Source organism: Cucumis sativus, chromosome 1 (genome assembly GCF_000004075.3).
Source record: "Cucumis sativus cultivar 9930 chromosome 1, Cucumber_9930_V3, whole genome shotgun sequence".
NCBI lineage: Eukaryota > Viridiplantae > Streptophyta > Magnoliopsida > Cucurbitales > Cucurbitaceae > Cucumis > Cucumis sativus.
Window position 1 is genome coordinate 26,152,611 of NC_026655.2, and position 118,444 is coordinate 26,271,054.

At 31.8% G+C, this 118,444-nt stretch overlaps 19 protein-coding genes and 2 long non-coding RNA genes across 28 annotated transcripts; 8 read left to right on the plus strand and 13 right to left on the minus strand.

The window, feature by feature from the left end:
* The first annotated feature begins 3,443 nt into the window (after nucleotides 1-3,443).
* LOC101209291 (serine/threonine-protein kinase RIPK) lies at nucleotides 3,444-5,581 on the plus strand. The gene is made up of 4 exons (XM_004143986.3): nucleotides 3,444-4,018; nucleotides 4,106-4,241; nucleotides 4,508-4,768; nucleotides 4,904-5,581. The coding sequence occupies exons 1-4, from the start codon at nucleotides 3,635-3,637 to the stop codon at nucleotides 5,386-5,388; spliced, it is 1,266 nt and encodes a 421-aa protein (XP_004144034.1). The 5' UTR covers nucleotides 3,444-3,634; the 3' UTR covers nucleotides 5,389-5,581.
* A 7,927-nt stretch (nucleotides 5,582-13,508) lies between these two features.
* Nucleotides 13,509-15,215, minus strand: LOC101209538 (RING-box protein 1a). Its single transcript, XM_004143987.3, has 5 exons — nucleotides 14,971-15,215; nucleotides 14,827-14,877; nucleotides 14,679-14,738; nucleotides 13,947-14,018; nucleotides 13,509-13,856 (listed from the first exon to the last, which is right to left on the minus strand). The coding sequence occupies exons 1-5, from the start codon at nucleotides 15,101-15,103 to the stop codon at nucleotides 13,819-13,821; spliced, it is 354 nt and encodes a 117-aa protein (XP_004144035.1). The 5' UTR covers nucleotides 15,104-15,215; the 3' UTR covers nucleotides 13,509-13,818.
* Nucleotides 15,216-24,035: 8,820 nt separating this feature from the next.
* On the plus strand, nucleotides 24,036-26,933 carry LOC101209781 (subtilisin-like protease SBT1.8). Its single transcript, XM_031884277.1, has 2 exons — nucleotides 24,036-25,806; nucleotides 25,924-26,933. Exons 1-2 carry the CDS (start codon nucleotides 24,180-24,182, stop codon nucleotides 26,586-26,588), a joined length of 2,292 nt encoding a protein of 763 aa, XP_031740137.1. The 5' UTR covers nucleotides 24,036-24,179; the 3' UTR covers nucleotides 26,589-26,933.
* A 625-nt stretch (nucleotides 26,934-27,558) lies between these two features.
* On the minus strand, nucleotides 27,559-30,922 carry LOC105436335 (guanine nucleotide-binding protein subunit gamma 3). 4 transcript variants are annotated; one of them, XM_031884279.1, is made up of 8 exons: nucleotides 30,642-30,918; nucleotides 29,915-30,007; nucleotides 29,586-29,667; nucleotides 29,223-29,399; nucleotides 28,498-28,550; nucleotides 28,313-28,357; nucleotides 28,178-28,222; nucleotides 27,559-28,062 (listed from the first exon to the last, which is right to left on the minus strand). In XM_031884279.1, exons 4-8 carry the CDS (start codon nucleotides 29,367-29,369, stop codon nucleotides 27,699-27,701), a joined length of 654 nt encoding a protein of 217 aa, XP_031740139.1. In that variant the 5' UTR covers nucleotides 29,370-29,399; nucleotides 29,586-29,667; nucleotides 29,915-30,007; nucleotides 30,642-30,918; the 3' UTR covers nucleotides 27,559-27,698. The 4 variants fall into 4 exon arrangements, with proteins under 4 accessions (XP_031740139.1, XP_031740141.1, XP_011660020.1 ...); XM_031884281.1 differs by lacking the exon at nucleotides 30,642-30,918 and having other exon boundaries at nucleotides 29,915-30,241; XM_011661718.2 differs by lacking the exons at nucleotides 29,586-29,667; nucleotides 29,915-30,007 and having other exon boundaries at nucleotides 30,642-30,922.
* Nucleotides 30,923-34,481: 3,559 nt separating this feature from the next.
* Nucleotides 34,482-35,928, plus strand: LOC101210445 (protein LURP-one-related 6). Its single transcript, XM_011661724.2, has 3 exons — nucleotides 34,482-35,003; nucleotides 35,119-35,367; nucleotides 35,454-35,928. Exons 1-3 carry the CDS (start codon nucleotides 34,788-34,790, stop codon nucleotides 35,592-35,594), a joined length of 606 nt encoding a protein of 201 aa, XP_011660026.1. The 5' UTR covers nucleotides 34,482-34,787; the 3' UTR covers nucleotides 35,595-35,928.
* A 235-nt stretch (nucleotides 35,929-36,163) lies between these two features.
* Nucleotides 36,164-39,204, minus strand: LOC101210688 (cation/calcium exchanger 4). The gene has a single exon (XM_004144080.3). The coding sequence runs from the start codon at nucleotides 38,772-38,774 to the stop codon at nucleotides 36,855-36,857; it is 1,920 nt and encodes a 639-aa protein (XP_004144128.1). The 5' UTR covers nucleotides 38,775-39,204; the 3' UTR covers nucleotides 36,164-36,854.
* Nucleotides 39,205-41,251: 2,047 nt separating this feature from the next.
* LOC101210029 lies at nucleotides 41,252-43,464 on the minus strand. Its single transcript, XM_011661725.2, has one exon. The coding sequence runs from the start codon at nucleotides 42,013-42,015 to the stop codon at nucleotides 41,560-41,562; it is 456 nt and encodes a 151-aa protein (XP_011660027.1). The 5' UTR covers nucleotides 42,016-43,464; the 3' UTR covers nucleotides 41,252-41,559.
* An 830-nt stretch (nucleotides 43,465-44,294) lies between these two features.
* Nucleotides 44,295-47,875, minus strand: LOC101210526 (methylthioribose-1-phosphate isomerase). Its single transcript, XM_011661726.2, has 10 exons — nucleotides 47,596-47,875; nucleotides 47,331-47,459; nucleotides 47,105-47,160; nucleotides 46,164-46,322; nucleotides 45,911-46,010; nucleotides 45,537-45,679; nucleotides 45,332-45,437; nucleotides 45,001-45,139; nucleotides 44,652-44,920; nucleotides 44,295-44,575 (listed from the first exon to the last, which is right to left on the minus strand). Exons 2-10 carry the CDS (start codon nucleotides 47,424-47,426, stop codon nucleotides 44,498-44,500), a joined length of 1,146 nt encoding a protein of 381 aa, XP_011660028.1. The 5' UTR covers nucleotides 47,427-47,459; nucleotides 47,596-47,875; the 3' UTR covers nucleotides 44,295-44,497.
* A 5,669-nt stretch (nucleotides 47,876-53,544) lies between these two features.
* LOC101210279 (inter-alpha-trypsin inhibitor heavy chain H4) lies at nucleotides 53,545-58,328 on the plus strand. Its single transcript, XM_004143990.3, has 13 exons — nucleotides 53,545-54,170; nucleotides 54,378-54,533; nucleotides 54,626-54,841; nucleotides 54,922-55,011; nucleotides 55,120-55,233; nucleotides 55,311-55,580; nucleotides 56,032-56,194; nucleotides 56,343-56,420; nucleotides 56,583-56,683; nucleotides 56,845-57,015; nucleotides 57,281-57,355; nucleotides 57,736-57,837; nucleotides 57,934-58,328. The coding sequence occupies exons 1-13, from the start codon at nucleotides 53,781-53,783 to the stop codon at nucleotides 58,273-58,275; spliced, it is 2,268 nt and encodes a 755-aa protein (XP_004144038.1). The 5' UTR covers nucleotides 53,545-53,780; the 3' UTR covers nucleotides 58,276-58,328.
* A 1,124-nt stretch (nucleotides 58,329-59,452) lies between these two features.
* On the minus strand, nucleotides 59,453-63,009 carry LOC105436337. 2 transcript variants are annotated; one of them, XR_004216475.1, is made up of 7 exons: nucleotides 62,899-63,003; nucleotides 62,737-62,778; nucleotides 62,450-62,595; nucleotides 62,290-62,377; nucleotides 62,099-62,208; nucleotides 60,959-61,143; nucleotides 59,453-59,869 (listed from the first exon to the last, which is right to left on the minus strand). It is a non-coding gene; the product is annotated as an uncharacterized LOC105436337 (long non-coding RNA). The 2 variants fall into 2 exon arrangements; XR_970210.2 differs by having other exon boundaries at nucleotides 62,450-62,778; nucleotides 62,899-63,009.
* Nucleotides 61,139-63,227, plus strand: LOC105436336. Of its 2 annotated transcripts, none has more exons than XM_031885116.1 (5): nucleotides 61,139-61,822; nucleotides 61,902-61,977; nucleotides 62,075-62,616; nucleotides 62,704-62,930; nucleotides 63,053-63,227. In XM_031885116.1, the coding sequence occupies exons 1-4, from the start codon at nucleotides 61,817-61,819 to the stop codon at nucleotides 62,881-62,883; spliced, it is 804 nt and encodes a 267-aa protein (XP_031740976.1). In that variant the 5' UTR covers nucleotides 61,139-61,816; the 3' UTR covers nucleotides 62,884-62,930; nucleotides 63,053-63,227. The 2 variants fall into 2 exon arrangements, with proteins under 2 accessions (XP_031740976.1, XP_011660029.1); XM_011661727.2 differs by having other exon boundaries at nucleotides 61,140-61,822; nucleotides 62,704-62,872.
* Nucleotides 63,228-63,385: 158 nt separating this feature from the next.
* LOC101210771 lies at nucleotides 63,386-65,637 on the minus strand. Of its 2 annotated transcripts, none has more exons than XM_031885121.1 (3): nucleotides 65,359-65,610; nucleotides 65,200-65,216; nucleotides 63,386-64,213 (listed from the first exon to the last, which is right to left on the minus strand). In XM_031885121.1, the coding sequence occupies exons 1-3, from the start codon at nucleotides 65,480-65,482 to the stop codon at nucleotides 63,890-63,892; spliced, it is 465 nt and encodes a 154-aa protein (XP_031740981.1). In that variant the 5' UTR covers nucleotides 65,483-65,610; the 3' UTR covers nucleotides 63,386-63,889. The 2 variants fall into 2 exon arrangements, with proteins under 2 accessions (XP_031740981.1, XP_004144040.1); XM_004143992.3 differs by having other exon boundaries at nucleotides 63,461-64,213; nucleotides 65,095-65,216; nucleotides 65,359-65,637.
* An 844-nt stretch (nucleotides 65,638-66,481) lies between these two features.
* On the minus strand, nucleotides 66,482-70,096 carry LOC101211178 (ubiquinone biosynthesis protein COQ9-B, mitochondrial). Its single transcript, XM_004143994.3, has 6 exons — nucleotides 69,687-70,096; nucleotides 69,338-69,445; nucleotides 68,045-68,209; nucleotides 67,776-67,947; nucleotides 67,049-67,122; nucleotides 66,482-66,954 (listed from the first exon to the last, which is right to left on the minus strand). The coding sequence occupies exons 1-6, from the start codon at nucleotides 70,020-70,022 to the stop codon at nucleotides 66,874-66,876; spliced, it is 936 nt and encodes a 311-aa protein (XP_004144042.2). The 5' UTR covers nucleotides 70,023-70,096; the 3' UTR covers nucleotides 66,482-66,873.
* An 861-nt stretch (nucleotides 70,097-70,957) lies between these two features.
* LOC101211430 (photosystem I chlorophyll a/b-binding protein 6, chloroplastic) lies at nucleotides 70,958-73,305 on the minus strand. Its single transcript, XM_004143995.3, has 5 exons — nucleotides 73,145-73,305; nucleotides 72,898-73,071; nucleotides 72,347-72,384; nucleotides 71,438-71,952; nucleotides 70,958-71,167 (listed from the first exon to the last, which is right to left on the minus strand). The coding sequence occupies exons 1-5, from the start codon at nucleotides 73,195-73,197 to the stop codon at nucleotides 71,144-71,146; spliced, it is 804 nt and encodes a 267-aa protein (XP_004144043.1). The 5' UTR covers nucleotides 73,198-73,305; the 3' UTR covers nucleotides 70,958-71,143.
* A 7,705-nt stretch (nucleotides 73,306-81,010) lies between these two features.
* LOC101211676 (probable polygalacturonase) lies at nucleotides 81,011-86,226 on the plus strand. Its single transcript, XM_004143996.3, has 5 exons — nucleotides 81,011-81,810; nucleotides 83,030-83,150; nucleotides 84,544-84,792; nucleotides 85,245-85,398; nucleotides 85,509-86,226. Exons 1-5 carry the CDS (start codon nucleotides 81,379-81,381, stop codon nucleotides 86,032-86,034), a joined length of 1,482 nt encoding a protein of 493 aa, XP_004144044.1. The 5' UTR covers nucleotides 81,011-81,378; the 3' UTR covers nucleotides 86,035-86,226.
* Nucleotides 86,227-90,543: 4,317 nt separating this feature from the next.
* On the minus strand, nucleotides 90,544-94,831 carry LOC101211911 (GTP cyclohydrolase 1). The gene is made up of 2 exons (XM_004143997.3): nucleotides 93,778-94,831; nucleotides 90,544-92,178 (listed from the first exon to the last, which is right to left on the minus strand). The coding sequence occupies exons 1-2, from the start codon at nucleotides 93,983-93,985 to the stop codon at nucleotides 90,974-90,976; spliced, it is 1,413 nt and encodes a 470-aa protein (XP_004144045.3). The 5' UTR covers nucleotides 93,986-94,831; the 3' UTR covers nucleotides 90,544-90,973.
* LOC116401707 lies at nucleotides 92,439-93,771 on the minus strand. The gene is made up of 2 exons (XR_004214038.1): nucleotides 92,893-93,771; nucleotides 92,439-92,812 (listed from the first exon to the last, which is right to left on the minus strand). It is a non-coding gene; the product is annotated as an uncharacterized LOC116401707 (long non-coding RNA).
* A 4,615-nt stretch (nucleotides 94,832-99,446) lies between the features above and the next one.
* On the plus strand, nucleotides 99,447-100,875 carry LOC101212154 (protein TIFY 10A). Its single transcript, XM_004143998.3, has 5 exons — nucleotides 99,447-99,678; nucleotides 99,791-99,899; nucleotides 99,981-100,258; nucleotides 100,363-100,420; nucleotides 100,527-100,875. The coding sequence occupies exons 1-5, from the start codon at nucleotides 99,528-99,530 to the stop codon at nucleotides 100,624-100,626; spliced, it is 696 nt and encodes a 231-aa protein (XP_004144046.1). The 5' UTR covers nucleotides 99,447-99,527; the 3' UTR covers nucleotides 100,627-100,875.
* A 4,249-nt stretch (nucleotides 100,876-105,124) lies between these two features.
* On the minus strand, nucleotides 105,125-106,011 carry LOC101210932 (olee1-like protein). Its single transcript, XM_004144081.3, has 2 exons — nucleotides 105,584-106,011; nucleotides 105,125-105,500 (listed from the first exon to the last, which is right to left on the minus strand). The coding sequence occupies exons 1-2, from the start codon at nucleotides 105,735-105,737 to the stop codon at nucleotides 105,157-105,159; spliced, it is 498 nt and encodes a 165-aa protein (XP_004144129.1). The 5' UTR covers nucleotides 105,738-106,011; the 3' UTR covers nucleotides 105,125-105,156.
* Nucleotides 105,605-110,418, plus strand: LOC101211179 (beta-galactosidase 15). Of its 2 annotated transcripts, none has more exons than XM_031888467.1 (8): nucleotides 105,605-105,715; nucleotides 106,280-107,019; nucleotides 107,122-107,330; nucleotides 107,413-107,482; nucleotides 107,567-107,998; nucleotides 108,076-108,282; nucleotides 108,370-108,728; nucleotides 108,833-110,418. In XM_031888467.1, the coding sequence occupies exons 2-8, from the start codon at nucleotides 106,855-106,857 to the stop codon at nucleotides 109,872-109,874; spliced, it is 2,484 nt and encodes an 827-aa protein (XP_031744327.1). In that variant the 5' UTR covers nucleotides 105,605-105,715; nucleotides 106,280-106,854; the 3' UTR covers nucleotides 109,875-110,418. The 2 variants fall into 2 exon arrangements, with proteins under 2 accessions (XP_031744327.1, XP_011660030.1); XM_011661728.2 differs by having other exon boundaries at nucleotides 106,280-106,375.
* A 37-nt stretch (nucleotides 110,419-110,455) lies between these two features.
* On the minus strand, nucleotides 110,456-111,623 carry LOC101213046 (FCS-Like Zinc finger 14). The gene is made up of 2 exons (XM_004144002.3): nucleotides 111,013-111,623; nucleotides 110,456-110,866 (listed from the first exon to the last, which is right to left on the minus strand). Exons 1-2 carry the CDS (start codon nucleotides 111,555-111,557, stop codon nucleotides 110,704-110,706), a joined length of 708 nt encoding a protein of 235 aa, XP_004144050.1. The 5' UTR covers nucleotides 111,558-111,623; the 3' UTR covers nucleotides 110,456-110,703.
* Between the last annotated feature and the right edge of the window lie 6,821 nt (nucleotides 111,624-118,444).

Sequence of the window (118,444 nt, forward strand, 5' to 3'; positions counted from 1 at the left end):
AAATATGGAGAAGTAGAAAGTTAGTTAGTACAGTAGTTGAAAATGAAGGGCAGAGGAGTGTCACCTCATAAGTTGTTTAGTTGCATTATATCTTCTTCTCATTGCATGCATGTTCATTCTCACTTCAACATTCTATTAAATCAATTAACGTTCAAATATATATTATAAAGTCTAGGAATCAAAAAGTTGTATAGTATTTTATGTTGAATGTTGGCAAAATCTTGTGGTTGAAATACATTTCCAATTTTTCTTTTTAATATTTAACCTATTATCATTCATAATAATTCAAAAGTTATCAAAACCCCTCCTCATTTCCATCTCTTTCAGTACTTATATTTTGGTAGCTGTTAATTTTTGTCATTTTTTATTTATAAATTTTATGAAGATAGAGCTAATTACTTATATATATATATTGAAGTTTGTATAAGAGTGAGATAAAGAGTGACGTATATCCAAATTCAAATAATAATAATAGTATTTATTACTTAATTAGGAATTGGAAATATAATTAAGAAAAGATTAATGATGTATAATTAAAGACAAAAGAAAACCGAAAAGAGGACTAATTGGCTAATGTTTTCGAATGATTCTCAACAACTACAAATGAAGGACCCACTACTTCATATCTTAAAGGTCAACTTTAGATGTAAGTAAGCAAGGATCACGATCTTCCTAAAAATCCGCATTTATTTATTTTAAAAAAAGAAAGTAAGCATCATGGACGGTGATGATTGTGGCTGCATTATCCTAATAATAGAGTCGAGTTTAGGGTAACTTTTAAATTGATTTTAAAGGGAGTTTCTAGAAGAAGAGAAGAGAGAAAGAGAAAGGCAAAATATTGTAGGAATTGCAATCTCACCAACTTTTAATTGGTTAGTTTGATACTTTGACAGAGTTATTATTTCTGACCAAATCACTATGGGATGCTTTCATCTTTGTTTCCATTATTGGGGTTTTTCTTTCTTTCTCTCTTTTGGGATTTAACCTAATTCTTCTTTTTATGTATACAATCTGAAATTGATATATTATATTAAATTCATTTTCTTCTCTATATCCATTCGAGGATGAGTCTCAAGTCTATGAATGAGCAAATGTTTCTTAGTTTATCAAGCTTTGAGAGAGTCTTTTTATGTAATTGGGATGGAATAGAAAATTATCGTGTGTGATTACAACAATTTTTCACATAGTGAATTTATTTTTAGTTTTTATTGCTTTCTTTTATTTAATTTTTAATCATTTTTCAGTTTTTCCGATAGATATAGAAGGTTTTTTCTCAACACCATCACGTAATTTAATAATTAACTTTCAAAATTGATAATCTATTGGGTTCTTTTATAATGTAGACGGAGATGTATGAGTTCTTTTTACGTGTGAAAACATTGATAATGTCTTTAATAGTTGTTTAGTTATATACAAATTAATTGCCTAACAAGTAATTGAAATTCAAGTTCATTAACAAAACATTCATGATAAATTCTCTAAAAAATGAATCTTATTTAACGTGAGTTATGATATGTACTTTTATAACTTTATCAATTGCTACAAAACTCAATATATATGATCATATAAGGAAGTGAAAATTAGGATTATGAAAAACAGTTTTTTTAGAAAAATATATTATTTTCATTTATTGTTTTACACAAAAGAAAAAGAAGAAACAAACACAGCACATATACATCTGTCAGCATGAATATTCTTCCATATGACCACCAAAAAAAGAGTTTCTTTCTTCCTTTTTGCATTATTCTCTCTTATTTGTCAAAAAATTGACGATGATAAAAGGAGGAAACAAAAGATAATTCAGTTAGTTGATAAGTATTTTCAAAAAAAAAAAAATCATTTGGAAAATAAAAATTAAATGTTTATAGCGAAATGAATCAAAATATTGCAAAATTTCAAATTATCAATTAATGTTTATCAACATCTATCCTTAATAGAATATAAAATTTTACTATATTTTATTAATATTCTCATCCGTCTTGCCACTTACAATAATTTTTCTTATTTTTTTTATATGGCTAAAGAAAACCTAACTCGATAATTGAAGTCAACTTCTGAAATTCGATATACAAATTTTCTTCCTTTAAAAAATAATAATGCACAAGTAGTATGCCATAAAAATACAAATATTGAAACAATTTATATACTCTCTAACGCGTATTTAAATATTTTGCTATATTTTTATAAATAATTTAGTTTTTGTGTCTAAGGATTCCATTATATTTTATTAGCGTTATTATAATGAATGAAATATGGCCTAAAAATTTAAAATAAGAAACTCTAATAATTGTTTTTAAAAAAGAATAATAATCAACTTTAATTAGAAAAATATGGAAAAAAGAAATGAAAAGAAAGAGGAAAGTTCTAATTTTAATAATGTGTGAAAATATAATTATGTAGATTTTCAAAGCAGACAAAATCAAACAATAATTTAAATTCCTTCTTCTCCCTTTCCATTTTCCTTCCAAATAACAAAAATAGAGAATGCAAGAAAGTCAAAGGGGGGTAGCGATGTCAATTTGGCTTTGAAAAACCAACTTTTATAGACTTGTGACCATTCCACCCTCCAATTTCATCCAACACAATACCTTTTCTTTTTCAACTCTTTCTAATTTCTATAATAACATAAAAAATATATATATATAAATTATTGTAAAATATATATAACTTAATTCACATGCAAATGTACTTTCCATCTAGAAGTCAAAATTTAAATATTCGAGTATCGTCAAAATTTAAATATTCGAGTATCTCACTCAGTATATTCTTCAATTAAGTTTGTTTACCACATGACAAATTATGATTAGACAATGTTCATTTTCAAGTATAAAGAAATGAGTTAGCTTATTAAAATGCATTTTGTTACCTTCATCTTCACGCTTCTCTTTTATTATATAGTAAAATATATATATATATATATATATATATGTCCATATGCTCAACTTTTCTAACAAAAGAAAAATACTCAAGAAAATAAAAAAAAAAACTTCGTCACACAAAATTTGAGTGAACCATATAAAAATTAGTGTAATATAATCTACAATTTATTTATAAGCATTTTTTTAAATATAGAATAAAAATATTTACAAAATGTAACAAAATTTTAAATTTTATTTTATAAATATTTTGAGTAATTTTGTTATTCAACGTGGTTATTTAATTTATTTAATATTTTTTTAAAATTAAGACATAAAATTTTAACTTAAATATTAGCAAAAATGTGTGCAACCTAGAAATGCTATGTGTATTTGTGTGTGTGTGTATATATATATATATATATATATATATATAAATAAAATAAATAATGATGTACTCGGTATCGTGGAATCATTCTAAAAAGCAGAAACAAAAAGTAAGTGTTTTTTTTTTTGGCCAATTGAAGAAGTTGCATCCCTATTTCTCTCTTCATCTGTTTAAATTCTCCCTCTTCTCTTTTTTTTTTCTTTAAATACCAACAAACCCCATTTCCCAATTTTCTTCAAAATTCCCTCATCTAATCTCATCTCATCTTCTTCCCACCAAACCAAAAAAAAAAAAAGAGAGAAAATTCTTTGGTTTGTTTTGTAAACTCCAACACTCAAATTCCAAATCCCACCTTTTCAGTTGTTCATAATAATATTATTGTACCAAATTAATGACGATGAAGAAGAGGGTTTCATGGAGGTCATTTCTGCCACCAATCTGCGGCGGTGAGTTGCCGGCAAAGGCGACGAAGAAGGTGGCGGCGAAACAGAGTTCTTTCACTAGAATTTCTCAGCTTGATCTAAGCAATCCCAATTCTCTTCTTTCTGAAGATCTTTCCATATCTTTGGCTGGCTCTAACATTCATATGTTCACTTTGGGAGAGATTAAGGTCATGACACAAACTTTCTCCACCGGTAGTTTCATCGGAGAAGGTGGGTTCGGACCCGTGTATAAAGGATTCATCGATGATAAGCTCCGTCCCGGCCTCAAGGCTCAGCCTGTCGCCGTCAAGCTCTTGGACTTGGATGGCACTCAGGGCCACCGCGAGTGGTTGGTAAGTCTTAAAATCTAAAAAAAGTAAATTTTGGCTGTGATATATATAATTCTGGAATCTTATTTCTGATTTTTTTGGTTCTTTCAGACGGAAGTGATATTTTTGGGACAACTACGAGATCCTCATTTGGTGAAATTGATTGGATATTGCTGTGAAGACGAACATAGGGTGTTGGTTTATGAGTACATGCCAAGAGGAAGCTTAGAGAACCAACTCTTTCGAAGTAAGTAGTTCTTGATCAATTTTGGTCCTTATATTTTATTTCTCCAATTTTAGTTCATCTATATCCCTTAGTAATTTTTATAGATCTTAAAATTTTGACTCTGTAAGAGACTGAATTTCGTTAAATAATAATAATAATTCATGCAATTTGAAAAGTATATGAACTAATATCAAATACATAAATATTAAATTTAAATATAATCTATATTTTTATATTTTTTTGGTTGAATTTATGAATGGGTTGTTGATGTTTTTTTTCTTGGGCAGGATTTTCAGTGTCATTATCATGGTCAACAAGAATGAAAATAGCTTTAGGAGCAGCCAAGGGATTAGCCTTTCTTCATGGAGCTGAAAAACCAGTGATTTATAGAGATTTCAAAGCTTCTAACATTTTGTTAGATTCTGATTACAATGCAAAGCTTTCAGATTTTGGTTTGGCTAAAGATGGACCTGATGGAGATGATACACATGTCTCCACCCGAGTCATGGGTACGGAAGGCTACGCTGCTCCCGAATATATTATGACTGGTGAGTTTGATCGAACATACCGTATAAATTAAATATCATAGCCATAGGGTAGATACACTTTGGATATTGAAAGCATTGAAGTTTTTAGTTTAGTTGGGGAGTTTACTGATATTAAGTAATTGTTTCTTTTGTCAGGTCATTTGACGGCAATGAGTGATGTGTACAGTTTCGGAGTAGTACTTTTGGAGTTGTTGACTGGACGACGATCGCTCGAGAAGAGTCGACCGCACCGTGAACAAAATTTGGTCGAGTATGCTCGTCCGATGTTGATGGACAACCGAAAGCTTTCTCGGATCATGGACACGAGACTGGAAGGGCAATACTCAGAGACCGGAGCAAGAAAAGCGGCAACATTGGCGTACCAATGTCTGAGCCACCGCCCAAAGCAGAGGCCAACGATGAACGAAGTGGTGAAAATCTTGGAGCCACTTAAGGACTACCAAGACATGCCCATTGGAACCTTTGTTTTCGAGATGCCGGATTCTTCTCCGGTATCATCAAACGGCCATCACAGACAAAATCACGGACACCGACGTTCTAGATCGCCGAATTCACCATTGACGGAAAATGGGGCGAGCAATGGCAACCGACGACCGACAAGCGGCGGCCGGAGACCATAGGGCCGTTAGATTTGGTATAGAGTCCTTGTAAATTATCAAATATGTAGATAGAAATTCATTGGACATACTTGCAAGTTGCCATAGAAGGTGTGGGTAATTTCAATTATCATTATTTTTTTTTTCTTTAAATGATTTTGATTTTCTTTTTCTTTTTCTTTTTATATTATATATACACACACAAAAATATTTGATATTTTTCTTTGTTGGGTATTTGAATGATATCAAATTAAATTGCACATTTATTTTTTAATTACTTGATACTTAAAAGAAAATTATATTATTCTTGTATCTATTTAGTTTCCCAACTTCTAAAAAGTGCTTTGTGGGTATTAATATATATGTCCTCAATTTTTTTTTTTTTTTTAGTTTTTTAGTCTTGTATATGATCTATTTAACGTATTCTAGAAGAAGTCTGCTATTTCTTAGAATTTAAGACTCTCAACTACAATTTAATTATCCTAAACACTTTTTTGACATTTTTTTTATAAATTGTAGAGATAATTAATATTTTTATGGGGAGTTGAAAGTTGTAATTGAATGTAAATATTTAATTAAGTGAAACAAGGGAGAAATGAAATGAAATGAAAAGAAAGGAGGAATTCAAATGAGACAACTCACCAACTATAGAAGATTTGTTTACCAAATGAACAAAAAATTTCAACAATGTAGAATACAGCAACCACTTTTGGCCAAAAAATAATTGTATTATTAACCCTCCACTTTGGAATGATGAATAAGTAAAACAAATTATTTAAATTTTAGAAGCACATGTTTTTTTTATTTAACTTTGTGAATTTACTACTTTAGCCTCCTAGAGTCATCTATTTTGACAAAGGAAAGTTTGTTCTTTTGGTCAAAGACGAGGGTTAAGTATGTCCCAAGATATCTTTTTTTATCCATTAATAAATACTTTTCGTTTCTAAACTTTCGTAAGATAACAATTTAATATTTTAGTTTTGACTTATAACAATCTAGTCTTTAAACTTTAATAGCAATAATAATTTAGTTCTTAATGTAAATTAATATTCATATGTCAATTTTTATTATTTTATGATATAGACTTTTTATTTTATTAAAAAAATTAAATTTTTTATTTACTTTATTGATTTATTTATTTATAAAAAGAATTCTCATTGATTTTTAACCTAATTTCTATCTCATAAACTAAATCGTTACAAAGTTATTACATACAAAAGTTTAGAAACTAAATTGCACAAAATTAAACATACAAGAACATATCATTCTTATAGAAAAGTTAAAGTATTTTAGTGGTAAGTGCTTCACCAAAAGAAATATTTATAAAGAGATCAATTTGATAATGCTCTTTGCTTCTATCGTTTTTAAAAGTTATTCTTCGAGTGCTTTTCATCACACATCCAAATAAACATATCATTCTAGTAGTGCTTTTACCTTTTTCTTATATTTTACTTTTTCTAAAAAAACACTTCAAGTCTATGGCGTAAAAATTATAGTTTATTATAGTAATTTTATTTTAAAACGATCTTTAAATATTTATAAATATAACAACATATTATCATCTATCTACAGTAAACCATGATAGATTATTATTTTTATCTATCTCGATATATATAAATAGATATAATAATCAACTTTGGTTTATCGTAATACAATATAGTTTAATTAATTAAAATGAAACAAATAGTTATTCAATTTAATTTTTCTACGGTAATTATTTTCCCTATATCTTATCAAAGAATCTAGAGTAAATATAACATTTAATAATTAAATAAGGTCTAGTTTGATCATTATACTCAAATTTTAGCAATTTCATATTAATTTGCAAACATAATTAGTAGAACTTGCTAATTCATATGTTTTAAATTAAAACCATGAAATGTTAATTTACTTTTTTTTGTTTATCATTACCATTTAGTTGCAAAATAATTACAACAATCTCAAACGGTTATTAAATATAGCAAAAATAAACTAAAATATTTAATAATATAATAAAATTTCATAACCAATATCAACCATAAACAATAATAGATTGTTATTCATGTATTTTAGTGAAATTGATATACATTGTCTAACAATATCGGTCGTAAATATATTCTAAAATTTTAATATATATTTATAAATATTTGTAATAAATTTTAATTTTTTTAGTGATGCATTATAGGTAATGATGATGTCACCATTTAATTGGATCAAATTTGCATTGTATTTTATAAGTTGATGATGTGACTAAAAGGTACTATGAGATTTTTTTAATTAAAGTTGGAAAAGTCATAGAGTTTTGATTAAGAACCACAAACTTTATTAAGAATAAAGTGCATATCTTGAAGCCAATAATTGTTATTAGACCTACACAACACTTTATAATTACAATTATGAACTCCAAAAGTGAAAAAAAAGCACAAACTTTAAAGAGGGTTTGCACTTTGATTAATTACTAAATACTTTAGGATAGCCTACCATGTCCCATTAATCAAGTCGTTAGAAAATAGAAATGACCAACTTTATTTGGTAACAATATGTTTTTTATTTTTAGTTTTAAAAATGTTAAAGCTCTAATATCTTTTACACATCTAAACTTTTTTTTTTTGTATTTATATTTTAAAAAAATACTTGTTTTTAAAAATTTGTTTTTTAAATTTGGTCAATAATAACTCTTGTATTTAAAAATTATACAAACAACTCTTAGAAAATTTTCACATCACGTGCCTAAATAGAACAATAATTGTTCCAAGTCTCGAATTCATAATCCATATATATTTGAAGTTAACAACACCATACGTCTCATGTGATTCGTCGAATCAGGATTCAGGATCCAAATCTAGTCCACCTATTAACAATCGTTAGATATGAATTTGAAAATTAATTAACATGCTTCTAATGATTGATGTATACAATTTCAAAATACATTTACATTTTCTTCTGTCCTACGACATACAATTTTTAAATATTGGTTACTAGATACAATATGACGAGATCTTCGAATAATTTATGGGGTTAGGTATACATAATATAGGGGTTTTTCAAATTTTGAATAGAGAGTAAGTTATATATTCAAATACATTTTCACCTACCATACATGTGTGGCAATGCACACGTTCATCTAGAAGAAGTATTCAACTCAATATGTCATTTGTGCAAACTTGATTGTTACGTCTTTTTCTTAATCATTTTTCCAAAATAAATATTCTCTCCATTGTTAAATCTCAACCCTTCATTTGTGATCCAACCATCTAAATCAACTAACGCACATTATTGAATTCTTTAATTGAATTAAATTACGTTTCTTTTTCTCTTATGTCAAGAAATCAAACATCATTTTTATATTGTGTATCTAAACATATATTTTTGAAGTCTTCTACTTACTCAACTCTAACTTTAATTATTAAACATTTTTTTAGTTAATCAAGTTTAGGAATTGAAATTGAATCATCGACACCAAATGTCTCTTTCGATTGATCAACTATATTCAAATTAATTATAATTAAATATTTTTAAAAAGCTTCTTATAGACTATGAAAATTAAGTTAATGATCTCATCACATTGTAATTAACCACACAAAAAATACGAAATCCATAACACTTAAAAACGATTACAACTTGTTATGACAATTGTTTTTCAATTATTGAATCATACATCAAGTTAAGAGTATCAACAACCCTTTCTAAAACTATCGTAATTATTTTTAACGATACAATAATTATTGTTAACGACAAACAATTGTTGACAATTTCGAACTATCTTTATTAAGTACGACAGATTATAATGGTTTGAATAAGAATTTAGGGTTAAGTTCAGGTGTCATATCATTTTATTTAAAATAAAATATTACCCATCTTTACTAAAATAAATTAGATGACATTGGAAAACAATAATCATAATATATATAATCCTTTATTTAGGGGTTTTGTAATAAATATTTTATTTAAAATAAAATATTACCCATCTTTACTAAAATAAATTAGATGACATTGGAAAACAATAATCATAATATATATAATCCTTTATTTAGGGGTTTTGTAATAAAATATAGAATATGAAGTTATGAAATATGAACAATCTCTTCGCCATTTTGACTTTGTTACTTCCCAAAGAAGATTCCATGTCATTCAATCTCCATATAAGAATTTAGATTTTGATCTCTTAAATATTAACATTAATTGGTGCAAAATTTTAATTTGTAGGTCCATCTTTTATTTATAACTATTTTTAAAACTTTCAAATAATATCAAATAGGTTCATTTCAACTCCAATTTTGTCAAAGTCAATTTTTGTCTTTTTGATGCCAAATTAATGTGAACTCTTAAACCATCTAGAATAATGCCTACTTTATGTGTATCCTCATTTGGGTATTGTGAGTTGAAAGATGTAATTAATATCACTTAGACTTTGAAAATTATATATACAAATTAATTTACGAGCTAAATATAGTATCATATCAAACTTAAAACACAAGTAGTGGTTGTTAGGCTATGAATATATCACATAACGATCATATATGCATATTTGAATAAAAATATTTAATCACTAAAAAATACAATTCGTTTCGGTATAGTATATATCAAATAAAAGAAACTAAATCTTTAAATAGAAATATCGATAAAGAGTTACTTATAAATAAGAAATAAACATATTTTTTCTTATCTAAAATTTTTATTCTCTAGGTTAAATTCACATTTTTACTAACATTTTTTCGATGCAAATATCAAACATATGAAAATAACAATTTAATAACATAGGGTAATAGATATATTGGTTGGATAAGACGGACAAAACTCTATAGAAAATAAACCATTTATTCCACTTGGAAGGTTTTTGAAAGATACACATATTCAAATTTCTTCTTTGGGGAGAAGTTGGATTTCAAAAGTGGAATATATATTTTGTTTCTATCCAAAAAGAATTCCAATTATTCAACTATTAGCAATTTGGTCCTCAAATTTAATAATTTGAACACACAATGTAGGATTTTTATTTGTTCAAATGGAAATGGATATTGACTTTATTTCACTCAGCATGGATATAAACTTTGCAAGTAATTAATTATAAATGTTGTAGAACAATCTAATCAAGTTCGAACTTGAACCCATATGCAACTTAGCCATCTTAAAAAAGTGACAAAGGGGAGTTTGGTTATTTGATGCATGTTCACAAAGGTCAAATGATCGACTTTATGAGGTTACAAATTCACTCAAAGACATGAGAGTGTCAATTCTCCATAGATAAAAGCATGGTTGGAGGGTTTATTTGCATGTGAACGAAAATGGTTAGGTAAGGGAAACATACTTATTGAAGACCTAAACAGTAATAATCTTTAAGTCAAGTTTATCGTTCCATAATAACATTTTGTAAACATAATATGCGCAACATTATAAGACTCATACTATCCAAATAAATTATTAGTAAACTCTAGATTGTAATTAAATAGTTTCAATAATTCTTATTTCATTAAAGAAGGTTTGAATAATTAATTAATTTGAAAATGAAAGCGTGTATCATTTTCAACACTTGTGAAACCGCTCGCTATTCATGACTTGATTGACCAAATAGAAAAAAGAGTTATTTATATCAAAGAAAATGATTGGTTGTTGTATTAATATCCCACTTGAAAATTTTCTTCAAAAATATCTTTTTATTATTATTTATTATTTATTTTTAATTGACTTGACAAATTATTTGTCACAATTGTTTTAGAGGACTCCATTTTTGTACCATCTTTAAAACAAAGGTCAAATATGCCAACCATAGTTATAGCATATATGAGGAGCGACATAGAAAAACGTTGCAACATACCTAAACTACATATGTGTCTTAGATAATTAGTTTTAAGATGGAACTCGATATTTATTTAATAAGATGATTGGAGCCAAGAATGGTGATTCGATGCAAAGAATGATGAATTCAAATAATAGCTCACCATCTCAAGAGGTATATGGAGGTAATCATATTGAAAAGAAAATGAGAGGATCTCATTATCTTTGTAAGATACACGATTTATTTTTCTTATCATCAATTAGTCATGAGAATGGATTGGATATGCCCATTTATGATATGATTACCTCAAACAAAATTTAAATTTTTGCATTTGCATAATGAAAGAAAATTTGAATGCAATCTTTCTATTTTGTGGATGATGAATCACCATTAACAACAAAAATTTGCATTAGAGTAGAACCATATCCGTCAAACTCTCTGATGTTTAAGTCTATGTTTAGATGATAATAGTAGAATGTTGAGGCTAAGCGAGAATAATAGTTTTGCATACCTCATTAGTGAGACCGATCTATCTTATATCTTTATGTTCGTTCTTACTGTTTTAGTGTTAGAGACAAAAATGTGAGAAAAGTAGCAAGAGGAGAAACACATGTCCCAGCTTGGTTAGTACAAAGTTAGTACCTAACTTGATAGCGATAGGCCAAACACTCTCGACAGACCTACCTATTTGAAGTTTCAACTACATCACACATGTAAGAACCGATATTAAAATCTAAGCCATGTAATGTAATCAGAGGCAAAGTCACATTGGAGCCATAGACATGTGCTCCCCTCGATTTATCAATTTTTTTTTAATTTATTACTATTTAAAACATATAGTAAATTTCTAAATTGATACATCAATAGGTGGGTTGTTTTGGTTAATATTGGTCTTAGAGATTGAATCCAACTTATCTAACATTATAAAATAAAATAAATTATATTCTATCAAATCATGTTTCAGAATTTTTTAGAAAGCAAATTTATTTCTAATTTTTTCATGAGATTTGTTTAGTAATTACTTTGTTATTTGTTCTAGCGTTATCTTAAACTAAATCGAAATTAGTTCAAGTTTAATGGTTAGTTTCTAATAATTACTAATAAATTATCTAAATTTTAGATTTTAAACTTAAATAAACCTCTCTAAATGTCTAATAAACGTGTAAACTTTGAGATTAGCATCCAAAAATCTTATAAAATATCAAAAATACTTGAAAATTATTCATTTTATTAGACAAAATAATTATTGGCTACAAAATTGATTTTGATTTTGTAGCCAATAGTTATATTATTATTTAAAAAGAAATGTTTGGTACGACATGTTAGACACACTGTAACGATGTGATCTACTATACATCCTTTAAAGATAAGAAACTATATATATAACATAAGTAGAGATGTTATTAAACTAAAATTTTAACCTTGTAAAAAATTGTGCCCCTAACATAAAATGATTTGCAACTATCCGTTAATTTTGCTCCCTTTTGCAATATTATATTATTTGAACACTATATCGATTTATTATTATGAATTTGTGCCAAGGAAGAAACTGTACATAGACAAGGGACAAAATGAAACCTTTTGTAATCTATTATGCCCTTTCTAAAGTTTAAAATCTATACATAAACAAAAATTTGGAGTTAATATAGAAGTATGCGCCTGACGTGAAGTTCTAGCTACGCCACAAAACATAATACAAATACAAAATTTTCAAGTATATAAAAATTAGTAGATGTAAGAAAATTTTCAAAATTGTGAAGAGAAATATATTAGATTCAAAATATTAACCTAGTAACATTTTTTAAAAATTATAAATATAACCAAATTTGTCTGCCATTGGTCCAGATAGTTACTTAGATTTCACTATATTTGTAATCTTTTTAAAATATTGTTCTTAATTATTATTCTCCTCGTTATATCCCTTTTCATTATTTATTGAGTTGGCCCATGAGACTATATTGGTCTAGTAATTGAAAAAGGAGACAAAAGGTCAAGAAAAAAAAGATATTACTAATGAATTCATGATAATATTTTCGTCAATTATTCTGTGACATAAGGTAAATGATATCAAAATCATTGAAGATCTAAAACCTTCAAGTAAACTAAAAGAAGAAAAAAAAACTTGGCCAATTCCTTAGAAATGTGGAGGAATTAGATACTTTCCTCCTTCAAGATTAACCAATTCCTTGCAAATTTAGAGGAATTAGATTCTTACAACCTTGAGATTGTTAAGTTATTCTAAAACTAAATTGAACTTTTTTAGCCAGAAGAGACTAAATTGAAAAGAAACTACTAAAACACATATTCAACCCTTCTAAATTATGATATTTCATATTGTAAGAAAACATTAACACCCCCATTTCAAACACAATCATAGTAGAAAATCATAGGAAGAAAGAACTTTGATCAAAATATTTAGTAAAGATGAAGGCGAAAATTAACAAAGAGAATTGGCATTCCGGTTCGACCCAAAACATAGACAGCGGAAAACAAAAGCAGGGATGTTCAAAGAAGGAAAAATTAACATTTAAATCAATATTTGTAAAGAAACATCTAAGGTTCACATAGTAAAATAAACTAGTCAATCTTAAAACACAAACAGGATCTGGGAATGGACAGTAGTTTGTTTTCAACAACTAGACACTTTAGGGTAGTATTTGTCTGACTGACCGTTCGGCAACTGCGACGATATGAAGGTCCTAATGTCCATACTTCTGGAACTCCCATTCGCTGTTGTCTGAAAAACATAACAAGAATTCAATCAGAAAAAGGAGCAGAATTTTTATACAGTTCTACGAATTAGAAACGTTATAGTAAACTAAAGTACCTAATGGACAAACTTGGCGAGTCTTCAACCAACGACTAATGCAGTGGAAGTGAAAAGCATGGTTGCATACCCCTACAAACAAGAATCTTAATAAAGAACAAAACCAAAATATAGAAGCAAATGAAGACCTAATCACCCAAAAAAAAATATCACAATGACTCTCGAGATCAAATGGTCTTAAATCATTCAAGCTGAAGTGAAAGTAGCTTTAACATCATATTACCTAATACCCAGGCTTGATATATGTAGACGACCCAAAAAGTAGAAATCAAAATATTGGAGAGAAAATTACTTTGAAGAACTCTTGAAGCAATACTCTGATACCATATTAAATCAACGATTGACCCAAAAACTTAAACTAATGAACTTAATATCATATCATCTAACAAATGGCAACGAGAAATCAAGAGTGAAAATCCTAGATTAATACGAACCTTCTAAAGTTTAAAGTAGCTTTCATTCATCAGTATCAAAGGAAAGAAAGGTCCATTCAGCAAGACAATTGGTATCTTTTAGCAGTTTAAATTAAGAAAAAATAATAGTTCGGGATGATTTTCCACTAATATCTCAAGGGGAGCTGCAATTCAAAATGCACAAACAATCCAAAGACAAACTGAAAATATCTCACAGAAAAAGGAAAGAAAATATAGCAAACAGAGCTACCAAAGCATCTCAAACAAGGAAACTAAAATCAAAATCAATGTTAGAGAAAATGGAGGCGTAATAGCATACCCCAGGCAACAGTGCATTCCTCACTGGTAGCACTCGCTTGATTCGCCTGACATTCAATACCTAAACGATGAACACCGGTAAGAAACATCAAAATTATAATCCAAAACATCTGGAATTAAACGAAATTTAAAAAACTCCTCCAACTTACAAAGATCCATGATGTGATTCCTACAAATTGCACAGTTATCGACAACAATATCTGCAACAACAATAAGAATCAGAAAAGAAACATCTCAAAAGCGGAAGGAATAAAAAGAAAATCAAAGAAATTGAAATTAGGGTTTGGAAATACCCCAAGCCCAGAGAGCGACAGCGTTCCACTTCTTGATCTCAAATCGCTTAGGTTTTTTGGAAGACGAAGGGCCAGCACTGCTTGAAGCTTCACCGGCGGGAACCATAGGGACATCGGTATCCAAGGTAGCCATGGATGAAACCTCGATCGGAAAGAGTCAGTCCTCCGGTGAGCGGCGAAGAAGAAATCCGGGGAGTTTGGAAGAATTTCGAAGAATTTGCGTTGGAAAAAGATTGAAACAAAAGAAGAATAAATTACAAAGGGGTTTGGGCCTTGGGCCCAAAAAACTATATTCCTAATATTTGGAGATGGTTAATATTTGTAGTAGGAAGGGAAGAAATAGACCGAATGTTAATTTAAAGTTAACAAAAATGGTCGATCAAAACAAAGTAAAAAGTAAGATCAAAATTTGGAAAAAGAAACAAAAAACAAAATAAAAGGTTAAAATTGGAAACCAAACCAATAATAAACCGATCAAAAGAAAACCAATGAATGGTTTGAATCTATTACATTTAAAATTTATTGGTTTGGTTTGGTTTTGGGTTGATTTCAAAACCAACAAAATCAAAATCAAAATGATTATCACCCTAAATAGAAATTCATTGGTATCTATCACTCTTTATCATACTGATTATCACCCTAAATAGAAATTTATTGATATCTATCACTTTTATCATTATTATTTATAGATATTGAAGCTTTGTTGCTTTTGTAAATATTTTTAACAATTTAGATATTGAAACTTTGTTGCTTTTGTAAATATTTTTAACAATTTTTTCATTTGAAATAATTTTTGAAAGAAAGAAACATTAATTTTAAAACTCTTTACAAATAGGTTTTAAAAAAAAAAATGCCAAGTTTTTTTTTATAAATAAAAATTAGAAAATTTTATTATTATTATCATTATCTTCTTCTTTTTCTTAAAAAAATAATAGTAAAATAAAATTAAACAAAAAAACATTGATGATTTTTATTTTTTATAAAAATGTATGAAAATGAAATGAGATTGAAAAATAAATGTCAACATAAGTCAAACTAGAAAAATCATGCCTAACGTCTTTACCAAATAGATTAATATATATTGGTCAAATAGATAAATACAATACAAATTAAACATCATAAATTATAAAAGTATAGAAATCTAAAATTTCAAATGTTAATTGGACATTAATTAAATTTAAAGTTATGGATGTAATTAACCAATTTTTTTCTTACAATTTTGCAAAAAGAAAAACTAGATTAAAAAATTAATCTCCAAAGTAAATTATAATCTCATTTTTCTTTAATTATTCAAATGTTTATTTTATCTTACCTTTACCATTCTACATGTATTTGTACACAAATTTACCCAATGATGAATTTTTAACGATATTAATTACGATAAAAGTATTTTGGTAAGAAAAATTAAGAAGAAGAATGGTGAAGCACAATAAATAAAAATAGAGTAACAATACAAATAACATCAATTTTTCTTCAAAGTAATTCTATGAAAAGTTCAACCTGGCATAAATTTTAAAAGTGTCTGAAGTGTTATTAAACATCGACAAAAATTAAATTCCAAAATATAATTTCCAAACTAATTTTATCACATAATTCAATACCAAGAAAATTCAGCACACCTTCTTTGGACATTTTGCAAGCTTGAAATTGTAGATAGATTAGTTGCCATTAAACAACACTTGTTGGACAAGCACTTTTAACACTTCTTTTATTGCTTTGGATCTACAAACTTTAAGTGTATTTTTCAACTTTCATGTGTTAATAATTTTAAATGGATAGAAATTACCACAAACTTATTAATCACGAACTTTACCGTTTTGAAAACAAGAATTATCGATCTTACTCAAATTATCATAAGTCACACAAACGTTACAAGCATAAACATTGATAATTAAGCATGTGTTTCATAACAAGGAATAAATTAATAGTTAGTAAAAGAAAGAGAAAGAGACACAAGGTTTGATTATAACTTGGCTTAGTACAATATTACCTATATGTTTAAGGGGCAATGTGCCTAAATAAAGATAATTTACAACTACAACATTGTATTTATATATTTTCATAAGACATATACGAAAACAAATTAACAACCTCTTAACTCTTATATAAATAATTACTTGAACGTGAGATTCTTACAATGTTGCTTTCACAAGCATAGAAAAGCTACGCAACTCAATAACTCATAATAGTTACTAAGTCATAATGAGTTTTCTACATACTAATTCAACAAACCAACTTATAGTTATAAATTTTCAAACTTTTCATTTTGATAATAAATAGCTCAAAATTTTAAAATTCTTATAAATTATGACGAGGATTATAATTGTACTCTTAAACACAATTTAGTTTAGTAGTAACTGATCTGACCAACTGAATGTTACAATAGATCTGAACCTCTAATTTGAAGAGAAGAAGCAGATGCATGCTCCATTTTCTCGTAACAAAAATATGCTCTAGCTAGCATCAATCAACACAAACTCCAGACTTTCAAACTCGAGTTTTACCGCTCAATTCGACAAGAATGGTTTTGAATAGGTCAAAGAAATGAAGAGTATACAAATTTGAATGCATAAAGGCTAGAGAACAAAGAGTTTGTGAGTTATGATTGAAAGACATTTTTTTTTAAGCATCTTATCCTTTATATGGTTTTTGGAGTCTTCTCTTGTCATGTGAACACACAATTGACAACAAAAAGGCTGGCAGATCATTGCTGTCTCTGCTTCCTTTTTCCTATTCATCCATAGTGCTTCCTCTCCCCAACCACTCCATAATATAACACCTTTGACTTCATTATAGACTTGTTTGGAATCATTTTCTTTTACCGTACTTCAAACAAACAATCTTAAGCCGTTAAAGAAAGGATTCGAACATAATGTTAACTTACGAAGTCTCGTTATCAGTGAATCTAGATCGGAAATAATAAGTTACATTCTTATGATTTTTCTTTAGAAAAGATCAAATCAATATTATATAAATAAGTAAAGACGTCTATGAATGATAAAGTACGATTATCACATCTCATATAGTGTCACAAAAATGAATGCATACATACTACAATTATTGGTAGCAATTAAACAAATGTTAAATGGACACTCCAAATCCTCTCCTGTGAAAGAGGCAATTAATAAAGGACAAAGCAAAAAAGAGATTGTAAAATAAATATTAGAGTTAGCGTTGGTTTTGGTGTTACCACTCACCATATGTTTCCTCTCTAAGTTTATAAGGAAAGTTGGGTATTGGTAAGGCTCCACTTTAAATCAATACTTATATTATATTATCATTGTTTAGGGTAACCCTACATTTTTTGTACTTTCACATTCAAAACCTTCATTAAATTTGGATTTAGGTTGGTTTGGCGTGAAGGATTTTTATATGTATAGTTTCAAATAAACCTAATTATTATTAAAAAAAAAGTTTTAAATTGATAAAAATTAGAGACTTTTTAATTTTTAGAGAAAATAAATTAATTCTTGAATTTCAACGAGTAATAATTCTAGCTCAATTACTTCATTATTTGTAATGATTTAGCATGTAAAAAACATTAGTATGATTTAATGAAATTTCTAAACTATATAGATGGATAAATTGAATATGAATTTTTTTTATAAATATTTAAAACTAAATAGTTTATTTAATAAATTAAATAAAATTTTCTATATGAATAATAGTCTTCTGAATCTATAGAATATCACTGACTATAAATGATAGAATTTATTATATGTTGTAGATATTTTATAAAATTTACTTCTTTCTTTTTATAAATGTTTTTATATATGAAAAAATTGAAAAAATAATTACTTTTAAGAAATTCTTTACGACTATCCACTAAAGTTTGAGAGCTAAACTATTATCCATCGAACAAAAAGTAATTTTTTAACGAAATGAAACAACTTTCCTCTTGTTTTTGTAATAAAAAAGTGGAAGCTAAGATGGATCTGAGAGTACTTTTGTGTGTGTACTCATTATTCTTCTATCACTTTTCATTATAAAGAAAAAGATATTCTCACTATTTTTCTATCTTCTCTTTCTATATACATACATATATATATATATTGTTCCCTTTATTTTAAAAGTCACATAGACAGTTCATCCCTTGAGCAAATTATGGATCATCCACTCCAACACCTACCTTAGAAACTTCTTCCTTTTTATTGCCCCAATAACCCCAATTCCCTCAATAATTTAAGCAACATTGGGAATATGATATTATATATATATATATAGTTGTAGGCCCTATATAATATATATATATAGAGAGAGGGAGAGTTTCAATCACAACTATAAACAACCCATACCATTTCATTAATTCATTTTTGACGAAATAATGACATGTGTATACACTCAATGTTTAAACAATTTGTATTATGTATATTCTACTATGGACTTATTTTAACATATATGGTTTAAAATACATGTGCATTACCAATCTTAACAAATGTGAGTTTGACTCGGTTGTATTAAGATAACATCTATTCCAAAAGGTTAGAGGAGAAGGAAAATTTTACTATTTGACTAGTAAGTCGGAGTTTAGGGATTGCGTGTTCTTGTTGGAGTTTCTCTCAAAACCTATCTAAAATTTGTATTCAACATATTTTGTAATTTATGGTTATTTATGATTATATATGGATACCATTCTAGACTAGGTTTTAGATATAAACTTTCCAACTCTAATAGTGTCGTTTTGTGTTATGAAAGTATTTTTGTTGCACCATAAACTAATATATTATAGTTATATATTTACGAGATCTATAATATAATTTGAAAGTAAAAGAAATAATATATATTATTTAGATATTTATTTGATATTTATTTCATGGAAATATCTTTAAAGTTAAATCTGAATGTCCATATAATAATAATAAGATGGTTGAAAGTAGAAAGAAGAGGGGAAGCATAGCATGGGAAATGAAAAATGGGTCTATTATTTTAATTAATTATTCCTTTGGAAGAAAAGTGTATGATTTGAAATTAAAAAGCATTTCATAATGATTCCAGGTTTTGATGATTAACTTAAAAATGAAGTATACAACATAATGGCACATGTTTGTGATAAATGACACCAAAACTATCATATGATATGATAATTAAAGAAAAAGGGTTGTGAAAATGGCAACACATGATCATATACCAAGACACACATCATCATTTATAAAGAGAGATATCAAATTCAATATAGATATATATCTAATGATCTTCTTGGAAAGTCAAAGATGTGAGACTCATACATTGATGAACAAAACAGAAGTGGTTGAAATCAACAAATTATGAATACAAAAATTAAAACTTTTTGAATACCAGTCTTATCCCTTTTTCATATAGAATTAAATATATTCATCTTTTCAAAATGAAATAAAAATTAAAATACTTATTGAAAACGTTAAATTTGTTAAAATACTCAATAAAATATAGATATTATCAACGATAGACCTATACATTTTTTCTATAATTTATAAATATTTTGATTTATTTTACTATATTTAAAAGTATTTCTAAAAGTAATCAAAATTGTCTATCTTTAAAATAAAATGAGCCGGAATAGAAAATGATAATTTTAATTTTATAAATATAACAGTAGAAATATAGGTGTTTATAGTTTTACGATTAGTGTATATCTTATCATTCATATTCATAGACAATATCTTTTGATCTTTTAATATATTTGGGATATCATTTCATTCTTAATATCCACGCTAAACTATTTGATTTACAAGTATTGAAAAGTAATAATAAATATTTTAATCTTCAATTGAAAATACAAGAACTAAAATAAATGTGGAGATAATACAAATGATTGAATGATGCAAATTGGTGGTCACTGAAAACTAAAGACAAAGATGCTACTTAGTTTGGTCCCCAACGAAAGGATGTGAAGTCGTAGTGTGGGTTGTAGTAGATCACGATAGTCGAACAATCTTGAGAGATTATATCTTTTTCTATACTTGGACTCAACCTCTCAATAGTCTCCCCGTTGAAGTGAAGTCCAATACTTTTTTCTTATAGGTCATTAAGCTTTGGAACAAGGATAAGGAAAGTCCTACTCTCATTGTCATTTTTTGAGTGAGAAATTCTTTTCCTCAAACCCCTTAAAGAGTACTACTCTATGTCTTGTATTCTTCTAATGTTTTTAGATCCAAAATAATGTTTATGAAATATAGTATAGAATAAATGAAAGAAGATGAAGAAGAAGAATAAAAGGGTTAGAGAAGAGATGTGAAAAGGGTGATGGGGTTAGAATGTAAGCATTGGGAATTGGGGAGGGAAATAAAGAAATAAAGAAATAGATAGATAGAGATTTATTTATTTATTATTGGACACACAGATCCCAATTAATAAGTCGGTGAGAAAGAAAGAAAATAATGAGATTATATTTAGTTATGTGAATAGTGATGTCCATATCCTCTTCTGTTTTGTATATGATTCCATTCCCTAAGCGTGCGTTTCCTTTTCTTCTCTCTACACATTTTTAATATAATGTTTGTATAAATTACAACTTTACATTTTCCTCAATCGGCGCCACCATCTATGGTGCCATTTTAGTGGTGGAGCCACTCCTATTATTTCTACTCATACCTATAATTCTTTCAACTAATTAGACTCAAAACCTGATTAACCTTTCACTTCAATTTATTTTCTGTGCAACACCATTTGGAGGTGTGATTAAAGTGTTTGTGTAGTCTATAATCTTTGAGAGAATTTCTAATCAACTTTTTCTTTTTTGACTTGGAGGTTTCAAAATTCATGTTTAGATTAAGCATTTTAAACTCAGATTTATAATACAAAACTTATATCATTTGGTTTTGGTTTCATTCATTTATTTATTGTAGTTGAGGAATAGGGAAGTGGCATGGCATTGGTTGGATTGGCACAACGGCCAGCGCAAGATTTGAGTCAAAAAAGCAAAGAAATGTAGCCGTTACCTTACGCAAATGGTTATGTGTTGTCGTGCCCTCTTATCTCCTTTTTTCTGTTTTTTTAAAATATGGTAAAAAGGAAAGAGACCCATTTTCTTGTGGGCTCTTTGTTCTATGCATTTATCACTCTTTGAATCTTTGATATCACTTCTCTTTTTTCTCTTTTTCCTTATTGACTGCTGTGTCCATTCTTTTTTTTCCTTTTACCAAAAATGCCACTAAATTGTCATCTCCTTACTCACCACTCTCCATTCGCATTTTGTCGAACACTTTTCGTGTCCAATTTCCCTATTCAACTATTGCATCCACTCCCACCCCCAATTTCAACGCAACCGCATTACTTGTTTGGACCAAACACAAACACAAACACAAACACGTTCAGACTAAGAAGTTAGAAAGTGTAGATCTTGTGGCACTAAAAAAAAATGAACATTAGTGATAAGAAACTAATTTAGAGAATTCATACAGTACATTTTTCTAAACTTGAGGATAAATACGACAAAAATGATAAATATGTAAAAATTTCGAGTTTCGAAAGCACTCACAGATTGTATCGGCTCTAGACCACGAATCGTTGATCATGTAATAAAACTTTCTTGATCATTCAAAGTGTTAGATAACATATTCAAGACATCTGCATATTGTTTGGCTCGAGAAATTCACAGGTCCACAACTTAAGAACATCAATTTTATGTTATGAATCCAAGAAATTCACAACTCTACTTCTTGTCTCCAAACACCTTAAATTATTGAGTAATTGCAATAGGCAGCGATAGCCAGTGATGGAAGGATTTTAGGCGCAACATATTCCCTTTTGGGATTTCCTTCATAAATTCTGCAATCTAAAGTAATAATTAAATGTATAACTTAGTATTGTATTACCAATGAACTCTAAAATCTAAAAGATTTTGTATTCTTTCTCTGTATGTAGAATATGAAGAAAGAAGAATGGTTTTCTTAATATGGCAAAACCAGACGGGGTATCCAGCTGGGGGTGTTTTGTCATGGAATGGGAAAACAAGAAATAAATGAGAAGAAAAATGAAAGGAAATTAACTCAATAAACAACAAAAGTATATATATATATATATATTACTTTTTGAGTTTGAAATTTGTAGCCATTCATTTTGATATGTAAAGGAAAGACAAAATTGTAAATATGATATGAATTGTAAAGAGAGTGATTTTAGAGTTATTTCCAAAAACTGTCAACTAAGGTACAATAAAACACAAAATCCCCATTCACGGGTTTGTTCAAAACAAACCTAAACCCGTGAGGATAACACACCATTTCTTTTTTTGGTTGTGGCCTTCCAATTTTGATCTTCTTTTCTTTTCTTTTCTTCTTCTCTTAAGTATAGATTTGTAGATGCAATAATATGAATTATAGAGTTGGTATCAGAATCCCCTGTGGAAGTGATTAATTTCTCTTTGTTTTTTGATTTTGATTCAATCAAACACATAAAATAACTAAAATGTTACTAATATAAGTGTTGATTTTAGAGACTAAGCATCTAAGGATACAATTTTCTCTGATAAATTCTTGGGTGGGTGTCGTCCTTCATCATGAGAACTTTCTTGTTGTGACTCTTGACAGGGATCGACTAGTGAAAGTTTGAAGAAATAATTTTCTTCAAGGAAGGGGAAGAAAAGGGAATATGAAGATGGGAGAATTCAAGAGAAAGAGAGAATTGTCGTAGCCATATCACAAACTATGATATGATAAAGGATGAAAAGATCTAATACTATAAATCTAATTCTATATTTGCAAGTGTTCCTTAATTTAAAACTTGAACTTTTATTTAACTTGCATAATTATTGAGGTTGAATGAATGGATATGATTTATAAATTCCACACTTTAAAATTAAAATTTAGATACAATCAATTAATTGAAAGTTGAAATTGATATTAAGTCATGTTATGATATTTTGCGTATAAAGCAAAAGCATCTTCTTCCAAAATGAACTTTAAAATAAAAATTTTATTTTTGTTAATCCTTTTCACTGATGAGAATGGAACCGAAAGCTGAAAAAAGTAATCCCAAATTGGGAGCAAAAAAGTGTTAAGAAATCATGAATGGCATTTATGTAATAGAAAGGAAACAACAGCCTTTTTTCAAACTTTATCTTCTTATATAAACCAAACACTACTCCTCACACTGTCCTTCTCTAACCCCTTTTCTCTTTTCTCTTTCTTCCACTCTCAGCTCTGTTGTTTAGACCTCTGTTTCCGCCATTTCCTCTGCCTTGTATGCTTTCTTATAACTAAGAACAAATACTTCCTCCATTTTTCATTCCCATGGACTCCATGCCTAGACTACTCATTCCTTTTCTTCTTCTTCTTCTTTCTTGTGTTTTCATCAATGCCAAGAAAACCTACATTGTTCATATGAAACATCATGCTCTCCCATCACAATATCTCACTCACCATGATTGGTACTCTGCTAATCTTCAATCTCTTTCTTCATCTTCTTCCTCTGACTCTCTTCTTTACACCTACACTTCCTCCTTCCATGGCTTTGCTGCTTTTTTAGATTCTCAGGAAGTGGAATTGCTCCGGCAATCCGATTCGGTTCTGGGTGTTTATGAAGATACTGTTTACAATCTTCATACGACTCGTACTCCCGGATTCCTCGGTCTCGACTCTGATTTCGGGTTATGGGAAGGTCACACCACTCAGGATCTTAACCAAGCTTCTCACGATGTCATCATTGGTGTTCTCGATACTGGGATTTGGCCGGAATCGAAGAGCTTTGATGACACTGGAATGCCGGAGATCCCATCACGGTGGCGTGGAGAATGTGAAGCAGGACCTGATTTTAGTCCTTCCCTTTGTAACAAGAAACTAATTGGAGCTCGTAGCTTCTCTAAAGGTTATCAAATGGCTTCCGGCGGTGGGTATTTCAGAAAACCGAGAGAGAATGAGTCAGCTAGAGATCAGGATGGGCACGGAACGCACACCGCCAGTACGGCTGCTGGTTCACATGTGGCTAATGCGAGTTTACTTGGTTATGCTAGAGGCATTGCTAGAGGGATGGCTCCACAAGCGAGAGTTGCTGCTTACAAGACTTGTTGGCCAACTGGTTGCTTTGGATCTGACATTCTTGCCGGTATGGATCGGGCGATAATGGACGGTGTCGATGTACTTTCACTCTCTTTAGGTGGTGGCTCTGCTCCGTATTACAGGGATACCATAGCAATTGGAGCATTTGCAGCTATGGAGAAGGGGGTTTTTGTTTCTTGCTCAGCTGGGAATAGTGGTCCAAACAAGGCTTCCCTGGCCAATGTAGCACCATGGATCATGACGGTTGGAGCCGGAACGCTCGATCGAGACTTCCCAGCTTATGTCCAGCTTGGAAATGGGAAACGATTCACTGGAGTGTCGCTATACAGTGGGCAAGGAATGGGGAATAAGGCAGTGGCATTGGTGTATAACAAAGGAAGTAACACCTCCAGTAATATGTGCTTGCCGGGTTCTCTTGAGCCGGCGGTGGTTCGAGGGAAAGTGGTGGTTTGCGACAGAGGAATCAATGCCAGAGTAGAAAAAGGAGGGGTGGTGAGAGATGCTGGTGGGATTGGGATGATTCTGGCAAACACAGCAGCTAGTGGGGAGGAATTGGTGGCTGACAGTCACTTGCTGCCAGCCGTGGCGGTGGGAAGGAAAACTGGCGACTTGATCCGGCAGTATGTTCGATCAGATTCAAATCCAACCGCAGTGTTGAGCTTTGGTGGGACAATTCTGAACGTCCGCCCATCTCCGGTGGTGGCGGCCTTCAGTTCTAGAGGACCAAATTTGGTAACCCCCCAAATCCTCAAGCCGGACGTTATTGGTCCTGGCGTTAACATCTTGGCTGCCTGGTCTGAGTCCATTGGACCTACTGGATTGGAGAATGACAAGAGGAAAACTCAGTTCAATATCATGTCTGGTATGTCTCATTGGATCTATCCTAACTCAAATCGTTCGATCATTTGGATTATATTACATTGAGCAACCTTATAATGTTTCATTATGTAACTGATAAATCTTAATCTTTGTTATGTAGGAACTTCCATGTCGTGCCCACATATCAGTGGACTGGCTGCATTGCTGAAGGCAGCTCATCCACAATGGAGTCCAAGTGCAATCAAATCTGCTTTAATGACCACTGCATACACTCAGGACAACACCAACTCGTCTCTCCGGGATGCTGCTGGAGGGGGGTTTTCCAATCCATGGGCTCATGGAGCTGGCCATGTTGATCCTCATAAAGCTCTCTCCCCTGGACTTTTATATGATATCTCAACTAATGACTACGTTGCCTTCTTGTGCTCCTTGGACTATGGGATTGATCATGTTCAAGCGATTGTGAAACGTTCGAACATAACCTGCTCTAGAAAGTTTGCTGATCCGGGACAACTTAACTATCCTTCATTTTCAGTTGTGTTTGGGAGCAAGAGGGTTGTTCGGTACACTCGTATAGTCACCAATGTTGGGGCTGCAGGGTCAGTTTATGATGTGGCTACTACTGCACCACCGGTTGTGAAGGTGACCGTGAAACCTTCAAAGCTTGTGTTCACTAAAGTTGGGGAGAGGAAGAGGTACACTGTTACATTTGTTGCGAGCAGGGATGCTGCTCAAACCACAAGATTTGGGTTTGGGTCGATTGTGTGGAGCAATGACCAACACCAAGTTAGAAGCCCCGTGTCATTCGCCTGGACTAGGTTGTGATTGTTGTTTTTTGTATAGGGCGTTTTTCCAATTGTTGTAGGTTTTCCCATTCCTTCAACTTGCTCCAGTTTCAGAAAGAAAACGGCAAGAAGATGATGATCAATAAACAGTCAACAAGAGAATGATCATCATCAAGCATGGGAAAATTCAGCGTTTTGGTTTGCCATTGATTGAGAAAAGCTTTAGGGTTAAAACTAATGTAATGGCATAAAGTTTGGCGTTTCTATTCCTAGGTATCTAAAAATTGTTTTACCATCTGTCTGTAACGAAAATTCAAAAACATGAAGGCCAGTGAAGTGTGTGCTTTTGACTTGGGTTGTTTAACTCCCAAAAGTTCTCCCATTAGTGATTTCTCTTCTTCATTGCAAAACTAGACGAAGTGATGAGCATGTTCCTAACCCATATTGCAATTCACAAACAAGTAAAAATTAAGAAAATTTCTTTAAGGTTTATTGGAGATACTTAACATAATGAATCAAAACTAGAGACGGATCAAGGTAGCATAACAAATCAAGGCAGAATACCTACCAAGCCAATAGGCAAAGGGTCTAGAAGGATGGTGCGTGCAGAGTCAGTCGTGCACCTGTTGTGTAACCCATTGTTCCTAAAGCAATATCTAGCATGAAACAATCCACCAAGAAAAGCACGTCTGTATGTTAGGGGCACTAAAATGGAATTTCAATCGGATGCGGTCACCACAATCATAAAGAAATCATGATACCTCTCAGCATGCTTGCATTGGGGGGGCCATGTTAAATAGAGATTGATACAAATTATCATTATCCATAAACCTCCAGTACGATTACTCATTCAGAGTCTAAACAAACAAGAGGCTATTTTCACAAGAGTAACAAAGTGATGAGACAACTCTATAACCATATAGACAAATTGTGGCCATCCAGTTCCAATGATTTAAATCAATAATCCAGTAGTAGGACCCTGATTAAACAACTCAAAATATTGTCTAAAATAATTTAAGAGCCAATACCAACCGTATTCCTACTAATAAAATTTGGACAAATTAATAAAAAGTAAAAGATATTCATCATAATGTACATTGATTTTTTCATGTAGAAGATCAAAATAACTTTATGGAATAGTGTTGCTGAACTAAAAGCAACAACATAAAGAGCAAGGGTTACAACAAGACTTTGTACAAAGACGACAAGAAGGTACCTGTGAACATTTTGGAAAAGAGCACTTACAGCTGCATTTGCATTCGCAGCAACTGCTACAGTGGGGACATGGGATTGAAGGTAGTGATAAAAAACAACACAATCTACGGCATGAGAAGTTTCTACAGCAGGACAAAGAGGGACAAGAGAAGAAACTACACTTCGGCATACTACAACACCTTAAACATGATGGGAAGTTACATGGTTTACAACCACAGCAGCGAGGCATCTCTAGGTAGATAGCGCACTCGGTGCAAGAGCAGCAGCATAGCCATGACAAATTAAAGCAAGGAAACCCGCTGCATAAGAATTGTAATTAATGTTATATACAAAAAACGTCATTAATGTTATATACTACAAACATTCTCAAATAGCAGAAATCAGAATGCTTATGTCGAAAGTTCTAATTCTAACCATAACCATTTCCAGATGCGACATCGCTGTTGTTTCACCCTGCAACTGCTTCAAGAAAAGACGCATGAGCTTGGATCATAATCAATGCAGTTTTAAATTTATGCAGATTAGTTTACCAAAAAATTGAACTCTTACGTAGGCGTCAATGGATCTGAATTTGTTGTCACAAAGTCGTTAATCCTGAAAGAATGCGATGCTAATCAGCAGTGGAAGCAAAATAGTGGGCGGATTGATCTCACAATTAATTTACAGTCGACTGATTAACAACATTAGAACATAGTTAAATTTAAAAAAAATGAGAAGATTAAAAAGAAACATACTCTTTGCAGCATATTGAGACAGGTTGAAGACTTTGAAGGGATTTTAGTTCGTCCTGATTCAAGAAAACTAGAAATGTTTAACGCATTGAACTAATAATAAAAGCAGCCATGTTAATTTGAAACAGAGAATTGTACCTCATGACATGCGTGAACATGATTTTATTTCAGTTCCTGATGTAAGATGTGGCATTTGTCTAACCAAAAAATCCCATAACAGGAGGGAAAATTTACACGTAGTTCTAAAGAAATAAGTAAATTTAAAAAGAGAAGACATGAATGGAGTCCATAAATATTCAAATTCAACAAATTTTAGAAAATATGAATAAAGATTTAGTAATTTCTTTCTCGTTCCCCTTGCTCAGGGGAAGGAATCCCAAGAAATTTAGGAGCCAAAGTGTTTCTTAGATTTTTCTTGTCATAAACTCCACAGCGGTGCTTTTATTAAATGAAGGTCTAGGAGAAGCTTCATGGCACGAAATGGAAGTTCTAAGCTTATCAAACCTGTTTTGTAAGGAAAACTAGCTCCCTAAATCAAACAAATAGATCTGCATGTAGGACTTCGAAATTTTGTGTCTAATTAACAAAGCTAAAAACAAAAAAGAGGTGCTTTGCAATTGTACAATAGCTTTTCGACACCATGCCATTGAACTTCAAAGAGGGGAAACATACGAAGAGGGAGAAGAAATGATGTAGACAGAGACAATCATTTTCAAATTCAAACTCACCTCAAGAAAGCCAATTTCCCTTTCAAGCGTCTGAATATTAGCTATCTCTCGACGCTTCCCATACAAATCAGGGTACTCAGGCGGAGATTTTGGACTCGGGGGTGGTAGCGAAGACACTGATGAAGAGTAAACCGATCGAGCAGCCATTGCTTGACTCGCTTCTCAGGAAACCCGACACTGATAGAAACCCAGTTCCCAATCACCAAAAGACAGAGCACAGAAGAGAAAGAAAGCAACAAAGAATGGCAATAACAGCAGAAATATTAGTAAGCCAGGTAGAAGAAGAGAATGGAGAAAAATAGTAACTGTAAAAGCAAATGACAAACTAAAGAGGCAATTGATGTTGGGTATGAATGCTCTTACATGTGTAGTGACAGAGAAGTAATAAGAAAGGCTGACAAAGATAATTACAGCCCACAAAAAGAAAGCCGCTCTGTAAGTAAAACTGCAGCACATAAATGTATGTATTATCAAGTTGTGGGTTGCAGAGTTTTTAATGATACAAGTGATAATGAGGCCAGAAAGAGAGTCATTATTGTCACAGGCTTTGAGTGAAAAAACGAGCCTGTTCACGACTCGAGGCTATAGCATTCTTTTATGAGAGAGACTGATAAAAGGGGTCAAAATATTTTTAAAAAAAGACTCAATGTTTCCATTAATAATGTAAAGACGGCTGTAAGAAAAGCCTGTACCTGGCATGCCTAAACCTGTATAAGACTAGTTTGCAAAGTCTAGGCATCTGGGTTACCTTCAAGTGAGATTTTGGAATTTGCTCATTCTTTAGCCTTAATAGAGTAAAAAGATATAAGCATAAGTAAGTAAAGTTTCTATGTCTTTGCTTGAGCTGTTTTCAGTGTTGAAAGATGGTGTTATAGTAAAGAAGCAAAATGGAAAGTAGGTAAGCTCAGAATGCACGTGGAGGAGAAAAATGCCTAGAAAAGAGAGAAGGCATAGATCATATGACGAGTCAGCATCTCAAGCTAGACAAAGAGGAAACTACAGATTAATGTAATGTAAACACTGAATAATACATATTGAAATGTTAAAAAAAAAAAAACTTTAATCTAGTAAATCAAAAAAAAAAAAAAAATCCAACCTACCAAGCTCAGAATGTTAAATTCAAATATTTTAATCTGTAGTTTCCACAAATAGGGAAAAGAAAAATACCCGACAATTCTACAAACATTTGGTGTGCGTGTGAGCTTGACGACGGGCTTAAAGGCAACCACACCCGGGCCTCATATCAAATAAAATTGTGATGAAAAGCACTCAAAATATGGCCCATTAATAAGTATTTGAGAATCATATGAACAGAGATAACGATATGGGCCTCCGAGAATCTGGAACTGATGATGACGAAGAATCGAACAGAATGGAAACAGATGAGAAAGACAAAATGAAAGTGGGGTAGTAACGTACTCAAATGGGTAACCATTGCAGAGGATTGCAGATTTGAGTTCAGATCAAGATCGAATTCAATTCCCCTTTACGCTATCGCCAATCCTCAAAGTTCTAATTCTGTTCGTCGACGGTGAAAACTTAGTGTAACACGTCTGTTATGATAAATTTTGATGTGTCCAACTACTGCCATAGCTATCAGTTACGAGAACAGTCGACATTTCAGTGCCGTGGTGGAGCAGAGAGTAGGACCCATTATCGCGATTTGAGATTCTTATTGATTTTTTTTTCATTCGCATCCGACGAGTTTTGTGCTTGAGATTCGAAAATGATCGAAATCTTCTGCCATTTTTAAAGATGATCATGAATTTGTAATTGAACACTCGAAGAAGTATTGACATTCTTGTTCATATAAACCCACCGATTTTTTTACACTTTCTCCTTTTGAGGTTTGATTCAAGAAAATCTAACAAATGATTAATTTATGATTTTAGATTTTGCTATAAAATATCATCCAATCTATAAAATTAATTGTTTTTTTCTCCAAAAATGAAAATGAAATATATTTTTAAAAAACTAAAATGGTAAATTTTGTTATGCTATAGATTTAAGTAATTCACTCATCCAAATCTCATACGTGAAAAAAGAAAATTTTACTATTAGAGGATAATTAAGAATGCAAAATATTAGTGTGATTGAGTTGCGAGGGTTTAGTGTAGATCTTCGCACCCTAAAGTCAAAATCATATATAATATAAGTGTCGACTCACAAATTCAATACATTCTAATAAACGATGCACTGAACTTGTCACCGTGTTTGTGGAAGAAAAAGGACATCCTAATACATTTTTCAAAATCCTCGATTGCATCTAGAGGTAAAGTTTCATAAATTCAGTTCCAATATCATTTTTCAATAATTTTGCTAATGGATAGGCAACTACTTTTATTGAACTTTCATGATATAAATATATCAAACCGTGAAAATTAAATCAATGAAAAAAAAAAAAGTAAACATTTAGCGTGAAAATTGAAACAACATACTTGTGGAAAATTTCGATATAGTTTCTTCCTTCTTTTTGTTTTAAGAATATTTATCAAGTAAATAAAAGGAGAAAAGAAGAATTTTGTAAAATAATCAATAAAAGAGTTGAAAAAAATAGAATATTAATAATTATTAAAAAGATTAAAAAAAAAACATAATTGACAAATAAAATATTTACATCGTATAGAATAATTTTAGAAACGAAAAAAGTTTATAAGCCCACAATGTAAAATATCAAAAATACTTTAGTCAACACGCGATTAATCGACCACGTAAGCGCGAGTAATCTTCTTCTAAATAATCGTATACTGTAGTCTAAACAAATGATCTACGATCGTTTAGATCATGATACATGATCATATAGTTCATTTTAAATAATATACTTTAGTAATACACAATCGATCACACTATTGTTTATCATAACTACACCATCGTTTAAGATATATGCAATGATAGACGGTTGTGTAATAAAATAATATACTTTAAACGATCGTGTTGACGTGTTGACCATGATAAATAATCGTGTTAATCATAGTAAACGATTGTGTTTATTATAGTAAATGGTCATGTAGTCCAATGTAAATGATCGTTAAAAACTTCAAATCTAAGGATCGTGTTGACCATGATCAATGATCGTGTAGTCCAATATAAATAATCGTGAAAAACTCCAATTTTAATTATTGTGTCGACTATAATAAACAATCATGTTAATATATAATTTAAAACGATATTTAGATAAAATAGAAAGAAAGAAAATATTGAAGATGAGGTGAATAAGTCATGCAATATTCCGAAACAAGTATGGAAATTATGAAAAAAAAATCATAGAATTTTATTTTTTTACTACACGTGTCATAAATATTTTTGAGTTTTGTTATATATTTGTAAATTAATCGATCGAAAATGTTATAAATACAAAAAAAAAGAAGAAGAAACTTTTTAGTAATAAACAGCATTTGATATTGTCATTCATTGATATGTTATTTTATTTTTCTAATCGAACACTATTATTTTATGACAAACAATAACGAGAGAATAATTGAAAATCTTCCATACCTTCCCTCTTCGTATTGTAATAAACACAATCAATAATAACTATATGAAACTTAAGTGAATTGGACTTTGGTTAACATTTAAATGCTTCCAACCAATTATTTCCATTCTCATGCTTCCTTTGAATTAAATTGTTTTTTTAGAAATAAATATTGGTCATATTTATTTTTCCTTTACATTATTTTCATTTTTAGAAGGTCCACTTCCCTTTCTATAATTGAAAGTACCATAAATAAATAATGAATAAATGCTTTACATTTTTGGTTGATTGTTGGTAAAAAAAAAAAAAAAGAATTTGAATATAGATTAAAAGTAAATAAATTTTCACTTTACATTAGGTCAATTTATTCCTTTTAACTTCTAGTCTTTACAATTTTGGCAACAAAATACTAGTAGAATGTTGACATATGTTACATTCCATATCACATCCATTCAAAATTTTAGCTCGTCAATGTGATGTGACCAACTCGTTCTAAATTATATGGTTCATAAATAATTTTGACCAAAATGTCAAAATTTGAATCTTCACTTCCATACTTTGAGCTAAAAATAAGGTAAATGTATTGCATAGTTGAGGCTTGAATTGATTAATACAACCTTCTTTTTAACAATATGTAGAGTGAAAAAATTGAACATCTAACTTTGTACGTAGTTGATCAACACTATGACAGTTAAGTAATATTCGTTTTGGCTATTGTAAAACAACTCACGTACAAAAGAGAGAAAAACAAAATTAAGCAACCTAAATTCTAAATTCAAATATTTTATGGTTGGAAAATTAAAAAAATTCAATAGTCAAAAAGTTTTATCTTTTAACCCGAAGTGACTTGTGGACTTCCCATGAGATGATCTAGAGGGCTTTTGTTTCTTGGTGGAAAAGGCAACCAACACCAATAAGTCAAAAAGAAAGTGAATCCAAAAGAAAACTTGAAAGAAAGGTTCATTTTTCAAAGGGCTTTCAAGGATAGTTTTCAATTTGGAAAGGGTTATTAGAAGTGTAACCATTGTGCTCTTTTTTATAACCCAGTCAAAAGTTGTTGATTCTTGAAGTAGCCAAGATGCTCTCTCAAAAGTGCTTTCTTTGTACTCAAACAGTTGGAAAAATTATCAAAAATAACTTAAACGCACTTTTTATTTTCACCACCCATAACTGTTGATAATTCGTTGTAATAGTAGTTAAACCTAAAACACTTTTCATTTTCACCACCGACATCCAAACTATCGATTTTCTCCGATGAAATCTTGGACAATACGAATACTAATATAGGTCGGATTTTTAAAGACTGAATTTAATATTTATGATAAATAAAATCTTCTTTGTCTACCTTAGATTTCCAGAAATACAACATTGTTAATATTTATGTTAAATCAGTTTCTATTGAAGATTACATGAGTTTGGAGAGATTCCATATAATCTTGGCAAAAATTCAATAGTTTGGATGTGTTACGACCCACCCAGATGGATGGAGGAAAACTATCGTAACGAAATTACCAAAAATGTTGCTAGCTGTGAACTATGAAAACTTTTGGAGGTTATTTCTTAGTATTTTCCCAAACATTTTCTTTTAAGAAACTACAGACATGGGATCTTCTCACTCCTATCAAATCCCTTCATGAAAGCTGAAATTGAACTTGGAACTCCATAGATTGTCAAAGTCGATGGCTTTATGATGACTTTATCACTAGGATTCTTAAACAAATACTTCTGAAAAACTATTGCTTGTCTTCACAACATACGCGTTAGAGAGAATCTTTCTTTATGACTTTTCTTTGGGCTTCAAAAACCTTTTAGCATCTATTTATATTGAAGACGAAGTGCAGAGTGGAATAATTCCCAGAGCCCTCTCTCTTTTCCCATTGGCCGAATTCACAGTGCGTGAACCAATTGTTGTGTCCTGAAACAAGCAACTAAGACTTAGACCCATTAATATTCTTCTTCAAACCTTGAACATGAGAAATAATCAATCATTTGCCAAACTCTGTTGAAAACATAGACAGGCTGGCTGTTCAGAGGAGTATCATAAATTGGAGAAAGACGAACAAAGAATCATTGTTTTAGCTACAATCGGAAAGATGATTCCTCTAGTTAGCAAATTATACTGTTCATCTTCCGAGGTTGTGTTTGTCGTTAGGACGAGACCACAAGTGATTAATGGAGGAGGTTTTGTAGTGACAGATTGTGATCAGAAAGTTGTTTTTAGTGTTGATGGGTGTGGGGTTCTCGGAAAGGAAGATGAACTGATTCTGAGAGATGGGAAGAGGGAAGCTTTGCTGTTACTACGTGGGAAGGTAATATCCAGTTACTCTACATATTCCCCCAAACAAATCTATTGTAATTTTCATGAACAGAAATGGGTGATTCTAAGTGGAATGTATTCAAAATCTTAACCTTCTTGTGTCTCAGGGAGGGATTTTTGAAGCTCTAAGCTTTCATAAGATGTGGAGGGCTTTCAAATGCGATTACCAAGGATCTAAAAAGGTAGTTTTCAGCTTGAAAAGGCCTAAGTCATGTCTTCCTGTGAAACACGATGTTGGAATCAAAATCAACACAAAACCAAAGGTTAGCACAAAGGATTGGGACTTCGAGATCAGTGGATATTTTCCTGGTAAAAAATGTAGCATCATTGATTCTCAAGGCAATGTAGTAGCTCAGGTACAATTTATTCTCTTTAGACAATTTATTCTCAAGGCAATGTTAGAGATGAGATGTATGTTAATCAGTGTTTCAAATAACTGCAGATTGGAACAAATAAAAAGGCTGGGGAGAAGTCGAGTAAGAATATCTACTATGTGTCAATAAAACCTGGAATTGATCAGGCCTTTGTTGTTGGAGTCATTGCTATTCTCGACAACATCTATGGTGAATCAACCAGCTGCTGAATTTGTAAGAAGGAAGACAATTTAAGCAAGGGGAGATGTTAATTGCTCATTGCAATTCCATCAAATAGTGATTCAACTGGAGGATTGTGGCGACACTCCATTTCGCTTGTCTCCATGAACTGAGACTGCATTTTTTGTCAACAGCAATGTATTCTTTTAACTTTTATAGCATTCGTTTGTGTAAATGTAATTGAACTCTTCAGTTTCTCCCTTGCCTTTTGATCTCCCATATGCCTTCCTTTAGAATGCTTGCAACCATATAAGAGTAGATTAAGCAGAAGCTGAATGTATCATATTAACTGTTAATAATAGAAAAAACAGAATTAAGGAATCAGGAGACTGTACTTACATTTTAGAATTATTGTCCATGAAAGAAAAATATATATATCTATATCTACATATATATAATATCTACGTAAAATGTAACAGCCAGAAGGAAATCAGAGTGCAAATTCAAATGTCAGTATTCCCTCTCTAAAGATAAGTTTCTGAATTCTACCTGCTATACTTGTCAAGAAAACTCGTCTTCAAATCACAATTACTATAAGAAGAATTGACGAAAAGAAACATAGAGAAAAGCTTTTGTATTGCATATGTAAACAAACTGTGGATTACATGTACATAGATGATAAATAAACCAAATTGAGCCTGTACGGTTCATACTTGTAAATAAAACTATAAATAAGTTCCCAATTGCTTTCTTCAACATTCCCATCCGTCAGATCATAAAAGCATTCGTCCACTGAAATAAAAACCTCCATTACAGTTCACGGAGGGAATATCACAAGGAACCTTCTGGTAAGCATTTGCAGTTGAGAATATAAGCTTTCATAAAAATGTGGCATATTTGACGTAACTAAAACTACAAAATGGTTCATTGGGCTGCATTGTTAATCCTAAATGAGTGTTGTCCTCCATAATCTCCTAGATCAAGAATCATATTCGATAGACCATACAACCTTCAGATGGAGAAAGAGAGTTCAAAACGAATAACATATACATGTGATTGTAATAAGAACCTTTAACTTCATTTCTCTAAACAATGCTATGATATACAAATCATGATATTAACAGCCTGATGATGCCATACAAAGTCAAGGCATCGTTATCTCCTACGACATCATCTATTGTCATAATAAAACTGTTCTGGGTCTAGAGAACATCCATGACTTTTGGCTACGGTTCAAACAAAAGGTAGGTTACAGTGGCCTGCCTTTAATTGAGACGCCTATGATTAGTTCAAATTTATTTCCAGCAGCATCAGTGCTTCACCATAGATGTGCTCACCCTGAGGATGAGAAACGACAAATATATAACAATCAAGCCGACTCCTAGTTTTTTGTTTGGGCGCATATCATTCCTAGGTAACACAACAACTGACCAAATAAGTCCTGACATTAAAAAACTCAACGTGTAAAACAAGCTGCTATCTCTAGGAAGCATGTAAGCTGCAGGTCTATGGGAAATGGCTCCAAGAAGCATGGAGATACCCAGCCCTGCAAGAGTGTTGAACATAGGCCCAGCATAGCACCCAGACATAGCAATCTGTACACTGTCTCCACCATTCATTGCGAGGGCTAAATTGGACATCAAATCCCCCATTGAGTTCCCCCAGGCCAACACTGTTAAACCAAGAATTGATGGGTTGACTCCAAAAATTAAACCTAACGTCATCAGCAAAGCAACAAGCTCATTTGCAACAATGTAAAACCAAACAATGCTCATGAAGAATCCTCCAAAAACCCATGGAAACAAAGCCCTTTGAGGTGGCTGATCAGAGCTCAAATACAAATATGCAAGGACACCAAGAACACCACCAAGGAAAATCCCCAAAAGGTAAGCAAATTTTCCACTCATAGGTCCTAGATCATCTTGCGTGTTCCACAAAAATGCCAGAAGAATGGGTGCTAGGGTAGCGCTGGCAACAGCAAAACCTTTGGACCACCGTTCTTCCTCCACAATGGGAATGGTCAAACGTCTTGGAAGTGTCAATGGAAGTTCGAGAAGTGAAAATAAGTTGGAGCAAGAGACCAAAGGGCGTTCAGTTGATGTATTCTCATCATTCCAACCCCACAAAAATTTTGGACTATCGACAGTGCCCTTAATAGTCTGATTTGAATAGATTGCCACATTTGAAGACCACATCCATTGCGGCAGTTTATTCTGGAGATGCGGTACATCACCATCAGGCTCTGTCTCAAGCAGAGCTGCATACATAGGATCATCCTCTTCACTCCCAACAGAGAACATGCTTCCAGTTACAGGAAGTAAAGGTGTGACAGAGTTCAGAGCCACTTTTGTTGGGTCCTTCTCCAAAATCTCATTTGCAGCGACTGCAAATGCATAGACCAGATAAATTGAAACAAACGCAATAGCACTGACAACAGTAACCCTACCAAACGCCAAGATTACAGCAAGTGAGATGATGACAAACATGAAGAAACAAATGTCTCTGATAAAGCATTTCCTGTCAATCCTGACGTCGCTCTCAGCAACACAAAGAGAAACAGCACCAACAACAATACAGGTTACAAACACAGCTCCACCCAACACACTGTTAAGACCAACCTCACCAGCGTCCTTTCCCATAAAAGCAGCAATGCTAGCAAAAACATCAGGAGCTCCATTACCAAGAGGAAGCAACGACACTCCGGCCACAGTCGCTGGCAAATTCAAGAGATTCGAAAGTTTCTCCAAGGAGCAACAAAAATAATCAGCTGCAGTATTACCCAATAGATAGAACAAAGCAGCAAGCCAAATTATCAAAGCCACATAACCCAAAAGTCTAAAACCTTCACAGTCACAGTAGAAGAATGTGATGTAATTGAAAAATCCACCTGAATTGCAATCAGGATGGGCAATCAAGTACTCACATGGGCTCTTATGACCTCTGAGTTCGGATAATCCAAAGCACGCTAGGGTACGACTAGAAGAGGTATCATTATTTGTAAGAGATTCATCAACACCAATGGTATTGTTTAAAGAAGCAGACACTTCAGCCATTCTCCTATGAATCACCCCAACCTGCTTATCATCAATGGTGCTTTTTTGATATATCGGATTTCTCAAGAACTTTCCCTGATCAAGGTATAAACAAAGTAACACAATGGAGCAAATTCCATGAAAAATCCCTCGAGATCGAAAGTTTCTCGTTCTAGAAATTGCATACGTTCTAGTCATAATCTTCCGCTAGCAACCGAAAACTGGAACCCAGATCACAAATATTACAGAACAGAACGAACTTCGAAAAGGTTGGAAACCCAAGTCAGGAAGACTGGGGGATGATGAAATCCAAAACAATAATTGCAGGAAAACAATCAGAAAACAAGTCACCGGTGAGAGGAGGAAAATTGGGGTTTTACGAGGAAATCTGGCGGAGGGTAAAAGAGGAGGCAAGGAAAATTGTTAGATAGAAATTGAAGAGGAGGGGGAAGTTACCGGTGATCCAGTTTAATGGCGGAGATGAGAAGAAGGCAGGAAGAGTAGGCGAGACGCACGGCGGAGGACGACGGCCCAACTGAAGTCGCCGGACCCGATCAAACGATTCTTCTAACCAAAGCACGGAATCTTTATACCCTTTGCTTTTGATTTTTTTTTTAGTTTCTAAGTTTTGAACAAAAATATAGTTTGTTTTACTTTTTAATTAAGCTTTCGTACCTTTTTCAAAAATAAATCATTAATTATATCTATGCCCTTTTGTTAATTAAAATTAGATTAACTATGTTAAAATTAATTCAACTATGGACTTTTATACTATAAAATTGAAACTTAGTAATTTTTTTTATATTTACTCGTGAAGTTATAGTTATAAATTAAAATGAATTTGAATAGTCCAAAATTTGTATGAATATTTTTGTCAAATTTTACATAGTGGTTTGGATGAATTTCATTTATTTTGTCCATTCTAAGACAAAGTTTTGTGAAAATAAGATTTGTTATTTCAATCTAACTTTTTCATTTCTTTTTAATAAAATGACATAAGTTGTTTGTTAGTTATTCTATGCATTGACGATTGTATTATATGTTTGTCAATTTTCACATTTCACTTTTTTTTACAATAAAAATAATTTAATTGTTTAAATTATTTTATCTATTCAAGGTACACAATTTTACTAAGTTTAGCAAAACAAAAAAAAAAAAATGTGTTATTTAGATATACCATTTTCAATCATTAATTTCCTATAAGATACATAATTTTACTTCTTTAGAAAAGAAATAAATAAGATAGGTTAGATTAGATCTAACTTTTTCAATCATTTTCTACTGGAAAAAGTTTGAAATATTTTAAAAGAAAATGATGATGAGAAAAGTTATAACTATCCATGATTAATTAGGAACAAAAACAAGAGTTTATTATAATTCAAATTTTGTTACAATTAAGTAAAATAAAATATTGATTTTAGTCCAATATTTAAAATTATATATTAAAATTAAAACTTTACATTTGTACTTAATTTGAAATAAAAGCATCTATTTAAAGCATCTATTTAAATCTAAAGTTGGATATTACTAAAAACAAATTCATCTCCTTAACTAAAATGACTTACTGTACACATGTGATGTACATAGATTGAGTTAGATTGAGGGGTATTTTGGGACCAACTCGATGAAGCATTTCCAACCCTAAAAATATCCGTTGGATTAGGTTATCATGTTGTATAATTTTTTTTTGTATTTCTAATATTGGTTAAATTTCAAAAACACTATGTCATCATATCCATAAATCCACACATCTAAAAACATTCATAGTACAACGTCAATACGATAATACTTAACAAAAAGCTTTAAAACATATATTCCAAGCTTCATATTATAAAACTTAATATAAATATACATATACATAATATCATTAATCGAATTGAACCAAAATTTTCATACCTCAAACTGAGACCCAACCCAAAATTTTCATACCTCAAACTGAGACCCAACCCAAGTTCGTATTATGGCTTATTCTTACGCCCCCTTACTTTGGTTGGTCGCTCTAAAGAATCTCTCTCCCTCTTCCACTATACATCTCTTGGGTTTGACTCTTGGTGAGGTTATGAGATAAGTGGCTTTAAAGAAGGTCGAAAGATGTAAAGAAAGCGCCTGGTAGTGGGTTTTGAGATCGTGCAAAAGAACCTCAAAAACGTCCCGACTGAATCCACATATGCTGATGATGAAAGAACCTTTGGTCGGGCGTCTAATTCGCGAGGAGAATAATGCATTATTTCATTTCGGCGATTCATTCTTTCAACGTCCTCTTGGGGCCCCTTGTTCATTGAGGTCGTTCTTGCTGTGTAGGTTTCAGTTTCATTTCACTTGAACTTTCCATTTGTTTTCTTTCAACACAAATAACGAGAACGAAGAGTGAGAGAAAGAGAAGAAAGAGAGCAAAGAAGCAAAAGAAAAACCGATACCCTAAAGGAGCAAAAGTAGAAAGAGTAACGAGGCCGAAAGTCCAAACAACAATGTTACATTCCATAATTTCATGTTCATAATCATGAATTTTCTTTGTCACTCAAATATGGCATGATATACGTATTTTCACATCAGATTAGTGGAGGTGCTGATATAAACTAACTAATCAATTAATATGGATTCTAATGGCTTTCCATGAAAAACAAGACAAGAAAGATAAACCATTTCCGGCAGCTTCCAACAGAGGAGAGCTCAGATGACAGCCATTGAAAGATTCTTCAATCTTTCCATTCAATGATTCAATGTACACTTTCAATTTCTCAAGCAAACACAATTACCCAATGATTCGGTACAAATCCCCATTTACATTACCTATTAATCTGTAAACCCGCTATTCAAATCAAACTACGACTACGAATCAGAAACGCTAGAAAATGGTTAGTTTACTCCTAAAATTCACAAACCCATTTCTTTAAACGGCTTGAAAATCATCGGAGAAGTCTAATTGAAAGTTGAAACCACCCACTAAAGCTAGTTAGTCGCTTGAAAATGTTGCCCTGTTTTTTTAACTAGACAAAGAAGGAAAGCAACTCCCGGATCGTTGGAGTCTAGCCGAATCTCCGATGTCCACAATTGGTTCGAGTCTGATTTCGTTACTTGAATTTGATCGGAGCACTCTAGGAGAATCTAAGCTCCGCCGCAGTAGCCGTCCCATGGCGGAGATAGGATGCTCTGTTTCATCCATAGGATTTGTCGATCTAAACTCTTTACAGAAACTCGCGTGTCGTATCAAAGCTTCTTTAGTAGAGATTAGCTTCCCCGACCTCACAACTTCGTCTTTCACCGCCTCGATACAGAGTCCGCAGATCCATCGGCCATGGAAGCGATCGCGAACTCGAGAAATATAAGCAGGCGTGCAATCCTCTGTAAATCCACAAGAATAGCATTTCACACACTCGACTTCCGCCGTAATCGCCACCGTCTGAGAGTCGGAATTTGGTAAGTCCATCGCCAGCAGCATGACAACGAGCTCTTATCTGTCTACTCTGTTTCTGTTTGGGAAGAGGAAGAGGAAAGCAGAGAACAAGCAAAAGGATTTATCATTTATTGACAATTGAGGTGTTGGCACTTTCGTATTTGTAGTAAATGCATTGCTATAATAAGGGTCTAAGCAATAGATTTATTGCCATTAAACCACTCCAAATAATGGTTAATTATATTATATTTCCCTAAGAAAGTAAAATAAAAAATAAAAACACTCGGAGTTTTTAAGGTCATTGGGTGAGATTTGAGAATCTTCCTGTCTTTTGATTGAAAACAATATAAAACAAAGAAACCCCATTTGTAAAAAGCAATGCTTTTCTACTTCTTCTTCTGATTTCATCAGAATCGTTATCAGATATCAGATAGAGACTCTGTTTGTAAGCTCGTGAGTTTTTATTTATACTTCTATGTCTTATCCTTTGAAATTTCCAACAACGTTTGGATTCCCAAAACGTTTTTAGACACAAAACTGTTGTAATTAACATTATTATACAACAATGTTTGGTTTTTTTGTCTTCCGAGACCGATAGCAAAAAGGATCTGAAACGAGTCAGAAAAAAACAGAGATAGAGGAGGAGGAAGAGGAAGAGGAAAGCTTTTTTCATTTTTCTCTGCAAAGATTGAAATTTGGAACAACAGAAAAGGACATGAGATTTTGAAAGAAACAGATAGAGAAGACATAATATGAGCCATGTGCAAAGCAAAGAAAATCAAAGCAAAGCAAAGCAATACCACTTTGTTCTGATGCGACAAGCAACAAAAACAGAGCCATAGTATTCGATTGGGAGTTGTTGTTTTGTGTCTGTCGATTTGCTCGTCGGTTTAGGGACACGTGTTATCTCTTCCAATATTCAAAGAGAGGAATCTTTTTATGGTGTTGGAATTGATGAATGGTTACAAAATGATGTGCATGGCGGTCTGTTTGTTTTCTCTTTTTGAGTGTTTTTGAGACAGATAGAGCTATATGCATCACTAAGTCCTCTGTTTTTTTTATTATCTATGCATCATCCTCATTTTTGTTCTCTTTTGCTCTTAGTTTCGACGCTGAGACTAAGACCAAAGATATTTTCCATATTTCATTGTAGGTTAAGGATGGTCGGATGGTCAAGCGATCTTGGGTGGTTGCGTTTTCAATCGATAGAGGTGGAGTGTGTTAGTTTTTTTCTAGAAGCTGAAGCTCCATTGGAGGAATTGAAAACAGTTGATCAGAGTGGGCCAATTCTAACTTGTCTATTTTGTGGGGTATGATGCTTTGGAGACCATTAAGCTTCTGATTAGAAGAAATTTGAGTCTTCATTTAGGACATTCTTTATGTCGAAACGTTGTTACTTTTGTCATAGAAATAGTGTTAACGTTGCTATTGATAACAATTCAAACTATGCTATTGTAACTTTTGCATCTTCTCGAGGTGATTCTTTGATTGGAAAAAGATGTTTCTCCATATAACATTCTCAGCATTCTCGAGAAGTGTAGGTTTTAGGTACTAGGTTTTCTTTTGCTTCATCTATAATAGTAATAATAAATAAATAAATAAAATAAAATAATAAACATCTGATTTTTTTCCTCTGTCCAATAGCTCAAAACAAAGAAAGAGGAAAAAGAAGCATGGAAAGTGTTAGATGGCCTTGTATTGGAAAGGAAAATAAGGTCAGGTTAGGTGGATTGAACCACTCAAGTACAACTTTCAGTGTGCGGTTTCTAGGCCACACCATTAAGTTCTAGGTGTAATCAAATCGATTCGGATAATTGATTGTAAATATATTAAAAGGTTGAATGTTTAACAAAAGCCGAATTGACTGACAAGTATAGTTCAAGTTAGTGAAACCAACAAAATTTGTTCAGTTGTGTTCGATCCACACTTAAAACTACATTATGATTCTTTCGGTTTATTGGGGGTAAATAATCGGCAATGTATTAGTGAAGGATTCAAATCTCTCTCCAATTTTGATGTTGGATTCATCATTGTTTTCATAAGTTAAAGAAAGTAGCAGGAAAAGAGACATCAGACCTCTAACTTTACTAAAGACATATGTGCTATATCTAGTTGAGTTATATTCAAATTGTACATGAGTATTAGTGTAAAGAATAGAGAACGTAAATCAAGTGATAATTGCATTCGACAGGTTGACTCCAGAATTGTTCTTGAGCTATGAAAAGAAAGAAAGAAACTAGAAACATTTTAATTTGATCGTTGTGGAATGGGAACTCGCCAGAATATCAGCAAGTTAAATAAACGATTGCATTGGTTATTAGACCTTTAGAAAGAGAGCCATGAATTGCCAAAGATTTTGATCATTGCAATATTGTATCTATTGATTCTGATGAACAAGAACATTTATTTCATCGATAACTCACTTCTGTAGTTTGTCTCAAATTTGAAGATAGATATATCATACATTCATTTTTATTTCTAGTGTACCTGTAGTAGAATTGCTCGTCGTTTGTTGACGGCCACCTCTCTATGCGGAAGGCCCTGCCGTCTTTTGAACAAACTCCTTTATGTTGAAAGAATCGGAACCTGCCTTCGTGATGACTCCCTGAAAAGATAATACATGTCAAATGGAGTTGGAAACTTTCAACTGTTCTAAACAGGAAAGAGGTAAAGAGGATGACCTTTTCTGTTATGATTCCACAAATCAGATGAGCAGGAGTAACATCAAAAGCAGGGTTCCACACAGCGATACCAGATGCCGCAACTTGCTCGCCGAGACCTCCACGAGAGTTCAACAACTCTTTGGGAGACCTTTCCTCGATAACAATTTCTTCTCCAGAAGAAAGGGATAAGTCTATGGAAGTCAATGGTGCAGCCACAAAGAATGGAATCTTGTGATGCATTGCACACAATGCAAGACTATAGGTTCCAATCTTATTTGCAGTATCACCTGAAATTCATTAAACAGAACTTCTGATCACTCTTCCTGGACAAACCAATGCGAATATAAATAAAGGAACATCAAAATACCATTTGCAGCAACACGATCTGCCCCAACTACAACAGCATTCACTCTTCCAAATTTCATTAAGGCAGCGGCAGCGGAATCAGCTATGAGAGTAGAAGGTATCTTTTCATGGACCAACTCATAGGCAGTGAGTCGAGATCCCTACAACATGCCAAGAAAGTTATGGCTAAAATAGTTCCAAAAACCATCCAACACACCAGTTTGAAGTTACCAAAATAAGGACAATGGCCGTAACACATTCAAAAAGGATGTTATGTTTCAATCAAGAGAGAGAAAAAGTTGATAGTTCGAATATAAAGTCGGAAATGGAAGAATCCCAAAAAAGAAACTCACTTGATTAAAGGGCCGTGTCTCGGTACAGTATGCCCTTTCTAACACCCCCGCAGAGTGAAGTGCACGAATAACACCAAGGGCAGTACCATATCCAGCTGTTGCTAGACTGAAAAGTGAAGAAGTTCAGTAATTGTTAGCCAGGAGGCATTTATATAGCATTATTGAAAGAGAGGGAAGAGACTGGAGTTTCTGTTCGAGAAAATACCTGCCCGTATTGCAATGCGTTAGAACGGAAAACTTCTCCAATGATTTTTGTTGATCACGGATATAATTTGCTCCATAGAGCCCAATGGCTTTGTTTGAAGCAACGTCATCCTCCAGCATTGCTTCAGCAGCCTCTATAAAAGCCTATTCAACCAGTTATAAATACTCAAAAGAGTTTACGAATGAGGCATCATTCATTGTTTCAAATGCCAGCTTAACCAAGCTCAGTCGAATTGGTTCAATAAAAAACAAATCAACCAAATTTTTTCGACACAATGTGTACCAAAAGTTCTAGCACTTGTTAAGCTTAATTACAAGTAAACTAACAAGTAACAGCTCAAAACTAAAAAGTCAGATGAAACTACATATTCATACTTGGAAGACACTACTGGCTTCAGACGAAATAGCAGCTGCCCTGGATACAATTTCTTTAAGTTTTATAGCAGCATCGCCAAGATTAACCGCAGTTGGCCGGCTAAAAATTAGGAAAAACACATAAGGTACTATACAAAAGCCTGTTGGAATGCCCAAAAAATAATTTAACATTGCTGTCTCTAAATAATTAAAAATCTGCAGAAAAACACTGGTAATGAATGGAGTAAATTATTATCTCCACAGCATGTAATACCTCGAGACTAAGTAGTCCAATTTATCTGCAATAAATGACGCTGCATCATTGGGTGTCCCATTAAAAGGGGCTGAGTTATTAACTTCTGCTGCCAAAGCAAGAGCTGCTGAAATAGCAATGGCAGGTGCCCCGCGCACAACCATATCCCTAATTGCATGCCTGACATACCAATAGATTGTTTGGAATATAATAATTTTTACCAATACCAAACCAAAACTCGAAAATGTACATTCAACAAGTCAAAGTTGTTGGCAGTGATGGGTAATTCATGGCACGTTAAAGAAATGGTATAATTTATGGGAAAATACTGAGCAACTGTCTTGTGTCTTTTGTTACAGTCACACATGGGGAGAAATGTATTACACAACTTCGCCAGACAACTTGTTTTAACAATCATGCCTCATATTAGAGAACACACTGGGAGCGCAACATTTTCTTAACAATAGGGTGTGTACAGACGATGTGATTGACCCAACAACTTAAGTTGATGGTTCTAAATTTAATATTATATCAACACTCTAACACTTCCTTCTACTTGCGAATTTGAAATATGTAGAAGACCCAAGTAAAAATCATATTAAACGGAGAGAAAATAGCATTGCAGATGTTTGAACATACCAACTCTTATGTCATATCAAGTCACCAATTGATCCAAAAACTTAAGATTATGACTTACGGTAAATTCAATTACATCAATACTCTTACAGTATTTTTTTTTTTTCTGTAAATCAATCAAATATAGGTTCAACCATGATCCCAAGAACACACACAAGTCCATCAATAAACCCAAAACCACAGCCCAGCTGATGGAGGTTCATGTATCCAATAAAAGTTCAACAGAAAATGATTTGCTGGGAGGGTTTCTTCAAGAGCGCATGTGAACTGGGAAGAAACAAACACACTGAACAAGGAAAAGATAGATAAATGTTGCAACAAATTACCATCCATCTGTTGCGTCCTTGATATCCAAGTAGACAGTTTCCAAAGGGAGTTTCCTCTGTTAAAAAAAACACCACCGTTAATTAAAGAGTCTTGTCTAAACAATGAACAACGCAAACACAGTTCACTTCTTGAAGGAAAGTGTTGAACAGAAAACCAACGAAAAAACAGAAACAAGTTCAACTCAACATGCATAATTCAGCTTTTAAAAAGAAAACCAAAAACTACCTGATCGAGCAGCCGCAAGGAGCCCCGCTTGTAACAGATGGACTGAAGGGAGTTATCCACTCCAACTTCGCCGCCATTGTTCGAATCCAAAGCCATTATTATACTCACAAGAAACTAAAACAGCAAAATCTGCAGAAGTAAAACAAGAAAAAAGAAACCCAAATAACAAAAGGACCCAAAATATGGAATTCAGTTTCTCCTCTAATGGGGTTCTTGAGAACTGAATAAAAAAAGGAAAATAAAAGGAAAGGGGGTGATCCCAGACCTGAAGATGACAGAACAGAGGCGGCGATCCTCCTAATACTTTCAAACGAAAATGAAGACCATTTCTTGGATTAAGGGGGGGAAAGAAGATAATATAATTGAATCACGGGGTCAAATTTGTCTAGAAAGGGTCAAATTGAAATCAAGAAAAACGATGTAGTTAAGTAGAAATGCAGCCCATTGAAGAAAAGAAGGAAAATTTAGGTTAAAGCTTTGATAAAGGTTTATTTGTGGCAGTTCTGTTCGAAAAATAAAGATGGCGTTTTTGTTTTGTTTTTGTCTACTCAATCGAATAAGTTCCAAAGTTGTAAAGTTCATTTACAAATTTTCTTTTAGAGCACAATCAACTCAATAGGATGAATGTGTCCAGAAAAAAAAAATTCTCATATTCATAATTTGTAATAATTTAGTTTTTAATTTTGACAAATTTTGTTTATATTGAAAACTAAATGTTTATAAATTTGAAGTAAAGTGGCATCATATAAGTTTATATTGTATTTTTAAATATTTAATTTCATTTGTGAACTTCTATTTTAAAATAAATGATAATTTTAGAAATATATAAATCTTTTTTTAGAAGATTGAAACTATGAGGCAATTTTCATGCACTGCCATGGTTTGCATATTAAAAATTAATTAGTTAATTTCATGTCAAAAGCTAAGCGATTAAATTAATTTAAAGGAAAATTATTAAAATAGAAAATTTAACCAAATATTTACTCTTTTTTTTTTTTTTTTTTTTGTATATTTATAGATTTCTTATGAGAAAGTGGATATGCGTTTAGTAGCACAGTCGCAATATCAATATATAGCATAGTTGCAAGGTTTTCTTTCATGATTTAGCCTTGTTTGCTTCCTTTTCTTTTTTCTCTCCGTTTTGGATGTGGAAGCCCTATGTGCTATAATGCAAAACCCATCAGGAGTACATCATTTGATTGAGCTTTTCATTGTCAGTCAAGTAGTACAAACAACTAGATTTCATTTTATAGTCCGATTTGACGAGTTGCTTTTTGAATTTAGTAGGTAGAAGAAACTATGTGCACCAATCGTCGTAGACAAAAGATGGATTGGGTAATCGAGTAAAGCAAGGAAGTAAGGATATATTGTCTTTCCATTCATTTCAAAACTTTAACAATTTCTTTCTAAACTAAACATGAATCTTTCAATTTGTTTAGCTCTCACGCTTCAATTATTAAAATTATTTCTAGGAAATTCTCATATATATTTTGTAATGTAATGAATAAATCCACTTTTCTCTATTGGTACTCCATCACATGTCACAAATTTCGGTAAATGTCCTTTTTTAAGCCTACACAAGCTCATTATCTTTCTTACTTTCTTCCAGGAATGAATAGAATTTTTTTTACTATTTTTGACAAATGGTAGAAAGAAGTTGCTATACGGATATCGAAGGATCTATGGATATCTTACACGTAGACTTGTTGAAAAGTAGTTCAACACATTATTGTACATCAAACCAATTGTGGAACTATCCAATGGATTTCAGTGAGTTCTGTCGAAGTTCATTCATTTATCAATTTCGTTTTCTGAGTTCCATGTGCTAAGGTAAGTAAGTTGATGGTCGTAATCGTAGGATCTTCTCCAAAGTGAATCAAAACACTAGGAAGCACGATACCATGCACTATTTTAGGTTTTGTCAAACCTAGAGCAGCTCATCTATTCTAATTATATGTTTTACTCCTTATGACTCTGCAACATTGTCACCCAACAATTCTGCTTTATGTTAACCAAGTGATGTGTACTCTACAAACTGATAGTCATATCCAATGAGTTAAGTGTCAAACCTTCCTTCCAAGACAAAACTCCTGTCCTATAATCTATTTCTAGTTACTATACTTTCAATCAATCTTAAATTTAATCCTCAGTTCTTATTTATTTTTCATATCTATATTTCTTTAGACAAAAATATATAAACCTACAATTAACTCTACTTGTATGCACCGACTGATTTAGTATAAGTTAGAGAGGCTCAAGTCCCCCTCAACTTTATTGTCTTTATATAATATGTAAAAACAAAACCAATAAATGCTTAATATTTATAGACAGTTTAGTGGTAACTATGCTTGTCCGCCTCCTTCCCGCTAGAGTTTAAGTCTTACTTATATAGTTATTGATTCGCCACTGCTTATATGGATAAAATTGAATGTAGTGAACTTTTAATTTTTTTTTCATAAGTTAATAATATTTTGTTCTTAAAGAGACCTTAAAATATTGTAGTTTTAAAAAACAGTAAACTAAATTATTTATAAATATAGTAAAATGGAAAAAAGTTTTCACTTTACTATCTTTTTTTAATGTTATATATTTGAAAATATTTTGAGAAATTTTCATTTGTAATAAAAGTTAATTACACTTTACTATCTTTTAAATTTTTCATTCATTTAGAAAACAACATATCTTTGTATAAATATAAATTTATTTAATAAAACAAAGTAACCTTCAATTATTGATAAGTAGCTAAGAATCTAAGATAATGATATTAATTGCTTTAGTATGAAATTTTCCACCATTCTTTTATTGGCATACCTTTATTAAGTCATTTTTTCTCTTTTTTGTCTCCCGCAATCAAAAAACAAAAAAGAAATTATTCTTTCTCACAATAAAATTGGACAATCCTTTCTTAAAATTCATTTTTTTTTAAAAAAATAAAGTAAATGTATAACATGATCAAAAGTTGAGAAAATTTTTAAATGATATATTAATAATTTCAATAGTTTATTTTTTAAAAATTTCAAATAAATATGAGTTTCAAATTTAACCTCGGGAAGGTTACTATTTAAATAATACTTTAGGTTAAATATTATATTCTTCTTCTTATACTTTAAAGTTTGTTCAATTATAGTTTTTATATTATCAAATATCTAATTCTAGACATTGAATTTTCAATAAATCTTAAATTTAGTACATACTCCAAATTTAGCACGTACAAGTGGTTTATTATAATTTTTTTTTGTACTTTTCATTATTTATGCATTTTCATGGTAGATTTCTAAAATGTATGCACATATTGTGTTTCTTTACATAAAAATTATCATGATTATTTAATCAATTTCAATAAAAACTAACTACGAAAAACTAAATTTAAGATTTACTAAAGATACAACAGCTAAAATTGAATAAATTTGAAGGTACATGGATCAAAATAGTATTTTAACCTAATATTTATGACGCCACTAGTTTTATATATGTATTCAAAATAAGGGAAAAATTTGTGCACAATAGGTTTCAAACGAACAATATTTATTAAAAAAAATGTTTGTTAAAGTAATTAAGTTTATGTTTATCCACATGCACAGTTTGTCATTGATATAAATAAGTGGATAACTGTAATTTTTGCAACTTGTTTTGTCTACGAGTTTTTATCCATTCATATTTTATAATTCACTACAACTATTCAAAAGAAAGTGGATACACGATGAAGTGCACCCTTGTGTTTACATGTGTGATACCTAAACTACACACATAAAATAATACTATAAAGACATGTATATTTTGTCGTTATAATTATTCGAGACTAAGTAGTTATACAATTATAAGTAGTGTATTTTATTTTATGAAGAACATTATATAAACTATATATATATGAGAAACTAGAACTAATAGCATAAATATGTTAATAGATAATCACATCATTCGACTTTTAAATTATAAGTATGCCTTTTTAGGTCAAACCTAATGTAAAGCCTAACTTAACTGATTATAATATTTTAAATATTTTTATGAGCTAAAACAAGGTAGATGAGAAATAGAACATGACTTAACCCTTAAGAAAGTAATAACTTTATTTACAAGTCAAATATACTTTCTTTCTTAAATACCAATTTGAAAAGAAAAAAAAATACGATTATCGTATTGTTTTGATGATAAATTTCTATTTGATTCGTAAATTCAACCAAATCTCGCATAAATTTTAAAAAATCAAATTAACTGCCACATCATCCTTTCAGCCATTGTTATTGATTGACCTAAGGACCTAACCAAAATTAAATTGTTAATCAAAGGACCAATTAGAAACTTATTCTCAAATTTAAAAACCAATGATTTGTTTTCCTTTTTGTATAAAGGAGAGTCCACGTGTCCTATAATTTCCCTCTTTATTCATTGCGTTCCCGCGGCTTCCACCGTGTCTTGTCCACGTGGGCCTTCACTCCAATTTAATTCTTCACTTAAATGACTGTTGATTTAATTAGTTGTATGGTCGTATAATTATTATATATTTATTTCCATTTATTATTATGATTGGTTTTTCTTTTTTTTTTCGATTTAATTAGTTTTTAAATTGGATAGCCTTTGTATATCATTATGGAAAATTTGACTCAATAATATCAAGTTTTGATTTACATTGTGATATGAAATTTTTTTAAAAGTGTTTTTGAGTATTTTTAATTAAAATTTAGAACATCAACTTTATTATTTATTTCTTTTAATTGTAACTTTTATGTGTAGACAAATTTTATAGCCCTTTTATTGTCAAGACATTAATTCAATTTCTCATCTAAAATAGAAATGATGTTGAAGAAACCATTTGATTAATTACTTTTTTTTATATAAAAAACCTATTCAATCAAGAGAAATGGTTAAAAATATTTATAAAAAAAACGAAAAAATATTTACACATTCTTAAAAAATTAAGTGTAATAAATTTTGTTTTGGTAGAGGGTAAATAGTTTGTTAAATTTTCTATTTTTTTAAAGAATCTCTTCAATTAAAATATCATTTTTGTTTTTATTTTTTAAAGAACAATAGTCCTAAGTGAAAGAGTTTATCCAAACCAAGCCACAAAAGAACTAATACATATATGGAAGTGATTCAAGTACATTCCAATGTTTCAATTGATACAAAAATGTTTAGTTCATATCAGCAGACACAATAATTGCATAATCATTTAGAAGGTGGAATGAGACCTATTTATAAAGCTCTTTGTTCGATATCTGTTTAGAATATATATATGTAATATCGACAATGTTAGCATAGGTGCACGCCCTGAGGTTGCAAGGTTCTAACTAGTGAGTTCAATCAATTATTACTCTTTTTGAAAGAAAAAAAAAATAGAACGAGCCTATCTAGATTGACCCAAAACTGAAGAAGTTCTCAACTTCTTTTTTCAAAATACACAAACTCTCAAGATATCTTCAAACTGCATAACAAATATCGTTTTTTCGGGTGAAATTTTAAACACCATAAGTTGGGTTAATTTCAAGAATGATGGTTTTTTACAAACTAATGATAAAATTAGGATAACTTTGAAATACTAAACACAAAAAGTGAAGTTTGAACTACTGTAAAAAATATAATGAATTTTGAGTGGAGGAAAGTCGCGTATCGAAGCACACAACTTTTTTTAATCCAATCACAACCTATATGACCTGCCACATAAACATGCATGAAAGACGGGTCAAATGTTATGAAATCATATGTCAAGTGTACACGACTTCGTTATTTTGTTTATTTAATTGTCTCTAATATGTTTTAGTTATTTTGTAAATGATTAAATATAATAACATTAAACAATGTTCTTGTTTCATGCTTATAAAATTCATACTATGCAACAATAATAAGCACCAATAAAACGTCGTAACCGATCCACGAATTCATGGATGCTGAACACAATCAAGAATGTCATGTTAGCAAGTGAGATAATCCGAACTTCACAACCCAATTTTTTTAAGAGATAAATATTTAAATAAGATTATTTTAGAAAGAAAAGAAAACACAAACAAGTTATAAATATGAATTTATGGTATCTTATAATTTTTTTTTGTTTGAATTCAAATATATACATATAATTGAAGATTGAATAGAACCGTTATAAAAATGGGTCCCATCGATTGAATTGGTTGAGCATAAAGACAATAATTTTAATTTTCATTAAAGAAAAGTTTGTAGCATTGTGATTAGTGACATTAAATCATGTTTAAGAAAAAGAAGAAAAACCCATTTCTCTTTTCCAAAAAGTTCATTACCTTATCTTTAATCCCAATTCTTAGAACCCATAAACCAAAGTAAACTTTCAATAAATTTGTAGACAAGAAATCGAATCGAATCGAATCGTTTTCTCCGAGAATTCCCATTTGTTCGAATTCCCATTCTCCAATCCAATCCAATCACCTTCTTCATCTTCTTCCACCCCCTTTTTTCACATTTCTTCACAATTTGCATCTTTCAATGGCGGAAGATTTCGCCAAAGCCGTTGATGATGGTCTTCGCCTCTCCAAAAGACTCTACTTCGGTAAAGACCGAGCTGTTGCGCCACCCAGATCGTTCCCCACCATGGATAGGATGGATCATTCATTTCTCCCTACGGCTCCCATGGTTTATGCTGTAATTCATGATCCTGGAATCGTTGATAATCCCGATATTCCAAGCTACCAGCCTCATGTTCATGGCCGCTGTGACCCACCGGCTTTGATTCCGCTTCAGATGAATGCAGTTGAGCTTCAGGCTGATTGTTATTTGGATAAAGCGATTATTCGGATTACTGGCTCTTGGAGGGTCCATTGCGTTATGGGTAGCCGGAGTTGTGATTGCCGCATTGCAATTCCTATGGGGGAACAGGTATTTCTCTGGGATTTTCCCTCTGGAAATTGTTAGAATCTAGTTTGTTTATAACTTGCTGTACATGAAGAATTATGTGCTGCAATATTTTTTGTTTTTTTTTTGTAGAAGACGATAAAGGAATTTTTATAGCATCTCCGAGTTTGGTTTTTTGTGTTCTGTTATTCTATTGCAATCTCAGGGAATGATATTATATTTGGCTAACAGGGTTCAGTTCTAGGTTGTGAGGTAGATGATCCTAGAAAATCATATCGCACTTCACTTATTGCACTTGAAGATAAAAGTAAAAATGCTTCGGAGAAACCGGAACGAGTAGACGGAGGTTTCCTGACTCCTAATATCTTTACCCTCACAATACCACAGGTGATAAAACGTAACCCCCTTCATTTTGTTTGTAAGTGAATGCTTTTGATTTTGATTGTTTGTTGCGTTGTATTTTCCTTTGTGTTTTTAAGGTTGATGGGGGCACCACTTTGTCTATTACCATGACTTGGTCTCAAAAACTACTGTTCAACTCATCTGGCGATCTCTGCTTGGATGTTCCTTTTACTTTTCCTCATTATGTCATTCCTGCAGGGAAGAAAATGTCGAAAAAGGAGAAGATAGTGTTAAATATAAATGTTGGTTCCGCAGTTGAGGTTTCGTGCAAGACAACGAGTCATCCTTTAAAGGTTTGATACTCTGTTTTGTTTTAAGTAAGTGATGTGGTTTTTTGTTCCAGTCTTTGATGTTGTTCCTAGAATGGATTCAGGAATCAATGAGAAAACCTGGAAAGCTGAGCTTTGTATACGAATCGGAAGTTCTCGTGTGGTCAAAATCTAATCTTAGCTTCTCATATAGTGTATGTTCTACATTCATCAGTATTTTGGTATTTTAAGTCAGAGATAAGCCTGTTCATCTATGCTCAGCATTTAAATCTTTTGAATCTTGTCCTTCTTGGATGTTCTAGATTTCTTCAAGTCAAATATCCGGTGGTATTCTCCTACAATCTCCTCCCGTTGATGATGCTGATCAAAGAGAGATGTTCTGCATGTACTTGTATCCGGGAAAGGACAAAGGAAAGGTAGGATGGGTTTTCTTAATATTGTTATTAATCCCTAGAAAGAATTGCATAGAATCACATCTTAACTAATTCAACAGGTGTTCAGAAAGAAGATAGTGTTTGTTGTTGACGTAAGTGGAAGTATGCAAGGCAAGGCACTTGACGATGTGAAAAATGTACTATCCACAGCATTGAGTAAGCTTCCTCCAGAAGACATGTTTAATATTATTGCTTTCAACGAGGACACTCGTCAATTCTCAGAATCCATGGAGATGGCCACCATGGATGCTGTTGAAAGGGCCCTTCAGTGGATCAAGATGAATTTTGTTGCAAGGGGTGGCACCGATATTTTACTTCCATTAACAAAGGTCTCAAATTTCAATTCTTTTCCATTTATTCTTCATGCGGATCTTTTTATTGTCGGCAATTGTCAAATTGTACGAGTATGTGGAACTTTCCTTCTTAACACTGAAAGCACTTAGGTGTAGAATTTGTACGAGTACTGTTGGATTGAGTATTTTTACTATGTGGCAAAACAAGTATTGGCAATACATATGTAAGATGGTGGCCTCAGGGTGGACAAAGCCTCCATAAGATTAGGGAAGTGAACCATGGCAATGCGAAATTTGGTCCCTTTACCTACACAGTTCTTAAAAGAAAAAGATGGTGGGAGTTGTTTTCTTTTTGAAGAATTGACCTCTCTTCTTTCCATAACATGTCTTTTTTTTGTTCTCTGGTCAACCTTCATTTTCTTTTTATTCTTTACTTCTGAAATATCTTAACATCAGTAACATTAAATTTTTGCTTGCTTGTATCCAGGCAACTGAGATGCTGAATGATGGGGGTAATGGAGATTCAGTTCCTATCATCTTTCTTGTTACTGATGGTGCTGTCCACAACGAGAGACATATTTGTGACGTGATGCAGAAAAATCGAACAAAAAAGCAATCCATTCATCCTCGTATATATACTTTTGGTATAGGTATGTTTCTGGTCTTAATCTAGAACTGGATGGAAGGATTGACGAGCTGGCTGAAAATTCCGTTGAGCTTTGACCATTCTATAACTCGTAGATTGAGGATTCTGATTTCACACATATATATTCTACCTTATACTTGTGTGTCTACCAGGTACATTTTGCAACCATTATTTTCTAAGAATGCTTGCGATGATTGGTAGGGGTCAATACGATGCTGCTTATGACTTGGGTGAGTTCTGTACTTCACTCTATTTCTTCTCTCCAACTGAGGAACTGCCACAACATGGCTACATTACATCCCATTAACTGCTGGATCTATATCCAAAATCTGTGTGCTTTTTCGCTTACTTTGTTCAACGCAGACTACATCAGTAATCATTTCGTTTTTCAGATTTGGTTGAACCCCAATTGCAAAATTTGTACAAAAGAGCTGCATCCACTATTTTTGTTAATATAGCCGTGGACACATTTGATGATCTAGATGAAGTCGAGGTATGCATATTCTTTTCTGTTGTAAAAGTTTTTCAGATCCATTCATTCTCATTTTTAGGCCACACACTTTCCTGTGGCAAGAAATATAAATCATTCTTCCAGTCAACCCTTCTTTTCTTTTATTCTTTTATTTATTTTCTAATTCCAAGCTTTTATTTTAGGTTTACCCTTCCTCAATTCCGGACCTTTCTTCTGAGAGTCCAATGACGGTATCTGGCAGATACCGTGGAAAATTTCCAGAGGTTGTCAAGGCAAGAGGCCTCTTAGCCAATTTAGATAACATTGTCTTAGACCTGAATGTACAAGAAGCAAAGGATATACCTATTGACAAGGTAGGGAACCCCCGAATATGCCTGAATTTTTTTCTTGTTATCTTGGCCCTTGGGTTGTTGAAACTTAATTGATGAAGTCTTGGATTTTGAACTCAAGACCTTCACATCTTCTTTACAATTGGTTGGCTAATATTTTGCTAATCATTGGTCAATTTACATATTCCTTTTCAGGGGGAATAAAAAGGGTGAATAACAATGTTTCCATTTTTAGCTTCACATATGATGTAAATTAATATTCTTGTTTTAAACTTCTCTTCTTTTCCAGTTATTTGCTAAAGATCAAATTGAACAACTCACAGCTGAGGCTTGGTGTTCAGAAAATAAACAACTGGTGGAAATGGTTTGTGTTTCTTACCCATTGTCTCATTTCAACGGGTGTAATTCAGGTTAAATTACAAATTTCGTCCCTTGCAGGAAGAGTTTGGTCCCGACTCCCAATAGTTTAAAAGTTTCAATTTAGTTTTTATGGTCTAGTAAACCTCATAAATAGTGTTTGTACTTTGATCAAGATTTAAATAGTATCTGAAGTAGGAACAATTTATGAAGATTTTATCAAACCACATAGACTAAATTCTAGTTATAAACCATAGAGACTAACTCTGTCCAAATCATAGGGACCAAATTTGTAACTTAACCAGATTTTTATTTTCTTAGCGCTTAAGTTCTTTTGAGTTTTGAATTTGCTATGATAGAGATGATGATATTCTTCATAACTTCTAGGTCAAAAAGATGAGCACGAAAATGGGTGTGCTGAGTGAGTATACTCAAATGATCATATTTCAGAATGTAGATAAAGTCATTGAATCAATTAAAGTGCAACAGGTGAGCTTAAGCTTTACACTCACCACGACCTCCAATTTGAGTTGCAAGCAAATTGGTTATTAATTACTAAGTTTACATATTATAATAACTTCACAGAAGAAAAACGCTTATGAGAAAATGGTAGCACCAAAAGGTGACAAAATGCTGCTGTTACCACTCTTTGGTGTTGGCTTTGGAAACTTGGAAGCAACATCTGACAACACTCCTCTCGGAAACGGCGAAAGAAAGCCCGAGGCAGCGGAAATATTCGCCAAAGCAGCTTCTAATTGTTGTGGCAAACTGTGTAGCTTCTGCTGTTGCCCCTGCTGCATAGAAGCCTGCTCTAGAATGAATAACCAATGTGCAATTTTGTTGACACAACTTTGTACCGCTTTGACCTGCTTCGGTTGTTTCGACTGCTGTCTAGAGATGTGCTGCGACAATCGAAGTGCCTCATAGGTACCCCTGAAACAAAATTATTTATACAAGGTTTGTTTGTTTGTTGGTCTGCATTAGTAGTGTGTTGTGTATTAAAACCCAAAGTTACATTATAGGATTCGAACAGTCAAAAAGGAAACCAAAAATGGTTACTGTTGCAAACCAAATATGTAAATCTAGTTTGTATACAAGAAGTGGCTTATTTAAGCAAAAACCACACATGAACTCAAAAAAGGGAAAATTGTTCATATAACAAACCCAACCCCACCTTTAGAAGTATTCAAATTTGTGATATATTTGTCACTTTTGAGCTTTCAACTCTTTTTTGTTTCTGATTAGCTAATAATGTAAGGTCCCATGTGCAATTCAAGCATTGCATGCTGCCTTTTGCCTTCAAATGGGGGCAGTTTCTATTTTACCAAGCTACCATATATGGTATAAATTTCTAGGACAGATTGAGACATTGAATTGATTATTACAATTTTGTAGCCTATGTATGTAATTGAGTTGCAATGGTGCTTTGTTTTAATATGTATTTGTGCAAATTACTTGTTTATGCTTTAATTTAAAAGTTTTTTTTTTTTTTTTTTTTTTTTTTTGCAATTTTATAACTATACTAAACTACAAAATAAAAAGGGAAAAACACCTGAAACCTTTTCATTTTGTAAGTATAATTTGTATGAAATTTGATTAAAGTTATTATGAAAAAACTACTTAAAATATTTTCAAATATAGCAAAAACAAAATTGTAAATAGTATATAATAATAATCTATTATACGTATATCAACATTACATTTGATGTTTTACTGTAATAGAAATATTTTAGTTTTGGTTGGCTATATTTGAAAAGAAAAGAATTTAAAAAATGAAAGTTAAATATTTTCAATTTTTTTAATTTGTAATTACAGTTTTTTATACTTTAATTTTAAAAAGAAATTTAAATACTTCTTTAATACTTTATTTTTATTTCTATAGTAAAAAATATTTTTTTAATGTAATTTAATAGTTCTCTATTATTTTATATTCAAATTAAAAATAAACAAAAATATTTACAAATTATACAAACTTTTCATATTCTATCACTATTGTTTGTCATTCATTATAACATAATATGAAATTTTGCTATATTTTGTAAATATTTTCAACAGTTTTATTTTCAAAAGCATTCAACAACGATACTTAAAAAAAAAAAAAAAAAAAAAAAACAAAGTTAGATAATGAGTATTGAGTAGCTAATTGTGGGTTTCTCTGTAGCTTCATAATAGGTGAAATATCAGTGTAACCAACTTCATCTATCGCAACAAGAAGTTCAAACAGTGAATGGTGTATAATAGTCACTCCATTCAACTCAACTTGTGCCCAAACGCAGTCGAGACAATTCTTCGAATACTACTGTTTGAAGGGAGAAATGACATCAAAGTGTAGGGTCATCCATTCAGAAAGGAGGCATTATTTTGTATACAATTACTCACCTGCTCCTTTATGTAAACATGCAAAGCCTGATTCGATGGTCCGTCCGATATGCACTTGTTTAAAGCTTCCACCGCCCACCTTATGAATTATGGACACCTTCACGTGTCCATAACAAATCCAGGCTACTGCTTTTGGAGGATTCTGGAATAAATAAATAAAATTATATTATATAGTAGCAACAAGCAAGGAAGTAGACACGAAAATGGTTCAAATTCGACTGTGGATTAAAAAAATGATCCAATTATAAGTTTGGTTTTAAAAAGGTTGTTTGGTGGAGTATTATAGTCGATGGGTTATATGTTATAATAGTCTATATTTTGAGTACTCGTTGTATTAGTCTTGGTTATAGATGAGGGGGAGATGATGACTACAAAAGGATAAAACACGGTAAACAATAACGGTTTTCAAATATATAGGTTGTACAAGAACTTTTCTAGTTGTCAAGTGTGAGTTATAATAATCGGTAACTTCAACTATTATAACGGGATATTAAAAATTGGGTGGGTCATAATAGCTCACCATACCCAATGCAAGTTAGGGGTTTAACCTTCCTCTTAAGAGCTGTTTGAGGCAAGACTGTGTAATAAGACCATAATAACTCTCTTGCTACAATAAATACTACTTAAGAATATTCAACTATTTCAGAATGACATAATAACGTTATTTCAAAACTCTCATTTACTATTTGATAATCGTTATTTTTTTATTTTTTGTTATAGTGTTTACGACTCAAATTAAAATAATTTACACTCCAAATACAAATTATTATAACCTAACTATAATAACTCACTACTTGGCCCAAATGTCCGCTTAGAGTACCGTCCATACGGTTTCAAAAGTTAAGATTTAATCTCTATGGTTTAATAAAACTTCATAAATAGTCTATATGGTTCGATAAACACTAGGTGGGAACTAAATTTTAATTATAAACCACCACATGAACTAAATTCTAACCTAGCCAAACTAGAGGAACCGAATTGCAAACCCAAAAGAAATAAAATTAAACCATAGTTCATACGGCCTAAATACCACGTGGACTTCTTTCTCCAAACCATTGGACCAAATTTACAATTTAACAAAAAAAAGAAAATGATTTTAATTATATTCGGTGTTAAAACCAATGTTAGTGAGATTTAGGATGTGCACCCTAGTGGTTCGGTTAGTGAGAGACATCCCCACGAGAAAGTGGGCTATAGAATATATATATATATATAACGTATGAGATATTACCTCTTTCCATTGGCCATCCATATATATTATTTTATATTTCTGATAAAAAAGAGATGTTCTTCCTCAAATCTTCTTCGTGCGTGATAGCTCAGTCTTTCATGTCCTTTTCTTCTTTGTCCATCTTCCTCCATGCACTTCCATCAACAGAGCAGCTACCCGGATTTTCTGCATCACTTTGATGATCCCTATCATAAGAAACACATCAACAATAATAATGGATGCATAATGAAAAACGTTCTAAATAAGATAACCAGCTATTGGATTTCCCATTAAACCACGTTATATTCAGTTGGTTGTTCGATTTCTTGAGCTGTGTCTTGTAGTAGTTTATATATCTGCCTATGTAAGGATATTGGAATAACAGTCATTTTTCACATGTGATGTATTGTTGATGTGTTGAGCAAAGCTATATGGGTTCTTAAAATGATGAGGTGATGTAGAGACAGGGAGAAGTAGCTAAATGTTTTTTTCATTTTGATCAAAGTTGATGGAAAAGAAGAGAGGTTGAATACTTCTATGAAGGAAAAAGACATTGTAATAAGGGAGGCAAAGATGTGACAAACCCAAGAGAGAGAGAAAAAGAGAGTCAGCGTTTTGGAACTTGAAACAGTGGCAGCTAGTAGTTTGGTTGTGGAATTTCTCACATTTCTCTTCACTATATAAAGTGTTTTGCACTCATCTTGCCTTGGTGTATGCAATCCTTGTGCCTGTTGTGGGATCCATAGCCCAAAATTATAGCTATATCTTTCTGGACCTGGTTCTATCTGGCCTTATCAACAAGAATTCAAACTCTAACTAGAGGCCACAGAGAGGACGAAGAATAGGGTACATCCCTGTTGCCAATCCGTCTTTTGACAAATGAGGGTAAGCTAATGCAAGAGTGTTTTATCTAGACTTTGTCTTGTAATCTTCGTGATTGGTTATAACTCGTTTTTGTGTGCAGATATTGAATTGGATGCAAGGGAAGAAGCCTAGTGGCAGAAAGGGGAGCAAAAGAACAACATCAAATTCAATCAACGGTGAGCAAAGACTCTATTATTCAGTTTCGTTTCAAATGGTATGATGATCTTTTAGATGATTTGAGTGCAAGTAACTTAAAAGTTCTTTCTCAAACAGACGAGATAGTGCACAAAACTCGACCAGAAGAATTCAGCAACTGGTCTCATGTATTGCTGGCGATTGGAACGTTTGGAGACGAGAATCTGAATGAAGCACGGCCAAAAAGGTCACAAGAGAATTCATCATCTTCCCTGCAACAACACCTTAAAGATCTTACACCTGAAGAACTAAATATACTTCAAAAAGAGTTCAATCTGTTATTGGCTGAACACCTTAAGCAATCGGGCCCGACCTTGGAATTTGAAGTCAGCAAGCATTGTCCATCAAATATATTTCTTAACAGACAATTAACCTTTGGATCTGAAACAACAAAGAAAGAACTATGTTATGAAGAGCTGATTAAGAAGAGCAATATTTTCCAGCATGTCATACTCAGTAAAGGCAAAGATGTAGGTGTGGACGCTAATGACACCGCAATTATTGGCAAAAGAACTTTATCCCTCCTTCTCAAGAAGATTTTTGTCTGTGGAGGAGGTACCGCACCACCTGCTGTGGTTACTCCTCCTCTGAGACCAGCTCTGGAGTCGAAAATGGAGAAGGTAGAATCAAGAACACACATCAATACTCAAATTGTCGATCTTAACTTTCGTAATCTAATATTGACAAGTATTTCTGAATGTAAACAGATATTGAGGACAATACTCCAAAAGAAGATATACCCCCGAAGCTCTAATGTCAGAACATCATCAAAGAAAAAGTACCTGAGGAAGAAAAACAAGCAAAGAGATGAAAATGAAGACGAAAAGAACGACAAGACGAGTGATGGAAGTAAATGGGTTCAGACTGATTCTGAATGTCAGTATTAACAACATAATCAGTACCTATAAACCAACTTTCAAGTTCCATCAAACATGCACGTTTCTTGCCATCATATACACTAAATTCTATTATGTTTTTCCCATAATACACAAAACTCTTTTAGCTGCTTTACTTTTATAGACTAACCTGATTGTTTGTTTCCATTTTCTTGTGCAGATATCGTTTTAGAAATCTGAGAAGCTACCTGCCATGTGTGACGCTGCCATAGAAAAGATCACAGTTCACAAGACATTATTTTCTCGCTTGGTTTCTTGATTGTTTATTTGGATATTTAGCTATTGTACTTATCTAACAGTTTGGAATAATTGAAACTGAGCTCAATTTTATCTTTTGAGAGACTCCTACAATATCCTTTGGAAATACAATTTAACAACTGGGGATGTTACTCACAATTCAGTGTCTATTATATAACATCAAACAGAAAAGCAAAAGGACTCTGCCGTGATGAATAATTCTTTCGTAATCTTTCCTTCCTATAAGTAAAAGATGTTGAAATCACAATTTGCTTATCACATGTCTTTCACCAGAAATTCTCAAAATTATTGTTCTGACAATATTCTAGAATGGAAGAAAATAAATTAGGGATATGTCTAAATCATAGAATGAAATCAAGAACTTTACAGATGGCCCACATTCTTTACACTTAAACTCATGGAGAGAGAGAGAGAGAGAGGCAGAGGTAAGGTCTCTCTCACTGATTTTTTCCTTTTGTGATGGGTACATTTCTCTTTTCATGTGAGGGGCAGCATCCACAGAACCTGAAAACATATTGGATTTACAAGATTCGTCGTAAAAGAGAGCCTTATTCATTATCATTATCTTCGGTAAGCCATAAGAGGTTCCACTAGAGCACAATCCACTGACTAAAAGCTTTAACTACACCGTGATTTGAAAATGAACAGAGATCAAAATCACATCATACAATCCAGATCTCCTCATAATCAGAATCTCAGCTATGATTTCCAGAAAAAGGGTCAGTCTTCTTCAGTTGAATCAGGCATCTGGTGTCAGCAACGAGACGAATGCTTCACTATCGGGAAAACGTGAAACAAGATCAGAGCGTTTTGCCAACTCAAAGTCCTCAAACTGGAAAGCAGGTGCACAGCTGCAGCCCACAAGCGAGTAGTGATTCTCAGAGTCCCTTGGAGCAGCTTTGGTCAGAGTTCCATCAGCAGAAATATTGAAATCTTTGGTTGGAAAAGCACCAAACCAAACATTAGGAGGCACTGTATACTGAGGTAGTTGATTATCTCCAATGAGATCAGACCCAAGACAAGTCAATTTGACTCGACCGTCCTTTTCATTCAACTCTAATACCTATAATTAAGAGGAAATAAATACAGAATTAGGATCATCATAGAGGTGAGATAAGGATAAAGAAGACAGCATACATGAGTTGAATAGGGAAAAACCAGCATTCATTGCAAATTTTACCCCCTGATTATAAGAAAACTAGGCATTAAACAAAGAAGTAACCTGATTTTGATTATCATGAGGATACACATTAATGCAACTATTCTTGAACTATGTCCCGTACCTTAGTTCCAGCATTGCCTTGTTTAAAACAAATATACTATTAAATATACTTTCCATAATCAGCTTAAGATTTTAGGTCAATTCAGAATCTAACATGTATCAGATCAAGTGATCTAGGAGGTACTATGCTCAAACCACCCCTACAATGTTATTTCCACCTCCAAGCTTAGGTTTTTAAATCAATCATATTGACTTCCTAAGTAATTTAGAACGTCTACAACGTTGGACAACGAAAAGAAATCAACTTTGAAAATTTTAGATTGGTTAAAGAACATTGTTTGAAGAATCAATTCAAAACATATTCTCCAAAAAAAAATTAGTCTAAGTATCACTTTAGAGAAATTTGGAAAAATGAAGTCTAGCAGAACCAAACAAACTTGTAAATAAAATCACTTTTAAGAAAATAAAAAGTAATTACAAAGTAGATCGAACTCATCTTTTGAAGTCTAGCATAGCATACAAATCTCTCGAGAAGTGTGGACATGATAAAAGAAAATCATATCTAATCTAAAAACCAGATCAGAAGCACAAAATCTTTTGATTATGTAAACAAAAAAGGAAATATAATCAGGAGAACAACAAAATATTCGATCAGAAACATAGACAAACTAATAGTACATCACTTGAACCACTTCATGTTATCTCAATTATTAGAAATCTACCGTAAGTGGTTCTCCCAAGTAAAAATGCCAAGTCTCAGCACATGGTATACGATGAAGAGAAGAAACACATCCAGACGGCATCAAAAAGTATATACACGTACTGACCTCTCGATCAACCTTGTCTGCACCGGAATAAAGTTGAAATCAACGAAAAAGGTGGATCAAACATGGAAAAGGAAAAATTCAAAAGACGACAAATTGAAGAGTTCACGAATTGAAGAAAAGTGAGAGATTATAGAGAAATGAAATGGAAATCGGGCTTACACTCGGGTGGGAGGTGAGATTTGGAGAGATGCACGGAGTAGTCCCTGAAGGTTTCAGAGTAAAAACCGCCTTCGGGATGTGGCTTCAGATTCAATTTCCCTACAATTTCTGATGCTGTAGCCATTGTTTTTTGCTTCTTTTGTTCTTCACCAAACCTCCTTCAACCTAAAGCAATCACTCATTACTGATAATTTCATATTAATATAACAAAATATTTTGATAGACAACATAGACTGTTTCTTTTGTGAAGGACTCAAAAATTTTGTTGATTAATCAATGTGATATTTTGTTATATAAATCGACTTTAAATTTAAATTTGTTCTTAATGCGTGTGTTTGGTAAGTATATTTTGTTATATTTGAAAATAAACTCCTTTATATAAATATATATATTTTATGTATATTTTACTATATTTAAAAATAAACTTCATTGTATAAATATATATTTTATAAGTATATTTTGATCTTTGAAATAAATTACATTTTTAGTTTGAATGTTTGACTTAAATAGTATGATTGACAGCAGCATCAAGTTTCCACTTTCCAAAACTATGATGTCCTTTTAAAATTCATTAAACTAGGTTTTATTTTTCGATTAACCTTGAGCGAAATCAATCATCAATAAGTAGTTTTCGGTTGGTTGTTGAGTCTTAGTCAGATAAAGAATGAAATTCTATATATTTATTCTTTCTCAATGAAATCTGGAGCAAATTATTATCAAGAATTTCTGCGACAAACGACACACTGCAGATTTCTAAGGAGCTAAACATCAAAATGTTCATCCATGGACAAGCTATAATTGCCGTAGCTCGTCGTCCAACATCAATGGAGAGATCCAAAAAGGAAACGTGGAGGGAGGGGCTAATCACAACACTACTAATCATCGACAGCGTATTGTTGAACGAAACACATTGTCATAGAGTAATGGTCTCTGCAACCAAACAGAACGGGTGAGACTCGAAAGAATTTTTGCCCTAAATGTGAATCTACTTGAAGCTCTAATATGAGCTCATGTCATCAAGATAAGTTAGAAGGTTCGACATAGATTATAAACGATATCTTAGACATCATTTATAAATAGTTCACGAAAAGATAGATAAAAGAAGAATGAAAGGAAAGAGAGATGAAAAAAGAGGTGGATTTCTCTTTCTTTCTTTTTTCTCTTTTGAGAGCACACACACGTATATATATTTGATTTAATGGAAACTGGCAATACTGATCAATACCAAAACACTCCCTCCTAATTGTTAACATCTTTGGAGGGAAAGGCATTGAGAGTTTAAGAAACTGAAGCTAACTCATTTTAACACCGAAGTTAATATGTGAAAACAGCTAAGTGAAACCAGAATTCTTATGCTTTAAACAAAGAATACCATAACTCGAACTCTAAGTTCAAATTCATCTCTCTAAGATATGCATAATGAGATGAATGGGGGAAGTGGGCAAGACTGAGAAAAAACACAAAAACAAGCGCAACTCTTCACTCTAGAAACTTAAAAAAGTTGTTCTCAAATATCTATCTCTGGAAAAGTTTTCCAACAAATCCTTGAAAGGAGTTCCCCATCCCAGCACCTACAGCTTCTGCCAGATACTTTGCCTGCATAACCTCAATCAAAACAACTTGCACTTCAGAGAAATTTCCTCATTGGAACATGTTACAAAATTTGAACCGAAAAGTGCACAATTGATACCTCTTGAACGGTTTTCTTTATATCAAAAGCATCTTTCAGACGATTGTCCAAGAAAGTCCATGTATCTTGAAAATCTATAGGGAAGGAGAAAAATGGCAGGTTTTCAATCATATCAGAGAGATGTTTGCGAGTCATGTCTAGCAATGATCAATGATATTAAATGAATAGAGCAAAAGGAAAAGAGGTTTAAAGAATTTCTAGTATTTAGTTACAAGGAGTAGAAAGTCAGATATCCGATATTTTTGCCCGGCTGACTCAATCCCAGCACCGTTCATGCAAAATGACCTAGTACTAGAAAACTAATGAAAGTAACATTTTGCTTACATGATAGAGCTCTCCATCACAAAACCTGAATGCATTAATGCATTGGGGATGTTTTGTTCATCGCGAAATGGTTGGAGCACTAACGCAATTTTTATTTTTAATCATTGATTGGCCAATTGTTGTTTTTAAAAAAGTCTTGACTGAAATGAATATCACTTCAGCGGTCCGATTATTTCGCAATAGGAGAGATGTCTCTTATTTGATAGTGCTCGTAACATCAACAAAAGGTTAGTTTTCATTCATTTTTCAGGATTGGGTCTTCAAGAATTAACACCATGAGAAGTCAATCATGCATATAAAAACCTCTAACAATCCATCCAACAAGGAAAAGGATGCATACGGGAAAAGGATTTAGAGTTCAAGCAAATTCAAAATCAAAGTCAAGGAACTTGAGAAAATGCACCTGGAGAACTATCAGTGAGCATGTATATCTCAGTTGCTGAGTATATTCCTCCCAAAATAGTGCGCTTGACGTACCAATCAATGTCAGACGTGTCACCGCCAGCAGCATGCCATATCTCATCAACAAGCATTGCCCGTTGTTTAAAGCTAGTTGCTAGATTTGCTGGATGTGCCTGTAGGACCAACTCATAACTACTACTACTTTTTAAGATCCTGATCAGGTATTCCATGTTAAATATGTTATAGGGTATGCAGTCCCAAGAACAATACCTGTATACTAAGAGCCTGAGCCCATTTTGATATAAAGGGAGTTTGCATTTCTAGGCGAGCCCTAACAAGCTTGTAAACACGTTCACGAAGTATCAAATTCTTAAGGCGGCCTTCGTCTGCCTCAATTAGATCGATGAGCCGCTGTAAGCAATCATCCATGAAAAACTGAAATGGAAAGAGAATATAAATCCCCTGATCAATTAGGCAGACAGCAGACTAGTAGAAGAGAGAAGCCACTCTTAAAAGCACATAATCAAACAAATGAACATTAAATAGGAACTTAAAGCTAGTTTCCAAAATAGAACAGCATAAAAAGATATGTTAGCTTGCTAGCAGTAGAAAGTTAATGAGATTAGACCATCTGCTATAGTTGTTTTGTTTGTGGCATCTTGAAAAACTATTTAAATTTTTTTATCACGAATAAGATTTTTCAAGTGATCAGACTGAATAAACTTAGAACAATAGAAATGAACAAGAAGAAATTATAAATAACAATGTATATTCATTAACATTGGTGATTGTATATATCCATTGTTATATCAAGCATATTTCATGGCACCTTTTAGCTAAAGTATGTAAAAGATGAAAACCTATTGCCGTAACCACAAGCAACAACATAGCACAGGGAGCTTCTTCCAACATTAATCATAGCTCGAGTTTTTAGTGTGGTTGTCTCAAATTTGGTTGGGTTAAATGCCAAAGGACCCAAATTCTGGAAAACAATGAAAACTAACACTTTGCTTACATCACAAAGTACCATTGAACTTAACTTCTCCTTACTGCCCATTTGCAGTAGCGGGTTTGCACCTATCACGAATGGATGAGACCCCAAACGTGATTTAAAAATGCATCACGATTTTTTATGAAAAAACACATTTTGCCCATTGTTAAGACTTCGCGATTTGATGACTTTCTCAAACGTGAAATAGCGTTCGGACCTCATCCATTCATGATAGATGAAATCCAGCAATCGCAAATGGACAATTTAATGGGTCAGTGATTTGTCATTTGTGTAATCAAAAGGTTTCTTTCCCTTGTTTTTAGAATCCATGTCATTTGACATTGGGGCAATCAAATTAATTTAGGTCATCCGTACAAAAATCTCCTAGAAGAACCCTGATAATTTGATAGATTTAATGAACTATGACTATAGAAAGGACACTGCAAATTTTGAACAAAGTAGGAGGCGAGGTCAAGAACTTCATGCTTATTAACCTCAGTGCCCTGTATGAAAGCAATACACGTGACTGATTCGAAAAATGGGGAAAGCAAATCAAGAAAACACGAGTGTACCTCGACTAGTTCAGCTTCCTTCCTGGCAAAGGATCCAACAATGGAAGGTGACATCCCAATATCCCTTGCACCAGCAATCATAGCTGCCTCGGTCCAGCCTAGCTTCACCTGTAATATTACACAAATGCAAAATTCGACTTAAAATCACAATCTTGAAAAACCTAGAAATTGAATCAAACCAAGGAAACCTCAGTTCGTTCAATAAAGCCAGCTCTAAATGCCAGTCAGTACAAGATGAGAAATGATAAAAATTCTGACAGAATCGAACAGGGGCATCCATTTGGCTGTGCAGAACTTCGAATTACATCTAAATAAGTCACGGGAAACTAAAATATACGAGAGTACAAACCACATGGGAAAGAGCAGCCTGGAGGACGCGAGCCTGCTCCTCTTGATACTCAACTCTCGGCCGCCGATTCTCATGGCTTCGGGTTTCTTCACCGGAATTTGATGTGGACCAAGAAGAAGATGAAGAAGATGCAGAATCGGAAGAAGTAGGAGTTTCTTGACGAATATGGTATTGATTGGGGATTTGAGAATTAGGAAATTCTTGTGAATTGGTAGCTGTGGAGAAGGAGCAATGGTCAAGGAAAGTAGAAGGCGATGGGAACCTGAGACGGTGGTGAATGCGATTTCTGCCAGCGGTCAAGCCGCCAATCAGACGCTTCGCCGCCGTTCGATACATGTCTCCGTCGGTCCGCCGCTCTGGAAACGATGGAGTGAGTCTGTGATTTGTTAGTTAAATTTTTCCACAAAGAGAAAAAGAGTCGAAAGCAATAATAGGTTCCACGTAGTCATGCAATGTATTGCCACGTGGCCTTTTGACAACCAAAATATATTTATATGTAATAAAATTGCAAAATATATTCATGGCTTGGTATGAAATTATAATTATTTAATTTTGATTAAAAGAAAACACTTCAAATAATCAAAATTAAGACTTAGTAAAACTACATTAACATAATATTTAATCGACTTGAATGGATATTAACACTAGTTTGTTTTGATATTGTTGGTGAGAATGTTACATTAACTAGACGAGAGGATGATCGTGAATTTATATAAGAGAAGACAACTATCTCTTACAACACGAGATCTTTGAAGTGAAATAGAAAAAGTAAAATCATTAGGGTTATGCTCAAGATGAGTAACATTTGAGATATTTAAAAGTTTATTATCCCTAATGAGTAGTACCGAGTCATGCCCTAACCTAACCATATTAGTGTAATCAGAAGTGTGGTTTACTACAATATATTTTGAATGACATAGATATTTTAGTGAAACAAAAAATAAAGTCACAAGGATTATGGTTGAAGCAGACAACATCGTACAAATTAGTTGTTTGTTAAAGTTGAATCTAAACTACCATTAGATAATTGAGCCAAAATATTCTTTTGCTTCTATTTGGTTCAATCGGATTTCAAAACTAGTACTTACAGAGCTCCAACTTTGAAAAATAGTTTTAGATAGTGTTTGCAGTTAAAATGACGTGACATATCGAGTGATAATTTTTGTTTATATTTTTCTTTTCTAAAATTAAAATTAGCTTCAAATTGAGCGATAAATTGTAGTTCTTGTAGATGATATGATATCAAATTTTTCTTTACTCATATACGATAATTTTTAAGATTCAATAATTTAAGATAATTTTGAAATTAATATTGACTAGTGAGGAGGAGTCCAGCATTAAAGAGTTTGAATAATACGTAGACAATTATATAGTAAACTGTCGCAAATCTTCTCATCTCTTTGCTTTTTATGTACACACTTCACCATCTCAACTAAACCAAAATGAAGGATTCAATTTCAACCCGAACCAGAACTAAATGCCTGCAAACAAAAAATAAAAGTAAATTAACACGAAAATATTATATTCCACCCATGAACCTTTATCGAACACAACATTAAAAACTTATTTAAGAGATCAATTTGCGAATGGACTAAATAATAGATTGACCCATTGGACAACAATTTTATTTTTTGGTTATGAATTTTTAAAAGTGTACGATTTGTGCTCTTTTTTATCATAGTATTTATTTATTTACTTCAAATATAGCAATGAAGATAAAAAAAAATAATAGGTAGGAATGATAATGGTACCGAAAAGATATTGCAATGGCCGGGGTCTGCCACGTGTGCAGCGAGATTCTCAAGGGGTCCTTGGCCAGTATAAATAGCTTGAAACCACAGTCCAACAAAGGCCAACATAGCTAACCGCCCATTCTTAATCTCTTTAGTCCTCAGCACCATCACCGGCTCCGGCGACCCCCTGCCCCACATCATCGGGTCAAACCAGAACCCACCCGGGTAGCCCACATCTGCCTTTGCTTTCTTTTTGTGGGGCAGCTTCAAGTCAACGTCCACGCTCCCCGGGTTCACCAAGTCTGCCCATCGCCTCCCCTCCACCCACCCCATCAACGCCAATTGCGCCACCAGCAATGTCGTCGGATCTGCGAAATATTCTCGAGATCCAGCGTCGTACCATGAGAAGTTTTGTATGAGTCCTAAGCTCTCGAACCATTCCGGTAGAAGGATTCCTGCTACGGCTAGCATTGCCCATCTTGCGTGCATTAGTTCTGCTTGTGCGAACCATTTTAGTGTCTCTGGATCCGAACCTGACATGCCCATTTCAAATTATCACTTTGATGTCTGTATTTTCATATTCACTACAAAAATGTGTTTGATTGACAATTCTAATTCCAATTGTGTTTGGTAATAATTGTTTTTAATTCTCCAACAAACTCCTAACTTTTCATTCCCACTCCTACTACCATATTTCCTGCCTAATAATCTCAAAAAGAACGTCTCTATTCCGAGGTGAAAACCAAAAATAGTATTGTAATCGTAAAACACACCTTTCTTAATTTCTTTTATCAGAAAGAGAAAAAAGAAGAAGAAATAGTAATAGTAATAGCCCAAATCTTCTTTGTTGTTAAGTTAGTTTTCTCACGACCAATTACTTTTCAAAATGTAAATTTGAATCAAACAAAAAAAGGGACAGTAGCATACCCAATCCAAGTGGATCGAAGCCAAAATCGCCGGGAAGGCTACGAAGGAACAAACAAACGTTAAATAATCACTTTTAGTAGGTGGAGAAGAATGTTTATAAACTTTTTCCAAACTTTTGTAATGATTTAGTTTTTGAACTTTCATTTTTGTAACAATTTAATTGCTAAACTTGACTGTATAATATTTCAATAATGGAGACTCTATAGTTTTGTAAAATGCAAAGTTTTAAGATTAAATTGTAATAAAATTAAAAGCACATCTACTAAAGTTCGTAAACTAATCTAATACAACAAAATTGAAAGTTGAAGAGCTTAGAAGAATAATAAATTTTGATAGAACTTTTCCACAATCGAACTAAATCATTACAAGTTTGAAAAATGAAAGACAAAAAAATTGTTGAACACCAAATTTAAAAGAGAAAATTTATGTACTAAATTGTTGCTGTTGCTAAAGTTCAGAGGCCAACCCACTGTTTAAGCTATAAATCTCCAATTCTACGAATCAAAGAAGAAGAAGAAAAAACGAATGAAATAAGCTATGAATTAATTAACCTGCCGTCGAGCCACTCCGGCGGGCTGCTGCCGGGAAACCAAAGGGGTCTATCAGGAGGGAGCGGTTCACAGACGCTAGACACGCCGGATTTCGCCGCTTTCAAATCGGAGTAATCTCGACGGAGCTTATGATTTGGGAAATTTCCCGGAAAATTTGATCTGTGATAGGAGTCTCTGTATTCAAATAGAAGAAAGGAGAATGAGAAATTGGGAGAAACCAATGAAAAAAATGTGAAATAGGATTGACCTGATTGGGAAGGAGGAGAGCGCAGTGGCAGTGGAAGAAATGGAGAGAGCCATGGGCGCCGGAGAGACTCCAAAAGGGTAAAAGAGGATTGGTGGGGGTTATAGAATGTATATTTGGGGGAATGGATGGCCTGTGATGGCTGCTTGTGGATATACAGATTTTAAACCTTCATTTCTAACTCATCAATCAGGATCATCTTATATTTTTTTTCCTTTAGAAATCTTTTAGAATGATGTTGGACAAAAACTTAAGATGATGTTACTATTCAAAAATTTTAATTAAGTCACTGCTACGTTATAATCTTGATCTTGATTAAAGTAGTTTTCAAAGGGTTATAAAATAATATTGATATGATATCCAAATGATTTAACTTGAGAACTTGGTACAAACTCAAAGACCATAAGAGTAGTAGGAGGTGACGAGTTAAGACTTAGTTGGAATTACTTGCAAATAAATTAAAAACTTCCTAACTTATAAAACCTCATTAACAATTGCATGCTCTATGCATCCTTATTTGATTTTTTTGCCAAACAAAGAATTGCAATGAGCCACGAATTAATATTCATGTCATCAACTTCTTTAAATATTGCAAACACGAGAATATCTTTAAATGACTAAAATCATGTTAGTATTAAGAATAGATTTATGATATTTTATATTTTATTTTAAAATTATCCTTTTACAATTAGATTTAGTGTAGATTAATCCATAAAAGTTCGATTTGAGTTTTCTTAGTTCATATTTTAGCTCGAATGATGAAGGTTGAGAGCGATGATTTATTTATTTATTTAGTGTGCTGTTTTGAATTTTGGTTTCTTCCTATTAAATAGATTGCAATATGTAAAAGCTTATATAAAGTATATTATCCTTTCAATAATAATAAGATTTTTTTTTTTTTTATGAATGAAATTTTAGCTATAATGTTTGAGACTTTCTTGCTTCTCGATCTTGATTTAAGAGATTATCTAATTTTAATTTTTTTTAGACTGATATAGATATTGTAGTTTCTTTAAAGTTAAAAGTTATTTGTTCAACTGAAACTTGGATATTTAAGCTCAATATCATGATTATCTTATTAGTGAAAACAATAAACTACAAATATTGCATGGAAAAACAATACAACAAATATTAAAATGACTATATTTAAAATGTATAGAGATTAAAAGTGAAGTTTTGAATCTTCAAATAATAAATGGAACACACCCTACAAAACAAATAAGAATTTCGAAATTGTAATAATTAAAATGTTGAAGAAAATTGGAACTTTTTAAAAAATATATATTATAATGGAATTGTTAAGTTCCACTAACCATTTACTTTTTGAAAATTACGTAAATATTTATGGAGCATTTTCAAATAGAAAAGATGAATAAAAATATTTACAAAATAGAGTAAAATTTTAGATCTATTAGACACGATTACTAGTAAAATTCTCATAAAAGTTAATAACTATCTAATCATTAAAAGATACGTGTGTATATTATTTTTAAAAAGTAGAAAATTTAAAAATTAAATAAAGTATACGAATTTTGTGCAATTTTTAACCAAAAAACGTATAGTTATCTTTTGAGTATTTTTAAAAATAGCAAAATAAAATAAAATATTTACAAGCTATAGTAAAATTTTGGATTCGTAAATTATTAACGTCTTCTATCACTATAGCATATCAATAACTATCACTAGTGATAGAATTTGCTATAAATCAAAAATATATATATTTTTTTTGTAAAATTTACCCTTTTTAAAAATTCTTCATTTTTTTATAATTATATATTAGAGTATTGAGAATTGAGAAAATGAAAATGAGAAGAAGAGAGTTGCCCGGCATCGATCAAAACACAAACTTGAGAGGAAAAGAGACGTGAGCCAATGGTCCATTAAAATAGCTTCCTATTTGTGTTGCACTATTGCTTCCGCCTCTCGAAGCCCTCCAAATTTCACGAAAAAATGTTGAATTAAGAGGTTTACTTTAAATAAATAATAAATTTATTTTTAAATGATTAGAATAGTAAAAAGAAAAATATAGAGAAAGAAAATAGATGGACCAATGTCTTAAACACTTCTACCTAAGTGAAATATTACTAAATACGGTGGTTCAATAAACCTCAAATACTCTACAATTAAATAAAACATGGCATGCACAATTAACCCTGTAAAAAATCTAATTTCTCCTAAAAAAACATATTACTATAAAAACTTCACTTAAGCTTTGCAAACGTTCCACATTCTCCTTCAAATCATCGAGGCATTGAAAACTTTCCATTAATTTCATGTTTTGAAACTATAGGAAATTTTGAAAGGTCTTTTGTTCGTTTGAGTTCAACATCTCCAAAATATTTCGTTTGCTATTTTCAAAGTTTGTTCCACCAAAATCCTTCAATTTCTTCGAAGGTCGAGTTGCATCAAAAAATCGATTGTTTGGACAGTAGGGTACAAAATATCAATGAAGCGTTGGTGGGTTTTGATTTCAAAATGGAATCTTGTATTTTTATAGACACGAGAGAATTTAAGAACACAATAAATGTTTATGAACATACGGGTGCCAGTTGACAATCTGTTTTCTATAACATCATTCATACTCCACATATTATTATTTGGAAAATCTTAATCCCTATTAGTTATTATAAAGTTTGGTTAGTTAAACAGCTGAGGTTATGATTCAATGACACTATTTAAGAAAGTATTGTTGGTTTTGTAACAATTTCATATTAATATTAAGGTTTTTAGATTGGAAAAGTATATGACTAGATAAGCAAATAAATATTAAAATTTAAAAATGGTACAGTAGTGAATGATTGAAATATGTTTGTATAATGAATGACTATGAGATTTTAAGGATCGTGAATGTGTATTTGAGACTTTCATTGGATGAAAATATACGTGAATATTAACGTAATTTAAAAACACGTCTCAAAATAATTATTCAATACAATTGACCCAATAAAATATTTCTTTTAAAGTAAAAGTCAACAAATTAACAAATAAAATTTTAAATTCAAACGATTATTAACCTATTTTGGAGGTATTTAAACTCAAATTTTTTATAAATATTTTTAAACATAAATAATAAAAAAAAGTTGAATTTAGGTTACGTAGAAGATAATATTTTGAATTCGAATTGTTTTTATTTTTGAGGAATTTAGATTAAAATTTTTATAAATATTTTGGAATATAAACAACAGTTGAATTTGCATTAGGCATATCAACTAAACTAAATAGCAGGATTTTTTTAATAAAATAAGTGAATAACTGTAATTAGCGCAATTTAAAATTTTAAATTCAAATTGTTATTAATATATTTTTATATTTAAATTCATATTTTTTATAAATATTTAAAAGTATAAATAATCCAAAATTGAGGATTTTAAAGGATGTTATAAAATATAATTTCAAATGGTTACTAGAAATAAAAAAATATGTATTATGTATTATATAATAAAATAATAAATATTATGAGCAACTTTAGGAGTAATAAAAAATCTAAATTCAAATAGTTATTACTGTAGGGTAGAAAATTGATTTAAAACCTAAAAGAAACAATTTTTCTATACAAAGGGTATAATCGATTAAAAAAAGTCAAAAAAAAATCTATAGTCCATAAATCTTAATATTTTTAAATTTGCTATTTTTCTTATCTATTTTTTTTCTATTCTCACATTATTTTTATATCTTATTTATTTTCTAATTATATTTATTTTATAATATGTTAATTGTATTAAAATTTCATCCATTTTTATAAATAATTTTAATATTTTGCTATTTTAAAAAAATGACCGTTTTTGTGTGAAACCAATTTCCAATCGAAAAGAAAATATATTGATGAAAACCTCAGATTTTCAAAATTATAATTGAAATAGTTAATTAGTTATAAAATTAGAAAATTTTGTGGTGAAATTGATACATTCACATGTAAACTAACTTAAATGGAATATCATATTTCATTTGTTCTTTTACCTTCCACAAAATTTCAATTAGGCTCCTTAAGACAAATGGCACTCTAAGGATGACTCCAACAACCATAAATACACTAAAATTTTCAAAACGAATTCGTAACGTTACCCAATAAAGTAATTCATTACCAAAAGCATATGATACATAAAAAAAGTAGTTTAGAAGTTATAAACACACAATCGTTATTCTTACCTACCATAGTAGCTTTTCATGCTCCAATCTTTTATTTAATAAAAGATATTTGAAGTTGATGTATATCATCCTAACATCATTTACTTCATTGCTTAAATTTATTCATCTTATTTAATTGACTTTAATAATCTACTCTTCATTACTGTTGATTGAGATCAACATTTCGAAAGTTTAAATGAATAATTTATGAAAGTTCAAAGTTTAAATTGATAAAACGTTTGTTGATGTAATTTCTAAAGTTCGGTGGAATATAAATGGATATTATTTACCTTAATTTTTATTCTAAATTTTGATCAAATCATGCATACACTTTTTTATCCTTCTTTGAAGTCATTATAAACTCATCCTTACTCGATTTATCGATTTTCGTGTCAATTTTATTATTTTTTTTATAATTTTGATTTCTTCTCCTAGGTTGAGGATTCTTTCTTTTATACATGTTTGACATTTTAAATTATTATTTGGGTTTGGAAGAGAAAAATAAAAACGAGGATCCAAGAAGTTATTGAAATACCATGGTGTATGGATTTGCCAATTCATTTTGCAAGAATTAAAATATCTATGGATATACTTATATATCCATTGATATGTTCCTAAATAGAAGGATTCGATATCGATATTAGATATTCATGGACATTTTCAATATTTTTTATAAATGCTCTTAAAACCGAAATATCATAAATTTACTGTAGTGTGCATATGACTACTACTAATAATATACATAGCTTAATTTTGGAGTAAAAACAATTTAATTGTTAATCTAAATAAAATTCATAAATTTTGTGACTTGATATCGATATTTAATCAATGATATATCTGTAAAATTGAAATATTGAAATCGAGATGGACGTGGATATTTTAATGATTTGATTAGTTGTCAAGATATAAAAACCATAATTTTAAAAGTGGAAAATAAAGGAAACAAAGCAATTTGAGTTGTAAAGATATATATTAAGTAAAGAAGGAAGAAGTTGGTGTAATTGGTAATATTGATATTGGTGAAGCTCATCCACCACTTTTTGTCTCATTGTTAACTTCTCACCAACTTTGTTTTCTCCATCATCTCCACCTTATTATTATTGTTGTTACTATGTTGATACTTAAATTTGGTACAATGTGTGAATCTATAATGGTGATGAGGAATCCAACAATTGTCTTGCATCCATCTAACTCATCTGAAGAACTTCAGATAATTAATTCGATTGTTGATAGTGTATAGGTGTTGCAAAACCAGCAAAAGCTAAGTTCGCTTTACATTTAAATGTGTTAATCTAACTGTTACAAATGGATCAAAGGACATGTAGCATTGTTTGTCTGTGATGACTAACTCACTCTTAAGCTCCAACCTTCGTGGTTGGATCTTATGAATCGAGATTGTCCATAACATTTAACCTTCATTGTTTTTCTCTGGTTATTGACCCTATAAAACAACTTTTTGTGAAGCTTAGAGCATCGATCTTTATAGCATTTAACTTCCATGGTTGATATTGATCACTTTAGTTGTTTTTGACACTTTAATGCTAAAATTCTATCCTCTCTTTTTTTCATTGTTGTCAATCCTACAAACTTTATATTTAAATGCAACTTTTAACTTTTATTCGTTCAACTTTAATACATTACCCTCTTTGTATTTTTAAAAATGCTCATATAAGTTGATAGACTTTCAATTTTAAATTCATTTTCGTTTATATATTTTAAACAGTCATTTACTTTTAGTCAATATAGCACATTTAAGTGTAACCATTTTGGTATATTAAAAATGAAATAAAAGTAAAAACTAATGAAACATAATGAAAAAAAAATCACTATAACTAAATTTTATATTAATTAAAACATCGTACATTACAATTAGACATTCGAGAGTACAATAATTAAAATTGAAACAATATAAAGTAGGTAAAAAAACAACAATTTAATCTAATAATATTTTTAAATATGGTAAAATATTACTATCTAAATAATAGATATGGTAGACATTTATGATATGTTTTAAAATATTTAAAAACAATCCCATTAATAGCAAACAAAACAAATTGGTTTAGTGAGAAAATGACCTTCTTTTTTCTTATTTTTTTCATTATGATAAAATGATTTTGAATGTTTAATTTGTTGTTTTGGCCTATTATATATAATTTGAACTAAATGAAAGGAAAGTTTCACCCTATTGAAAGATACATATTTCCAACTAAAATTAAATTTCCTCTCCAATATTTATCCACATTAAATTACTTTTAAATTCAATCCATATTAATTTGAGGTATTATCTTTTAATTAGTTTATAAACCAACCAAACACGATTTAGTTGACTTTAGGTCACATTTACTCAATAAAATCATAACAAACCAATGATAATACGAGAATTAGACCTCAATTAGTATTATTTGCTTCTCTTATGCATAGACAAACAAATGATACTCAATCTAATTGTGGCAAAAATTAAGTGATAATAAATGTGACAAAATTAATAATTTTAAGAAAATTTAATAAAAAATAATATAATTTATGATTTCATCTTAAATTTGAATTACTTTCTAAAAATTTAAATTGTGATAAATAATTGTGCACTGACAAATTTTAAAGTTACAAAATATATATACAAATTACCTTAACTTATGTTTAGGCTAAAAGATAGAGTTTTAATTAATCAATTAACTTAAAATGTTCATTTAATTATTTGTTCTAAACTACCAAATCCAACCCTAAAAGTGAAGAGGCAGATAAAGATTTTCTTTTCTTCCATTCTTTTTTAAAAAATGATTAAACAAACAATCAATTATTTTTAAATATAATAAAATAAAATAAAAGATTTAAAAAGATTTGTAGTTAAAATAATTTTTTTTTAAAATTAAAGATATTATTATTTAATTAAACTTAATAAATCTCAACTGATATCTTTAAAATTAATATTTTACGCTAAAATAACTATTTAATATAAATTATTATTCGTAATTATTAATATTAATTTAACAATCTTCATTAATTACTTGAAATAATTTAGTCACGTTTAATATGAAAGTATTCCTTTATTTTGATTTTATTGATTAAATAATTAATTATATAATACTAAATTAAATAGTGTTAAATTTAACGTATTGATAACTATGTTAATGGATCTCTTCTAATTAATTAAACATAAACTGAATCCAAATACTTAACTTTCATACCTTAATTATATTTTAAAGACATTTTAAACTAACATTTAAAGCGTTAAAAGTTAATCTAAGATTACTTACTATTCTTTGTTTATTTTTAGAATGTAAACCATTTATGTTAAAGGTAAATGGTAAAGATTTAAACTTACTCATCTATATTAGTTAAAAATTAATGATAATTTTATTTTTTTTAACTAATAGATAATTTTAAATGATATAAAGACATTCCCTCAAACATATAAAACAATATAGTAATAACAATATATAATATAACCCACCGGAAATCTAAACTAGTTTTGTTTGTATAAATAAGATTCAAAGACCGTTTGAATCGAGAATTATCTAATATTACAATAACTATTTCATAATAATTTGTGTAGTCGGTAACAATATTTACTATTTGTTTTACTTTTTATTTTATTTTCAAACTAAAATAGTTTATTTTTTTTAACCGAAAATAAAATAAACATTTTATTCTCTAAGTTTAGAATCTAAACCGTAATTATATGATTGATTATAGATAACTATATAATTAGATCTCTTCACTCTTCTGCCATTGTTAAAACTTAAGCCATCGCAATTAGATGTTGAATTAAACCCACAGAGTTCAACTCCCATCAATTTAACTTGAAAATCTTCGCTTGGAATACACTCAATCTTTGCAAAAATCGTAAGTTTCACTAATCTTCCAAGGATTTCTACCTGATTTTGATCACTAACACCTCACCAAATTTCCTCACAATCCCCTCTTCTTCGATCCCCCAATTACTATTTCCACTTAACTTCTCGCTTCTCAACACCAAATCCCCTTTCTAGATCTCTCCCACAATCGATTCTGCACAAACCCACATGCCTTTGATCAACTCAATCCAACCCATTTTCTTAATTTTGCTCATTCATCACTAGTTTTCAAGAAAAACCCAGTTTGGGATTTTGGGTATGATGGTGGAAACTTCGATTTTTGGTGTGCGGTTCAATAATCAGAGGATTGACTTGAAACGATGCGTTCCGGCTTTCTTTTCCACGTACAGGACGGTGTTTACAGTGTTCTGGATCGCGGCGGTTGCCACCATTTTTCTCTGGCAGAGTACCATTGGTGATGGGTTCTTCTTCCTCCAGCGAGGTTCGGCTCGGCCGTTACCGAGGTTGAGGCCAGCTGTGTTTAATTTGACGGATTTTGGAGCAGTTGGTGATGGGGTGACATTGAATACTAAGGCCTTCGAGAAGGCTATTTTGGCTATTTCGAAGTTGAGGACCAAAGGTGGGGGACAGCTTAATGTGCCTGCAGGGCGTTGGCTTACGGCTCCCTTTAATCTCACTAGTCATTTGACTTTGTTTTTGGATGAAGGTGCTGTTATATTGGGGATTCAGGTTTGTTTTTCTTCTGAATGCTTTCTTTCCATTTGAATTTGGTTAAACTTACTGTTTGGGAAGGCTGAAGTGGGAGTTCGTTTTGGTTAGATCCATGATGATGAGAATAACTATAATGAAATAGTTGCTTTCTTCTTTTTAAACTTGCTTGCTTTCTATTAGGACACTATTCAGCCTGTTTGGACTTGCTATTGTAGTTTAAAGTAGATACTTGAGATCTTCTTTGTTAGCATGCCTTGAATCAGCTATTTGGCGCTCCAAATGAGTCTTACTCACCCCAACCTCTGCGATTTGTGAACTCTAGCTCTCTTGACATCTTTAAATGACTAAATAGAATTTTAGGCCTATGTTTTAGAGAAGTGTCCTAAATGAACCTTCTAACACTATTGGTGCTTATGCAGCTCGTTGATGTTACTAACACTATTATTCAACTACGTAAATCACGAATCTCTTAAGATTTCTTGCTTTCCTTATTTGTTGATTGCGTAACATCTTGGATAGATATGATACCCATAGTGTTTGTAAAATTAATTGGATGGAACATTACGTTGATTCTTAGCTTCACCATAACATATTGCCAATTACTAGTAGCACTGGTATCGACTATGAATAATTTTTTATACCTGGTGAAATAAACTGGAAACTGAAAATTTTTAGTAGAGATACATGGTTTAGACACATACAGTTTAGTATTCTGAAAATCAAGAGTCTACGATTAGTTACTGGGGAGCCAGACCATTTGCCATTTCATAAATCATATCAATGGTTGGTTGAAACTTCTTCATGTTACAAGAGACTGTAGGAGGCTGTTTTGGACAATCGGATTAGGCTACTAGAACTGTATTAACTCTGTTTCTTACTGGCCAATCCAATCATCTTCTTGAATTGACTCCTTTGAATGCACTATTTTTGTATTCACATCTCTATCGATTCACCTATTTTTTGCATTGAAAAACGTTAAATGGAAATGTTAAATTGATCTCCAGACTCTTAAAGACTTTCACACAGCAACTTCAAATGTGTTATCTTGCGTGGTTTAATGATACTTGACATTTTATCCAATATGCAACACAGTAGAGATATTGTATTCTAGTTAAATAAATGGATTATATCGAACTTCTGTTCAATGTGGTTTACCCACTGTGGATTCTACTAATTTATTCCTAGATTGAGCTTCTAGGTATGATCTGAATGAGAGCTAATTTTATTGATTTTACAGGATGAAAAATATTGGCCACTGATGCCTCCTTTGCCTTCTTATGGTTATGGAAGAGAGCACATTGGACCTCGATATGGAAGTTTGATTCACGGTCAAAATCTCAGAGATGTTGTGATAACAGGTCAGATTGGTCACCATTTATTTATTGAGGTACTTTTTTTTTTGTTAAAGATTGCTTTGGAATCTTGATGTAAAGATAATGAAAAAGTGTAAGTTATCATAGCATAAAAAGAGATAGCTTCAGATAATGGGTCTCGATCAATAAATTTCTGTACTTTCCATGAGTACCTGTGTTCTGATTTGTAGTTACTCTAGCGTGATTATGTAGAGTTACTGGAGGTAACTTAGTGAAGATTCAAATCTGGATTATAGAAAAAAATTGTTTACTACTAAAGAGGGTAGAAGAAGAGTGAGGAGAGATTGGAACTAGTAAAAAGCAAGGAAAAACAAGGTGGAAAAGAAAATTCATTATTTGAATAAAAGGAGAATGGTTGAAGAATGGATGTAGACCCAAGAGATAGATATGACATGACACAAACACCCAAACATCGTTTTTTAAAATCTAGGGCATGGTTACTGCAAGGACACGATTATTAAATTATATAGTTTTAAAAGTATGTACCATCTTTATTCTATGTTAATAAGTTTATGTATTTTTCTTTTAACAAGAAATATTTATTTTGATTGATGAAATGAAAAGTGACTAAATGCTCAAAAGATACAAACTCTACAAGGGAGTGAAAAATAAAATAAAAATTTCAATGGAAGAATATAAGGAAAACCGAAAGAGGCATAAAACTTGAAAAGAATATCCTGCAAAGAGATTGGAAAGAGCACGCCAAGAATAGGCAAACAGATGAATCGAGCCAACCCAAATTCTGAACAGAAACTGAGCCAAAAAGCATTAACCACAGAAGAACATTAAAGTGAAAAAATCAAGATATCTATTCCAGAATAAAATTCTTCGACCAAAGACCAAATTTAAAGCAATATAAGAATCCCCTTATGCCCGAAGTTGACTTCAAATCCTGGAACAATCAAACAGAAGTCCCATTCCTTGGAAACAAAAGTACTGTAAATAGTGGAAAAAACTCAATCTCTCTCAAAATCCATGAGAACTTAATAAATGTAGCATCAAAATTTAACTTGAGGAGACAAAAGATCATACCTTTATTAAAGATTTAAACTTGAGAAGATAAACAAGTTCATACATGTACATGCTAACAAACAAACGAGTTTGATGTATTTTGCAGTCAAAATTTATCATTTTTGTCCTATATTATTATGTGTTTGTTTTGTACTTAATACATATTCATTACGTGTCTAACCGATGTTAAGCCTACTTTGAATTTGTATATTGTACTAACAAGCGTTTGTCAAGTGTCAGATATGGACATGCTAACCAAACGATAATTTGTTTAATTTGAACTAAAAGAGAACACAACAATCGATATCCCAAAAAGGCATTAGGTTTATTTTGCGATTTCTAATCTAGTATATGTGATGACTTACAGGTCATAATGGTACCATAAGTGGACAGGGGAAAACATGGTGGAAGAAATACCGCCAGAAGCTTCTTAACCACACAAGGGGCCCACTCGTTCAGATCATGTGGTCAAGGGATATTTTGATCAGCAATATAACTTTGCGTGACTCTCCTTTTTGGACACTTCATCCATATGACTGTAAGAATATAACTATACGGAATGTAACAATCTTGGCTCCTGTACATGATGCACCAAACACAGATGGAATAGATCCTGGTAAACTTCAATGCATTGTTTCTTTCATTGTCTATTTTATACTTAGAGTAGGTTAAGCTGTTCAGCTGGCATAGATAAATTGCACCCGTTTTTGTTTCTGTATGAGATGTATATTAGATACCTCATAGTAAGAAAGCAGAGACCATTTTAGCTTTCCCCAATGTAGAAAATGAAGCTGAAATTCAGTTGTTTGGACTTGGTGGCACTGGCTTTATAATGTGAATAATTTTTTTGTTTTTAGGAAGTAGGATGACTAACAAGTTCGGGTGGAGTTTATTCGGTCTGATTTGACTTAACCTTTAAATTTCTGTTGAACTTAAATTACACTGGTTTTAATTAGTGCGTATGTGAATATGTCATTTCTTAGAAGATCAACATTAATAGTACAATATGTTAATGATATATTGTCATTTGGTAAGGGCTTGCCTCATTTTTTATATTGCCATAAACAGATTCATGCGAAGATATGCTGATTGAGGATTGCTACATAAGTGTGGGAGATGATGGTATAGCGATTAAAAGTGGTTGGGATCAGTATGGCATTGCTTACGGGCAACCCTCTAAAAACATACGAATCCGAAATGTTGTTCTTCAATCTATGGTTAGGTAAATATCTTGGGGCGTTTGTGGGAGAATATCTACATATTGAGTGCATTCATGTGTTGTTTTTCATTCCAGATGGTAACTGACTTGTTATTTTGGTGGAAATTCCTCAGTGCTGGTATATCAATTGGTAGTGAGATGTCAGGTGGCGTATCGGGTATCACTGTAGAGAATGTCGTGGTGTGGAACTCCAGGCGTGGTGTTCGTATCAAGACTGCTCCTGGAAGAGGAGGATACGTACAGGACATTACATATCGTAATCTGACCCTCGATACTGTTCGTGTTGGGATTGTCATAAAGACAGACTACAACGAGCATCCAGACGAAGGATATGATCCAAAGGCACTTCCAGTGCTGAAGGACATAAGCTTCACAAGCATCCATGGACAGGGAGTTCGTGTTCCCGTCCGAATGCATGGTAGCAAAGACATTCCAGTGAGAAACGTGACGTTCAAAGATATGTCAGTTGGGATAACATACAAGAAGAAACATATATTCCAATGTGCATTTGTTCACGGGCGAGTGATAGGAACTATCTTCCCTGCTCCATGTGACAACCTAGACCGTTACGACGAGCGACAACGGCTAATTAAACACTCTGCCTCCCAAAATGCAACTGATATCGATTACGACTTTTGAGTAGCTAACTCATATGATTGAAGAACTGAAATACTACTTTCTTTTTCTTTTTCCCATCAGTTAAAACGCTCTACAATGTCTATTTTATGGCTAAGATTACAATTTTGTTTGCTGGAGTTGTACATAAAAAAAGAAGAAAAACAAAACCCTTTTACTAGAGTGAACAAACGACGAAGGTTTGGATTTCTGATTTCTTTTGTGTCTTTATATTCTGTTTTTGTTTCTGTGTTGGGTTGCAAGAAAAAATTGAAAAAACGAAAAGAAAAGAAAAAAGTTTAATCTGATCCCTATCAGTTTGAGTTGAAATCGAGTGGCTATGGCCTTGCTCTTCAACTTGGAGGGAGCATAATTTGGTGGGGGTGGGATGTTGATGCCAAAGTTGTATTGATTTACAACGGGTATTTTTCACGTTCTTTTTTTCTATTGAATTAAACTTTATGGATTAAGATCGTGACTTATAAAAGTTGCAATATTAATAACAATCATGCTAAAAAATTTAATGTCAATAATAATAACAACGATACTAAGTGCAAAGTAAATGTCCACTTGAGTATTTGAGATGAAAATATCAATTTTATTATACTAATTTGAGTTTAGGAAAATTTCGAGTTTAGGAAAATTTGACACATATGAAATTATCCATAATTTTCACTTTAATTAAGAGTCCCAATTGGTTCGCTTTAAATGGTTGAGTTTAATCGGTAAAAGGTACCGTTTCACAACTTCTATTATATTTTACTAGTGATAATTACAATTTGATCTAATAATAATAGTAATGAATGAAGGATTAAATGAATCAATAAACAAATAAATGTAGTTTTGAATTTAAATTTACATTAATTTAAAAGAAATTATTATTGTTTTGTTTGATAAAAAGGCATCCAATTTATTTAAAATCCATCTTTAATGCTTCACTAATTCTATTTCAGATCCAATCATAGTGCCTCAAATTGTAAATTCACACTAATCCATACATTTCTTCTTAACTTTAATCATCATACACACGCACATATATTATAATATTGAGAAGAGTCATCATTTAAAATCATCGAACTTTTCAAATATACTTTTAAAACGGGAATCGAGACTGGATATCAAAATGTTGAAACTATTTACAAACTATAACGAAAAGATTTGAAACGCTTGAAAAAGTAGCATAAAATTTTATTATAATAGAACTTATGTCACTACATTTTCTAAATTGCAAAAGTAACAAATTTAAAAATCGATAATTGTCTAATATCACTCATTATTTGTTATATTCATAATATGCAAAAAAAAAAAGTGTCACGAACTGTTTTTTTCAAAATGTTTTTATGATGCAATTTTTCAAAAAATTTATTAGGGCTCTCGAGAGTTTAATAGATTTGGCTATATTTTTTAAATAGTTTCAACTTTTTGTTATTTTTAAAAATGATCTTTTTTAAAATTCAATAAAAAGGAATAATTATAGTCCCTAATTTTTTTTAAGAATATGCGTGTTTAGTCCTTAGTTTAAAAAACGTACTTGTTTAGTCTTCGAATTTTTAAAATAGATTTAAGAGGCTTCTCGAATAACTCTGGACATTTATTTCAAATAATTATATGAAATTTAAGATTAAAAAATAATTTTTAAAAATCACATTCTCACTTAAACTACTTTTTCTAATTTTTAAATATAATATAATTATTTTAAGCCAAACAAAAATTACTTCTAAGTTCTTTTAAACCTATTTTTAAAAACTCGTGAACTAAAAATGGTATCCTTTGAAAACCCAGAGATCAAATAAGTTTATTCTTATAAACTTGGGTGTTAAAAGTGTACAATTTTATAACTCAAACACCAAACACACACGTTAATAAAATTTGAGTATTAAAAAGATATATTTCCTCTAACTTTTAAGTAAATATATTTTTTAAATTGAGGGTATGAGAATTGGTATATATATAAAATAATTTTTTTAAAAAAAGATAAGGTGTGGGACTAACACATAATACATATTATATATAAATAATGAATGAAAAAATGAAGGTGTAGGGCCCACACGGTCACATCAGCGAAGTCGTCTACGACTTTGTCCAAAATCACCTATTTTTGTCAACAATTTTGACCCAAACCTATTTTTTACAATAATTTTTAAAATCACATTATCTTAGAAAAAGGTTCCTCAATGCACGTTTTCTTTTTATTTTAATTATTTAATAAAATTTCACATTTTTAAAACATGAAAAAAATCATACACTTAGACGACTAAAAATGTCAAGAAATTTAGAGAACTACCTCCTTCCGCATTTTCATACAAATTCTTGACACTTTCAAACGTTAAGAATTTGATAAGTTTATTTAATGTAAGGAGGGAAATAAAAAGTATTTTTATATTTTTATAATTGACAAAATAAAAATGTTTATACGTTACTTGTTTTCGCGTCAAGTAAATATTAGCTATATTTGACATGAAAAAAACGTCAAGTAAAAGCTAACATAAAATAGTTCAAAAAATTACGTGAGAACTCCGCTTTTTTGAAATTATAATTAACGTTTTTCCTTTAAAATGGTCAATGCTTGATGTTTTTTTTTATAAAAATGTCAAACATGTAAAAGTAGCTAGTGTCGAGTAAAACAAATTTTGTAATAGTGTTACAATGATTTCACATTGTTTATTTACCCAAATGTCATATTTACTTAATTATCTTAACTTAAAAAAATCTTTAATATTTTGTCATTTTCAATATTTATATATATAAATATGTGTATCAAGTTTGTATATTTTGTGTATTAGATGTATTGCTCGGGTTGGATTTGTTCTCTTACCTAAACCCTTCTCCCAGTGAAGAAATATATCTAATGTTGCTAACATAACATGAGAGTCTCAACTGATATAATGCTTGTACCATCAATCTCAAGATCATAATCATTTCTAAAATGTCTACGATACTAATTGTCAGATCAATACTTATGACACAGTATAGTTTTCAAATATTCTACACTTTCACGAGTTTCGAAGGAACATGAGGTTGACTCAACATTTGAATGAATTATGCAGTAAGAAATCCATTAAACATACGTAAAAATTACGGCAACATGTATTAGTGATATTAAATAACAATTTTGGGATATGCATGAAACGAAACTCAACATTTAATCCTTGATTATAGATATTTAGATTGTTTGATTTTACGCATCAAACTCTACTGATTTGATCAGTCCTTTTTAGAATTGATATGTTACATTACTGTCTAGAGCATGCTGATAAAAACCTTCCTCCTAAGCGATGGAGGATGATCAAGGTTTCTTTCTTCTTCTCACGAGAGCTTCACATCCTTTTACTCATTTTAGTTATCTTGTTATGGATTAGGACATATGCTACCTTCTTAAACTATTCTTTTTTTTCTTTTTCTTTTTTTTGGCAAATTGGTTTTATTGAATTGGAAATATTCCTTGTCTGAGGATGAGCAAAAACCAGAACGTAAAAGACACTAGAAGGACCGCAATTCTCTTGCAGTTGTAACTTATGGGAAGACGATGAGTATTTCTTGATTCTTGAAGTAAAGTTGTTTTTGATACAGTTAAAGATGGAGGGAATAGTAAGTGGTCTTTATGACTGGAGTCGGGTTTTTGTGTGTTGAGAGATTGTCTTTTACTGCTGTACTCTTTGGTCAATCACAGACAGAGGCAAATTGCCCTTTCCAATTTTTCAACCTAACTGTTGTCGAAATCTCATGGTCATTTTTGCACTGTTTGTGTGGAACCTTTTTAGAGGTCAACAGTCTTGTATTTTCATTCCTATAGGCCCACTTTATAAGGGGAGGAACCAGATGGTCTTGAGGTTAAAGTGAGTTGAATTCCTTTTTCAACACAACTATGGCCTTCCTAGGGACAATATTTTCTTTCTCGACAGGCCAGGACATGAAATATTTAAGTGTTTGGAATCACATTTTGGAACTGCCTGTCTTTGAAAGCATTTAGTGACTATATGACAGTTGTTATGTGGTGCTACATATATATGCAATTGAGGCTTTCCTAAGTTTTGGAAGAGGTTGTTTCTGACTTGCTGAGTTGGAAAACTCTCGCTTGTTGTTTAATGCCATCCACCTCAATTTTTTACATCAATATAGAACTAACTTTTCCATCCTGAATGTTTCTCTTCCACCCTTAAATTTTGAACAACCACCCACACTCGGTTTTGTATTTGAGCTATGATAAAAGATTTTCAAGATTTATGTTACTAGGCTCCTGCGTAAAGGTCAATTTTTTTCCCTCATCTTTTTACATTTGATTGTAGTGATGATTTGACTCGACTATTGAACTTCTGTGATGTTATTTCTCTAATTATTTTGGATACTTCACTTGTTAGGCCCTTGTTTATTACAGTGAACTCAAACCATATTTTCTAAAAGAATAGTTTGAACCAGTACAACATTCAAGACTATTTAAGAGATTTTAGGGTTTTTCAAGACTATTTTTTACATAACTAAAGAAATTATGGAAGTACAGAAGGAAAAAAACGCATTTCCCTCAGCAAGCTAAGATTTGACCCAAATAGTGAATAATTGATAGAAATATATTGTGGACTCAAATACATATAGGTTTCATTGATATACATCCTAGTAATGGAATTGCACCAAAATTGGCCATGGAAATTGTTGTAAAGCTATAACTCCTCGGCTCCTAACCAACAAAAATAAAGTATAAAAGGGTATCTCTTTCGGATCCCTTTGGTCTAAAACAACTAAATAGACTATGAATGGGACAATGACCCACAAAATATACCCTGCCAGCCAGTTGTGTATGTAGCCACTAATCAAATTGAGCAAAACTTATATTTGACATTCTAACGCTTTGACATGACCCACGAGTTTATTGTGAAAAGGCTTCTAGAGAGGAAGCAGACAATATCAGTGCAATGGGACTGAGTACAAACCTCCCGAGAAACGCAAAAGGATAACCATAAGCTTGACCTTACAGTTCTCCAATGGTAGTTTGTGGAATGCTCTGCAAGAACATGGACCTTGCAGCTGCATCAGATGAAAACCGACCAAGCGCAGCAATTGTAGCTGTTGTGCTACCGAACTTCTCAATTCCTCTTGAGATCATACAAGTATGACTTCCCTCCACAACAACTATCACGTCTGTTCCTAATAATGATGAAACCATCTCTGCTATCTGCCTGGTCATTCTTTCCTGAACTTGAAGCTTGAAACCATAAAAATGTATTACTGAGTTTAAAAGTGATTTCTCAAGGGGAGTGAGTCCATCATCTCTTATGAATCCTACATGGACGACGCCGTAAAAGGGGAGCAAATGGTGCTCACATTGAGACCAGAACAAGAAATTCATCTGTGATTGAATCTGTTTCTCGTAGAGGTTACTGTTCTCGTTGTGATCGAAATGAGTTCTACCATTAGCAAAGCCATTGAGCTTGTTCATATCCATCTTCATTTCCACATTACAGTTTTGGAAGCTCATTAGCCAGTTCACAAAGTGACCAGGTGTTCCAAGAAGCTCTTTTCTTGATGGATCTTCACCTAACGACCTCAAAATAGATGTCACTGCAGTGGTCATTTTTAGATTTAGCGGTTCGGGTTTGGTAGAGAATTTAGAAGCTGAAGAAAATTGAGATGGGCACCAATGTTGAGCATTTGAATCTGATGCCCCAGCTTTAGACGGATATGTGCCTCTAAATTTTAAAAGACTGAAAAAGTCCATCCAGATATCAGCATCTTGGCTTTCGAAAGCTCCTGAACCAGATTGCACCAGCACTTTGACCCATCCCGGGGATTTCGAGTCAAGAAAGAATGACTCCAAGCTGGGGAAATGAGTGTGCAAACAATGAAGAACAACAGCAACACCTCCTGGCTTGATCCCATGTTGCAGAGCTGAACAAATCTGATCAGCTAGACGCTGAGGCTTTTGAAGTCGCTTTGCAAACACATCTGCCACTCGAGAGAGCTTGCTGAGCCCTACAACTCGTTGACCAGATGGAACATAGCCCACATGACATTTCACTTGAAATGGAAGCAGACATGACTCACAATATGAGAAGAAGTCGATATCTCGAACAATCACAATCCCACCTGCACCTCCAGCCTGGCCAACACCCTTATGCAGTCCATCTTCAGGAAATAAAGCACTTTGAATAATTTCATTGGCTGTCTGTCCATAGCCTGAAATAAAGTGGAGTACATTGAAGTGATGGCACTGTTATTTTCATCAGATAATTATTTCTATTAAAACTTTATCAGTTTTTTGAATTTCCTATTTTTCCAAACAATTTCTTCATCCTATCTTCTTTTGACTATGATTATCCTAGTTTACAAAATTGTTGGTCCTTGAGAACGAAAACCAAAATTACGAAAACATCAAAGTCTTATATTTCAAGTCCCACATAGCATGAACAGATTCAACGAGTAAAAGAGAGCCAAAATAAGGATACAATGCTCTTAATTCTCAAAACACAATATATTTAATCTCGGAACAAATTATGAAATAAGGTATGCATTGTGTAGAGCCGTGCAGTTCTCATGTCCATCTATGGACAAAAATAAAAGACCTAGTCAACATCATCATTCATAGTATACAATTTCAAGTTCGTACAATTACTTTAATAATACATAAATAGCTTAGACTTCAAATGTAATTTGAAGAAGAAAAGTTGGTAAAGAAACTTCATTTTAAGAAATGAAAAACTAAAATTAAACTATTCTCCTCCCCTCACTGGTCATCCCTCCCTCTCTTTCCCTTTTCGATAACCACTGACGGCTGAGCAACAGCAAATCCCACAACTAACTTCATCAAGCACTAGCAACCAAAAAGTAGGGTGAGATCAGTCATCAGTGACTACCAGTTGAGAATTAGAACAAAGTGAGGTATGGCCTTACTTGAACAGAATCTGTTCTATAGGTTGCACGATGGTGCTCTTGAGCAGAGGATGGTAATAGTAACTCTAAGAGGTTGGGATTGACACATGGGTCTAATCTGATAGTTCTAATAAAATTATAAGAAGCAGAAAAGAAAAGAAAAAAAGTAAGATTTGCTGGAAACCTCATTCATGTCTTATGGCAATAAGAGGTGGTAAAGGATCCATGTTCTGTTTTCCAGTATAAAAGCATACACAACACCAAACCAAGGGGCTTTTTTCAGAAACATTTAAACACGATAGATCTTTTTCTTAATGTTAAGAAACTGAAAGGTGGGGAAGGTGGGAAAGGTGGTGGATGGAGGCATAGACTGCAATAAATTACAGAAGTAAATGAAAAGAAATTTGGGGTCAGATATTTTATAAAAAACGAGCATATAAGTCAGAAATTAGAAGAAACTCTACTTATGACATACTTTCGTTACACAGAAATCTATGGCAAGCATGATATAAGGATTTTCATCTATCTCAACTTTTTGGAATCTTAAAGGCAGTTTGGCTGTTAGCTGTGAACCATGGTTTCCCTTTCTAAAAACAATGATTAAGAACTAATAAAAACAAGAGAGCAGTTAGCATAGCAATATATATTTCCATTAGATATTTTGAAATTCCAAACAATCAGTATGCTTTAAATTATTACAAAGAATAAATACACAAACAGCTAATAGATGGTACAGAATCTATTAAAACGCAGCTAGAAAGTGAGCACGATGAATACAAATTAAGAAATAATGGAAAAAACACACCTAACAACACATGCACAATCAATAGTGGCAAGTCTTTTATAAATAGTCTCTATGAGGCTTTCTCAACTAAAATAAAGACAATGAAATAAGGCGACTCTGACCTCTTGTTCCTTCTCTAAGAGCCTTGGCCACACGAAGAGGGGTCTTTTTGATACCCTCTCTGTTGATATCTTCCCCTAAACCCTGCAACAAAACTTTGACAGCATCCATTATAGCAATAGTTTCAGGTTCATCCTCAAACCCGCAATGTTTCACTCCATTCTCAACCTCCAAATCCGAAAGCTCTTCACCTGAAGCATCCATTGACATATTTCACCAAATCCCAAATCCCAAAGAGAGGGGAAAACGCAACCAACAATCAACAACAAGTTGAATTGAAGAAACCCAACCCCAAAAACCGTCCACACCCAGATCAGATCAGGGGTAGAAGGAAAGAGGGGTAGAAGGAAAGATTTGTCAGACTAAAGGGAAACCCAACTCATCAAATGAACTCCACTTGGGTCGCAATGAAATATTGCAAAGCTACAAATTAAATGAGCATCGAGAAGACAATGCACTCAGATAATGGAATCACCACAGAAACAGAAAATAAGGCCTAAAAGGCAAGTAAAATCGTTAAATACTTTTTTAGTAGGAATTCTATTTAGATAAATTAGATTTGATTAGATAAACGCTCGAACTTTTCTTTTGTTTCAATGAATCGTAGATCAACTTATTTATTTGATTTGAAAATGTTTTTGAAAAAAAAAATAGAAACAACAAGAATCCTAAGAAGATTTATTATTTCAGCAGTGAAACGAAAAATGGAAGAATGGGCAGTGTAAGAAGCTAATGAGATCCTGATTATTTTACAAACTGTCAGGCGACCCAGTTCATAGGGAGGATATCTTGTTGAGGGACTGCTATGGGGAATAGGGAAGGTGCATTAATGGCGCCACAAAGAATTGTTGTTGCTTAATGATGAAAGCTTATGGGAATGATGGAAAGGTTGCGGCAGGGAGCGGCGAAGGGTGTGCTGAATCTGAATGGTTAAGGAATGGGATGGGCCAACTTGGGGTTTGGATCTCAATACTTCAAGCCTTTACTTGAAAAAAGCATACACCAACCACACAATATTGGAGGATTAAATCATACCAATTTCCTTTCCTTTTTCATGAAATAAATCGTAACACTTAGAACTCTTTATTCCTTATAACTTCTAAAAATGGGTTAAAAAAAATACTCTTCTAACTTAGTTTTGAATAAAACATTAGGTTACCCTTTTATATAAAAAATACCTCTAAACTTTTAAACGTTTAAAAAATAGTCTTAAATTTTTTTAAAAAATAATAGTGGTGTGTGAATAAAAAACATTAACATCGTCGCACCTCTCTATTTTCCAACTTTTTTCTTTAAATTGCACACTCTAATTACGGTATATGAACTATAATATAAAGAAAGATAATAAACAAAACACTCGATAGTTTTAAGATTTAAATATTTTTACAAAATTGTACAGTAGACGTTTATAGATATATCCGTTGGGATAACATACAAGAATAAACATATATTCCAATGTGCATTTGTTCATGGACGAGTAATAGAAACCATCTTCCGTGCTCCATGTGACGACCTAGACCATTACGACAAGCAAGAACGGCTAGTTAAACATTTTGCCTCCCAAAACGCAACTGATATCGATTACGACTTTTGAGTAGCTAACTCATTTGATTGAAGAACCGAAATACGACTTTCTTTTTCTTTTTTCCACCAGTTAAAACGCTCTACAATGTCTATTTTATGGCTAAGATTACAATTTTATTTTATGAGTTGTACATAAAACAAGAAGAAGAAAAACAAAACTTTTTTACTAGAGCGAGCAAACGACGAAGGTTTGTATTTCTGATTTCTTTTGTGTCTTTTGATCCTGTTTTTGTTTCTGTTTTGGGAACGAAAAGAAAGAAAAAAAAGGCTTAACATGATCCTGTCAGCTTGAGTTGAAATCGATTGAACCGGGACTGGTTTGGATATAATGTGACTGGCTATGACCTTGTTCTTCAACTTGGAGGGAGCATAATTTGGTGGTGGTGGGGCTGTGAAATGATGTTGATGTCAAAGTTGGATTGATTTACAACAGGCATTTTTCACATTCTTTTTTCCTATTGAATTAAACTGTATGGATTAAGATCGTGACTTATAAAAATTGCAATATTAATAACAATCATGCTAAAAAATTTAATGTCAATAATAATAATAACAACAATGATACCAACTGCACAGTAAATATCCTCTTTAGTGTTTGAAGATGAAAATATCAATTTTGGTATACTAATTTGGGTTTAGGAAAACTTGTACGGATCACTCTTTTGTTTTAATGTTTAATTGAAATTTGGCAGATGATTATAAAGCAATTTAACGATGAACTTCTATTGATGTCAAACACATGTCAAAGTATCTATTCGCAATTTGTTAGACATACCTAAAAAAAATTGTGTGATTCTTTTCCTTCCTTCCAATTCTGCACTTACTTCTTCCCTCTCGCTCCTTAGAAGAAAGTGAGAATCCCGAGCACACTTCAATTTTGGTACTTTAAGTGATTTCATCCCGTTTGAGTTATCTACGTTGTTCTCTTAAGCTTTTTCTTTTTTTTTTAGTTAATATACTTTAAGGAAAATATCAACTATCACACCTAAATTTTAGGTTATATTAATTTAAATTCATGCACTAGCAATTTTCATAAATATACCCATTAACATCTTTTTTTTCATATTTAGATTGAAATATATCATTAAAAGCATTTAATCGTATCAATTAATTAAACTTTTAAACGGTAAAAAGCAAATCAATTTAAACTTATAACATTATGCTTAAAATTATGTAATGCATTCCATTCTTAACTTTAATCATCATATATATATATATATAAACACATATGATATAATATACTATTGAGAAATCTTCCATCATCATTTAAAATCATCAAACTTTTTTAAATACATTTTTAAAAGGAAAATTGGGACTAATTTCGAAATGTTGAAATTATTTACAAAAGATATAAAGAAAATTAATTAGAGTTTGATAGATTTTGCTACATAAAATGATTCTTTCTAAAATTGAATGACAAACAATAATTATAATTATAGAACTAACAGAAGTGTATATCATTAATCACATTTATAATTGATTAATTTATAATTTAATTTAAGATAAAATATATTTTTAGTCCTTAGATTTGGAAGAATATGCATGTTTAGTCAATTTTTTTAGTCTCATAGTTTTTAAAATAGGTTTAAGAGGTTTCTTTAATATCTCTAATACTTTCATTTCAAATAATTGTATGAAAATTAAAATAAGAATAATAATTTTTAGAAAAAAAAACTATTTTTTTCTAATTTTAAATATAATATAATTATTTTAAAACAAATCAAACAAGTGTATAAGATATTTTTCCTCTAACTTAAAGGAAGATTATATTTTAGATGGTAAAAGATATTTTATTTATAGGGTTGGCAGTAGAGTTGTTGAAATTGCATTTGTATTTGTTCTCTTATAGTTATCTAAACCTAATCAACACATATTTAATACATCTTAAAATTAGTCTCTTCTGATTTTTTATTACTCAATTAACATAAAACTAAATGTTCTTTACTTTGCAAAATTTATTATTTAATGTATGCTTGAGTTTGACTTTATAAATGTTTACAAACTTTTAGAAAATCAATTAAAACGAAAAATTTCCCTTGATGATGATATAAAATACTAAAAAAATATAAATTAAAATACTAAAATAATTTTTAGAAACTTAGAGAAAGAAAACAAATATTTTAGTGGTTTTTACAAATCTCTCAACTTTTAAGAATAAGTTAAGGAAGTTTGTGGAAAATCAGGTAAAAAATATTTTTATATCTCCGAACTTTTAATTATAGAAATCAAGTCTTCAAGTTCAAACTAGTTATAGAAATTGAAACTCGTAACGATAAAAACTGAACTTTCAAACTTCTATAATTGTTACAATTTTGAGTTCGATAACATAGATTTTATAATTGAAAATTGAGAACATAATTGCAACTGCTGCACATTTTATGAGTACATTTTACAATTTTCCATGATGTAACACATTTCTCTATTCTCATTCAAAAAAATTGTCACATCAATACTTAAAACGTTAGAGAGAAATAAAAGCATTTAGGTAAGAAATTTGTAAGCGTGGGGTCTTTGATATATAAATTCCATACTTTATTAACTTTTTCACAATCCTTTGCTTTCATGTCTTCACTGATTATCCAAAACCCCCTCTCAAAACTTTATATAAAAAGAAAGAAAAAAAATAAAGCAATTTTTTAAAAAATGAGAGGCCACGTGATCGTTCTTTGTTTCTGTTTTCTATTTCTTATTCCATATTTTCTGTTTCTTATTCTTTTAAATAAAAAATGAATATGTTTAATAACTGTTTCTTGTTTCTTGATTTTATTTGAGATTTATTTTTTATTTTTTTATTTTATTTGCATCTAATTCAATTAAATATTACATCATTCTCACTTGCTCTATTAAACTTACACGACGTCTTTCTCCTCAACCAATCTAGGTTTTCTTCTTTCTCTTTGTGCATATCAAGGTTTTCGTTGGACATGTGGGTTTTTGCAAGATATGTGTTGAGATGAAGATTGAGATCAGAAAGGCAAAGTCGACGAGGAGGAAGACGAAAACCCACGATGAAGAGGAGGACTAAAACCCATGGCGAAAACACATATCTCGTAAAAACCCACAGATCCAACGAAAACCTTGATCTATGTAAAGAGGAAGAAGAAAAACCTAGATCCGATGAAGAGAAAGACGTCGTGTAAAGGAAGACGATGAGAGAAAGAGGAAGAGGGTGATTGTTTGGGGAAGAAGATGAAGATAAGAGAAAGAAAAAAGAAATCACGTGTAAAAATGGAAAAGGAAAAGGAAATAGAAAAGTAATTGGGAAAAAGAAGAGGAAGGCAATAAAATAAATGAGAAAAAGAAAAAGGAAACCAATAGAAATAAACAACTTTTTTTTGTTTCCAATGGAAGATGTTTCTACTTTTTTTAGAACAAGAAACATATAACATTACCAAACACGTCAGTTTCTTAAAAAAGTGAGCATGACACATTGAAAAATCAAACGATCAACGAACCTCATATCATATGAAGCAAAATTAAGTGTTTTGTCAGAGATAATGAAAGAAGGTTCAAACAGTGTTGGTTTAAGAAAATCCAAACGGACAACATTTTAAAAAAGAGTTAAAGATGTAAACCAACAAATCAATTAATCAATAGTAGGTTTGTACTATTTCATATATAGGATCGAGATTGATTGAAAAGTCGACATCTATCAAGGGGTATATGTATATGTATATGTATAAAGAAAAAGGAAAAGAAGAAAAACGAGGGAATAGATGTGGAGAGAAATTGGGGTTATCAAGAAAGAGGTTGGATTGGGTTGGGTTGGGTTGGATGGAGTGGTTCAAATATATTGAAGAATGTGACAACACAACACAACACGTTTCTCAACAAAACCTAAGGCCCCATTAAGCAAAGCAAGTATTATATATATTCCTAATTCCCAAATATGAAAATAGAAACGTGTTGAAAATGCTACACCAAACGATTTATTATTATTATTCCTCTTTTTCCTTTAACAAGCAAACCGCTATGTATCTATAAACAAAAACCCCCACATATTCCTCGTGCCTTTATTATTTCTCTTTCTCTTTCTCTTTCTCTTTCTTTCTTTATTGTTTTCAAGGTTCTTTCTTTATAAACACTTCCACACACACACAATTAATAATCTAAATTATAAAAATTGAATTCACCTTCTTCACCTTCTTCACCTTCTTCACCTTCACCCATGTCGACTTCTTCCGGATTCTCTCAGATTTCTTCTCATAGATCCATCTCCAACTCCCCTGATAACCTCGCCTTTCTTCCCCTACATCCCATGCTCCTTTCTCCCACCGATTTGAATCTCGGTTTCTCCCCTAATCTCCGCCGAACTAACGGTGAGCCTCTCTCTCTCTCTCTCTATATATATATCTATCTCTTTTAGAAAAATTATTTGGTGGATTTTGTTTTGTTTTGTTTTGATTTGATTTGGGAGCTCAAAATTTTCAGGGTCGGTGCCGGAGTTCTTTAACTCGCCGGAAAAAATGGCGGATCGGAAGTCTTTGGATTTGTTCCCTCAAGAGGCAGGATTTGGTAACTCAAACGACGTCGATTCAAGGTATGTATGTGTTTTAACAGAAATTCTTCACCGTCACCGTGTTTTGTTCTTTGTTTGATGAAATTGATTTCTTGTTTTTAGGGTTTATAAATCGGTGACGGCGGCGCCTCAAACTTCCCAAATGACGATTTTTTACGCTGGCCAAGTTTTTGTGTTCAACAATATTCCGGCTGATAGAGTCGGCGACGTTATGTTTCTAGCCAGTCAAGAAAGCTCGAGATTGAACATCCCTACCGTCGCTGCCCGTCAGCCGCCCATCTTGGTCGGCACTCCCGCCGATTCTTTAAGTTCCACTTCCCCTGTTCCCACTCGCAACCAAACTTCTCCTCCGCCGCCTCCTCCTCCTTCCGTTCCCGGTGGTAATTAACACCAACAACAACAAACCCATTTTTAAATTTCATTAATTTCCATCGCCGGAACTTGAAATTTTCATTCTAATGATCGAATCTTCCCATTTCCGCAGCTCTCCCGATGGCTCGTAAAGCTTCGATTCAGCGTTTCTTGGAGAAGAGAAAAGACAGGTGAGGATTAGAACTTTGAATTTCATTTCATCGAATAAAAATTCACAATTTATTCAAGAAAAAAATGGATGGGTTTGTTAACTTCCTCTGCCTTTTTCTGGAACAGACTAACTCCGAGAACGCCTTACCAGAGCAGCTCTCCGGTGACAAGCAAGAAGACCGGCGAGAATTCATGGCTGGGATTGGCGGTGCAGTCTCAAAAATAGTATTAAGAAATATGAAATTTGAAGTAGAGAGAAAGAAACTTAGATTAAAGAATAAAGGGAGTTTGTTGTTGCCATTTTTGCATAAGCCTCTGTTTTTGTGAAAAGCTCTGTTTTTCGGAGGCTATGGATTTCCTTTTCTTCTTAACCTTATCGATTCCTTTGGTCGATAATATCTTTGTAAAATTAATATATATTTCTTTACTTTCTATTCTTTAATATTTACTAATGTTTCTATTTTGGTCTCATCAATTTAGTTTCCATACTTTCTATTATAAACCTAAATATGATTTATATTTCTTCTATTGCTTTCTTTCTTATTATGTTTCATGGATTTATGATATATATTTATCCCTCGCTACGTATATCATATGTTAATTTTACTCTAAAGTTTAGATTAGAATATCATATTAGTTTTTATATAGCTTATAATTTATTCATTTTAAATTGTTACCAACTAAATAATAATAATAATAATATTGAGAGAATACATTTAATATTAGAATTTAATCTAAAATTTGACAATTGGAATTGAAAATTGGCATATAAGTTTTATTCTTTTATCTCCAAAAGTCCTATCAACAAATTTCAACATGAATCAATAGTAACAAAGTAAATAAAAGAATATATATAACATAAAGGGATTAAGTTATAATTCTTTTGGAAATAGGAACCAAATTGAATAGATTAATAATCAAAACATGTATTAGAGAAAGCTAGTGGGAATGAGACAAAAAAAAAAAAAAAAAAAAGAGTGACTTATACAATTAAAAATCAAAACAATAATCCTATTATACTATATTGGAAGACTTTTGCTTTTTTTTTTTGTTTGTTGAATGGTTTGATTCGCTTCTATTTTTTTTTCTTATATTAGTTTGTTTTCGTTTTGTTATTTAATTTAATACGTGTTGAATATCAAATTCTGGTGGTTGTCTCGTAGACATTATAGGACTTAAATTAGAATGTGCATATGTATAGTAAGTAGGAGAGTTTGAACATTTAGATTTGATTCACTTTCTTAGACGTGATAATGATGTTTTAATTGTAGTGTTATTTTGACTTAGGCATGCTTATTTGAGTTAAATGGGTCAGGGTATGATCTTAACACTCAATTTTCTTCAATTTCTAAGGTTCGATCGAGGTTGGTTTGAACTTTTGACCAAAACTATCCCATTGTCAAGGTCCAAATAGGTCACAGTACGCTTTGTTCATCTAACAGAGAGGGTCGACATTGACCTCATCCTTAGCCAAGGATAAGGTCAATTGAGCTCCTTTGGCTCAAAGACCACTTAACCACCATTCTCTTGGCAAATTTCTTTTTTCATTTATCATTGTTTCTTAACTCGATAACTTTTCTTTTTCATTATTTCGACTTTGCCCTTTAGTTTCAAAATCACCTATAACAATGTATATTTAAGTAATTGTTTTGATTGAGAGTTGCATATAAAAGCTTGTTGATCTTAAAACATGGGCAATATTTAATATTTGAGAAATTTATAGGTGGCTAAACTCTATATATACTCTATACATAAACTCCTACAATAATTAAAAGTTCATTTATTTGTATTTAGATGACTTTGATTCGAAGATGATTGGAATTTGTTTTGACTTTTGCGGGCAAAAGAAATTAATGTTGATCACACTTGAGATATTACAAAAATGTAAACCGAAGACTTATTGGCTTACAAAATCTCATCAACAAATTTTGAAAGACTATAAAATTTATTTTTTAATAGTTTTATTATATAGAGGTAAATAGTTTCTCAATTTTTTATATTTTTGAAAAAACTTCTTTTTTACTCCCAAGTTTATTTTACTATAACTCTCACATTTATTTTGTTTTTTTTATTCTAATTCTAGAAAATAAAATCTTTGGAAACTAGTTTTTTTTTGTTTCTCAAATTTTTGTTTTGATTTCTTTTAGAAAAAAGGATAACTCAGGTTGATGTGTATTTCTAAGTTTAATTTTTGATGGAAATATAATGGAAATTTTATTTTACCGGCCAAGTTTAATACTAAAGCAAGAAATCATAGATAAATAAATGAATGAATGAAATAAATTAAGCATGAATGTATGGTTTAATACCAAATGTAAACCAAAACCCTACTTTGTTTTTCTTCTAAATTACTACATTATTTCATGAGCTTTTAAGTCTCAATTTTTAACTTCTTTTTCTTCTTAAAAAAAATCAATAATATCATAGAGGATTGAATTCACAGTTTTATCGTGGAGTTGTCAATTCCTTTAAGTTTTTTAATAATCATACTTTTATATCTTTATAAACTCTTCTTAGAATGTAATCTTGAACGATAATTAACCTAGCAAGTGAGAAGATACCATATGAAATTAATTTGACAATTAATTTCAATTAATGTTAAACCCGTTCTTAAAATTAGATTCAAAACGTTTATATATATATATATATATATATATATATCGACCTTACTTTTCTAAGTGCTCTTAGATTTTGAGAAAAAGATGATACTTTTTTTCGTCTTTCTTCCTCCTATGTTCACTATTTATTTCTAACATTTTTTATTGATTCTAATCCAACGAGTGCACAACAAAAATCGAAAATTGTATTAAATCGATTTTTCTTCGGAAATAGTAAATCTTCCATGGTACAACAAGAATCACATGTTGTTCCTACATCTTTTCTAACCTTTAATGTTATATATATATATATATATATATATATATATATATATATGTGGAGATTTAAGAATGATAGCATAGTAAGAAACGATAGAATTTGTTTGGTGTTAAATATTTTGTTTTTTATTGCATATTTTGAAGAATTCAAAGTGGCGGACGTGACAGAAAAGCCAATTACACCACATTTCATATTTCTATTCATCACTTTAAAGTCAACAAATTAATTTTTGTAACGCGTTTTTGAATTCAATCTTCTTCTTCTTCTTTTTTAAAGAACATATCTATTAAAAGTAAAAACACATTACATTTTTATTCATACACATTTCAAAATATTACCGATGTTTTAGCCCTCCACTTAAAGTTGGTAGAACGATCTATTCGAGCACCAATTACAATAGTTGGTAAGTCAATAATAACTAATATGACATTTCATAAGATGAAAGATTCAATCATCTATCCTCATGAATGTTAAGACAATTGTTATAGAAGCATTGGTATTTTTATTGGACATTCAAGAAGTTTATAAAATTGGGGTTAACGAATGTCATGATCGAATTAGATTTGTTAATTCTCATCAATAAACTTTGTGATTAGAGTAATTTTTTTAATGAAATGTAGGATAATTTTTGTATGAAATGTAGGATTGGTTGCAACAAACTAATGTGTCTCAACTTTAATTTCCCCTAGTCCATGTTTTAGCGAGTTGTGCTTCTAAAAATATGGAGGAAAAAATTTGGAATTGTAATTTTTTTTGGAGTAGTGGATGATATTTATTTATGTAACCCAACAACATGTACTTCATCAAATTAAGGCAGTACGATTATTATATATATATATATATATATATATATATATATATATATATATGTTAGTGTTTAGAATTTGTGTTTTGTTTTGATTTATTCATTAAATTTTAAGATTTATACTTTTAATATGAAATTTTCACTTAATACTTAATACTCACCTACATGGTGATGTCTATAACTAATTAATTATAAATTAATTTGAATAATGATAAAAAAAAAATAGTGAATCTTATCAATTTTAATTCTTTTAATTAATTAAATTAACACTCAATAGTAAATGGAATAGTTAGTAAAATTTGAGGTTAAAATTGTCAAACTCAATTCATAATAATCAATTTCGAAATTTGAATAAAATTCAAATTTTAAATGTGGAATTGTAACCTTTTAAAGCTCAGATGAGAAAAAAATAAAACGATTAAACATGTAATATTTTAAAATAAGAAATAAATTAAAAAGGACAAAAAGGCATTTTTTTATGAAATTAAAGAAAATATCAATTTGGCATTCAATCACTCAAACAAAATTACTTTATTGTGTTTGTGTTTTGAGAAAATAATATACTAAGCTTCAAACTTTTTATAATTATTTATGTATATAATTTTCCTAAAATATTGAAAAATTCACATTTCAATTTGTTCAAGTAAAAGAAATATAAATTAGGTGACCAAATTATATCATTTTTAGTTGGAATAATTAGATGTAGCTACTTTATTACAAATTGTCCCTTTTCTTTTTATTTAAAAATAAAGGATTTCATCAAATTTGATACAATTAAACCGAAGCAAACCAAAAGTTTTCCTTTTACTAAGAGTTTCATTTGATTTGGTTAAGAATGATAAGAAATATGAACATTTTTATTTTTGTTTAGTTTCAAACCCGAAATTGAATTCCATAATAAAAATAATTAACCTGCCATTAGATTGAAATTAAAGTTGATACACATCTTAGTACATATAAATATTAGAAGAAAAGAATATTATTTAATTTGATATATATATAAAAAAAAAAATGAGTTTGACAAAATTATTGATGTGAATGAAAAAGAAAAGCTAAGTAAAAGAGAGGGGTAGTTTAAACGGGGAGGCCCTCTTCATCAAATCCGAGCTCTCTCAGAACTTCCTTGCATTCTGAAAGCTTCTCCTTCTTCAGAAAGGCGAGAGGATTGGCAAGGCGTACGGGATTGGTGATTCCACTGTTGTTTGTGATGGTGACTCTAGAAGTATGTCCATACCCTTCCTTAGAGATCTCATCGCAGTCTGGATCCACACTCTTCATCAAAGAAACCTCACAAACCTCTTCTTCATGATCTCCGTCCGCTTCAATACTGTATTTTCCTGATTTGTCTGTCACTGCTTCTTTGTCCAATGTCACACTCCCACCTTCGATTTCTTTGCATTCCAATTTCACAGTTGCACCTACGACATTCAAATTAACATTTCAAATTCCAATTCCAATTCCAATATAGAGTTAGGGTTAGAGGTAGAGTTGATTAATATACCTTCAAGGAATTTACTGACTTTAGTGAAGAATTGGACACGACAAGTGTCACAATACACTTTGCCTTCCACGAAGAATTGATCCTTGCAGGATGCTAAATGGAAGAGTGATATAAAGCAAAGAGCTGAAACAAGTATGATGGTAGATTTTGCCATTGTTTTACTCTTGTATCTTTTGTTTTTCTACTTTTTATTTTCCTTTGTAGATTAGATTAGATTAGAGTTGTAGAGATTATGGAGAATTTATAGGTTCAATTTGATGGGAATTTAGTTAGTTGGTTGTTATTTTTGGGGATATATAAAAGGAATGTTTCCTTATGACCCTTAACCTTACCTTAATTCTCTCCACTAAACTAGAATTTATTTTTGACTTGGCATTTAATCCAAATAATTTCTTCACATTTTTAAGCTTTCAAAATAGGAATTATTGTAAGGAAAAAAAAAACAATAATGCTTTAAAAATGGAACAACAGAATTGGTCTAAACTTATTTTTACTTTTTATTATTCCGACTAACAAATGTATACAATAATACTTTAAAAATGGTAAGAGAAAGTTTCTGGTGTAGCTTTTTATATATAGTATAGATAGATTAAATTTCTTTTATTTTTTATAATCTTTTAAGAAACATCTTCGTAAACTAGTTAATAATAATTGATATTGAATTAAAATGGATAGCTCAAACAAATTTATTTTCAGCGGAGAGAAAAGGGAGATAGGAGATTCTTACCACTTCTCAAAGTATTGGCAATCACACATTTACTGCATGCTTTGGATGATCATTCACTCGACATTGTAAGTATTGTTGCAAGGTTGTATTTCCTTGTGTAGACTTCAACCACATTCACTTCTTTGTTGACTCTGGCTACTTGTTGGATTCACGTTCAAAGTTGAATACAAAGTTGAATACGCTTACTTTTATCTGAATCAGTTTTAATATTTGGTAAACTATGGTGTGATAATAAAGTTACTCTTCAAATAAAGTCAGTTGGTTCATGCATGTGTTAGTCAAGTCATCCAACCCCATTTCTACTCTAAACCCTAAACCCTAAACCCACATTGGAGAATTTTCTTAATTCTCTTTCTAATATTTTATTAATAAACAAAGTATTGTTCGAAGTCAGTTAAGATTATTTTGAAAGAAAAAGAAAAAATTGAAACAGAACTTTTGTTTGTTAAGATTTTAAGTTCACACCTATTCATAAGGCTCGCTCACTCCTTCTAACTATATAAACACCCATAAATTCATCCAAAATTTCAATACCCAAATAGCCATGGTTTCATCTTCAACCTTCTTATTCTTCTTCATCCTTCTCTTAAATTTCTTCCTTTTTATCACTTCCACTCAAGTTTCCTACACTAACAGAGGAATCACCATTGATGGCCAACCCAAGATTTTCCTCTCTGGTTCAATCCACTACCCACGTAGCACTCCCCAAGTAAAAACATTTTTTTCTATATTCCTTCCTCATCTTAATCCCATTCCCAAAAACGGGCTTCATTTTGATTCCTTTGTTCTTTTTGTTTTTTTTCTTTTGTAGATGTGGCCTGATTTGATAAAAAAGTCTAAAGAAGGTGGACTAGACACCATTGAAACTTACGTTTTTTGGAATGCTCATGAACCCGTTCGTCGTCAATACGATTTCTCTGCTAATCTTGATCTTGTTAGATTCATTAAGACCATTCAAAATGAAGGTCTTTACGCTGTTCTTCGTATCGGTCCATACGTTTGTGCCGAGTGGAATTACGGGTATATGAAGTCTTGGTTGCTCTATTTTTTTAATATTTTTGTTTAGAGAATTTAATTCTCATTTCTTGAACGGGCTTTATAGAGGATTTCCGGTTTGGCTGCATAACCTTCCTGGAATTGAAGAACTAAGAACAACCAATCCTGTGTTCATGGTAACTTTCTGTTTATCTTAATTTTATGAATGTTTTGTACACTGTTTCTTACTTTGTTTGTTGCTTTTTGAATTTGTAAAACAGAATGAGATGCAAAATTTTACTACATTGATTGTGGATATGATGAAACAAGAGAATCTTTTCGCATCGCAAGGGGGGCCGATAATTCTAGCTCAAATAGAGAATGAATACGGAAACGTAATGACATCATACGGCGATGCTGGAAAAGCTTACGTGAATTGGTGTGCAAACATGGCGGATTCGCAGAATGTTGGAGTGCCATGGATTATGTGTCAGCAAGACGACGCTCCCGAGCCGACGATCAATACCTGCAATGGTTGGTACTGTGATCAATTCACTCCCAACAATGCTAAAAGTCCGAAAATGTGGACGGAGAATTGGACCGGATGGTTCAAGAGCTGGGGTGGAAGGGACCCGGTTAGAACCCCCGAAGATTTGGCTTTCTCCGTCGCTAGATTCTTTCAACTCGGCGGTACTTTCCAAAACTACTACATGGTTTGCACTCACTCTGATTCTTTACTTAATCGTTTTTGCTCCAGCGGGTCTGTGTAAGATTTGTTTCTTTTTCTCAGTACCACGGCGGAACGAACTTCGATCGGATGGCGGGTGGTCCGTACATCACCACGACTTACGATTACAACGCTCCATTAGACGAATATGGGAATTTGAATCAACCCAAATTCGGTCATTTGAAGCAACTTCATGCTGCATTGAAGTCGATAGAAAAGGCCTTGGTTTCCGGCAATGTCACAACCACCGATTTGACCGACTCTGTTTCAGTAAGCACTCTTTTTTTTCTTTTTGAAAATTTCCTCAGTTTCTTCAAAACAGAACTTAGTTTTAACTCAATATTTTCTATGATTTAGATCACTGAATACGCAACGGACAAAGGGAAGAGTTGTTTCTTCAGCAATATAAATGAAACGACCGACGCGTTGGTGAATTATCTCGGTAAAGACTTCAACGTTCCGGCTTGGTCCGTCAGCATTCTTCCTGATTGTCAAGAGGAAGTTTACAATACAGCAAAGGTAAACACACAGACCTCTGTCATGGTGAAGAAAGAAAACAAGGCCGAGAACGAACCGGAGGTTTTGGAATGGATGTGGCGACCGGAGAATATCGACAACACCGCTAGATTAGGTAAAGGACAAGTCACTGCAAATAAGCTTATTGATCAGAAAGATGCTGCAAATGATGCTAGTGATTATCTTTGGTACATGACAAGGTAAATTCCTTTGAAATTTAACAGTAATTTTTTCATTGATTCAACTTCTACCCACCCATTACTCATCTGTTGATTTTGATTGTGTTTTTGTTCAATTTTTCTAGTGTTAATTTGAAGAAAAAGGATCCAATTTGGAGCAATGAAATGACTTTGCGTATCAATGTAAGTGGACATATCGTCCATGCCTTTGTCAACGGAGAACACATTGGTTCTCAATGGGCTTCTTATGACGTATATAACTACATCTTTGAGCAAGAAGTGAAATTGAAGCCAGGAAAGAACATAATCTCTCTACTCAGCGCCACCATCGGACTCAAGAACTACGGAGCTCAATATGATCTGATCCAATCCGGAATCGTTGGTCCGGTTCAACTAATCGGTCGCCACGGCGACGAGACGATCATAAAGGATCTCTCCAATCACAAATGGTCATACGAGGTTGGATTACACGGTTTCGAAAACCGCCTATTCAGCCCAGAGTCCCGATTCGCCACGAAATGGCAATCAGGTAATTTGCCAGTGAATAGAATGATGACATGGTACAAGACTACCTTCAAACCACCATTGGGGACGGACCCTGTCACCCTAGACTTGCAAGGGTTGGGCAAAGGAATGGCTTGGGTGAACGGACATAGTATTGGTCGATACTGGCCGAGCTTCATAGCTGAGGACGGATGCAGTGACGAGCCATGTGACTATCGAGGCTCCTACACCAACACCAAATGCGTAAGGGACTGTGGCAAACCGACACAACAGTGGTACCATGTTCCCAGATCGTGGCTCAACGAAGGCGACAACACATTAGTTTTGTTCGAGGAATTCGGAGGTAACCCGTCATTGGTGAACTTCAAAACTATTGCAATGGAGAAGGCTTGTGGTCATGCTTATGAGAAGAAGAGCTTGGAGTTGTCTTGTCAAGGAAAGGAGATTACAGGGATTAAATTTGCAAGTTTTGGTGATCCAACGGGTAGTTGTGGGAATTTCTCAAAGGGAAGTTGTGAAGGGAAAAATGATGCAATGAAAATTGTTGAAGATTTATGTATTGGCAAAGAATCTTGTGTTATTGATATCTCTGAAGATACCTTTGGAGCTACTAATTGTGCTCTTGGTGTTGTCAAGAGGCTTGCTGTTGAGGCTGTCTGTTAGAATAACTTACCTTCTTCTAATTTTTAGGGTTTCATTAGGGCATATTTTTTTTAAAAAAAAAAAAGAGATGAGAATTTCGTAGTGTTCTTTCTTTGTTAATCAATAAAGTAATGAGTTTAGTTTTGTTCCAAATGTAAGGAACTTTATTTTATAAAAATACAAACTTGAATTTGGGAACAAAATATATGTGATTCTTTTTCTTTTTTTTTGTGGGTAATATAATGTAGTGTTTGTGATATGGAGAATATAATCAAGTTAAACAAGCTTTTAACTTGATTTTTGTAATGTGGAAGAATATGCTATGTCTCTCCTTTTCTAGTTGAATTGACATTATTGGATGTATCTTGAATTGTGTAAAGACATTTGGGTTTCTGTCATGTTTTTACATCAAAGAATTGTCACGTAACTTCTGGTTAGACTTTAAAATGTAGCCTCATCTGTTCATACTCACTCCAACATTAAAAAAAAGTTTTAAAAAAACAAACCAAATAAATTAAACAGAAGGAAAAGATTAGATCTGATAAATTAAACCAAAAAAAAAAAAGAAATGGAGAATTTAAATAATAGTAAAGAAGGAAAAATCCAAAAAAAATTTAGCCTTTGCTCTATTTTAATTATTTTCTCATAAACAAGAAAGTGGGCAAAAAATAATGGTCACCCCCACTAGTCATTTACGTATACAATAATCAAAAACCAAACTATTAGCCGTGTCTAACTTTTCTATATACTTTGCTGCTGCTATGGCGTTTGCCTTCTTCTTCTTCTTCCTCTTCCTCTTCCTCTATTTCTTTTTTTTTATTATTATTATTTTTTATTTTCTTTCTTTTACCTAAATTGCAAGAATTCCAGTCGAAAAAATCCCTCTGTTATAAGGCGATTCCGATACTACCGTTTCCGTTCCCGATCTCGCCTCCGATCTACATCGTTCCTTCTTCTCATCCTTCATTATTTGACTCGACCGGCATTCCGTACTACAAAACGCCATTTCCCCTCTGAAAATCCATTTTTTTCCATAACCCATTAGAAATTTTGATCTAATAAATCGAATTAAGGAAAAAAGTTCTAATATTGGTAATAATTGGAAAATTGGGGATTTGGGTTTTTTTAGTGTTTTTTTTTTTTTTTTATAAATTTTTACCTGTACATGTAAATGTCTTTGCCTTCTAGATTTCTATCACATAAATGACAAGATCGGAGGAAATCAGGGGTCCGACGCGGCGGAGTTATGTCGGATGGTACGGGGGTAGGAGGAGATTTTTCACTGACGACGAGACCACCGTCGTAGTAAACACGTGTGGAGGACTGGAAAGGTCCACGTGTGGTAACGTAAGTGTAATTTTCCTCCAAGTTGTCGAGTTCTTCTTCTTCGTCGTCTTGCTCCGGCGAGAAGGTGATGGGGATGGGAGCAGGACGGCGAGGGGAGTTCAATTTGGGAGAACAAACAACGTGTTTAACTAAGATTTCACATCCACGGACAGCGGAGGTGGAGGTATCGAGGGCGGCAACGATGCCGAGACCGACGGCGGCGGAGTAATTTTTGAGAGTGGTGGGTGTAGGAGAAGGGGAGAGGTCGAAATGGGAAGTGGGGCTGGGGGCACCGGTGTCAAGAAAGGCCGGGCGGCAGCGGGAGACGAGAAGCTCGGATAACCTTCCGATGACCGGACGTTGCCCTTTGGCCAACATGATTGGAGAGAGAGGGAAGGAGGAAGGGGAGAGAGAGAGAGAGAGTGGAGAAATGAAGGGGAAATGGGGATTGTACTTATAAAAGTGGAGGAATGAAATGATATGAAATAAAGGTTTTTTTTCTTTTTCTTTTTATAAATAAATAAAAAAGAAGAAATAATAATTGCATCAAAGGTTGCTTTTTTGACATAAAATAGGGGAGTGGGTGGGCTCTCATTAGTTTAGCCCCTAGTTTTGGTTTTGGAATTATTTGCCTTCTTTTTCTTTTCTCAATTTTTTTTAATAAAAATAAACAAACAAATATAATTGCTTTAAAAATATTTATTTGCTTAAATTTAATATTTCTATTTTAGTTTTCATTATAATAATATGTGAGCGGGAGAAGGAAAGAAAGATGACGGAGAGAAAAAAAAAATAGAAGAAGAAGAGAATAGAGAACAAAAGTGGTTAATAGATTTTTTGATTGAGAGAATATAGAGAAATTTTAGATTTATTTTCACCAAGTTTTGTGATAAATTTTTGTTTACTAAATATGTTAATGATCCGTTAAAATAAAATGATATGAGCAAATTATAATTTAAACATAAAAAAGGAGGAGTGTTTTGGAACTTTGGAGATTAGATGATAATCAAACTTTGTTTTATTTTATAATAATCCCAAATCTGAATATTGTATTTGAAGATTGGCCACTTTGGGTTAGTTGGGATTTCTATCAAATTTATTCTTCTTTTTTTTTAATTTATTTAAATTTTTAATATTTGAAATAACATACTTGATTTGGGAATATTTTAAAAGAATATTTATTGTTTTGGAATTGCTATTGTAATTTCATGTGCATTTCATAACAAATTATTTTTCAAACATAATATGGTCCCAACTTATACTTATTATTATTACCCACTGTGCTTCACATTTTCTACAAACCTCAACAGATCATACCTTCTAACTTCCAACTATTTTCTTTTACTTTAATCATCAAATCTTTCAATTTTCATTCCATTTTTTTTAACTTTCCCACTTCATTACTTCTATCATAAATTAAAAGGTCATTTTTGTCTTTTTACTTACGAGTTTGTTTAACTACACTCTATCTACATGAATTTTAAAGGATTAAATAAACTGAAGTTGAAAAAAAAAAGTTTCAAATACCCTCTAATGTTTTTGTTATAGATATTTAAAAGATGGTTATATTTATAAATGTTTTACTTGCTTAATTAGTTAATTAAGGGTAATTTATTTGAAAAGGTAAAAGGTCTGTATTTAGAATTGTAATGAAAAAAGTTAATATAAAGAAAACGTATACTGTATTTTATTATTTATTTATTTGAGAGGAATAGGACTAAAATAGTATTAAACAATAAATGCATTTGGTAAGAGAATTGAAGGAAAAGACAATGAATTCCCAACAAATGTGTAGAAAGTATAATATAAAAAGAAAAATAACAATTGTTTTAAGTAAATTACAAAAACCAAATTTGAATTATAATCATAGTTGTGATTGAAGTAATATAAGGGGGTGGTTTAAAGAAAAGAGAATGATGAATGGATGAATAATGATATTAAAAAAAAAAAAAGATGAAAAGCTGAATTGAACCTAAATGGATGATGAAGTAGTTTGGATATATTTAGTAGATAAATGGTATAGTGTAGTGATATGATTAAAAGATGGAGTTGAATGGAGGGGGTTAAAATGAGATGTTTAAACTTAGAGGAAGAGGGTGGGAATTACGATAATGTATTATAATAATATAAGATTAAAAAAAGAATTGTGAGGAAACCTGGATCACAGAAAAAGATATTGGAAGAATAGAAAAAAATAGAAAATTGAAAGATTAAATAAAGAAAAAGGTAGTTTTCAAAGTGGCAATTATTTGAGATGATGTCATTGTCCAATGATTATGACACCCTTTTTTAAATTTAAAGGGATGGGTCCGGGGGTGGGGCCAGCTTCAGGCACAAGAGATTCCATTTGTTTTCTAAACGACGACGTGTCCACAATCTCAAACGGTAGTACAGGTGTTGTTCAATGGAGCCTCTGTAGTGGAACGTCAACAAAACCCCGACGACAATAATTGAATACGATCACTCACACCACTATGAAATCGGCTAAACGACACCATCGTTCATCGTTTTAGAGCCCACTGCTATTAAAAGGGGGGAGGCCCCATACCCATCGAAAACGACAGGTCCGAACTGGAGCCCTCCCCTCCCTTCCCTTCCTTTCTACCTTCTATTTCCCCTTCTCTCCTTATTCTCTTTTCCCAATTACATTAATGCCCTTCCCTTCATTCCAAAAAAACCCCATTATCCCCAACCCCCGCGGGACACCCACTTCCTTTCTTTCTCTCTACTTTTCACCTCCAAATACCATTTTACCCTTCCTTCTTTCCCTCTATTTTCCATTCTCCCCTTTGACTTGTTCTCTTCCTAAATCTTTTTTTCGTTTTTCTTTTAAAATAAATGACAAACAAAATTCAATTTTCTTTTTTAAAAAATAACATGAACTTCATCACTAATATATATATATATGATGCTTTCAGTACCTATCTCATCTACAAAATAGAGTTTTAAATAAAATAATTTCAAGTGAAGGATATTTTAAAGCGAGTAAAATAATAATAATTTGTAATTCTAATTATTGGTGTATTTTCTAAGAATATACATTGTAATTAAAGGGAAATGAAAGGTTATTCCCTGGGATTTGAATTATTGCACCTTCTGTGTGTCAAACAAAATAAAGTTTGACCTTTTCCATTATTATTGTTATGTCTAACCATTAATAACTATAAAGTTGAGACACTTTAAATTATATGATATTAGATATATACCTCATACTAATATGTATAATTACTACCTAAAATGAAGTATCTAGTTTTCTTTCTTTTGTTTTCGTTTTTAATTTTAGATATGTGTATTGTAAAAATATTGTAATTACTAGCAAATTAAATGAAAAATCATATTTTCTCATCATTTTTTGTTTATCCCTTTCGATGTTAATAATCAAATCCTTCTTTCTTAAGGATTAAATTACTTTATCTTTTATCTTATGCTTTTGTGGATTACAATTATGTGTATTAAAAAAAATGACAGTTTTTAAAATACTTACGAATAGTTGTATACGTATTCGTGATTCTACTTCATAGGTTAATAATAACTTTATGTAATAAATTATAAGTTTATATTTTAAACTTTAAATTTTGTGATTAACAAGTCTTTAAACACTTAATTTGGATGCTTAGAGCCTTAAAAAATTATATAGGAAATGCTTAAATTTTCAAATTTTGTTTCAAAAATTGATATTTGAAGTTTAAATACCATGTTAGTATTTAAGGTTTTGTTAGACAAAATAAATAAACAAATAATTTATACATTTATAAGTAAAACTGTGTCATTCAAAAAGAGTTTATTTAGCTATATACAAAGCTGGTTCAACTTAAGATCCAAAGAACCCAACTCAAAAGCTAAGTCATAACAAGGTAATAGATCAACACCACGAATGTCAATCTATTGAGAAAATTATATTTATAGATCTCAGATTTCTTAAATATATATTTAAGGTCACGAGAGCTCACACATTTGAGTTTCGAACAAGAGTAGTGTGTAAAAGTGTCGTTGACTAAATTTATACTAGTATTTCACTATTTTAAATTTACTGTTGATGTAGAATTCAAATATCAACGAATATATAAATTGGTTTTTAAAACTTTTAATATAAAAATAGATTAAAATTTTAGGAATCTTTCAAGTTAGACATTTTGTAAAGTATCGATATCTTATTAAATACTTTTCAAAGTTTCAAAATTAAATTAATTAACAGTTAAATGAGATGATGTACATAAAATATATTTGAATAATAACCTTATAAATTGGCATATGATTTGGAGTACTAATAATTATTTGGCATACATCATTGTGAATAATTCAAGATAACGACTACTAAAAAAATCATATTAAATAATGAATTAATTAACCAATTTCATGGGAGAGAAAAGAAGTCATGTTGTTGTATGAATAATTGGTCAAATCTTGATTCAACTTCTTCTTAATTACTTCACTATATATATATATATCTTCTTAATTATACTATTTTCACAGTAATATTAATTAATTGAAGATAATTAAAAACTTATTTTTTCTAAAAAGATGTTGACTTTGAGTAAGATGAAGAACATAATCACCGTTTGATGTAAAAGCATAACTGAAGCATATTTAAACACAACTAAATAAATTTAGAGTTAAAGAATGATACGACAAACTACGAACTAAATATAGAAAAGAAAACACATACGACTCAAGAAAAAAGTTCCAAAAAGATGATACCCATTTGGGTCTCGAGGTGAAAGTCTCAACCGAGTTGAAACAATAACAAAAGAAAAATTGGAACCCCACCAATAATAATGATGATGTGAAGCATACAATAATATTTGTTTGAAAACTCATATTGTTAACAAAACCCATGAAATCAACTAAATTAATTAAGTGGTGGTTGAAAAAATCTTTTGGGGCCAAAATTCAACCAAATTAATCTTTCTCATTTTTATATTAGAATTTGGAGAATTCTATCCTAACTATTCCATAGACATGTAATACTTAAACATGTTAATTCATCCGTTTGGTAACGACTTGGTTTTTAGTCTTTAGATTTTGAAAATTAAACCTATAAAACTGATACTATTTTAACATCTAAATTTACTGTTTTATTATTTATTTTGTGATGGATTTCAAACTAAACTAAAATCACAGATTCTAGAGACTCCATTTTTGTTTAAATTGGTTAAGAATTCAACTTTCTCTTGAACGAAGTTGCAAAACTATTCATAAACTTGATTTCAAAATACTAAAAAACAAATATGTCATTTTTAAAACTTTCATCAAATAATAATATATCATAAGTGATTTATTTCATTACTTTTATTAAAATGTAAATAGTATTCATAATATTAAATTGTAATCAAATATTCGAAAGATGTCGAACGTTTGAATATCTCGTTACTATGCGCATTAAAAAAATTTTAAAAATTAATAATTTGCAATACATGTTTAAATACATCATAATAATATTTTTCGCATGTGTAAGAAAGAACTCTCGACTTTGGAATCAATATTTATAAGTCAAAGAAGAGTTACTATCTTTTGAGAAGAAAAAAAGTTGCATAACATCGTCTCTTGACTTCTATTAAAAAGAAACTATTCAACGATACTAATATAAAGACGATGTGATTATCTCTTAATAACTATTAAATATATTGCTAACCACGATTTCTAACGGGGTAATGATGAGGATGGAGACAACACACAACTATTTTGGAAAACTAAATATTATTCAATTTTTAAACTTACAAGAAAAGACTTTTATTCTTTTTCTCAATTTCTAAGTGGCTAAAAATATTGTATTTTATAAAGTAGACTTTTGTAGACTCCCTAGAACTGAGGTACTTTGTTTGATTGGTTGACATGAGATGAGATACACACATATACATTCTCAATCACATGAGAGAAATGAGTAAATGACAAGTAACTTTGGTCAATACCTCTCAATTCTTTCTCTTTCGACTTAAATGAAATGCAACTCGGTCTATACTACTTTTGTGTAGTTCATCCAAATGGCTAAGCGTAAGTTGTCATGTGATAATTTATATTTCTCTTTGTAATTGTAGAGAAAGAATAGAGACAGAGGATAAAATCTTTTATTTTAGAATGAAAAATTATGTCAATTATATACATGAGTTATCTTACTTTAACTTTTCTTTTTAACTGTATAAATTAGTTTGAAAAATTTGTAAAAAATACTTATAAAGTAAGATAGATGATAGTTACAATTATATTCTTAACTTTCCTAGCTTTATCATTTCGTAGGTGCGATTATTGTAAACTAGAGAGTTCAATTTTAATACTTTTAAAAGTTTATGAAAGTTTGTGAGAACGTGTAATTATAACTACCACCGTACATTAAATATGTGTCGTGAAGCAAAGTATATGTTTTATATTTAGCTAGGAGTGTGGAGATTAAGTAGCAACATATGATAGATAAGAGAATATTTTTCAAACAAAAATTGTTATCATATTTATTACAAAAGATGTCAATATCAGAGTCTCTTTTACATATTTAATTGAGACACTGAATTCATGGACTAAATCATAGTAATTCTTAGACCTTTAAGACTTAATTGTCCAATTTTAAAACCTATCAATCAAATTGATATTAGTTGCCCAAACTTCAAAGATTAAGAAGATAATCTACCCTTTAGCTTTTCTTTTTTGTACCATGAATCAAGCAAAACAAAAATATAGAATGACCAACCATAGTAAAAGTAAAATCCATAATATGGTCGAACTCGCAACACCGAACTAAGCCAAAGTATGGTATGATTGATTGTAAATTTAATCACGAAACACATATTGAAAAGAAAGTACTGGATTGAATAACACATCAAGTCTTTTGGTATATCTACCAATAAATGTGGTCATGACTTGTCCCTTAAGCCTCAAGTTGAACAAGTTGAGTCCTCTTTGAACAAGTTGCGTCCACGAAGACAATACTCAAACAATTCCTCAAAAGATCATACGAAGGACAACTCATGCCAACAAAAAACTTAAATTCCTTAGACAAAATATTAAGATCTACCATACACAGTCAACAAATCCACGTCTCACATTGATCCTCCATTGAAGGAACATATATAATACTCGACTACTACTGTAAATATACTTTATTTCGATCTCTTCAGATAGCTCCAAACGGTTATAAAAGCCCTCGCAAGCTTTTCATTTCTCAAGCGGCCAACGAACATCAACTAAATTTCTATATGATCACGCCTTTTAAAACCATAATCTCACACACTAGAAAAGTTTACTTCATATAAGGAACAAACGAAAAAAACATGAGT

What these genes read in the sequence shown, in the direction of transcription:
- LOC101210688 (XM_004144080.3), bottom strand. Translation starts at nt 38,774, where the DNA reads ATGACTAGAACGTATGCAATTTCTAGAACGAGAAACTTTCGATCTCGA.
- LOC101210029 (XM_011661725.2), bottom strand. Translation starts at nt 42,015, where the DNA reads ATGCTGCTGGCGATGGACTTACCAAATTCCGACTCTCAGACGGTGGCG.
- LOC101210279 (XM_004143990.3), top strand. Translation starts at nt 53,781, where the DNA reads ATGGCGGAAGATTTCGCCAAAGCCGTTGATGATGGTCTTCGCCTCTCC. An exon ending in CGGGAAAGGACAAAGGAAAG is followed by an intron (nt 55,234 to 55,310) that starts GTAGGATGGGTT and finishes CTAATTCAACAG; the next exon opens with GTGTTCAGAAAGAAGATAGT. An exon ending in ATAAACAACTGGTGGAAATG is followed by an intron (nt 57,356 to 57,735) that starts GTTTGTGTTTCT and finishes CATAACTTCTAG; the next exon opens with GTCAAAAAGATGAGCACGAA.
- LOC105436336 (XM_011661727.2), top strand. An exon ending in TGGAGTCGAAAATGGAGAAG is followed by an intron (nt 62,617 to 62,703) that starts GTAGAATCAAGA and finishes GAATGTAAACAG; the next exon opens with ATATTGAGGACAATACTCCA. An exon ending in GGTTCAGACTGATTCTGAAT is followed by an intron (nt 62,873 to 63,052) that starts GTCAGTATTAAC and finishes TTTCTTGTGCAG; the next exon opens with ATATCGTTTTAGAAATCTGA.
- LOC101211911 (XM_004143997.3), bottom strand. Translation starts at nt 93,985, where the DNA reads ATGTCAATGGATGCTTCAGGTGAAGAGCTTTCGGATTTGGAGGTTGAG. An exon ending in TCTTAGAGAAGGAACAAGAG is followed by an intron (nt 92,179 to 93,777) that starts GTCAGAGTCGCC and finishes ACTTTATTTCAG; the next exon opens with GCTATGGACAGACAGCCAAT.
- LOC101210771 (XM_004143992.3), bottom strand. Translation starts at nt 65,482, where the DNA reads ATGGCTACAGCATCAGAAATTGTAGGGAAATTGAATCTGAAGCCACAT. An exon ending in ATCTCACCTCCCACCCGAGT is followed by an intron (nt 65,217 to 65,358) that starts GTAAGCCCGATT and finishes ATTCCGGTGCAG; the next exon opens with ACAAGGTTGATCGAGAGGTC. An exon ending in ACTTGGGAGAACCACTTACG is followed by an intron (nt 64,214 to 65,094) that starts GTAGATTTCTAA and finishes TCTTAATTATAG; the next exon opens with GTATTAGAGTTGAATGAAAA.
- LOC101209291 (XM_004143986.3), top strand. Translation starts at nt 3,635, where the DNA reads ATGACGATGAAGAAGAGGGTTTCATGGAGGTCATTTCTGCCACCAATC. An exon ending in AGGGCCACCGCGAGTGGTTG is followed by an intron (nt 4,019 to 4,105) that starts GTAAGTCTTAAA and finishes TGGTTCTTTCAG; the next exon opens with ACGGAAGTGATATTTTTGGG. An exon ending in AGAGAACCAACTCTTTCGAA is followed by an intron (nt 4,242 to 4,507) that starts GTAAGTAGTTCT and finishes TTTCTTGGGCAG; the next exon opens with GATTTTCAGTGTCATTATCA.
- LOC101210445 (XM_011661724.2), top strand. Translation starts at nt 34,788, where the DNA reads ATGATTCCTCTAGTTAGCAAATTATACTGTTCATCTTCCGAGGTTGTG. An exon ending in TGCTGTTACTACGTGGGAAG is followed by an intron (nt 35,004 to 35,118) that starts GTAATATCCAGT and finishes CTTGTGTCTCAG; the next exon opens with GGAGGGATTTTTGAAGCTCT. An exon ending in AAGGCAATGTAGTAGCTCAG is followed by an intron (nt 35,368 to 35,453) that starts GTACAATTTATT and finishes AAATAACTGCAG; the next exon opens with ATTGGAACAAATAAAAAGGC.
- LOC101210526 (XM_011661726.2), bottom strand. Translation starts at nt 47,426, where the DNA reads ATGGCTTTGGATTCGAACAATGGCGGCGAAGTTGGAGTGGATAACTCC. An exon ending in CCTTGCGGCTGCTCGATCAG is followed by an intron (nt 47,161 to 47,330) that starts GTAGTTTTTGGT and finishes TTTTTTTAACAG; the next exon opens with AGGAAACTCCCTTTGGAAAC. An exon ending in AAGCCAGTAGTGTCTTCCAA is followed by an intron (nt 45,680 to 45,910) that starts GTATGAATATGT and finishes CTGGTTGAATAG; the next exon opens with GCTTTTATAGAGGCTGCTGA.
- LOC101211676 (XM_004143996.3), top strand. Translation starts at nt 81,379, where the DNA reads ATGATGGTGGAAACTTCGATTTTTGGTGTGCGGTTCAATAATCAGAGG. An exon ending in CTGTTATATTGGGGATTCAG is followed by an intron (nt 81,811 to 83,029) that starts GTTTGTTTTTCT and finishes TTGATTTTACAG; the next exon opens with GATGAAAAATATTGGCCACT. An exon ending in GTTCTTCAATCTATGGTTAG is followed by an intron (nt 85,399 to 85,508) that starts GTAAATATCTTG and finishes GAAATTCCTCAG; the next exon opens with TGCTGGTATATCAATTGGTA.
- LOC101209781 (XM_031884277.1), top strand. Translation starts at nt 24,180, where the DNA reads ATGGACTCCATGCCTAGACTACTCATTCCTTTTCTTCTTCTTCTTCTT. An exon ending in TCAGTTCAATATCATGTCTG is followed by an intron (nt 25,807 to 25,923) that starts GTATGTCTCATT and finishes TTTGTTATGTAG; the next exon opens with GAACTTCCATGTCGTGCCCA.
- LOC101210932 (XM_004144081.3), bottom strand. Translation starts at nt 105,737, where the DNA reads ATGGCAAAATCTACCATCATACTTGTTTCAGCTCTTTGCTTTATATCA. An exon ending in AGTCAGTAAATTCCTTGAAG is followed by an intron (nt 105,501 to 105,583) that starts GTATATTAATCA and finishes TGAATGTCGTAG; the next exon opens with GTGCAACTGTGAAATTGGAA.
- LOC101211430 (XM_004143995.3), bottom strand. Translation starts at nt 73,197, where the DNA reads ATGGCTCTCTCCATTTCTTCCACTGCCACTGCGCTCTCCTCCTTCCCA. An exon ending in CTTCGATCCACTTGGATTGG is followed by an intron (nt 71,953 to 72,346) that starts GTATGCTACTGT and finishes TGGGCATGTCAG; the next exon opens with GTTCGGATCCAGAGACACTA. An exon ending in GCCATTGCAATATCTTTTCG is followed by an intron (nt 71,168 to 71,437) that starts GTACCATTATCA and finishes TTTTGTTTGCAG; the next exon opens with GCATTTAGTTCTGGTTCGGG.
- LOC101212154 (XM_004143998.3), top strand. Translation starts at nt 99,528, where the DNA reads ATGTCGACTTCTTCCGGATTCTCTCAGATTTCTTCTCATAGATCCATC. An exon ending in TCCTCCTTCCGTTCCCGGTG is followed by an intron (nt 100,259 to 100,362) that starts GTAATTAACACC and finishes CCATTTCCGCAG; the next exon opens with CTCTCCCGATGGCTCGTAAA. An exon ending in TTGGAGAAGAGAAAAGACAG is followed by an intron (nt 100,421 to 100,526) that starts GTGAGGATTAGA and finishes TTTCTGGAACAG; the next exon opens with ACTAACTCCGAGAACGCCTT.
- LOC105436335 (XM_011661718.2), bottom strand. Translation starts at nt 29,369, where the DNA reads ATGGCTGCTCGATCGGTTTACTCTTCATCAGTGTCTTCGCTACCACCC. An exon ending in GTCTCAATATGCTGCAAAGA is followed by an intron (nt 28,358 to 28,497) that starts GTATGTTTCTTT and finishes GCATTCTTTCAG; the next exon opens with GATTAACGACTTTGTGACAA. An exon ending in TCAGATCCATTGACGCCTAC is followed by an intron (nt 28,223 to 28,312) that starts GTAAGAGTTCAA and finishes TTCTTGAAGCAG; the next exon opens with TTGCAGGGTGAAACAACAGC.
- LOC101211179 (XM_031888467.1), top strand. Translation starts at nt 106,855, where the DNA reads ATGGTTTCATCTTCAACCTTCTTATTCTTCTTCATCCTTCTCTTAAAT. An exon ending in ATTTGACCGACTCTGTTTCA is followed by an intron (nt 108,283 to 108,369) that starts GTAAGCACTCTT and finishes TCTATGATTTAG; the next exon opens with ATCACTGAATACGCAACGGA. An exon ending in TATCTTTGGTACATGACAAG is followed by an intron (nt 108,729 to 108,832) that starts GTAAATTCCTTT and finishes CAATTTTTCTAG; the next exon opens with TGTTAATTTGAAGAAAAAGG.
- LOC101209538 (XM_004143987.3), bottom strand. Translation starts at nt 15,103, where the DNA reads ATGGCTACCTTGGATACCGATGTCCCTATGGTTCCCGCCGGTGAAGCT. An exon ending in TGTCGCTCTCTGGGCTTGGG is followed by an intron (nt 14,878 to 14,970) that starts GTATTTCCAAAC and finishes TTGTTGTTGCAG; the next exon opens with ATATTGTTGTCGATAACTGT. An exon ending in GGAATGCACTGTTGCCTGGG is followed by an intron (nt 14,019 to 14,678) that starts GTATGCTATTAC and finishes TCTTGTTTGTAG; the next exon opens with GGGTATGCAACCATGCTTTT.
- LOC101211178 (XM_004143994.3), bottom strand. Translation starts at nt 70,022, where the DNA reads ATGTATCGAACGGCGGCGAAGCGTCTGATTGGCGGCTTGACCGCTGGC. An exon ending in AGGAAGCTGAACTAGTCGAG is followed by an intron (nt 68,210 to 69,337) that starts GTACACTCGTGT and finishes TTTCCATTTCAG; the next exon opens with TTTTTCATGGATGATTGCTT. An exon ending in GCTCACTGATAGTTCTCCAG is followed by an intron (nt 67,123 to 67,775) that starts GTGCATTTTCTC and finishes CCTTCCCTATAG; the next exon opens with ATTTTCAAGATACATGGACT.
- LOC101213046 (XM_004144002.3), bottom strand. Translation starts at nt 111,557, where the DNA reads ATGTTGGCCAAAGGGCAACGTCCGGTCATCGGAAGGTTATCCGAGCTT. An exon ending in AAAGACATTTACATGTACAG is followed by an intron (nt 110,867 to 111,012) that starts GTAAAAATTTAT and finishes ATGGATTTTCAG; the next exon opens with AGGGGAAATGGCGTTTTGTA.